At 44.2% G+C, this 139,957-nt stretch overlaps 14 protein-coding genes and 2 long non-coding RNA genes across 40 annotated transcripts; 5 read left to right on the top strand and 11 right to left on the bottom strand.

Annotated features, from left to right (window-relative positions):
* LOC8079044 lies at positions 1,448–11,596 on the top strand. 6 transcript variants are annotated; one of them, XM_021455427.1, is made up of 21 exons: positions 1,448–1,924; positions 3,220–3,299; positions 3,724–3,933; positions 4,251–4,325; positions 4,425–4,540; positions 4,881–4,995; positions 5,095–5,223; positions 5,667–5,714; positions 6,112–6,311; positions 6,405–6,601; positions 6,743–7,035; positions 7,145–7,294; positions 7,370–7,837; positions 7,937–8,086; positions 8,529–8,601; positions 9,039–9,166; positions 9,713–9,913; positions 10,010–10,144; positions 10,239–10,364; positions 10,589–10,735; positions 11,105–11,596. In XM_021455427.1, the coding sequence occupies exons 3-21, from the start codon at positions 3,793–3,795 to the stop codon at positions 11,252–11,254; spliced, it is 3,042 nt and encodes a 1,013-aa protein (XP_021311102.1). In that variant the 5' UTR covers positions 1,448–1,924; positions 3,220–3,299; positions 3,724–3,792; the 3' UTR covers positions 11,255–11,596. The 6 variants fall into 6 exon arrangements, with proteins under 6 accessions (XP_021311102.1, XP_021311101.1, XP_021311100.1 ...); XM_021455426.1 differs by having other exon boundaries at positions 2,532–3,299; XM_021455425.1 differs by having other exon boundaries at positions 1,448–1,929.
* LOC8079043 lies at positions 28,939–30,026 on the bottom strand. The gene has a single exon (XM_002455239.2). The coding sequence runs from the start codon at positions 29,758–29,760 to the stop codon at positions 29,230–29,232; it is 531 nt and encodes a 176-aa protein (XP_002455284.2). The 5' UTR covers positions 29,761–30,026; the 3' UTR covers positions 28,939–29,229.
* On the bottom strand, positions 38,028–44,395 carry LOC8070428 (ABC transporter G family member 7). 2 transcript variants are annotated; one of them, XR_002451328.1, is made up of 13 exons: positions 43,979–44,395; positions 43,497–43,687; positions 43,267–43,417; positions 43,049–43,181; positions 42,279–42,480; positions 41,592–41,868; positions 41,010–41,141; positions 40,509–40,729; positions 40,188–40,400; positions 40,003–40,087; positions 39,428–39,639; positions 38,882–38,975; positions 38,028–38,512 (listed from the first exon to the last, which is right to left on the bottom strand). XR_002451328.1 is itself a non-coding variant. In XM_002455237.2 (12 exons), the coding sequence occupies exons 1-11, from the start codon at positions 44,189–44,191 to the stop codon at positions 39,463–39,465; spliced, it is 1,995 nt and encodes a 664-aa protein (XP_002455282.1). In that variant the 5' UTR covers positions 44,192–44,395; the 3' UTR covers positions 38,028–38,512; positions 39,428–39,462. The 2 variants fall into 2 exon arrangements, 1 of the variants encoding a protein (XP_002455282.1); XM_002455237.2 differs by lacking the exon at positions 38,882–38,975.
* LOC8079041 (beta-glucuronosyltransferase GlcAT14A) lies at positions 50,605–54,081 on the top strand. The gene is made up of 4 exons (XM_002457426.2): positions 50,605–51,414; positions 52,422–52,497; positions 52,578–52,693; positions 52,772–54,081. Exons 1-4 carry the CDS (start codon positions 50,913–50,915, stop codon positions 53,284–53,286), a joined length of 1,209 nt encoding a protein of 402 aa, XP_002457471.1. The 5' UTR covers positions 50,605–50,912; the 3' UTR covers positions 53,287–54,081.
* LOC8079040 (E3 ubiquitin-protein ligase SINA-like 7) lies at positions 55,629–64,603 on the bottom strand. The gene is made up of 3 exons (XM_021457783.1): positions 64,372–64,603; positions 60,795–60,995; positions 55,629–56,420 (listed from the first exon to the last, which is right to left on the bottom strand). Exons 2-3 carry the CDS (start codon positions 60,981–60,983, stop codon positions 55,728–55,730), a joined length of 882 nt encoding a protein of 293 aa, XP_021313458.1. The 5' UTR covers positions 60,984–60,995; positions 64,372–64,603; the 3' UTR covers positions 55,629–55,727.
* Positions 66,568–75,381, bottom strand: LOC110433277 (E3 ubiquitin-protein ligase SINA-like 7). Of its 5 annotated transcripts, XM_021455057.1 has the most exons (6): positions 75,180–75,381; positions 72,712–75,067; positions 72,526–72,608; positions 71,400–71,539; positions 70,710–70,895; positions 66,568–67,550 (listed from the first exon to the last, which is right to left on the bottom strand). In XM_021455057.1, exons 4-6 carry the CDS (start codon positions 71,469–71,471, stop codon positions 66,879–66,881), a joined length of 930 nt encoding a protein of 309 aa, XP_021310732.1. In that variant the 5' UTR covers positions 71,472–71,539; positions 72,526–72,608; positions 72,712–75,067; positions 75,180–75,381; the 3' UTR covers positions 66,568–66,878. The 5 variants fall into 5 exon arrangements, with proteins under 5 accessions (XP_021310732.1, XP_021310731.1, XP_021310734.1 ...); XM_021455056.1 differs by lacking the exons at positions 72,526–72,608; positions 72,712–75,067; XM_021455059.1 differs by lacking the exon at positions 71,400–71,539 and having other exon boundaries at positions 72,526–75,067; positions 75,180–75,380.
* Positions 77,367–79,423, bottom strand: LOC8070427 (E3 ubiquitin-protein ligase SINA-like 5). Of its 3 annotated transcripts, none has more exons than XM_021457545.1 (3): positions 79,187–79,423; positions 78,482–78,800; positions 77,367–78,375 (listed from the first exon to the last, which is right to left on the bottom strand). In XM_021457545.1, exons 2-3 carry the CDS (start codon positions 78,710–78,712, stop codon positions 77,620–77,622), a joined length of 987 nt encoding a protein of 328 aa, XP_021313220.1. In that variant the 5' UTR covers positions 78,713–78,800; positions 79,187–79,423; the 3' UTR covers positions 77,367–77,619. The 3 variants fall into 3 exon arrangements, with proteins under 3 accessions (XP_021313220.1, XP_021313222.1, XP_002455280.1); XM_021457547.1 differs by having other exon boundaries at positions 78,482–78,790; XM_002455235.2 differs by having other exon boundaries at positions 78,482–78,764.
* Positions 82,588–83,906, top strand: LOC8079039 (E3 ubiquitin-protein ligase SINA-like 10). The gene is made up of 2 exons (XM_002457425.2): positions 82,588–82,836; positions 82,917–83,906. The coding sequence occupies exons 1-2, from the start codon at positions 82,606–82,608 to the stop codon at positions 83,622–83,624; spliced, it is 939 nt and encodes a 312-aa protein (XP_002457470.2). The 5' UTR covers positions 82,588–82,605; the 3' UTR covers positions 83,625–83,906.
* On the bottom strand, positions 87,690–88,554 carry LOC8079038 (histone H2B.1). Its single transcript, XM_002455234.2, has one exon. The coding sequence runs from the start codon at positions 88,433–88,435 to the stop codon at positions 87,983–87,985; it is 453 nt and encodes a 150-aa protein (XP_002455279.1). The 5' UTR covers positions 88,436–88,554; the 3' UTR covers positions 87,690–87,982.
* LOC110433878 lies at positions 96,653–101,529 on the top strand. Of its 12 annotated transcripts, none has more exons than XR_002451281.1 (5): positions 96,656–96,865; positions 96,937–97,197; positions 97,317–97,341; positions 97,472–97,611; positions 98,307–101,161. It is a non-coding gene; the product is annotated as an uncharacterized LOC110433878 (long non-coding RNA). The 12 variants fall into 12 exon arrangements; XR_002451277.1 differs by having other exon boundaries at positions 96,658–96,865; positions 97,317–97,355; XR_002451278.1 differs by having other exon boundaries at positions 96,653–96,865; positions 96,937–97,341.
* LOC8070426 (putative E3 ubiquitin-protein ligase SINA-like 9) lies at positions 101,757–103,230 on the bottom strand. Its single transcript, XM_002455232.2, has 2 exons — positions 102,897–103,230; positions 101,757–102,813 (listed from the first exon to the last, which is right to left on the bottom strand). Exons 1-2 carry the CDS (start codon positions 103,161–103,163, stop codon positions 102,112–102,114), a joined length of 969 nt encoding a protein of 322 aa, XP_002455277.1. The 5' UTR covers positions 103,164–103,230; the 3' UTR covers positions 101,757–102,111.
* LOC8070425 (E3 ubiquitin-protein ligase SINA-like 10) lies at positions 109,044–114,257 on the bottom strand. 2 transcript variants are annotated; one of them, XR_002450819.1, is made up of 3 exons: positions 113,952–114,257; positions 109,533–113,647; positions 109,044–109,441 (listed from the first exon to the last, which is right to left on the bottom strand). XR_002450819.1 is itself a non-coding variant. In XM_002455231.2 (2 exons), the coding sequence occupies exons 1-2, from the start codon at positions 114,225–114,227 to the stop codon at positions 112,910–112,912; spliced, it is 1,014 nt and encodes a 337-aa protein (XP_002455276.1). In that variant the 5' UTR covers positions 114,228–114,257; the 3' UTR covers positions 109,477–112,909. The 2 variants fall into 2 exon arrangements, 1 of the variants encoding a protein (XP_002455276.1); XM_002455231.2 differs by lacking the exon at positions 109,044–109,441 and having other exon boundaries at positions 109,477–113,647.
* On the bottom strand, positions 123,365–124,484 carry LOC8070424 (E3 ubiquitin-protein ligase SINA-like 5). The gene is made up of 2 exons (XM_002455230.1): positions 124,206–124,484; positions 123,365–124,114 (listed from the first exon to the last, which is right to left on the bottom strand). The coding sequence occupies exons 1-2, from the start codon at positions 124,482–124,484 to the stop codon at positions 123,365–123,367; spliced, it is 1,029 nt and encodes a 342-aa protein (XP_002455275.1).
* On the bottom strand, positions 129,932–131,182 carry LOC110434124. The gene is made up of 3 exons (XR_002451607.1): positions 130,763–131,182; positions 130,586–130,664; positions 129,932–130,466 (listed from the first exon to the last, which is right to left on the bottom strand). It is a non-coding gene; the product is annotated as an uncharacterized LOC110434124 (long non-coding RNA).
* Positions 131,667–133,543, top strand: LOC110433614. The gene is made up of 2 exons (XM_021456096.1): positions 131,667–132,198; positions 132,294–133,543. The coding sequence occupies exons 1-2, from the start codon at positions 131,667–131,669 to the stop codon at positions 133,541–133,543; spliced, it is 1,782 nt and encodes a 593-aa protein (XP_021311771.1).
* Positions 133,681–138,642, bottom strand: LOC8070423. Its single transcript, XM_021455743.1, has 10 exons — positions 138,376–138,642; positions 138,112–138,183; positions 137,230–137,967; positions 136,926–137,090; positions 136,664–136,801; positions 136,295–136,487; positions 135,732–136,209; positions 135,372–135,567; positions 135,102–135,200; positions 133,681–134,968 (listed from the first exon to the last, which is right to left on the bottom strand). Exons 3-10 carry the CDS (start codon positions 137,731–137,733, stop codon positions 134,738–134,740), a joined length of 2,004 nt encoding a protein of 667 aa, XP_021311418.1. The 5' UTR covers positions 137,734–137,967; positions 138,112–138,183; positions 138,376–138,642; the 3' UTR covers positions 133,681–134,737.

Raw genomic sequence — 139,957 nt, 5'->3', positions numbered from 1 at the left:
CCGTGAGGACGCTTCCAATGTATTTATTGGATGTTTAGTTTCTAAATTTTTTTTTAGATTTTCCATCACGTCGAATCTTGAGGTATATACATGAACATTAAATATAGATTAAAAAATAATTAATTGTATAATTTATCTATAATTTACGAGAATCATTTGAGTCTAGTTAGCCTATAATTAGATAATAATTATTAAATACAAACAAATGTGTTAGTATACATAAAATTTTCACCAACAAGGCGCATCATATGCTTGCTGTCTCCACTCTCCAGTAATATCCTGTCTGCAGTGCGCTGTGGACCTGTGGTATGGCAAAACCGCAGAAGTGGGCATTTATGCAGTAATGGGCCTTCATTTACGGCCAGTTTGTTGATTGTAGGCCTTATTAGCCTGAGACCCGGCCTATGCTCCGCCTGTTACTGGTGGTGGGGCACGAGGTTTTGGGCCGTCAACAATTTTTTTTGCATTTTAGCGGGCACACGAGGCGCATGGTACTCCCTGCATCTTGTTTGACTTTTTTTACTCCAAGTTTGACCACTCGTCTTATTCAAAAATTTTATGCAAATATAGTCAAATTTAAGTCAATCTTGAAGAACTTTTATTAATAAACCAATATACAACAAAAAAAGTGATATTTTGTACAAAACTTTGAATAAGACGAGTGGTCAAACTTGATATTAAAAAAGTCAAACGACTTAAAATTTGGAATGGATTGAGTACTACTCATACCTCAGACATCTGTTGACTTCTTTTGTTTTCTTTGAAATGTTGCAGTTGCTGTAGCAAAATTTTGGAGCTTTTCTTTCGCTGCCTGTCCACTGTCATCATGACACAAAAAGGCCAAACATTTGAAAGACCAAGCGTCTAGTGAGGCCTTATTTAGTTACACTCGAAATCCGAAAACTTTTTAAAACTTTTTAAGATTATTTATTACATCAAATCTTACGGCATATATATAGAATATTAAATATAGACGAAAAAATTAACTAATCACATAGTTTAGCTGTAATTTACGAGACGAATGTATTAAGCTAGTTAGTTCATGGTTAAATAGTAATTGGTAAATATAAACAAAAGTGCTATAGAACCTAAAAACTTTTCACCCAGGAAAGTTCCACCTAAAATTTAAAAACATTTTAAGATTTCTTATCAGATCGAATCTTGCATCACATGTAGTAAGCATTAAATATAAAAAATAACTAACTGTATAGTTTGTATGTAATTTGCGAGATGAATATTTTGAGCATTAAAAATAACTAATCACATGTCTGTAATTTTATCTATAATTATAACCATACAATTATTTTTTTAAACATTTAAAATAAGTAATAAAGATTTGTCTTATAAATTATAGACAAACTATAAAATTAATTATTTTTAATCTATATTTAATGTTCCGTGCATATGTTGTAAGATTCGATAGGACTAGAAATCTTGAAAGTTTTTTTTTTGATTTTGGGTAAACAAGCAAGCCGTTTATAGTCGTACAAAATTAGCGAAGACGCAACGTGAGCGCCAAAATTAGCAAAGTCCCGCCGCCGCCCCGCAACGGAAACCCGCGCGGCCGACCCCAGCTCCGCCGCCTCCGCTCGTCCGCTCATCCGCCGTCTTCCGCTCCTCCACTGCATGGCCCGTCCGTCCACCCTCCGCCCCAGCACCTCGGCTCCTCCACCCTCCGGCCCCACGCGCTCGGCTGCTCCGCTCGTCCAGCCTTCGGCCCCACGCGCACCGCGGCCGCCGTATCTCCCGTCGTTCATCTGGCCATCCACAACGGTGATGCGGAGCACGTGGTGCGTCTTGAAGGTGAAGGCAGTTCCATCTCTGGCGTCACGGTGAGGGAATGCCACAACGTGGTGGACGCCACCGCCGTGGTGCTCCCGTTGCGGCCCGGGTCTGGACGCCTAAGCTTCTTCTTCCTTTGCTGGTAAGGTATGGGCGACCTAGCCTGCATGTGTTAATTGGTTCATATGTTTTGCCCGCAAGGTGTGTACAATACTCAAGTTCAACACATTCTGGATGTCTGGTTGCTTTGTATGAATAGCAGCTGAATTCCTTTTTCAAAATTTAGGATCTGATTTGATTGGATTGTCAGGATAGTATACCACTACAGAAGCAAATGGGGAAACCGTGTGGAATGATATTATGATTTGATTAATAGTTGTGAAAGGATCTAGGAAATAATTCCTTTGAAAGTTCAAGATGATGCAGACCTGGAAACTATTATTGCAAGCAAAAATTGTGTAGAGTTGCTGCTAATCTCACCGTTCGTTAAAAAAACCTTGTACTTTTTTCATTAGTAATGTAAGTGACCCCTTAAATCAAAGTGTAATTTGTCCTAGGAATAGGAATTTTCAATGAATGAGTTAAAGGATCAATATCACCTCTAGTCCCGATTCTGAAGTTCAGGGCAATATTTGTTCAATTAGGAAAAAAGAGATGACTCATAATACCATTTGCTCATTACAATTGCCAAGTACACCAAATGAACTTTTTGGGCAGTTTTTAACATAGCTTTCTTGTACTTTATAAAGCTGCCTCCAAGGCCACTTCTAGAGGAATTGGGCAAGGTGCTTCGTGCCTGGCTGCTATGGTGCAATTATTGTTGTGAACTGTGCGTATCTGTTTCATGTTAGTCCTAATTTTCTGTCTTTTGAAAAACTGCATGTGAACAAAATATAATGTTTGTGGTTTTGTTTCCGAAGGGAGCTCTATAGCAGTGGACTTGTAGCAAAGTTTTGAAGTTAATCCATATCCTTGTAATCTGGTAGAAGTGATTAGTCAGAGTAGTGTTTTGTCAATCTATTTTGAACCCAAATCTGAATATTAAGGCATGTAGCTGATAGGTTATGAACAAAAGAGAACTACTGATAAATTTTTCTGTACAACTTGTGGTCATTGTTAGTGGTGCTGACTTGAGAACTATTACAAGTACTTGTTCCTTCTCATCTGTGATCTCTTGTTGGAAACAAATAACATCACATACTGCTGTCTTGCAAGCACACTCTTCTGACCAATTTTGGGTTCTGCTGTATCACTGAAACAATGAGTATAGGCTGCAGGCACAAGAGTTGGTTGGCTGGTTCAGCATTATTTGGTACCAGTGAAGCTGATGCATCTTAATTGGTTCTGACCACATGTTTGGTAGCAGAAGCACTATCAAATGCTTCTTGCCATTCATAGTGTGTAAGATTATGATTTTGTCTTACATATTTTTTTCAGTGGACTACGGAGGATCTGAGACGTGCAGAAGCACCAACATTGATTGGATTTGGGGAACAGGATACTGTCAAACATTAGAAGTAAGCAAGTAGCCCTGATAGAGGAACTTTTTTAGCCAAATTATTTAGAGCGGATCAGTCGCGATTTGCAAATAGGCATCGGTGATCAAATTCAAATATTCAAATGGACCAAATCACTTTGCAGTGAGCATTAGATGGGCCCGTGTGTCTGGTCAGTGGTGGATGCTTGTTTCATTCGCGTGCAATCCGTCACGTTCTCAAATGTTTGATTGGTAATGTTGCTTTGACCGCAGTGCTGTGTTGGTCAAGTGGCTCGTGGAATTAGTGCTTGGTGGTGAGCGATAGTGATTGATTTGAGGAGCGTTTGGCATGTTGCTAATGTAGTAGATGGGATCGATTTGGTTCATTTGCTCGTTGGGGCATGCTTGAAAATTGTTATTGATCCATGGGCTGTGATTTGACTAAAAACTTTCCTCTTTATCAGGGTTTGGTTCGAGCAGTGGAGTTGCCCATATGTTGTGCGGAGGAGCACTGGTGAAGCCTAAGAACCCTTATGTCGATGGGCGTGGTCTCGAGGGAGGTGTTGCCAGCATGCGAGAAGCTCTGCTTCATTTGCCCATCCCTGCGGACGAGGTCCCGCCATCCGGTGAAGCGCTACAAGAAGTTGCTTGCAGAAATCTTCCCTCGGACACAGGTCCCGTCTATTACAAATGCTCCAAAGTTCTGGTCATATATACTATTTCTATAGCCTACCTATCATTACTCTGTATCAGAGACAATATAATGTTGCATGGTTTGAGATTCTCCATTACAGTTATTGTCTCTATTTATCTCATTCTGTAACACATTCTACCTCCACAAAAGTATTTGTTGTAGACATGGAGGCGATTATTGTAAAATTTCTGTTGTCATTATATTTTCAAGAATGGACACATAACTATAAGAACCTTTGTTTTGGCAAGTCTCTACAATGTGAGTGCTAGCTGCAAAAGTCCTTGTTCTTCTTTTCAGGATGAAGGACCAAATGATCGCAAGATAGGGAAACTGTGTGAATATATTTCAAGGAATCCTATGCGTGTTCCAAAGGTTTATTTTTTTTATGCCTTGCCTGTATAGTTTAAAGTGTTACATGAGTTCAATTCAATTATGAAAACTGTCGTGAAAATTATGTATGTTCTTTTACAGATTACAGTTTACTTAGAGCAAAAATGCTACAAGGAATTTAGGGCTGAGCGCTATGGTTCAGTGAAAGTTGTTATGGCAATCTATCGAAAGGTGATATGTTCTTGTCAGGAGCAATTGTAAGTTTTTTCTACTTATAAACATAGCTGCATTTTTTCTCCTTTGCATATGCCATGCATTTCTAGTTTCAAAGCATTGTAACTTGCTATCTTCAATGACAATTTATTATTTTTTCTTCAATGATCATTATTTTTTTTTCAGTTTTAGATGGACCTTGCTCTGTGATAACATTTGAATTTGTACTTGGAGCAAAAATTGTAGTTCTTTTTCTTATAGGAAATATGCTCTTACTCATTATGTATTGGAACTTTAATAAGAAAGTGTTGCATCGATAAATGAAATTTAGTTTATATATAAACGTGAACAATTAATGTAATGGGTGACACCATTGTTTTGCAGGCCACTTTTTGCCAACAGCTTGCTAACAATTGTAGAGACATTATTGGAGCAAAATAGACAGGATGACTTGCGGAAATTAGCATGTCAAACACTTTTTGACTTTATAAATCATCAGGTATTTAAACATTCTTGTGGCATCAAAATGGATGCATCATGTATTATTAGTCTCTTTTTAGACTGTTTTAACTCATGGATTATTAACTTCTCATTGTAGGTTGACAGTACTTACATGTTCAATTTAGAAAACCAGATTCCTAAACTATGTCATCTGGCCCAAGAGATGGGTGAAAAGGAGAAGATATGCATTCTTCATGCAGCTGGGCTACAAGCTCTTTCATCTATGGTATTTGTTTCTCTTGTTATGCCTTGTGGCCTTCTTGGTGTGGAGCTGTTTGGTTCAAGATTAGCTTGTCCTGCATTGTGTATTCATTGATAGGAGTAATTCATAGTATGATGTGATATTTTTAAAAAGTTCTTTCTCATGCACCATACTGTTCAAGATAATCAATTCAACCCCTTCTATCAAACAATGATTGTGGACCGCCATCCCGGAAAGAGAATGTAGGCTCTATGTTCCCTCTTAGGACCTGTTTGAAACAGGAGGATTCTTTTTGTCAAACTTGAACTAAATCCTTTGGATCTCAATGCCCCTTCCTCTTATAAAAAGGCCACTAATGTTCCAACAAAATTAACAAAAAATTCATTTCATTTTCCGCTCTGCTACATTTGCATTTCTTTCTGTTTCCCCACAATTTTAATGCCTAATGTTGATTTGTGTGCTTGCAGATTTGGTTTATGGGTGAGTACTCCCACATGTCAGCAGAGCTTGATAATGTAAGTGTGTTGTTTTGTCTTCCCCCTTGCTGCTTAGTTGATTTTGGTAAGAAGTAAAGTAAACAGTTGTTAGCCCAACCAAAGCCTTTATTTTTGGTGATTCTGAATAATTCAGTAACCCATAGTACTTTCCAGTATCTAATGTTGTAATAGATCTAGAGTTCTAGATAGGATACCTTAGGGTGAGCTTGGACATGTCATGGCTGGTTCATAGCCCTGTAAATTTTGTCCAAATCATGCAAGATAAAGCTTTTGGTCATACCCTTTAGTTATTAGCTTGTAATGTCCAATTCCTTCCAGCATCATATAGCAGGAAGCCTGGAAGTGTAGAATGACGTGTCATTATAATTTCCACCGCTCCTCTATTCTCAGCTACTACTGTTCAATGATTTCACAGGTTGTTTCTGCAGTTCTGGAAAATTATGAGAGCCCATACGCAAATGCTGATAATGATGCCGCTGTTGAGGATAGACGAATTCAATGGGTGAATGAAGTGCTCAAAGCTGAAGGTCATGAACCTCCTGCTGTTACCATTTTGACAAGGGTTCCTTCATGGAAAGTTATTAGAACTGTTCACGGTGAATTAAGTTTGACAATGTAAATAAAGTTCAGGCATGTGGAATACTTGAAAGTTTTATACTGTATGAAATTTATCTAATATATTATATCTTTTAAATCATTTTCCCACAGAGAAGAATCAACAAGTCCAAATTTTTGGTCAGGGATTTGTCTACATAACCTTGCTAGAATATCCAGGGGAGGAACAACAGTGCGACGAGTTCTGGAAGCTATATTTCGTTATTTTGATAATAACAATCTATGGTCACCTTCTAAAGGATTTGCACTGTGTGTCCTGCTGGATATGCAGATTGTGATGGAGAAATCTGGTATTCATTGTTTCCTCAATCTTCTTATTTGATTTGTATACATTTTGTACTTATTATCTGTGATATTTATATAATCTATATAGGCATTCTTGTCTTTAACCATCGCTGATTCTGACAGATATTTACATCATTGTATGCCAGGACAGAATGCTCATATATTGTTGTCTATGTTAGTCAAGCATCTTGAACACAAGAATGTATTGAAACAACCAGATATGAATCTAGATATCATTGAAGTTACTTCACGCCTTGCTGAACACTCCAAAGCTCAGTCTTCTACAGCACTGATGGCTTCAATAAGTGATATGGTCAGGCATATGGCTAAAAGCATGCAATCCTTGGCCACTGATGCAGATCCTGGAGACAGCATGGTCAAATGGAATAGCAGATATGGGAAAGCTGTAGATGAATGTCTTGTTCAGTTGTCTAGAAAGGTCAATTTTTCTAAATATATTTTAGAGGTGTATTGCTTTATTTTTTTTTTCATTTATAGCTCCACAGATGCAGTCTATGGATAATTTGTTTTTTTTTTGTCCTCTTCAGGTCGGTGATGCTGGACCTATCCTTGATACATTAGCTGTAGTACTGGAAAATATTTCAAGTTCTATGATTGTTGCACGGTCTACTATTTCTGCAGCATATCGCACTGCTCAAATAGTTGCATCATTGCCAAACTTGTCACATCAGAGCAAAGTAAGTTGATTGACAATATTTTTCTGCATCCTCTACTAACTATACCAGCTCTACTAACTATACTACACATTGTAGGCATTTCCTGAGGCGTTGTTTCATCAACTGCTTTTAGCAATGGTCTATCCAGATTGTGAGACACATTTAGGAGCACATCGGATTTTCTCTGTTGTTCTTGTTCCCTCTTCTGTCGCTCCATGCTCATTTGCAGGCACATCACAGACAAGGAAGATTGATCTCCGAAGGACATTATCTAGAACAACATCGGTGTTTTCATCTTCTGCTGCTTTGTTTGGGAAACTTAAAAGAGACATGCTTTCATTTCGTGAAAGTCCGCTCCAGGATAACACAAAGCTACTGCCCATCAGTGAGAGTGCAGATGAGATCAGTGCAAATGATGCAGAGAATGCAGATGAGATCAGTGCAAATGATGCAAAATTATTCAAGTCACATACTATTCAAAGGATGGCTAGTACAAAAGATATTTCTCTTCCCTCTTCCACAGATACAAGTACTTCAAGTGAACCAACTCCAAATCAGGAAAAGGTCCGTGTTAGATTTTCCTTTTTGTGGCTAGTAGGATCCTCTAGTAACTATGCCTTTTCCTTTCTCACTAGAATAAAAGGTATCATTATTTACATGCAGGATGCTGTCACCCTCATGCTCAGTGTTCGTCAGGCAAATCTTCTTCTTTCCTCCTTATGGACTCAGGCACTGTTGCCTGAAAATGTTCCGCGGAATTATGAAGCAATTTCTCATACTTACAGCTTGATGCTATTGTTTTCTAGAGCCAAGGTGAGAGGACACATTACTCTGCTTTATATCTGAAACATGGCATGTATTTGGCTTTACTCTTTGTCGGTATGAGACAAGGTCGTAATGCTGTCAATATTATTGCGTAGTGTATTACTCGGTATTGGGAACCCATTTTACTTTTCACATTCAACACCATTGAACACAGGAATCTGTCAGCTCAAAGGCAAAGCAAACTAAAACTATTATAGCGCTCTCCATAAGATGTTGGATTTATTGCACTGCCAATTACATCATAATCAATTCTCTTTCATGGATCAAAGTCAACATTTTTTATCTCATTTGTATGATTTGCTAGATTGTTGATCGAGGGTGAACGCATACAACTGCACTCTTAACCTTGCATAGTTTCCTCTCTCTCTCCTTGCCACTTCCCCCTCTATTTTGATTTGTTTAGTTCGTACCTAACCTATTCTTACTGCAGGGCTCAGGTGCCGAAGTTTTGGTTGGTAGCTTTCAGCTTGCCTTTTCATTAAGAAGTGTTTCGTTACAAGCAGGTATGCTTCCCTCTTATACAGTGTTCATCATCTATTGAGTCAGAATAACTCTTTTAGCATCTTTATTATGTGGTTGTCAGTCGAAACAAATATTCCTTCATGTAAGATAAAAATTGTCACGTGGTGGCAGTGACACTTATACAAATGGGATGCTGCTAGCATGTTAACTTGAGCTTCAATGGCAACTCAGAATCATTAAGTACTTAGTACTTATGAATTGCCGGTTTTGTAGTTCTCCTCACAAGTTGGGAACTAACTCAGAACCAAAGGCTTGCTAATTTGAACTTCACATATATAACTATGCCTGGGGAACTATGCTGTACAATACACAGTGAAAAACTTGTGCTTCTGCCAAATCTTTTCCACATGGATATTTCTTTCACTTCAACATTTGTATATACATATTTATAATGTAATCCTATGGACATGCTCTGCAGGTTTTCTTCCACCTTCACGCAGGCGTTCTCTTTTTACTTTGGCAACTTCAATGCTCGTGTTTTTCTCGAAAGCTTTTAGCATTCCAGCGCTCATTCCAGTTGTGAAGCATGTGTTGACAGAAAGTACAGTAAGTGAAACAAGTTCCTTGCTTCATTTGTATTTGCAGTGAAGTCATGTATGTGAACTATACAGGCAACTAAAAAGTCCAGTGAATTTTGGTACTGTATTAGCCAGCTAAAGACATGTATGAGGCATTCCCAAAAAAACAGTACACGAAACACTCAAATCCCAATCCAATCTGAGCAGATCCCAGGCCAGGACGGGTACCATGCCTGGGCCAGCTAAGCTCTCCTTGTGCTATCAAGCCTGAGATTTCATGTTCAGGGTCTCAGGAAGTAGTACCGAGGCCCATATTGAAATTCTTATTGAATCTGCCAGGGCATGCCTAATTGGACGAGACTGGCCTGTTTTTGCTTAGCTCTGAGTTAGAAGTTATTGTGTCAATTGTTGCCCTTCTTTCATTGAGAGCCAGTACAGAACTATTTAATCTACTGCTTTACAGACCTGCCTGTTATGAATTGATCTCGAGTGAGTTGTTCAGCAGCATTGGATCATTGGTCCAAGAAATGAGAATATAGAATTTCACCTGTTATTTTTATGTGCCTTGTTGCAGGTTGATCCATTTCTTTGTTTAATAGAAGACTGCAGATTGCAGGCTCTTGATAGTGCTGCTGAGCCTTGCACGAAACTCTATGGTTCAAAAGAAGATGACGATCTAGCTCTGAAATCACTCTCCAACATTGACATAAATGAAGATCAGTCAAAAGAAACATCAGTGTCTCTTATACTTGACAGCTTGGAACATCTGTCAGAGGTACTGGACAAAAGATTATGATATATATGCTATTCCTCATGCTGTGAACCTTTTACTTGCTTATTTGGCAATGCTCTGATGTTATTCTCTCTGCAGTCAGAATTGTCGACTATTAGAAAACAGCTGCTTGAGGAATTTTCAGCAGATGACATCTGTATGGGATCTCATTTTACTGAAACACCTTCGAAGTCTCCAGCACAAAATGGAAAACTGCACCAAAAGTCTATGGAGGTGATCAGTCTTGTTCGTGATAGATGAGGAACAAGTAAACACCTGTGAAGTTTTATCAGTTTGTTCTTATATTACTATGATGGTACTTCTGCAGGTTATTCCATTGGGATTTGTTTTTGAAGATGATACTCTCGTTGAAGCATCTGACAGCTTAGTAGAACCACACTTGCGACATCCGCCATGTAACAGCATTCTTGATGTTGACCGGCTTCTTAATTCAGTATGTACTTATCTCCTGTTTCTTCTACATTGTTCAAAATGCTCTGGAAAAAAAGAATATCTTTGTGTATTTCATTCGATAATTGTTTGACACTTGTTAGAACATAATTCATTTTTTTCGATCAATTTTTAGAACATAATTTCATACTCTTACATGATGGTAACACTAAGAGCATTTTTAATATAAGTTAATGAATTCTGAGAAGAGTTATAATTTATGTATAGGTTTCGGAAACATCTCAGCATGTTGGAAGGTTGTCAGTTTCAACAAATAAGGATCTGCCTTTCAAGGAGGTAGCCAACCAATGTGAAGCACTTCTGATTGGGAAGCAGCAAAAGCTATCTGTCTGCATGAGTGTCCGTGGAAAAGAGGTTAGAGATCATGAGCATCTTGAGCTGTCCACAGTTAAACAGCTGCCAATAGTTTATAAAAACAGTATTCATTGACAGTTGGACGTTATGTGAACTGAGTACATTTTGCAGTGTCACCAAGTGAAGGAAGCAACTTTACTTAAGATATCTGGCACCTATTTTTACTTTGCATTTCCTTTCTTAAAGTTGCAGTTTCAATGTTTTTATCTGATAGGATAATTTAAAATCAGATATTGAGATTCAACCCAGGAGGAATTAAATGTTTCTTTATCTCTTTATTTAGGCATAATAAAAGTTATTGACACCATGCAGTTCGTTCTCTATCCACACCCTTATTGTGCATGAGCTCACAAGGTTCTTAACTTTCAGGATGGTGAATCATCCATTGAGCAGTCATCTCCGCAGGATCCTCAAGCAGATACGTTTCTCTGCACAGCTGATGAACAATGGCACCCCAATTCCTGCAAGCTCCCAGTGCTGTGTCCCTATGACCAGTTCCTTGCAACGTCTGGATGCTAAGATGATCTCTTCTGGGATGTGGACCTCTATGACAAGAATGTGTTCAGTGGACACCTAAAAATTGGCGGTTCCAGCTCATGCATGCTAAAATAGGTGCCCTTAACAGATGTCCATCGGGGCAAAGGTTCCTTGGAGACTCAGATGAGTCATGTTTGCGTGCCAGATGACATGATCTCCCTCATTCGTAAATGGTTCTCTCATTTGTAAATGGTTCTCGTCTACCATGGGAAATATAGGGGGGTTGCATCATTGAGTTTATTTCATTGTTTCACTCATGCTTTGTACTAACTATTATTACTTTATTAGCTTGTGATGGATGATGTGGTAGAGAATATTATTACTTTTAGCTTGTGACGGTAGAGAATACATCCGATACCGTATCCGTATCCGAATACTTAAATCGTATATTCGTGATGTCGATATCTAATCATATCTTATCCGATATGGTTGACACTATCCGTATTTGAATTCGAATCCGACCAAAAATATGAAAACAAATATGATATCAATGATATCTGTTCGTATCTGATCCGTTTTCATCCGAGGAGCCTGGAAGAGGAAGGGAGACGCGGCAGGGGGCACGCGAGCGGGGTTGTTGGGAAAATGCTCCGCGCACTCCCCAGCAGCACAGCGAATCGAGGATCTTCTCACTCGGTACCGTGAGAGGGTGAACAGTAGTGAACAGTGAGCTCGACAGTAGGTGAATACAATGAATGCTCTCCCTCTTTATTAATGAAGGCATCACGCCCCTTATATAGGGCCCGGAAACCGACCTAATGACATTTACATAAATACCCCGTGACGGTGGGGGATATTCCAGCATATTCTTACATCACAGTCTATTGACCCTAAGTCACCCGCGTAATTTCACATTGCGAGCCCTTCGTTTACCCCCTGTCTGGGGCTTCAGCTGGACGGAGGCTTGGATCCTCCGCCCAATCGCAGATCCTCCGACGCTTCAGTGTCGGAGGTCCCTCAGCCTGAGTCGGAGGTTCCTCGGTCTGGCCGCGTCTCTCGCCATCCTCGGACCCGGGAGGGTCGGAGGTTCCCCCCCTTTCTTTGCTTGTGGGCCTCCGCCGGTGTCCCAGTCCCTGCACACACTTAGCACGACAAGACGAGTCGTCAACATTAGTATTTTCCAGTGGAGGATATCCTCCGACGCTTCAGGCGTCGGAGGTTCCTCGGGTGAAGGATAACCTTTGACGCTACCAGGGGGAAGGATGCAGCCGTTCCCCAACAGTTCCCCCTTTTTTGGCTAATGGCACTCCTGCGGTCCATGTGCTCAAAAACATGCCCGCAGTCGCGAGCATGGTTGCTTCCTTCCCCCCTGGTGCGCAGGATGTGGTTGTTAGCGGTGTAGGAAAAATATTTTCTTTGGTCATGAATTTAATTAGTTTGTTTGTTTTGCTAGGATCCTCCGATCATTGTTGTTCTAGGAGCTTTCTATCCTTCGCGCGTTAGGTTGCGGAGGATATTGGGTTGTCGTTTGAGTTGCACGTCTAGCCGTTGGAGGTAGCCGTTGGCACCGGGGAATTGCAACGGTCGGGCCGAGCCCTCCGCTTTTAGCCGTTGGGCGCTGGGAATCGCAACGGCCGCGCGGTCGCAGGCCCCCCCTATAAAAGGGGGAGGAGGGGGCGCTTGGTTCTCACCGTTGCTACCTGCTGTTTGCGTTCCTTCCTTCGCCAGCTCATTTTTGCTTTAGTTGCGTATAGCTCTCAAGTGTTTGCGGAGGATATAAGGTGGCTCATTTTCCTTCGCCTCGCCCTTCAAGGTCAGATTTTTCTGGTCCTTTGCGTAATTTCCTTAGTGTGAGGTCCGGTGGTTGGTTGCGGAGGTTTGAAGATTGGATGCTTGAGGTGGCTGCGGCTCAGGATCTGGAGGAGACGTTATCTGACGTCGAAGCTTCTGTTGGCGACTTGATTTGTGCGAAGGAGTTTGAGGAGATGTCTGCGATCACTTTCGAGTTTGGTGAGTCGACTGTCAGGACGGAGGATATTGTCGATATGGTTGAAGCTAGGTTTTTCAAGGATGGCCGAGCGAAGGCTCCTCCTGCGGGTCAGACGGTGCCTGCGCCTGAAGAGGGGTATGCGGTGGTATTCAGGGACTTCTTTACTTGCGGACTTCGGATGCCTCCGTATCATTTCCTTCGCGAAGTGATGGAGAGTTTCAACGTGGAGTTGCAGCATTTCAGCCCTAATGGGATACTGACCCTTAGCAAATTTGCCTGGGCGTGCGAATCCTACGGAGCTATGCCCCACATCGACACTTTCTGCTCGTACTTTGAGCTCCAGCGCCAGCCTAAAAAGGTGAAGGATGCCGAAGGTGTTGAATATATTGCGCAGTTTGGAAGCTGCGCGTTCATGCCGCGCCGCACAATGCCTGGGCCAAGGTATGAAATCTCCTACTGCCAAAAGGGGAAGTGGGAGAAGGATTGGATGAGAGCCTGGTTCTATGTGAAGACCCCCGCTGCGTCGAGGACTCTGGAAGACGGTAGCGTTGATAAGGTTTACCCTTATGCGTCTGAGATGAGTGAGCTCAAGCCTATCTACAAGGTTGATCCTTCGAAGCCGGTGTCGGAGGAACAGCTTGAGGCGCGACTGGCTTGCGACAAGGCCTTTGCGCTGGCTTGCCGATACTCCGGAGGTCGGGACTTGGTCGAGGAGATGGTCACAGCCGACTACTGGCTCCTTGGCCGCAGGACCGACGAGTTCACCATTGAAATGGTGCAAGTACCGGTCTTTGGTCCTCCGGAGGGGTTGTCGTTTCCTCGGTTTGGCGCGGGTTTGCCGGAGGATGAAGTGAAGGAATCTTTCCTTGACTGCGTGGAGGTTTCTGCTCGGAGGATCGTTGGAAAGATCTCAGAGAAGGAATACCTCTAGCGGAAGTCCGCACTTGGGACTATGCCGCGTTTCAATCGCGTTTTTGAAGAATTGGGGATCGAGTATGAGGATTATGTCGTTCCTCCGGAGGTTCTGCTCGGCCTGGAGAAGAAGAAGGATTCGTCCAAGGCCGTTGCTGCGGCGGAGGCTAAGAAAAGGAAGGGTGGCGGTGCTGTCAAGCAACTTGCGAAGAAGCGCAAGGCGGAGGTTGTGCTGGAGACTCCTTTGGAGTCTTCCTCTGCCCGCTCTTCTGCTGCCGAGTCTAACTCGGTGGCTTCTATTCCTGCAGAGGCCGCTTCTGCTGGTGGAGTTCCTGAGGTTGAAGCCTCCCGCGCGGTCTCTTCTGTACGCGCGCCTTTCGCGTCCCTTCTTGGGGAGGAGTCTTCCGACGCGGAGGCCCCTGAGGCGAGTCCTGCGCGGGAGGCGAATCCTGCGGTGGCTGATATTCCTGCGCGGGAGGTTTTAGCTGGTGGAGGATCTCCGCCAAAGGATGTGCGGGATGAATCCAGTGATGAAGCAGAGTCTGCCTCTGTTCGGAGGATAAAGAGGGTGGAGGTTCCCCCGCGTCCGGCTGGAGATGGTATAAACTCATTGTACATGGGTAAAGATTTTTTTGTTGATTCTTGTTTTTCTGTATTTTTTGATTGACTTGGTCTCATGTTACTTATATATTTTTCAGAGGATGTTTTTGCTGGGCTGGCTACCGCGGAGGAGTTGGCTAAAGGCGCCAGCGTTGCGCAGGAAGGACTTGCTGTTCCTCCGCGGCGTGAGCCTGCGCCTTCTGCGCTGGTCAGCAGGCCTTCGCCTGCTGATGTTCTTGGTCCCGGTGAGTTTCTTCTTCTTTGTTCAACTCATTGGTTTTTTTTGTATTTTATTCTAAGGTTGGTTTTGGTTTTGCGCAGGAGCTTCTGATCCTTCGATCACAGGTTGGACTGATGCCTTGCGCGAGGTTCATTCTTGGTCGGAGTTTTGTTGTCTGGCCTCCGCTAATGGGTTTTTGTTTCTTATGATTTTTTTCTTACTTGTTTCTGATTTACAGATCGTTTCCGTCAGAAGCTTCGCAACATGGATTTTGACACGCTACTCCGCGTGCAATATGAGCACCATAGCCTTGTACGTTTGCGATGTGTTATATTTTCCTTCGCCGTTTTTCGCTCGGAGGTTGGTTGTAACTTTTATTTTTTGAGCAGGGTCATCACATGGCTGCCGCCTTGGAGGAGCGTTGCTCCCGGGAGGTTATTTGCCGGGACGAGGCTATTGGTGCTCTGAAGAAGGAAAACGAGACCTTAGAGGCTGAGAAGGCTTGCTTGTCGGAGGAGGTTACGGGGCTTTCTTCTGCCCGACAGGAAATTTCGTCCCTGAAAAAAGAAAGGGATGATTACAAGGCTGGGTCGGAGGCTTTGAAGAAAGAGAAAGAAGATGCCGAAGCTTCGGCAGCTGTCCTCCGCACAAGTGCCACTGAGGCGGAGAGGGCTAGGGACTTGGCCTTGCAGCGAGATGAGAAGGCGGAGGACATTGCTGACCGCTTCCGCAAGGAGCTTGACGCTGAGCGCGAGTCTGCGGCTGCAATGCAGACTCGTATGCAGAAGGCAGAGGCGGAGGCTGCGGATGTCGTTGGGTTGTATACCAACTCAGTGGCACAGTTCGGAGGTAGCACCTCTGCTCCTCCGCCCAGCGGTGACGTTGGGGCTAGCCTCGCATGGCTGAAGTCCCATATCTGCATGCTCCCTGACTTTGTTGGGGGAGCTGTTGATTTTGGGGCTTTGGCGGCGGTTAGCTCCTTCGCTAGGCTTTTGCGCCGCGGAGGTTGCTCCCACGTCGAGGGGGTTGCTAAGGAGGAGTTTGCATCGGCGGAGGATGTTGGCGAGGGCACCTCGAGCCTGCGCAAATCTGTCCGGAACTTCATCAGTTCGTTCTGGGTTAGGTTTGGGCGGGCTGAGGCGAAGAAGATGGCGGAGGCGCGCCGAGCTGAGGTTTGTGTGATTTGGTTACTCTTTTGCATTATGTTTTGCTAGTTCGGAATGTTTCTTAAGATTATTGTTTTGCAGGAGATTGCCAAGAAGGCTAAGGTTGACAAGCCTGGTTCTTCGCGTCCCCCTAGCGAAGCGCGTCCTCCGACTCAGGCTGGAGCGGAGGTTGGTGACTTAAGTGCTAAGGCTCCGAAGGGATCTGGCGCCAAAGCTTCAGCGCAGCCCGAGACTTCTGCTCCTCCTCCACCTCAGGTGTGAGGTTATTTAGTTTGTAGGTTTTCTTAGTTTTTTGCGTCTGCTGCACATGCGACGCTTTTTTGTAAGAAATGCCGGAGGTTTTGATTAACTTGTAAAGACTGTTGAAAATGTAATATATTGAGTTGTTTTTGGATAAGCCTTTGTTTTACACTTTGATCCTGCGCAGGTCTCTAGCGGAGGACCTGCGCAGGATCATTGCATTACTCCCCTTTCAATTTTTTACAAGGGGATTTATGCTTCTGGCGAGTTGTGGGAGTACTGGCGGATTGCCTTCCCTAACATGAGAGTGGTGGATATGTTTGAGTTTGTTGGATACGACCTAGATGACGAACGATCTGAATTCGTCCGGTCGCTTGCGCGCCGAGGTTCATGGCCTCCGGCTTAGGTGGTGGTTTTTGTTTTGTTTTTCGTTTATCGTAGGCTATGTGTATGTGTATATTTCTTTGACATGGTTTGATGTGTTTATGCAGCTGCCATATCCTATCCTTCGCATCTTCGGTGAGAAGGATAGGGTATGCTGGGTGACGGAGGTTCCTGAGGATGTGGCTGAGCCTTTTCTTCATGGTTTTCCGGAGGTTCGGAAGCTTCGTTATACGTTTTGGTTTTATTCTTCATTTGGGTTGGTTTTGAAATTGTTCTTTTTTGCGCAGGTTGTGAGATCTGCTCCAGAGGATGTTCTTCCTTCGAATTTTGTTGAAGGGAGCTACGTTACCCCGGTGACGTTCAAGCGTGGAGATCTGTACGCGAGGGGTTATCTGATTGATTGGTGGCGCCATAAGTTTCCTACGCGTAGTATTGATGACTTAGTTGATTTTCTTGTTCATGATTACTGCGATGAGCTTAGGCTTATTCCGGATTCGTATGTAAAAATTGTGCGAGAGTCTTAGAACCTTCGACTTTTGATGGTCGAAGGATGTTTTTCGTTTTTTTGTTGTAAACTGCTGTTTTGTGCATTGTTTATAGTTAATAAAGATCAGACATTTTTACCATTGCTTTGGCTACGGTCTCCGCACTCTTAGCTGTATTTTTATTACAACCTTCGCACTTTTCTACACAATGTTTATGCATTGCAACGTCACGGTGCTGTTGATCCTAAAGATCTTTGTGTTGCTGTAGCCTGCTCGTGCTTGATGCCTGATGTTGCGAAGGTGTTGTTGGCCGTCTCGCTTGCGTAGGATTGCTGGCACTTGATCTTAGGACCTTCGACTTTCTTGGTGCGAAGGAGCTTCTGCTGAATTATGCTATTTTTTTTCTTTGCTCAACTCCCGTGGAGTGTTGTCGAGGAGAACCTTCGGGTATGTGAGTCGTAGGTGAAAGGTCCTAATATGGCTAGAGGGGGGTGAATAGCCTATTTAAAAATTCTACAAACTCACTAGAGCAAAAGGTTAGTAAATAACAAAGCGAAGCTTTTTGCTCTAGCTCTAAAGGGGTGTTTGCAAGCCACCTACCCAACAATTCTAGTTGCTAAGATCTCTATGCACACAAGAACTAAGTCTCTACAAGTCAAAGTAAGCAACTAAACTAATTACGCTAGTTTGCGGTAAGTAAAGATAAGATGAGATATTTATACCGCCGTGTAGGGGATGAACCAATCACCAATATAAACAATCAAGCACCGGGAGAATGCCAATCAAACACAATTGAGACACCGATTTTTCTCCCGAGGTTCACGTGCTTGCCGGCACGCTACGTCCCCGTTGTGTCGACCAACACTTGGTGGTTCGGTGGCTAAGAGGTGTAGCACGAACCTCGTCCTCACTAGGACACCACAAGAACCCACCCACAAGTGAGGTAACTCAATGACACGAGCAATCCACTAGAGTTACCTTTCGGCTCTCCGCCGGGGAAGGTACAAGACCCCTCACAATCACCGAGAGATGGCCACGAACAATCACCAACTCGTGCCAAAGCTCCTCCGCTGCTCCAAGCCGTCTAGGTGGCGGCAACCACCAAGAGTAACAAGAAAACCACAGCTAGAACGATCCCCAAGTGCCACTAGATGGAATCACTCAAGCAAATGCACTTGGAATCACTCCCAATCTCACAAAGATGTTTAATCTATGAAGGAGATGAGTGGGAGGTGTTTGCTTAGGCTCACAAGGATGTCTAGTAGTCAAGAATGCCAAGAGAGTCAGCCCTAAGCCGGCCAAACACGTATTTATAACCCCTCAAACAAATAGAGCCGTTGGCTCTTTCACTGGGCGAAATACGGGGTCACCGGACGCTCTTAAAGGGGCACCAGACGCTCAACACCAGCGTCCGGTGCTCCAACGTCAGTCGCGTGTCAGAGTCTAACGGTAACCTGCAGAGCACCGGACGCTGAGCAGGTTGGTGCACACCGGACTCATGCGTAGAGAGTTCCGCAAACCTGCGGGTCACCGGACGCTAAGCCACCGGACCGTCCGGTGCTCACCGGACTCACACCCAGAGAGGTCTGCGAAACGGACCTCACACCGGACACGGACCACCGGACGCACAGGCCAGCGTCCGGTGCCTGTCGTCCGTTGCCTTACCCTAGCTGGGCCAGGCAGCCTGCACACCGGACGCTCAGACACAGCGTCCGGTGCCTCTGAGCCAGCGTCCGGTGAGTGTTCCTCAGCGAGAAACACTCCCGTGACTTCTCCAAATTTTGCCACCGGCGCAATAGAAAATATACACTTCATTTTCTCGAAAAGCGCCGAATCAAAGTGCACATGTGTTAGCATTTTCACAAACATTTTCTTCGAAGGAGTTAAGTTAGCTCACTAGGTTCTAAATGCATGCACATGAACAATGACACCTAGTGGCACTTGATAACCGCTTAGCCAAAGAATTCCCCTCTTTATAGTATGGCTATCTATCCTAAATGTGATCACACCCTCTATGGTGTCTTGATCACCAAAACCAAAACCCTAAGCAATACCTTTGCCTTGATCTCCATAGGGTTTTGTTTTTCTCTTTCTTCTTTTCCGAGTTGAGCACTTGATCATCTTGTGGTCATCACCATTATCACCATGATCATCACTTGCTCCATCACTTGGCATGTACCAACCTCATTAAGTCTACACACACTTAGTATAGAGGTTAGTACTAGGGTTTCATCAATTATCCAAAACCAAACTAGGGCTTTCAGTAGGTTCTGAAGGGATGTTACGAGACTTCGTGCGATACCCTTCAGAGACCTCTGAGTCTGACTTCCATTGCTTCTGTTGTGGTTGTACACGACTCTGTGGTCGATGTTCATCACAACGCCGTGGTTCTAGTATTACGAAGCTTCGTGCAGTACCAACTTTTGTTGCTGCTGTGAGGCTAACTCCTGCTTCCATGGTGGCCTAGGATTTTTCTTTTTTGATTGCTAGGTTTGCACTTGTTGGTTGGGTCTGTGTATACTGATCCTGACTGAGGGAGGAGGGGCATGGTGTGCCTGGTTTTATAGGGTTTCGTGCATTTATCGCGCGTACCTTGTTAGGTTAGAAGTTATTTCCGAGTTACGGATGGTTGTTGTGATTGTTGTGGTAGTTGGTTCTACTTTACATGACTGGGGATTATCGTAGGGTTTGTTTTATTTTCACATTTTGTGTGCCCGAGGTCTGCTTGGAGTAGCAGGATACCTTCGATTTTATCTTGGTGAAGGTTATGTAACTTTCGTTGATGTCTTTCTTTTGAATGTGAAAACTTCGCTGCCTTTTGGCAGAAGTAGTATAGTCCCTGATGCCTGATTGTCTTCAGGTCTTTGTCAGGTTCGAAGGTTTTGTCCCTTCTGGCCATGTTGTGATGCCTGAGGAGGACAAGTCTTTTTCACTTTTGGCCAAGGTGTCCTTGCTGCCCGGCTCTTGGCTAGGTCTTCTGCTAAGGATTTGGTGTTTTTTCACCTTTGAGGACGTTCCAAGCTTTCTTAGCTTTTGGCTGAAAGCTGTGGAGGGTCCTTTTGATCACGTGATGTTTTGTCAAATGCTACAGCCTCGTTGCTGGCTGTTTTTCGACTATTGGGCTTTTGTTCTGGGGTGGATTCCTCTTTATGTCTCAGAGGTTTTTACATAGGTTCTGCCTCGTTAAAAACCTCACCTCCTAGTAGGAGTACCCCTGTGAGGAAAAGAGTGCAGACCTTGGATTGCCAAAAAGGTAGAGAGAAAAAGAAAACAAGTGTATATAAAGACATGGATGCCGGCGCTTATTTTGCAGGGGTCATCCTTACACTCAAATGTAAAATCTTCGTAGATTGTCGACGTTCCACGTGTGAGTGGAGGTTCTACCTTCGAAGTCTTTAGGTAGAAGGATCCCGACCTTCCCGCTTGTATTGCTGTATAAGGTCCTTCCCACTTGGGTTGCAATTTACCAGCGTTTGGGTGATCTCCTCTTTTCCTAAGTACCAGGTCCCCATCTTGTATGTTTTTCCGTACTACCTTGCGGTCTCTCCATTTTTTGGTTTCTTGTTGGTACTTGGTAATGTTCTCTATTGCCTCCAGTCTTGGTGATTCTAGAGTTTCCTTGCAGTATTCTTCATCTTCGGCCAATTGCTGCTTCATGGAGCGTAGGCTTTGGTGTTTGATTTCTTTGGGCAACATCGCCTCTTCCCCATACAAGAGCTTGAACGGGGTGAACCCGGTTGCTCTTGAGACTGTTGTGTTATGAGACCACACAACTCTGGGTAGCTCGTCGACCCATTTCCCCTTTCGTAGGTTGAGTAAGGTCTTGGAGATTGCAGAGAATATTATTCTATTTGCTCTCTCTACTGCCCTGTTTGACGCTGGGTGGTAGACGGATGCGAAGGCAATCTTAGTTCCTATGTGGTGGCAGAATTCCTTGAAGCTATCTGAATCAAACTGCTTTCCGTTGTCAACTGTGAGCAAGCTTGGAACTCCGAATCTGCAGACTATGTTCTGCCAGAAAAATTTCCTGATTGTTTCGGAGGTTATGGTTGCCAGTGGTTTAGCTTCGATCCATCTTGTGAAGTATTCGATGGCCACGACGGCGAACTTATTTCCCCCCTGGGCAGTTGGCATTGGTCCTACCAGGTCCATTCCCCATCTCTGCAACGGCCATGATGCTGGTATAAGCTGGGTTGGTGCTGAAGGTCCTGACTGAATTGGTGAGAAGGTTTGGCAGGCTTTGCATGTCTTCACTATTTCTTCAGCATCTTTGATGTGAGTTGGCCAGTAGAAGCCTTGTCTTAATGCTTTAGTGGATAATGCGCGAGGTCCAATGTGAGACCCGCATATTCCAGAGTGTATCTCTTGCAGGAATTCTCTGCCCTCGCTTTGTGATATGCATTTCAGCAGAGGTTGGACTACACCTTTCTTGTACAGGACCCCGTCAATGATGGTGTAATTCCTTGCTCTTGCCTCCATCCTCTTGGCTAATGCTTCGTCATCTGCAGCTGTTTTGCCTTTGATGGAGTCAACTAATGCGTGCCTCCAATCCTCGCCTTCTGTGAGCAGGACTGAGCAAAAAGCTTTCGGCAACGATTCAGTTGCGGGTGCTGCGACGATTTGGTAGAAGGTTCCTTCTGGCAAGGGGGTGTTGTTGGCTGCTGTTTTTGCTAGCTCGTCTGCCTCGTAGTTCTCGGCTCTCGGAATGTACTGCAGAGTGAATCCCTTGAACCTTCTCTCCAGGCCCCTCACGACGGCCAGATATCTTGCCAGCTCCGGGTTGTGTGCTAGGTATTCCTTTTCCACTTGTCCTGCCACCAACTGGGAGTTTGTTTTGATGAGCAGGGTTTTTGCTCCTGAAGCCTTAGCTTTGTTCAGCCCGAGGATGAGCCCTTCATACTCAGCTATGTTGTTTGTTGCTTTGAATTCGAGTCTTGCAGCAAACTTTAGTTTGAGTCTAGATGGTGCGATTAGAACAGCTGCTGCTCCTGCTCCTGCTTGACCCCAGGCGCCATCTGTATACAACGTCCACGGCTAGTCGACTACCTTCCCCTCTTCTTTGTTCGAAGGTGTCCAATCTGCCATGAAGTCAGCCAGGGCTTGAGATTTGATGGAGATTCTAGGGACATAGGTGATGTCGAACTGTGATAGTTCGGCTGCCCATTTTCCTATACGTCCGGATGCCTCCTTGTTCCTAAGGATATCACCCAATGGCTGTGTAGTGGGTACTTTGATCTCATGGCTTTGGAAGTAATGTTTGAGCTTCCTTGATGCGCACAAGACTGCGTACGCGATTTTCTCAATCTCCGTGTAGTTCAACTTTGCTCCTGACAGAGCTTCGGATACGTAGTAGACAGGTCTTTGCATTGTTCCTTTACTGTCGCTTGTCTCGTGCACCAGAACACCACTGACGGCGTGCTCGGAGGCAGCCACATACAACAGTAGTGGAGTGTCTGGCTCGGGCACGGTTACCACCAGGTTGGTCGCAATGTAGTTCTTGAGCTGCCTGAAGGCCTCTGATTGTTTCGGACCCCATTCTGTTTTGCCTCCTCCTCTCAGCACTTTGAAGAATGGAAGGCTTCGTTCTGCAGATCTTGAAATGAATCTGTTGAGGGCTGCTATTCGGCCAGTCAACCTTTGCACTTCTTTCTTGTTCGAAGGTTCTGCCATTGACATGATTGCTTTTGTCTTGTCTAGGTTTGCTCTGATTCCTTCAGAGCTGATGATATATCCCAGCATTTTTCCCTTGTTGACCCCGAATACACATTTTTTCGGGTTAAGTTTCAGCCCGGCAGATCTGAGGTTGACAAAGGTTTCCTGCAGGTCCTTGATATGATCCTCTTTGCGCTTGCTCATGACGACAACGTCGTCGACGTAGGCTATGATGTTTCTCTGCAGCTGACTTCCCAGAACCTTCCCCATCATTCTGGAGAAGGTTGCTCCAGCGTTCTTGAGACCTTCGGGCATTCTGGTGTAGCAATACGTGCCAAATGGGGTTGTGAAGCTTGCCTTTACCTCATCTTCCTTCTTGAGCCAGATTTGGTGATATCCGGAGAAACAATCTAGCAGTGAAAATCTCTGGCAACCGGCGGCTTTATCAACAGAGGTGTCTATCCTTGGCAAGGGGAAGGAGTCTTTGACACAAGCCTTGTTGAGGTCTGTGAAATCTATGCACATTCTCATTTTGCCATTCTTCTTGGGGACCAGGACCACATTTGCCAACCATTCTGGGTACATGACCTCTCTGATGACATTCGCGTCCAGAAGTCTCTGTACTTCTGCCTTCACCGCTAAGGTTCTTTCTTCAGACATCTTCCTCTGCCTTTGTTTCTTCGGCCTCATTCTTGGGTCAATGTCCAGTGAATGTTCTATGATGTCTCTGCTGACCCCCTGCAGGTCAGTGGCACTCCAGGCGAAGATATCTTGGTTCTTTTGCAACACGTCCAGCAACTCGAGTTCCTCCTCTCTGCTGAGGGTGGCGGAGATGGTGACCTTCCTATCTGGAATGGCCTCCTGCAGAGGGACACATTTCGTTTCCTCCTGATCGGCCAGGTCTGTCTTCCCCCTTGGCATGTCTGGTGGCTGGGAAGTTTCTTGTTGTGTGGAGTCCACAGAATTTATGTTCCGGAAAGACTTGTAGATTGCCTTCTCTATGTTTCTTGCCTCCTTTTGACTTCCGTGAATAGTGATCACTCCGTGCAGAGCCGGGATTTTCATGCACAGGTATCCCATATGAGTAGCCGCATTAAACTTGTTCAAGAATCCCCGCCCGAATATGGCGTTGTACGGGTAGTGCAAGTCTACCACGTCGAAGGTAACATACTCTGTTCTCGCATTCTCAGATGTGCCAAAGGATACAGGCAGGGCGACCTTTCCCAGAGCATGTATCTGCTTCCCTTCGAATCCAATCAAAGGTGATTCCGAAGGTTGAAGTTGGCTTCTACTGAGCTTCATTTGGTCGAAGGTTCCGGGAAATATTATGTCTACGGAACTCCCTGAGTCTATCAAGATCCTGCTCACTCCCCAACCTGCAACATTTGTTGTTACGACCATGACATCCGTATGTGGGTAGCTTTCTAACCTTAGATCTTCCTCGGTGAAGGTTATTGGGGTTCTGGACCAATCAGTGCATCTGACCGGCCCTTGAACTGCGATGTTGTTGACAAGCCGGAGGTGATCCTTCTTCTGCTTCTTTGTCTAAAATTCCATTGAGGACCCCCCGGCTATTGGTAGGCTCATTCCTATCGTAGGCAGCGGCGTATGAGGGCCGATTTGATTATCTGGGTGGGGTTCAGTTTTTGGTGGAGGTGGAGCTTGGAGTAGCTGTAGTTGGTTTGGGGGAGGAGGTAGCGACTGCTGGTGGGGCTGCGGGGTTTCGATGTATGTAATCTGTGGAGGTCGTGGAGGATGGTTGTGATCCGTGGGTTGCTGGGCTGGGCGCCAAGCTGGTAGGAAGCTAGGATAGTAAGCGGAGGCTAGCGCGCTAGGCTGGACTGGAGCTAGGTGTTGCTGGCTTGATCCTCTGACATATGAGTGGTAGAAGGTTTGAGGGAATGTGTGATTCACCTCCCGAGGTTGAGCAACCGGTGTCGGAGGTTGTGGAGCTGACCTGCTCTTGATCCTCTCTTGGGTTTCCTTTGCATCCGGGCAATCCCTGGTGGAGTGACCCTTCTCCTCTCCATGGAAGAAACAATACTGCTTCTGCGGCCGCTGATTTTGATTTTTTTGCCATCCTGCGTTTCGACCCCCTCTTCCGGCTTGATTGGGTCTGCGTTCCGAGTTTCGCGTTTCTGCCGGTGGACGGTTATGTTCCGGCCTGTCATTCCTCGGTTGCTCAATATTCATCATTTGTCCACCAGCCTCTCGCTGTGGTCGGCGTTCATCCTGGCTAAGGTTCTTCTTCTGCGTGTTTCTATCATTGCTCTGCCTCTTCTGAGAGTTTTGGTCTTCCAACCTCTTGCGGTAGTCGTTGTCTGACCTGCAATACTTCTCGAACTCATGGTACAACTCGTGCATGGATGCTGGCTTTTCTCTGGCCAAGTGAGCTGCAAAGGGTCCTATGCGAAGACCTTTGATGGCTGCTTCAATGGCAACCTCCTCCGGCACGCCGGGTGCTCTCGCCTTAGTCTGCACGAACCTTTGGAAGTATTCCCGCAGTGCCTCTCCCTGACTCTGGCGACACTGGAACAGGTCCGTGGAGGTTAGTGATTCAACAGCGAACCCTTGGAAATTTGCCAAAATCTTATCTCGAAGGTTCTCCCATGAGTAGATGGACCCGGGTTTGAGCATCGAGTACCATGCCAAGGCATCTCCTTCGGCCGCGATCACAAAGGATTTCGCCATTACAGTTTCGTTCCCCCCAGCTGAGGCTACAGCTGCCTCGAAACTCATCAGGAATTGGCGTGGGTCAGCTTTTCTGTTGAACTTGGGTAGCGTGATGGGTTTGTAGGTTGCCGGCCAAGGTGAGGTTTGTAATCCTTCGGACAAAGGGGAACGAAGGTCCAATGTGCTCCTCAGCGCACCACCGTAGTCTGTCAGCTGCGCACTTACTGTTGGACCGACGCTGGGTTGAACAGTGGGTTGGATCGTCGGCTGCGGAGGTTGCATGCTAAGGATCTCCGCCTGCAAGATTGAGAGCTGCTGCCTGATCTCAGTCGCCTGCGTTGCAGCCACTCCTGCCTCTTGGCTGGCGGCGTAGGCGGCAGCGATTCGGTCTCGCTCCCGCTGAAGGTTCTGCAGCTGCGTCTGCAGTAGCTGGAGCTCTTGCGTGGCCGAGGGCTGTGCCGGCCCTGCGGTGGGAGGAGGTTCCTGGCTGGGCTCCGGCTGCTCGCCCTCAGAGCTTTCCCCCTCCACGGTCGCATATGTGCTCCGCACGGCCCTTCTCGGCCTTCCTCTCCTGGAGGGCTTTGCCCGAGGTCTTGTGGTGCTTGTTCTCTTTCCAGCCATCGCAGGTGTTCCTTCGGCCCCACGGTGGGCGCCAATGTTGGGAAAATGCTCCGCGCACTCCCCAGCAGCACAGCGAATCGAGGACCTTCTCACTCGGTACCGTGAGAGGGTGAACAGTAGTGAACAGTGAGCTCGACAGTAGGTGAATACAATGAATGCTCTCCCTCTTTATTAATGAAGGCATCACGCCCCTTATATAGGGCCCGGAAACCGACCTAATGACATTTACATAAATACCCCATGACGGTGGGGGGATATTCCAGCATATTCTTACATCACAGTCTATTGACCCTAAGTCACCCGCGTAATTTCACATTGCGAGCCCTTCGTTTACCCCCTGTCTGGGGCTTCAGCTGGACGGAGGCTTGGATCCTCCGCCCAATCGCAGATCCTCCGACGCTTCAGTGTCGGAGGTCCCTCAGCCTGAGTCGGAGGTTCCTCGGCCTGGCCGCGTCTCTCGCCATCCTCGGACCCGGGAGGGTCGGAGGTTCCCCCCCTTTCTTTGCTTGTGGGCCTCCGCCGGTGTCCCAGTTCCTGCACACACTTAGCACGACAAGACGAGTCGTCAACATTAGTATTTTCCAGTGGAGGATATCCTCCAACGCTTCAGACGTCGGAGGTTCGTCGGGTGAAGGATAACCTTCGACGCTACCAGGGGGAAGGATGCAGCCGTTCCCCAACAGGGGTCAAGGCGGCGCTGCTGGTTGTCGACATCGCGGCGTTCGGGGCGTACAGGGTGTGGAATGTGGAGCTGTCCGATTGCATGGATGTCTCCGTCCGCCCGTGAATGGGGGACACAAGGCATGAATGGAAGGAAAAAGAGATCCAATTTTGGCCCAGAGCTTATAGTCTAGAATTGAGCCCAATTCCATGCAAGGCCCAAGTGTTTGTGCTATTGCTTTGTGGCTGAGCACAAGATATATAAATAAATAAACATATAATAACTATATATACAGTGAAGCTGTAACGAAACTTCAGCTGACCTGATTAAAAAAACTCCCAAAGCAAGGACCCCAATTAACAAGACGCACAGGACCAGATTATAAAGATTAGTCCGAAAACTTCACCTTGCAACCAAACCAAGGACCCAATTGAAAAGACAAGAGGGACCAAAGTTTAATTTTAAGGAATTGGCAAGAGGACCAAAATTTAATTTACAGAATTGGCAGGGGCCGCGCGAACGCGTACCCCCTCTACCACAAATTACGACGTCCACTCTCCCACTTGGGGAGATGGTAGACCAGCGCACCCACCAAAAGTGCAATGTGGGCCACTGATCCAGGCCATGGGCCTTACTGATCGCCCATCGACCCCATCCAGGTAAGTATGGAGCAACGTCGCCCCTGGCCTTTGTTTTATAGCGAGCCCTCCCATTTGGCTCTCGTCAGGCAGGCGAGGTGGTACTAATCGAGCGTGCCCGTGTCTTTCTCTTGTCTGCTGCATTGTGCGCTCTCCGAGCCTGAACTGCGCGCTCTTCCGTGGGCCGTCTTATTAGTGGGCCTGCTACATGACCGGGCCGAATTTCGTGCCTTCCGTTGTGGAGAGAGCAGTTCCATTCACATTGTATCCACTGGAGTACGTGTAGGACATATTTGCCGTAATGGTCGTGGCGGTTCTAGAGTAGTAGCATGGGGGACAGCTGTCCCCCCAATTTTTTTTGAAAAACATTTAATATGTATACTTTTTAATAATATATATATGTATAATACATTGTTATACATAATTGCTAGTCTACTCAGCTTATATAACAACCTTAACACTCTATATTCACAACTATTTTATCACTGTTTAGTGATCTAATTATGTTATGTTCATATCGATGAACTATATCGTTTTCGTTCGTACTCCCATGATTAAAATCCTAGATCCGCCACTGGCGTAGTCCATTTACACAACGTTCCAATGCTATTTAATGTCTAGTAGCCGTATTTTTGTTTAATCAGTCACGTTTAATTGACTGTATAGCTCGAACAAACACTAAACGATGGGTGCCTGAACAAATACTTTTAAGCGTGAATACCTAAAAGTATTCATAAAAATAAGGAAAAAAAATAATTGTATCCAAGCATATTTTGAATGTTATGCTTGTCATAAAAAAAATCAAATAATGATTTTAATAAATGAGGTATATACATCATATTTTGAACTCGTAAGCAGACCATTTTGTTTGCATCTTTGGTAGACCATGTGCTCGGACATGTGAAGCAAAAGAGAATGCACTAATTTATTATGCGTTGATGTACTTAAATGATGTGCTCAATTACACAGTCAGAGATGTTCACGTAATAATAATCAGTAGTAGTGGGTGCGCTCCACTTGGTTTGTAGGAATGAGGCCATCATGTGTAATTATGTTTGTATGGGTTTTGGTTTGTAATGTCTCCATACCTATTATGTATGTATATCTTTTCTAATATGATGGATGAAAACGGAACGGAAATATTCCGTACCGACCGCTTTCGTTTTCTATATTATGATATCGTTTTCTATATTATGAAACTATTTTCGAATTTTGTCAAACATAAAAATTTATCAGTTTTAGTTGGTTTCACAACCATTTTTATTTATTTTTTGTACTCTTTAATTGCTAAAATATAGAAATATTCTGTACCGACTGCATTCGTTTTCCACATTATAATTCCGTTTTCGACCGTTTCCGACCGTTTTCATCCTTTCTTCGTTATCCACTTGTTTTGGTATACTTATGTATGCATTATTAATATCAAATTTAAAATATTAGATAGTAACATATATGTAAATGTAATAATAAAGTATATGAAAATGTGAAAATGAAAGTCACTGCTGGTTGAACCCAGACTCGACAGTGACCCCTAGCGGTGTTATTTATACAAAAAAGATAGAATCATGCAGCTAGATACTCATAAGCAGTCACATTCACTTTTTGATATTCTTGTTTGTACCTAGCAATTGTCATGAATACAGAGTTATAATAAAGGACAAGATCATTACGTACGTATCGCGTGTGATGACAGAGTAATTAAGGAACGAAAGAATGTATATAAAAGGATGATGTGCGTGCGACGTGTAGTTGTCAGTTTGATCGATCATGCATCATCACTGGTGCAGACTGGAGACGATCGCCCGCGAAGCGTCGAGGAGGAGTGAGACGAGGACAAAGGCGGAGGCCGGCACCGCGAGCGCGAGCACGGCGACGAGCCCGACGCCGACGCCGGGCCGGGAGCTGACGAGGAACGCCTGGAGGACGCCGAGGAGGTGGCAGACGTCGGCGTCGTAGGTGGCGTACCACTCCTTCTCCCACGCCGCCCACTCCTGGGGAGGCTCCCACCCGCGCTCCGGGGCCTCCATCTCGTGGATCCGTCGCCGCAGGACCACCATCCCCTCGTCCACCATCCGCCCCCCGCCGCCGCCGCCGCCGGTGCCGTTGCAGCTGAACTCATCCGCGTCGTCGTCGCGGCGGGACGACGCGCAGCGCCATCGTCGCGTGGAGGTGGAGGAGGAGGCAGCGGGTTTCTTATTGGCCACGGAAGCCGGCAGCAGCGGCGGCGGCGGAGATGATGGTCGGCTGCGGTTCGACCGGAGCGCCAGGACGGCGGCGAACTCGCAGCTCGTCGTCATGGGGTGCATTCTGTTGTACGTTTGTTCGTCGGCGGATCGGAGCAGTTATTCAAGAAGTGAGCAGAGGGTATATGTATCACTATCAGAGACAGAGAGAACTCTGATTGATCGCGAGGAGAGCAAGCATGCGATGCGATGCGATGCGCGCGCCCCTTTGATTTGAAGTGGAATGGAAGCAAAGGATGGAATGGAATTCGATGGGTGGAGGGGAGGGAGGACGACGCTGCAGCTGCACGTACTAGGCAACTTTAGGTGTGGGTGAGCTGCTACGTTTATATATATATATATATAGGCGCGCTGCCGCGCTCGCTGTGGTCGTGCGCGCGGGCGGATTGCTGTTTGGCTCGATGGCGCGCGAGGATAAGGGCGGGAATCCGGTGGCCGTTACGGCATGTGGTGGTGACCTTTAATTTACCTGGCAGCTGGTCGGCACGGCACGCACGCATACGGCCGCCGCGCCCGGCGACGGTGCGCGCGCGGGAGTGATGTGCTGGGAACGACGAAAAGGGGGCGGCGTTGCGCTAGACGTCGTGACCCACGAGTTGGCGCACGCAGACGCAGGCATGCACGTCCACGTCAATGCGCTACAATGCAAGCTGGATGGGCGGCGGCCAAGTTGATTAAGCAATTAATCTATATGTTACCGGATGAGCATGCATGCACATACGCTGTCAACAACGATCAACTAGTAGGGATTCGTCCAACGCGGGATTCAGTACCGTCGTCGATTAACATTATTTACGCCACGCTGCTACGGCTAGCCATGCCGGCCCATATCCATATGACTCCGTGAGACGGCCGGCGCGCGCGTACAAGTTTTGACGTTGTCGACGACAGTTGGCCTCCACCGGTCGACGTCAAATCGTCGTCACGATCAATCACCTCTCACTCCTGTCCTTGTCCTCTGTCCTGCCCGGCGCGTAACGTACTACGCATGCCCGCGCACATGCACCGATCGCCCGGGATGCGTGGAAATTGCACACGCAAACGCGTCGTCGTCTCCACATACACATGTAGTAATGCGCACTCGCGCCGCCCCCGGCAAGTACGTGCAACGGAGCCGAAGCTGCAGAGTGAACGGCCGGCCGGCTCGATCGACCTCTCGCAGGTCGCAGCCCAATACTTGCTCCCCAAGCTACCCACGTCATTACAGCAGGGCGGGTAGCGTGTCGCCTGGTCGGTTCACCTCCATCGAGGCCTACATAATATGGAAAAAAAATACAAAATAGATACGGTAGCACTTTCGTTTATATTTAATAAATATTATTAAATTGTAGATTAATTAGGCTCAAAAGATTCGTCTTATAAATTACAGGTAAACTATACAAATAGTTATTTCTTTTACTTATATTTAATGCTCTATGTATATGCCGCAAAATTCGATGGGACAAGAAATCTGAAAAATTTTACAAAATTTTATAGGAATCAAACAAGGCCTAATAGTTTCTCCATCATTTTAACAAGCCCTCTTCTGGTAGCTAGCGCTTCTAGAACCTCTCTCGTGACTCTCAAAGCCCCAAACGGATTAATTGAAAATAGCTTCACCAATAAATCTCCTGGAATCATAATGAGAGGTCTACAAGAGATGGAGAAGGCTGACAGAAAAAATACGGCTTATAAGACAAGTGAACGGGCTCTAAAATACATCTTCCACCAGCTCCTTCGCTAGATGGACGCTAATGCCCCTGGTTCATGTGCCCGCAGGCTCCACTTGCTGCCCCATTCCCATAACTTGCACGGGCTCTGCGCGGCGCGAACAGGGAGGGCGGCCACTGGGAGAGCCACAGAGAAGAGGAGCAATGCCTACCAACGACAAAGGGGTGTAGAGGGATGGGGCAGTGCATGCCGGTGAGTAGGGATGGGTAGAAGACTCATGCAATGGAGATGACAAAGATGGGGAGAAGGGGAAATGAGGGGAATCGAAAATAGAGGGTATTTTAGATGAATTTCGCTCTTTTGAGCAACTCCAACCCACCTCCTAAATAAGTCCATATTCTAAATCTAGGAACTTATTAAAAATCAACTCCAACCCACCTCCTACTTGGGCTCCCATTTTCCATGCCCTCCTAAATTATAGTTTCAGCCCCTCACATCTAGAACCCCCTATCCTACTTGTTTAGGAGGTGGGTTAGAGTTGGGTCTTAATTTGAGCCCCTACTTTTTTATCATAGCATGTAAATAAAAATTTAAGAGCTTAATTTAGGGACTTGGGCTGGAGTTGCTCGTGGGTTGGAGTTGGGTCTTAATTTGAGCCCCTACTTTTTTTTATCATAACATGTAAATAAAACTTTAAGAGCTTAATTTAGGGACTTGGGCTGGAGTTGCTCTTAAACAACTAGATGAAGCTATCTTACCAAAAGTTTTTTCCAGCAAGTGAAATTGAAGCTAAAGAAAGTTGTTTCTTGAGAGAAGCTACATTTGGAGTTATTTTTGTTGCTCTACGAAACAGATTCTAAGTTCCTAACACTGCTAGATGCTCTACTGCTCTATGTCCAGTCTCACCAAGATGTGGTTCATGTCTTAGATTCCAATGCTCGCATGTGTTGAAAATAAGTAGATTTCCTATGAAACTTGTTTCATTTTCATGAAATGTTTTATCCTTGCTCTCTTTTAATATTATGCTATATCAACATATTTGTTACTCTCTCTGTTCTTAATTATAAATCTTTCACTTTTCTATGTACATTGCTTTTGTTATGCACTTAGAAATATATTATGTCTAGATATATCGTAAAAAATATATCTAGAAAATTCAAAACATATTAAGAACAATAGAAGTAAGTTAGTACTCTAGCTTATTTAATGTTCATATGACGCCTACACGATGACTGCCCGGCTTTTGAAAAGTTGGTCTGAGCGAGGTGCGTTAGTAGTGACAACGACATAAAAATTACTATGCTTCGTCTCAATAAAACAGATGTACAATATTCAACTGTTTTAGTATGATCTTTTAGCACATGAATTTTTTGTATATGCTTAATAATCAGTACCCCATTAAATTATGTTACAATACTGCTGCTACGTTTTTGCACATAATAACACCATTTCTTTTATAATTTTCGAGTGAAAAAAATGAGTGTTAGAGCAACTTTTAAAGGTTGACTAAAATTAGTAGCCAAATTTTATTGTTTAGCAATTTTGTAATATAGAGAACTTCTTGAAAAAAAAGAGATCCACGACAGTTTTGTTATTTTACAAAGTTAGATAACCAGCATCCGTGGTAGGCTATATATGACCACCGCAAATTAAGGAATAATCAGCTTTCTATTTTATAAAGTCAGATAGCATATCTGTTGAGCCTATTTTTTACTATACAAATTTAAAATAGCCTTCACATCAAGAATAACCAAGCTGTTGGAGCTGCGCTTAGAGCATCTCCAAGAGACTCTCCATATGCTTCTTAAATGTTAGGGATAGACATTTTGGTGAAAAACTACCATCCAATAGCTCCTTTAAATGACCATCCAAATATAGCCATCTTGTATTTGGATTTTTCGCTAGCCAAAAACAGAAGACGAGAATGGCTCTATAGAGTGCGCATGAGATATAGAAGAACTGTTGGAGAATAAAAAGATATAGAAAACAATTTTTATGCAAATAACTCTCTAAATAATAATTTAGATAGTACTCCCTCAAATTGTAAGTCATTCCAAGAATATTGGAAAGTCAAATTATGCTAAATTTGACTAAACTTATATGATAAAATAATTATTATTATGATACCAACTAAGTATCATTAAATTCGTTCTTAATTATATTTTCATACTATACTCACTTTATGTTACAAATCTTAGTATTTCTCTCTATAATTTTGGTCAAACTTGAAAATGTTTTGACTCTCTAAAATTCTTGAAATGGCTTACAATTTGGAATGAAGGGAGTAAAATTTTAGAAAGATTGTTGGAGATGCTCTTAGATTGTCCATAGTAAGTGCACATGCTATTTTTACTCAAGATGTAATCCACCAAGCCACAGATAGATCTCAAGATTTGGATGGCATTAACTAATGGGAGCCCCTAAAACGCGTACGTGATATACCACTGAGAATTGGCAGTTGGCAGGTTCATTGGCCGGAAAAGAGTGTGGGACGCCAATTAAGCAGACAACGGTCTATCGGGTGTCGTTGTCAGGCTTTTGTCGACGCGGTTAGCTGATGGCTACGTAACCGAGTGCGTGTGGTACGTATATAGTTTTTCGCTGCAGTTTCGTCCGCATCGATCAGGCACCGTTTTTCTGGTTCAGCCCGGAAATGTCTGATCGTCTGGACGTGCAGCCGACTCAAATCCTGACGGCGCCTTTATCATGATCACAGAAAAGCAGCAGCTAAAATCGCCACATAATTCTGCTGACATAATGACGTACTAGAAGCTAGTTAGTTTTTTCTTTGAAAATACTGTTTTTTTGCTTCAATTGTCGAACTTGGCCACATGGTTTGCCTCAGCATGATGTGGATGGCAGGTGTGTAAAGAAGGCCATGCATGCATCAAAGCTGTCATCTTTGAGTTAGCAAGTATCATTTCCTTTTTGGTTCCTTCAAACTAGATAATATCTGTTTACATAACCCACTAGGGGATATCCTCCAAGGTTCCTTTGAATGAGATGGCGGAAAAGCATTTTTATTCTATCTCATTCTTTATTTCTTATGTGTGCTGAAATCACACGCTGTGGTTGCAAATTGCACCGGTCCATTGCTTTATATGTATCCACACATTATTAGCATAAATGTTGACTATATGATGCGAAAGTGAGTAGTTTGAAGAGTGGGGTGGTGATAGATCATGCTATTTAGATTTTTCTTTTATTTAGCCCCCAAAATAGTACTCCCTTTGTTCCAAGTTATCAGTCATTTTGCTTTTTCTAAATATAATGGTTTTGTTATGCACCTATAGGTCATGTTTAGAAACTAAGATCGACTTATAATTTAGACTGAAGGAAGTGATATTTTAGTGATAGTATTGTGAAACTAAATTTTTAAGAACTAGATCTTTTCACCATGCTCCTTCGCAAAAAAGGATCTTATCACATCAACCGTCATAATGTGACCAATGAGTATGGTCACGCGCCACACATATATCAGCGCGTGACCAATGTACTACCTTTACACTAGGAGCTAATGTAGTCTTAGATGTGTTCATCCACTTTGGCAGGTAACTTCATACTTGACGGTGTTTGCACTTTTGTGGCATTTTTTTGATAAAGTACTATGGTATCTAATGATCTCTAATCGGTTTTGACCATTCATTAAGAGGGTGTTTAGTTCCCTTTTCATCCAAAAAAATCTGAGTTTTGGTCATCATTTTGCATAATGGAACTAAACACTATGCAAATTTTTTGACAAAATAGTTATCATTTTCCATTTTCGATTTTAGCTTCAAGAGACAAACAAAACCCAAAAGAGCCTCAAGAGGCTATAATGAAGGCAATAAATTCTGCATTTTAGATGAAACTAAACATAACCCTAAATTTTTTTTGGCATTTTGCATTTTATCATTCCAAAGTAGTTGATATTTTACATTTTGCATTCCATGGAGAACTAAACAGGCCCTAAATCAGTCCTTATCATGTTGGTCCATCGATTCACTAATGCACATGCATGACAAACACAAACGACACAACATGCATCTTTCGATTTTCTTCATAAGAAGCTACTAAGCTAGTTACAAGTGGAAACAAATGTGGTCGTATGATGACCGATAGAAGTATGACAGAGTGGCATGGGCAACAGTCCTGGGATAATTAGATCAGCAGTGATGGTTCCGTAGTTTCTTTGAAAAGGTTTGAGGCACCGTTGTTGGCGCAGTGATAGGCCCGGCCAACAGTTGCTTGAGGTAGTAGTAGATTCATCAGACATGGGCAGCATTGCGACAAATTTGGTTTAGTTTTTTTTTTTTTTTTTGAGGGGGAGAGAGAGAGAGAGAGAGAGAAATAACCACAAATTGACAATAAAATGTACAACTTAGAAAATGTCTAATTGAACAATTTGCGAGAGATTTCGACAATGACTTTATAGAGAAATGCAGCCCACCAAAAAAAAATGAAGGCAACTTGATTTGACACCGGCAGAAAATTGCACAACAATGATATGGGAAAAAAAGAGAAGAGAGACAGCGATAGATTTAAATAGAGGAACTAATCGATGATAGCTATATAGAGTCGTGCCAATAAATACAGAAAGAACGCCGAGAGAGAGAGACCAAGCAAACAAACAAAAAAACTACAAATAAATAATATTTTCACGTAAGAAAATCCAAAACTTATAATTTAAAAAACTAGCTATGCAAGTTATTTGCGCGGCTCCTTGACTCATTCTATTACTAAACAACCTTTGTTATGGTTGCACGTTCCATCTCAATTGCTTTCGCCGGTGTCAACTTATGACGCTATCAGATAACTGTATTAGCTTTTTTTTTTTGAGGAAAAGATAACTGTATTAGCTGGCCATGCTATCCGATGACTGTTTCACGCTTTCAGCTGGGAGCACAGGAGCCTGCCACTTGCTTAGACCTCTCAACTTGGGCCTTGTTTAGTTTCATTTTTTTTACAAAATAGATATTGTAGCACTTTCGTTTTTATTTAACAAATATTGTCCAATTGGACTAATTAGGTTTAAAAGATTTGTCTCGTAAATTACAGGTAAATTGTATAATTCGTTATTTCTTTTATCTATATTTAATGCTTCATGTATGTGCTGTAAGATTCGATGTGATAAAAAATCTAAAAAATTTTGTAATTTTTTTTAGACTAAACAATATCAACCGACTGCAGCTATCCAACTGTGATGCACTTTCTCAACATGGCTGACCTCTCCAACCCTCTACACTGGACGATTAAGCCCTTCACTCATATCTTCTCCAATCACTCGAGAACTAGTTCTTCCAAGATTCTCAAGATAAGCAAGAGCCTCAACACCACAGCTGATGCTTTAGCGCACCAAGCTCACAGCACTCAAGACTCAAACTTACAGACCTATTGTTCTTATGTCTCCCAATGCTCTGTGATTTAAACTCTACAATATGTAGACTTGCCTGATGTAACCATATTTGTAGCTCGTTGCTGCTAATAATAAAGCTGTTTGTTGTCAAAAAAAACTTGGAATAAAAAACTGGATGGATGTGGGGTTTCTGTGTCATAACATTTCCTTTCAAATTATGCTCAGTCAATGGTATAATTGGTGTACTGTATTCCGTATATTGCGGTCCATCATTAGCAGTACTCAAATAGTAAGGCTCAATGGTATAATGATGGACCAGCAAATTCGATGCATCATTAGTCCTCAAATAATTGGTGAATCGAAATTCTCTGTTTGGCAAAGTAATGAAATTCAGTTTTATCGTTCTGAAAAAAAAGGTAAAAGATAGTATCCCTAATAACACAGAAAAAACCAATTCAGTTTGATACTTTAGTTTTATTAATTCGACGGATAGGTTCATTCTGAATGTCTTTCACTTTCAGTGCAGCAAACCTAATTGCAAATACTGCAAATCCCTCGTAAATCTTCCTAAACCCAAGCCAGTCTTAGGAATCAAACTTGGGTGGATGGCTTAGCAATTTGCTTAATGTTGAAAAACTTTGAGCTTGCAAAATAAACTGTCATAATTATCTGATCTTCAGACCAATCCAGCAGCAGACGAAGTGACGAACTACTACTACTACTACAAGTCACCAATCATATACACGTGGCAGACTACTGCCTCAAGGCGAGAAAAATAGACCCCCAAAAAAATGGTCTGACTGGGATCAAGAAATGTGATTCACGGACTGCAGGACGGCGTCGGCCACCAGCGCCAGATGGTGTAGCGCGGCGCCGGCGGACACGGGCACGCTGGCGAGCACCACGGCGGCGACGGCGATGGCGACGCCGGGCCTGGTGCCCATGAGCAGCAGCTGCAGCGCGCCGACGAGGCTGGACACGTCGGAGACGTAGGCCGGGTAGTACCGCTTCTCCCACGGCGCCCACTCGGCGGGCGCCTCGTAGTTGGTCTCCGCCATCCGCGCCTCCCGGATCCGCCGACGCAGCACGGACATGCCTTCGTCCACCAGCGCGCCTCCGTACTGGCCCCGGCCGCCGCTCGCGTCCCGGCGTAACGCGGCGCATCGCGTTGCCGCCGCCGGCGACCTCCTCGGTAGCGCCGGCCCGTGCCGGAGCGCGGCCTGCGTTGCTGGAACCGGAAGGGAGAGGGAAGAAGCAGCCATGGGGGATCGGCTCAGGAGCTGATCTCTTTTTTGTATCTCAGGCAAGAAAGACAACACTGCACAATCACACTGGGGATCGAGGATTCGAGGGAAAGGGAGGAAGAATTCCAATCGAAGCTGATGAGAATTTTGAGCCCAAATGGGCACGCATTTATAGGCATGGGGCTTCACGCGTCTGAGGTGTACGCTGACGCGTGATTAGTTATCTCACTCCGGCCAACCGGAGGCTGACACGTACAGAGATTAAAGCATAAGAAACTAGTAGCTACTGCCATTATGCCGTGCTCGTACTTTGGACGGTGATTTGGAGATAGTTTATTTGCACCGTCATGGCCCCAGCCGGCCAGCTCCAGGCAATCATGAACAGAAACAACGGCTCTGCTGCGATCTCATCTCAGATCATTGAGCTGACTTCAACAATTGGCCAATTGGGAAAATAAAAAATTGCTTCTGGGCGGCGGATTGTATACTGCCAGACTGCCTCGGCACGTCCATAATGCTGGGGTCCTCTCATAACCAGATACTCTGTGCAGAGAAGATGAGGCCTCGTTCTGACTTGTGATATATACTGCAAAGAGAGAACCGGATCAACAATTGTGAGAAATCAGATGGTAAAGTGGTGTAGCCTGGACAAGGAAACATAAATTAAAGGGCTGTTGATCACAAGTCAGAACCAGAATCCTCATGCAGAAAATGTGTTGGGTGGTGAAAACTACACTAACACATGTTTCACACTTTACCTGCAATACCTACTTTTCTGGCTCACTAAGATTTGGTTTATATTGTATTGTATTGTATTCCCACTTGTGTTTTTTAAAAAATTCAGTAGGGCATGTTAGTGATGTGAGGTGTCAGAAGAATCTAAGGCGTGTTAAGATGAGGGGTTTGCTATAAATATTCTACAATTCAGCTCATATAATTGAATCTAAATACCCACCTAAACAAACGACAGAGCTTAAGATGGGTTTTCAGTTATCATTGTGATCCAGCCAGCCAAGTAACCAACGATGTGCGACGAGCATCAGCTCAAACTGCGGCAACAAAGCGAGACGTGATTTAACATTCATAGCTAACAAGTATTAATCTCAGTGGGTCATATAGACTGCAGTGCAGAGTCACCCAAATTGTTGGTGGCACTAATCCTCAAGTCATTTCTCAACAACAACAGATGCAAACTATAGAGAATAACCAGATACTGAAATAACTATATCATGGCAGAACTGTCATCATAGGACTGGGAATTCATATTCCATGTGAGGGTAACTCTAACCAGGGTCCAGGGCAAGTTTTATTGGTGATAGTTTCCTATTCAACATGAGAAAACTTAAGTGATGGAAACAATAACGAACAGAAAGGTATAGAAGTAACGTAGATTCAATATAGTACATTGACTGTGTTGCTAATTGCAGTATGTTCCCCACATGAAGCCTTTTTATTGATATGGGACCACATCAAAGAAATGATTGATGGGAAGATGCCCTACCTTATTTTATTCTTTGGAAGTCTGTAACCAAATGCTTATTCCACCTGCTGCTTATTTTGATCTTCTTCCAATGGGGGCAGGAGCGGCTGATACTTCGGTCTGTTTTTCTTCAGAAGAAGGTAGGTTGACCAGTACCAGAACATCAGAATCCTACCCTGTGCAACTAGAGTGTCTGCGATTCTAATTCCTCCCAATGAAAACCTTTCCAAGGCCTGCCACATAAAAGTAGCACATCAAAACTGGAATATTTTCTTAAATAGAATTATAAAAATGTTTTATGGCAGCTTGGCTTGGAGTTAACAAATAGAAGACAGTAGGTTGACCAATAAAAAAATAATCACAATCAACTAACAGTATTTTTCCATTAAAAGCAATTAAGCAAATAAATATTATTTTGCGGTCATCATGGTGTTGACAAATACCCACAATAATTCTATCCATGGACAAACTACCATGAGCCATTTTCATTAGATTAGAATACATTACAGGATTTCAAGCCAAATAATTTCTTTTGCATTTGACCAAGTTCTTTTTGGTCAGTTTTTTTTTCCTGCTGAATGTCACCAAAACACTACCTGTTCACCCGTTTGAATGTCATATGAATGTTGTTGCTCAAATTGCAGACCCTTGAACTCGTTAATGCAAAGCCCTTGAAAGGCCCTGAAAATTAATGACATAGAATAGCATCTAGTGGTTAGATGATGCAATGCTTACTACACTAGACTCAACTATATAACACAAGAAAAAAAATGAAGAATACCATCTAATGAGAGATATTCTTGGGATCCAACGAAATATGACTGGAGTATTGTCAGGGTTAACATAGTATCCTCCAAATACAATAAACACTGTCATAAGGGATGGCCCAAGAGCCATTGCAGCTTCAGTTGTAGGAGCCATTGCTCCAACAGTGAGACCCATCGCTGATGCAGCAAATGACTCAACAGTCACAATACCACAGAATTTGGCAAATCTGGTAGAGTGTGAAACGTTCGTTAGACAATCATAAGCAAAACTGCAATAGATATATACATAAAATGATGCTTCTGAGTATTGCCAAAAAAGATTTTAAAACACTGACCTAGAAAATGTTGGCTGAAGTTTAGCCATTGGATAGAGAATTGATCCAAATATCAATGGAAATGCTGCTCCAATGGGAATCTCGGCCAACAACTTAGATGAAAGATATGGTCCAAGTGCATAGGAACCTTTTGCTCGTTCTCTGTCAACTATAGTCCGTTCTTTTGGAAAAACGCCCACAGTCTTTGTCAGTGCAGCCATTGCTGTGTTTATGGCTGTCACCTTAACTCATATATTAAAAAGGAGAGAGATCAACACAAAATATATTCAGACAATATTTCTAGAACTTCATGAAGATAAAATCAGAACAATCATATGAAGTGCCAAATGTTCAAAGACAGTGAATATGTTAGATATATCCTGAATGCAAAATATGTGCAAACTATTCAACATATGAAGTGCCAAATGTTCGAAGACAGTGAATATGTTAGATATATCCTGAATGCAAAATATGTGCAAACTATTCAACTTCAGAAGCCCTCAAAGGTTCACAATATTCTACCTGAAGTAGTCCCATCCTGTCTTGTATGGATGTTTGAGATTTTCCCATTCGCCAGAACACAGATCCAAATATAACTGCTGAAGCAACAGACATCCGTGCTCTCACTTTGTTTGTTGGTCCATCACGAAAAGCCTGAACACAAAAGGTCCTATGCATTACAAGAACGAGAAGCAATGGATGACAAGAGATAGTCAACCTAACATGTACTCAACTGTCCTTAAATATTTTATAGATATTTCTCCTTTTTCAGTGACACAGTTTTCCTGCATGTTCGAGACAAAAATATCTTATAGCTATGCAAGTAGCGCATTTCAAGTTTTGAACAGTAATGCTTCTCCAATATCAATTCAAATGAACAATAAACTGTGTATTTCATAAAGATCAGAATTAGGTATAGGTGGACGCTACAGATATTTTAGGTACAAATATGACATAGAGGTCTTCAATTACTTAGGCTAAAATCAAATGTCAACAAAGCTATATTCGGAGCAACTAGCCTTTGTAAGTACCTAATACGTTCAAATACGCACAGAAAGGTTAAGCTGGAAACACGATTAAAAGGATAGATATATTGAGATGAACCTGCATCCATGCTCGCTTAAAAAGCAAACGAAATTGCCTCCACCAACCATGCCGTTTCTTCATTGTAGTCTTCCGAACAAGTTTGGCAGACAATTCTGGATCCTCTGGAGTTGCAACTAAACTGCTACCTTCAGTGACCAGATCTTTGTTAGAAAATGCCTCAATGAGGTTCTCAATCCTTTTCTGTGATGACTGTACACTTTCAGTTGATCCATAATCAATGGAAATGAGATCAGCCAAGAACTCAGCAGGGTTCATATGATCTGGACACTGATACCTGATAAATTATCAAAACTCAAGTTATCGATGGCCAATACTAACAAAATTAAAATAAACATCATTATATGTTGGCCATTTACGTAATAAAAGAAAAGGCACAGTTGCTTATTGATCAAAACTCAAATAGACAGAAAGGATGAAATGTAGTCAGCGACACAAAGTAATTCGTTTTATTGGAGATGCAAACAATAAAAGTGCACACCACAGTGCCAGATTTGTTTTGTTATACTCAAAACAAAATAGGTTTGAGAAGGGGTGCATGTTCGCTGTTCAGGATTGGAAATGAATTATTTGTTATGCTATGCCACACACAAAAATATAGGGCAAAATTTCAAATCAAGTAGAAATCATGATAATAACATACTTAAGAAAAGACCGGAAGGAAAAGGAAGGGTGTAGCATAACAACCCTAATGATGCAAAGTATGTTAGAGGTTCTTCTTTTGCAGGCCCCATGTATACAATTTCTCCATCTGACAGTAGTACGATGTCATCAAATTTGCCATAGACTGAACCTCTTGGCTGGTGTATCGAACAGATAACAGTGTGCCCATCCTCAGCAAGCTGACGAAGAGTCTCCATGACCTTCTCAGCTTGGAAGGCATCAAGGCCTAAAAGACAAATCACAAACATACAAATAAATATAACTTAAAATTTGGCATTTCCATATTGTCAGATGATTAAACAGATGTTGATGACTAATGTTTATGATGGATCTTGTTTTATGCCAGCTCCAATGGACATACAAACAGAAAGACCAGAGCCTTCAGCAACTGAGCTGATTGCCATCGTCTCATCACGGTGAAAAAGGAAAACGGAATGATGACGAAAAGGTGATGCAAAACTCTAGCCAGAGTAGGTATGTTTCAGTTAAAAAAGTAAGTTAAGATCCATATGCTTTTTTTTTTCTCAAACAAGGATCCATATGCTTCATGATTCCGAATTTAGAATGTCTTCAACATAAATGGTTCTCATAATACAGACAATTTATTTTCATTTGACCATGGTGTCATATGTGACATGAACTGTTGTATTGTAACTTTGTAAGACATGATCAGAAAAATAAAACATATTAGCTACATGCAAATGTTTCAAGTCTAAATGAGGACCACATTTAGAAGTAATAAAGAAAACCCTTGTTCAAGTAGGGAAGGCCAAGACTAAATCAGTTTTAAATACCTGTTGTTGGTTCGTCCGCAAAGATGACTGAAGGGCTAGCAATCAGTTCACATGCAAGTGATAGGCGCTTCTTCTCACCCCCACTTATTCCACGAACTTTTGCATCACCAACGATAGAATCAGCACAATTGACCTATTCAACAATCCAACCATTAAAACTGTCCTCGAAACTGATCGCTTCAATTTCCAAAAACACTAACCAAAATACGAGCACTCACCAATCCCAGACGAAACAAAAGATCATTGACATAGCTCTCCTTCCTCTCAGGAGTCCACAAGTCAGGAAGCTGGAGCTCAGCAGCAAGTGACAGCGTCTCCCGCACAGTAAGCTGCGAGAAGAACAGGTCTTCCTGCCTGACAAAGGCAATCCTGCACAAGGAGATAGTCATCAGCTCCTTTCCACAAGCAAGAGCAGAAATAAGACCCCAGCTGCATGAACACAACTTACTTATATCCGCCCTTCGAGACGGGCCGACCATTGACATACAGAAACCCGGAAAGGTGCAAGGAAGACGATGCCGTGAGCTGCCCTGCTAGCACATTGAGCAGAGTTGTTTTGCCAGAGCCCGACGGTCCCATGAGTGCTAACAGCCTCCCCGGTTTCGCCTTCCCTGACACATTTGACAGCAGGAACCTTGCCTGGCAATTGGCAATCAGGCAACATGCCACAAACATCTATCAGTCCACTCCAGTTACCTCCTGATATTTGTACAATTGTATAAGGTGGTACAAATTATGCAACTTGTTGTAGAATACACAATACAGGGTTCAACGAGTCGACGCAAACGAGTACACGTGGCAAACGGAACGAGAGGAGTAGAGGACGACAGACGGACAGATGGGCAAATGGGCAATGGCGAGGGTTTTCGTGCGCGCGGCTGCGGCGAGATGGGGAAGAGGTGGTGCCGTGGCGGCGGTGCAGCGACTCACCACTTCCCCGCGCTTGTTCATCAGCGCGCAGGTGATGCGGGCCCACCGGATGGTCACGGGCGGCACGCCACCGCCGCCGCCTCCCTCGCCGGCCTCGTCGTCGTCCGTGTCCTCCGCCGGCGGAAGTAGGGCAGGGCCCGGTCCCGCGATGGCGCGGACGAAGAACGCGGCGGCCAGCGCCGCCAGGAGCTGCCCCAGCCCCCTGACCTCCATCACGCGCGCTGACGCCGATGGCTATATCCCCCCTTCAATCAATCTAGAAGGTTCCGGGACGTCCGGGGAGACGGCGGAGAGCGACGCGGAGGAGAGTGGCTGGCAAGCGGCAGCGGGGTCTAGGAGGGGGTTTAGGAGCCTCTGCGCTTCTGCGGAGTGCGAGGACTGAGAAGACTCCAGTTCGTGTGGTGGTGGTGTGTTTGTTTGTTGCGGCATGAGCGACGAGATGGGGGAAGGAGACGGGTTGCTGGATGAGTTGCTGAACTGGGCCTTTTTCTGGTGTGGGCCAGGGCTGTACGATTAGTTTCGTTGGGCTGTTTGTGAGGAAGTGGGCCAGCGATTTGGGTCCACGTTGGTGGCCAGGTGGGCGTGGGCCTTTGGTGTCGACCCGTGACTTGAGCTAGTTATACGCAGCTCGGTTCGTAGTCGTAGCAAAATTTGGACAACCTGTTTTTTTTTTTTTTTGCCCCCTGCTACATATCTATCTCGGAAGGAGCGAGATGCGTTGCAATAAATGGTGAGCATGCTTTATTCCTGAAGTAGAACTGGTGATTGGGAGAGGATACAGTGATACCCGGTGGACAGTTATGTCGCTAATCATACTTTTGTTCTAATTTTGACGTAAATTTATTTTTAGTTGGACGAGCCTTGAGCCAACCAACACAAACGATCGAGATAGAGAAGATAAATCTTGCATCCCTATCCATATATATAGGCCTTGTTTACTTCCACCCAAAAACCTAAAATTTTTCAAGATTTTCCGTCACATCGAATTTTTAGATGCATATGCATGGAGTATTAAATGTAGACGAAAATAAAAACTAATTGCACAGTTTAGTCGAAATGTACGAGACGAATCTTTTGAGCCTAGTTAGTTTATGGTTGGACAATAACTACCACAAATAAACGAAAGTCTTACAGTGTCGCGAAATTTTTCTCCTCACCAACTAAACACGGCCATAGTAGAACATCAAGCGCCCTACTGCTTTTGTTACAACAATGAGATGAAGTGTGAAAGCGTACTTCAATTACGAGAAAGATCGAGCGTCGAGGAAAACTGGGTAATATCGGTCGGCAAAGAAAGCTATGTCATCTTTGGCCTTGTTTACTTCCAAAAAATTTTGCAAAATTGACATAGTAGCACTTTCGTTTGTATTTGACAAAAATTATCCAATCATGGACTAACTAGGCTCAAAAGATTCGTCTCGTCTATTTCGACCAAACTGTGCAATTAGTTTTTATTTTCATCTATATTTAATACTCCATGCATGCGTCTAAAGATTCGATGTGACGGGGAATTTGAAAAATTTTGCAAAATTTTTTGGAACTAAACAAGGCCTTTGTCAATGTGTTTACAGTGAGGTGTAGTGTAGGCTTCCCGCTTGAATGGTGACTCCGTTTATATTTGCCCCATCATTTTTGTCTAGACAAGGCTAACATGCACATTCCACGACAACAGGGCACGTACGTACCTGTAAGGCCTGGTTTACTTCCGAAAATTTTTTAGATTTCGGTACTGTAGTATTTTTGTTTTTTATTTTACAAACATTGTTCAAGAATGGACTAACTAGACTCAAAAGATTCATCTCGTGATTTACAGGCAAACTGTGCAATTAGTTTTTGTTTTTATCTATATTTAATACTCTATACATATGCCGCAAGATTCGATGTGACAGGGAATCTTGAAAAAAAATTTGTTTTTGGGTTGAACTAAACAAGTTTCAAAATATTTTGCAAAATCGACACTGTAGTTTTTTCATTTGTATTTGACAAATATTGTCTAATCATGGACTAACTAAGCTCAAAAGATTCGTCTCGTCAATTTCGACCAAACTGTGCAATTAGTTTTTATTTTTTTTCTATATTTAATACTTCATGCATGTGTCTAAAGATTCGATGTGACGGGGAATTTGAAAAATTTTGCAAAACTTTTTAGGAACTAAACAAGGGCTAAGTAGTTGCACGGCACTGTACGAAACCCGGATTCTAGGCTGACTTTCTTCCGGGTCGCCTGGCTTTATTTAGATACGGTAGCAAGTCTTCTGCAGTTGGCTTCTCCCGTCCGTCGTCATATATGTACCTAATACTAAAGAGACAAAATTTCAGCTTTTTTTTAATCTAGAATTTTTTTTCGTCTGCTCCTCTCCTCCCCACGACGTTAGCAGAGGCACTAAACAAAGGGTTTTTTGGATTGGTGCCATTGTAATTCTTCAAGTTTTGAAAACTGTCATTACTATTCACCTATTTGGAAACATACCATTACAACTTGAAGTAAACTGGAGTCCTACCATTCTCTACGTTAACAAAGACACTAGGCCCACCTGCAGTGCACTATATATTTGTATAGACAAAAATATTCCTCTATCTTTGTCTCCTTCCACTCAATGGCACATGGACCCTACAAGTCAGATCCTTCTTCCATCTCTAAACAACTCCTTCGGACCCCTCCTCAGTCCTCTCCAATGGCGACGCTTCTTCACCCAAGACAGCCATGGTCCTGCTCCTGCTAATGCTATGGCGAGGCGGCCTCCTTCGATGGCTGCCGTGGCGAGCCCGCTGCTACGGCTCGCGTACGCGAGCTGGCCACGCGGGAGCTCCGCCCAAGCCTCTGGCGCGTCCGCCCGCCGCTCTACTCGTGCTCGCGCTCGCGAGCCCGGCCCCCAGCCATGGCATGCGGGAGCTCCAGCCAAGCCTCTCCTCGACAACGGCAACTGACCCGCAGCCACTCGCGCGTCGCACCTCGCCACCGCTCCTACTCGCGAGCTTGTCCGCTAGCTGCAGCCGCTCGCGCTCGCGAGCCTGACCTCCTGCCATGGCTACGACCGAGCTCCGGCCAGGCCTTTCCCCAACGCTGGCAGCCATGGCGTGCGGCTGCTCGTGCCTCGCCGTCGGCAATGTCGCTCCTGTTCGCGAGCCCGGTTGTGTGCTGCATCCGCGAGCGCTTGCGAACCCGGCGTCCTGTGTGCGCTCGCCGTTGTCGACCTGGCACTGCTGGTCTCTCAGTTCTACTAGCAGCCATGGCACTGTTGTGGGTGCTGGGCACTGTGCAGGACTGCAGGCATGCACAACTTGTTGCCAGGTGTACGAGCGCGCCGGTGGCCGCGGGCAGCTGCTACCGTCGAGCGTGCAGGTGCCTCAGCTGCCAGGAGCCTGCTGTTCCTAGTCAGTGAGGCCGTGAGGAGGCGGGGCAGGAAGCCAACGTTGGTAGGAGATATATAAAAGGGATGACGAATGGAGCCCACGCGTCAGTGAGTAGAGTGTGGAAAGTACCTGAGGGCAATATTGTCTATACGAAAATACTTGTATTCTCCGGACGCTGCAGTTGGGCCCAAAGTCACCAAACACGTATAGCGTGGCATTTTTCAAAAAGAGGAAGAATTGTAATGGCGCTCTTCATAATAGGTGAATAGTAATGGTATTTTTCCAAACTTCGAAAATTGCAATGGCATCGATCAAAAAAACCCCTAAACAAACCGGGACAGTACTCGTGTCCGTTGTGGACTGCTCTCCCCTCCGCGTGACGTTGTAGAGTGCTCTTCCTTCTCGTCATCTTGTGCAGCAGCAGACCCAACACGCTTTCACGGAGACGGCAAACGTGTACAGCGTCCCCTGGCCCGCGCGGATGCACGCTTGCGTGCAGCAGCCCCCGACCAGCTTGCTCTCTGGTGGCAGGCCTCCCTATATGCTATTTCTACACTTTAAGTGTAGAATACTATTCTACAACAAATTCAGTATTGTTCAGTACTCGTGTTTCAGTATTATTCAGTATTTCGCGGTTCTGGGTGTACGACCGGACAGTATTTTTTTCTGCTTAGTTTTGACTTGCGATGTAGAATAATATTCTACACCTAGGGTGTAGAATAGCACTGCCGTGTGTGTATATATAAGTGCTATTCTACACCAAAGTATTGTACTGAACAAAATTCAGTGTACTTACGTTTCAGTATTTCAGGGTCCCGGGTGTACTCACGAATGATACTGAACATTGTTCAGTATTTTTTTTTTTGCTCAGTTTTGGCTTGCAGTGATGTAGAATAGTGCTCTCGTGTGTGTATCAAGTTGACAGAGCGACATTTTATATGAAGATTGATGACCGAGGACTAAGTGACGAGTGATATCTATGTGAAGACGGACTGGATTCGCACATGAACGAGATATAGGGCTTGGCCTGTGTCACCGCAAGGTACAAGACTCAGCATATGTCACCGCAGGGCTTGAGACTTTACGTGTGTTGTGTATTGTTTCAAGGCTCGTCATCCATGCCAATCAGCTCCACGTGCACCACCACGAGGCTCTACACTAAGTCCGCCAAACCACTCACCAACACGGAGTGAGCATGCACCCGAATCTCATATCGGAACACCGAACACCGAAGCAAGCTTCGCGGAGAGAACTGCTAGCACAGTGGCATAACGTTTTGTATGCTCCTTGTTGACGGCTAAATATGCGATAGTTTTTGCCCCGTTGCAACACACGGGCATGTTTTGCTAGTCATCTCCAAAAAGGTATCCGAAAATTATATATAAATGATACATATTCACATACAAAAATAAATAATTCCAAGACTCCAACAAGTTACAAACTAACATTCATATAATGACATCAAATTCGTATATATACTAGAAGGGTTTAGTTGGATTTGGGCTAAATTCATAAGCTAGATAGGCTAAAATGACTAGAGTGGCTGGTTATTTTGGTGGGTGTTTTTTTACCCGCTGGTAGGCAGGTATGGGTAGTACATACCCGTACCCGTCATAACTGACAGTATAGAATATTGCCCAATAACACCTCATAGATAGAAAAATCATTCCATATTTATCTCTTTATCGTGTAAAACCCGTCAGGTACTTGGGTTTCATGTACCGGTTGCTATCTTGATTCGGGACAGCGGTGGCGGCACGGCGCAACGTTTCACGTCTAGCCTCCCACTCTGGTAGTACTGGCATGGTGATGTCTGTGAACTGGCGAAGAAGAAGAAGAGAAGATGAACAGTGAAACAACAAGAAACGACGGAAGCCAGCAAGGCTCGACGCTTCATATTCAGAACCAATGAAGGGAGCAACAACGATTACATGTTAATGTAAATGAGTTGCTCGTGTTTTTTTAACATATATCACATTAAATGTTTGGTCACAATACTAAATATAGATTATTTACGAAACTAAAAATATAACTAAAGAATAATTTGCAAGACATATCTTTTAAGCTTATTAATTAATTTATGATTAGACACTAGTTACCAAATAAAAATAAAATATTACAGTACATGTTACACTTTAACACCTCCAACTAAACACCTCTTATTAGGCCTCAAATATACAAATATACATAATGAAAAGGTGGAGCCAAACAATAACTACATACATAGATATATTATTAAGGGCATATATTAATTAACTATATACTAGATGACTACTCCCTCGGCTTCTACGTTCGTATTAGACTGCCACCTCAACTCGATTAATGGCCTTGCAGTTTGTGATGAGATCTTACAGAAGCAGCGTATGCTTCGTCAGGCAAAAGCTGTAGGCAGCTAGCAAATTTTGCGTTGGATGAATGAGGCATCCAAATACATACTAAGAGGAAGTCTATAACCGAGCAAAAAGCAAAAACAATTTCTGTGCAGGTGATGAGAACAGTGGGTCTTCATTATATTGTTTTGGATGGGAGTTTTGAAGCCTAGAAATTTCATGTCTACGTAAACATGGACTGTACCTTTTTGCTGAGGCTAGCCTCGGTCAAGCCGAGTTTAGGCATCGGTTGCCAAGTTGGAGGCCGGGGCTATACTAACTTGGAGCATTGGCAAAGCCCTCAAAAGCAGATAGCGGCCGAAGCAACCAACGGAAGCTTCTTAATTACAGCTAGGGCATCGCTAATTAAGACAAGACGCGGCCCAGACAAGACGCGGGAGATTTCTATTTTAACAACGAATTAAAAATCCCAAGCTGGCCATGAGGCGATGACGCCGCCACACTCTCCAGAAGCGTCAGCGCTGCCGCTGTTCTGTTCGCCCCGCGCGCCTCTGCCATCCGGGCCCCACCAAGTGTAATCAACGTCGTCCCTGACTACCCCCCTTCTCCCCGTTTCCCCAGCTACCCGCTGCCTACCCACCCCATTCCGACCTCCATGGCCCACGCGTCAGTTTCGTGTGACTGAGTGGGCAGGTCAAGTGTGAACCCGTGAGAAGGAAGCAATGACTGTCGTCGCTCTGACACGCGGGACCCGTGCCGTGACCTCCCGCGACCCACGTGGACGCGGTCTACATCGTCCGTATGACTGCTGGGCCCTGGTAAACGTGGCGCCCAGTTGCCAGTGAGTCACAGGCTCCATAGCCGCGGCCGCGGAAGCGATTCCCCCCGGTGTTGCGGTGGTACAAAGCGACAGGCGCCTCACGCTCACGCTCACGCTCGCGTCCCTCCTCCCCCTCCCCCCCTCTGGCCTCTTCCCATTGCCAAGCAAGAGAGAAACGCACGCGAGCCGCGAGCAGAAAATACACGACAGCAGCGCGGCCGGCACCAGCCATCCCGATCTCGCTATTTCGCCCTTCCCTTCTCCCCCGATGCGATCTCGCCAAACCCTAATCCCACCGCCCGCCGCCGCCCGGCCGTCGTCGCCGGAGCCCTAGCCCCGAATGCGGCGGCGGTGACGCGCGGCGTGTCACCACCAACTCAGCGTGCCCGCCCGCCACCGCCCGTCCTGCCACCAAGCAAACAAAGCAGCCATGGGCGCCGCCGACAAGTGGCTGCTCCCGCTCGTCTCCGTCTCCTTCGTCTCGCTCCTGCTCTTCCTCTCCGCGCTCTCGGGCTTCTCCGCCTCGTCCGCGCTCTTCGCGCGCCTCCCGCCGCCCTCCTACGTGCGCCGGGGCGCCGCCGCGCCGCCTTCCTTCGCGTACCTGCTCGCGGGGGGGCGAGGCGACGGCAGGAAGCTCCTGCGGCTGCTCCTCGCCGTCTACCACCCCAGGAACCGCTACCTGCTCCACCTCTCCGCCGACGCGCCGGCCTCCGAGCGCGCCGAGCTCGCCGCGGCCGTCGCGCGCGCCGCACCCGCCGTGCGCGCCTTCGGAAATGTCGATGTCGTGGGCAGGCCCACCGCGGGCACCCCAATGGGCTCCTCCGGCCTCGCCGCCACGCTGCGTGCGGCCGCCGCGATGCTCCGGCTCGATGCGGAGTGGGACTGGTTCGTCACGCTCAACGCCGCCGACTACCCCCTTCTCACCCAGGACGGTAAGATTCAAATGCTCCATTTCCATCTGGTAGCACGATCTGTTTGAGTAGCAGTTTTGCTCCACAGCAGCACAGGCTTGTCCGGATCTAAGGACAAATCTGAGCTCTTTACTTGGTCGTTATCAATACCAATGAAGGTTGCTACTCGAAATTGCGTTTGCCGAGCATTTCCATTCTTGAATTGGAGGCAAAGCATGCTGTACGAATAGATCAGGAAATTGCAAGGGCAACTGCCACTGCTCGGTTGAGGGGTCTCCGTAGCTACAAAAATCAATTTTGTGTTCTTCACAGCATGTTGCTGACTTGTATTAAGTGGTGTTTAATGTTATCTGTCAAGTTGCATAATTGAATGCATAAATATGCCTGAAAGGACCAAAGACCCACTACCCCACCAGGATTAGGAAATGGCCTGCTGCTGCTACGTTTAGGTGATTTTGGAAGAACTTGCTTGGTTGGAATCCTGTTGGAGTGTGGTGCCATAGCCGCCTTAGGTGCAGATATAGTGCAACTACCAGATTGCCATGCTGTCTTCTTCATTCTCTATTTTGGTACCATACCAGCTCAACCACTCCATGACTAATTTGTGCTCTCATCCTTATATGAGGACTCTAATCGTCAGGAACAAGCTATGCAACTCTAGATGTGGCTTTGTTTGTGTCATCTAGCTGGGATTAACCCTTCAGTTTAATGAACAACTAAGAGAGCTTTAACAAGTGCACCACTGAATTATCAACACAGGATGCACAATCTGGGGCTCTGATTTATGGTGTCCTTTTTCCTCATTTCCTCTGACACTACCTGTATGGCATTATTGTCTTGATCTGTGTTATGTGCTGCTTCCACTATGTCACATGTAGTTCACGCACTTTTGTATTGAAGTGTAATTTTGCTCTTATACTAGCATGTTCTAATTTTGCTTTTGGCTTTTGTATTCTGACTGACACCTCTTAGGGGTTCTTGAGTTTCCTGTTTATGACTCGCTGTTTTCTTTTTGTCCCTTGCTGCAGACTTGATTCATGTTTTCTCCTCTGTTCCAAGGCACCTCAACTTTATTGATCACACGAGTGACATTGGATGGAAAGAGTATGTTCTATCTGAACACAGCAATAGTGAATGGTACACAGTGCACTGCTGTTAGTTTCACCAGTATACTTCTTTTGCAGGTCTCAGAGAGTGCAACCGATTATAGTAGATGCTGGAGTATACTTGGCAGGGAGGAATCAGTTCTTCCAAGCCACAGAGAAACGGGACACTCCTGATGGTTTCAAATTTTTCACAGGCATTTCTCTTTACTTGCACTTTGTTTTTCACCTGCTTGATGAAATGGTTTTCTAAGACATGCATTCCCTTTCATTAGGTTCTCCATGGGTCATTTTAAACAGACGCTTTGTGGAGTATTGTGTTTTTGGTTGGGAGAATCTCCCTAGAACACTCCTCATGTACTTCACAAATGTGATGCTACCTCTAGAGGGGTATTTCCATTCGGTTGCATGCAACTCAGACTTCCGCAATTTCACGGTGAACAATGACTTGCGGTATGTGGTGTGGGACGATCCACCTCAGATGGAACCCCATTCCCTAAATGTTACACATTATGATGAGCTAGTAGGGAGTGGGGTTCCTTTTGCCCGGAAGTTTAAGGAGAATGAACCACTATTGGACAAGATTGATGATAAAGTGCTACGACGTTGGCGCCACAGACCTGTTCCTGGTGCATGGTGCACAGGTAGGAGGAGGTGGTTCAGTGATCCTTGCTCCCAGTGGAGCAATGTCAACATTGTAAGACCTGGTCCTCAAGCTGAGAAGTTCCGAACATATATGAACCGGATTCTGGAAGAATCAAAGTCAAGCAACAACTCTTGCAAGCAATAGCAGTAGCATCCAAGCATGAGGCTTTACTTCCCGCAGTTGAAGCGTTGAGCTTGTCTCATTTTGCACAGAGGAGCTCGCATGTCTCGAGAACTTCCTGCCATCGCTTCAGGAGCAAGCATTTTTGCACCTGTTGTATGAACACACGGCCAAGGTGAGAGATGGGTTTATTCTTTCTTGATTTTTTTTGGTGTCATGGCTTCAAGGGTTTAGTGCACACTAGCATTATTGGAAGCCAAGAGAGCTTACTGTGGGAATACGGAAGCTAATAGACATTGTAATTAGTAGCAATGAGTTGAATGGCATGTGCCTTTGTTTATAGAACTGATGGAATTGTTGGTGCTTCCATACAGAATTGAGAAATGAAGGAACGGGGGAATGTTATTGATTGGTTGGTCACGGTTGTTGCTGTTATGGACATGTGGTTAATACAATGCTTAGCGATTTTTTCACCCTTGATTGACATACAGTTATTCTCATAATCTCATGTGTCCTACTGTCCTCTTGATATGACATTCTGCATTTTGCTGCGGATAGCCGGATATGCACTGACAACTCTGGTCTCTTGCAGTGAAGCAGTACCCCCTTAATTGCAGGACTGTAGTGTGCTAATGAACTGTGGATGTGAGCAATGGCAAATCGGCAGTATGGCATCCCTGCCGACTACCCTTTGTAGCATCTGTTTGCTTTAGGGGTGAAATTGTGTGGCCTTCAATGGTATGGTATCCAACTGCAGTGTGGTAGACTAGGCTGTATCCAGTCGAAACATGCTAAACTACATGAATTGGTAATTGATACTGCCCGTAGCGTTTGATGCAACAATCTACATATAGTTGCCATAGAATGTGCAAAAGGTTGATGGTACTTATGTGACGTGTTTGACGAAGTAACCGACGGACCTGTGACAGAATTCGAGGGTGCTGTGTTTTTGACAACATTGAGGGTGCTGTTCGGTTGATGAATGGAGATGTAAACGCAAAACGGTAATCATGTTCATACTGGCAATGGAAAAACAGTGTAGAGCATCTCCAGGCTTGTTTAGTTCTAAGGTGTAAAGTTTTGAGGTGTCACGCAGGGTATCGTGTCGCATGAGGTGTTCAAATACTAATAGAAAAATAAATTACATAATGCGTTAGTAAATCATGAGATGAATTTATAAAGCCTAATTAATCTGTTATTAGCACACGTGTTAATGTGACACTTTATTATCAAATCTTGGACTAGTTAGGCTTAAAAGATTCGTCTCGAAAATGAGTTGCAATCTATGCAATTAGTTATTTTTTTAGTTTATATTTAATATTTTATACATGTGTTTAAATATTTGATGGGATAAGGTGTAAACTTTTGGAGAGGGACTCATCGTCATTTAGAGAGTTAGTTGCATAAAAATAAATCGCTTTTTATATCCTTTCACTCTAATAGTTTTTCTATATATCACGTGTATTCTAGAGAGTTATTCTCGTCTTTTATTTTTGGCTAGCGAAAAGTCTAAAATATAAAATGGTTATTACATTTAGAGAAACTGTTAGAGAATAGTTTATTTTTATTAAAATTGCTATTACCATTTAGGAAGAATATAGCTCGACGCTACTTCCAGCAATGGTTGCTGCCTGCAGCCGAAGTAAGACACCGTCAGCTGTCGCAGGCCCGCTCCGCCGAATGTAGAGCCACCGCCATGTTATGTTATGTTAGCAGCACCGTACCGGGCCGAATGGATGAACCTGAAGCGAGAAGCCTAGCCCAATCCGTGTGAACAAGGAAGCCCAACAGGCGCGTCACGGGTGACCGGACCCGAGCTGAAGCGAGAAGTCCAGCCCAATATGCGTCAACAAGGAAGCCCAAAAGGCGCGTCACTGGACCCAAATGGCACGTAACTGGGCTGGACGCTCGTTCTGTCGGTGCCGGCGGTGGAGACTAGAGAAGAAGGCAGTTGTGCGCACGAGCAAAGTTTTTTTTTTTTTTTTTTTTTTTTTTTGGAAAAAGTGCTTTTCCTCGTTGAACCTAAAAAACACTTTCACATAAGTTTCTTTTGAACTCTAAGAAACACTTTCACATAAGTTTCTAAAACACTTTCACATAAGTTAAGGAAGGTAATGTGAACTTTTTTCATTTTTGTTTGGTGGAAGGGAAAAGTGATGTGTTTCGAAATTCTAAGTGAAGGGTGTCAACAATGCATTACACGGATCCGATTTCTATGCCAATGGAAACAAACACAAGTAACACAGTCTTCACCAATTTAACAAACACCAAGTACTGAGTACCACAGGGCAGGCAGCCCCTTAGTCCTTAGGTGAATAACAAACGCTACATATCTTAAAAAAAAAGGAATGACTTACCATTTGATGAAAGCAAAAGTTGGATGCAGAAGTCATCGAACGGAAAATAGTCTAGGTTCTTGCAAAAAAGTAGAATAAAATAAACCACTGCTTTCCAAATGGGGACTTTCATTCCAGTTCGATGAACACACGGATGCCCTCAGGAGAGTCCCAGGTCTCATTGGGGACGAACAGGAACAGGCTCGCTTCGTACGGCTCCGCCAGGTGCTCGGCGTCCAGGGTCTCACCGGACAGCGAGAGGACGCCGGCCTTGCTGACCACATCGATCCTGTGCTTGAAATCCTGCTCGTCCACGGACTCATCCACGAGGTGCACCACCGACAGCGCGCGCCCCAGCTGCTTGTATTGTCCGACGACAACTAGGAACTCCGCGCCGCCGCCGCCGCCGTCGTCCCCGTTGCCGGTGCCGTTGCAGAGCCTCACCACGCGGGCCTGCTCGTGCGCGCGCATCCTCAGTGGCCTGAGGCAGCACGGCGAGACGACCGTGCGGACCACGCCGGGGTGGTCTTGCCGGATGTGCTCGCGGAGGGGCTTGCCGGCGTAGCCCGCGCAGCCGGAGATGGGGCAGTGGCGCGGGGCGTGGGCGCACGACGCCTTGTGGGCTTGCTCCGACGCGTAGGGGATCATCTCGGTGCACCCATGCTGCTGGAACGGGCATGGCACGTGGATGCCGCCCAAGAAGTGCTCCATGGCGAGGCAGCGGGTAGCCGTCTCTGGCTCACGGCACATGAGGCATTCGACCTCGTCGTCCTCGTACCTCTCGGTGCAGCACCCTGAGCAAGAGACATGGCCTTTGGTGCACTGCATGACAACCAAAAGGAGAAAATGGAAGTGAAACAAACAGGGGTTTTACTGGTTGGAGTAACTTAGAGAAGGTGCACTTGCCTTATGATGTATAAACATTTGCCATAAAGCATAGATATATAATGAAATTTTAATTAAACCTACTATTTTTTTTTTTTGCATTTTTAGAGGTGTATTTGCACCTCCTAACAGCAACCTAGCCTCACCCTAGTTTTACAGACTTTCTACACCGAACAATTCGTGTGGATTGTCTAACTTGGAATATAATAATGACCACAAATATGTATTTTAAACCTTTCTTTTGTGAAGAAATAGTCCCTTTCATAATGATCAATTTATTTATTCTAAATCAGTGGTATAAGGAAATTAAGACAATGCTCATAAATATAACATCAAAGAATAGACAAAGACACTAGACGTTGAGTGAATTAGGTTGTACTTAAGGATGCAAGTGGGCCGGCGTGGTCAGCCCACCCCGCATCTGCTCGAGAGCCACGAGAGAGCTTGCAGGTTTAATTATGTGGGAGCCGTGCAACGCCGCTAGCTTTCGTGGGCCTTGCGGCAGCCCGCACAACACCGCATAAGCGCACACACCTGAAACAACACCCACGTGCTGTCCGTGACGGCCACCACCACAGAGGTCATGTGCGGCAAGCTGGCAACCCCGAGCACTACGTGGCTATCATCGTGCTCTGCATCTCGCAAGGTGAAGCAAGGCGCGACTGCGATGCACAGTGGCATGCGGCGATGGTCTCCCATCTGTTCCCTGCCAGCTGTCACAACCAAAATTTTCTTCTTCTCCTAGTCACGTGGATTTCTCTTAATATTTTACCATTTAAAATTTAGTATAAACTTTCTCATATGCTATGACTAATGGTAACGTTTTATTACTACTTAAAAATATTAGGAGAATTTCACCTTTTTGGTAGTGTTCTATAGCGTATCCTTAGTCCGCATATAGTACTCCCTATACTGTACTGCTACGTATAGGTTTCTATACAAGTACTAGTACAGTAGCTTTTGGTTGGAGTGGCTCCATCTCCATGAACCATGCTTGGTTGCACTGCACGGGCACGAGTAGGCAGCTCTTGAATCCTCATGCTCATGGATGAGCATGTCACGGACGAACGACGACATGGATGGATCCAATGCATGACATGGCAATTTCAATTGGCAATGGCGTGGCATTGCATTGCGATCCGACGACGGAGGACGGAGAGAGACGCCGACGGCAGTGCCTGTGCATCGCCGCCGACCGACTTGCATTGTCATGGAGGCAAGCTGCTGATGCTAACCCGTGCACCACTGGCTGTGCGTGTACAGAGGTGGCGAAAGCGATACAGGCAAGGAGAGAGAACAAGCTGCGGTGGTGCGACGGTGAGGTGGTGGTGGACAATCCGCAGGGGCGCCGCGACAACATGATATACCGCGGCGGGCAACCAAGGGCAGGGGCGGTCCACTGACCAAGAACAGAAAGTGTCCGAAGAAGTCGGACCGGCAACATCGAAGAAGTGACAATGACAGCAGAGGGTGGCACTAGCAACCGTAGCTGCAGAGCATCTCCGAGTCAGCGAGCTGACACGACGTGGGTTGTGGGTTGCCGCTGGAATATGTGGGTTGTCCACTTCAGGCCACTCTATTTAGGTGGGTTTGGCATAGTGAGCCTAGCAGGTTGGTGCGGCGGCCCACTCCACCTTGCATACCTAGTTGTACTTCCTCTGTCCCAAAAATACAATCGTTTTGGGACTTAGCACGCAAACCAATGATGATGGCAAAAGACAACTATACCCCTACTCCCTCCTTCCCCATCTCTCCTGCGTTTCTATTGTCCTTGTCTAGATCCAGACGAGTGAGCAGCCACCTCCTCATCGTGCAGGACCGAGCCCACCCCACTAACCCCCGTGTCAAGGTGAGTAGCAACGCGCCATCACCGTAGGCCATCCTGGCCTTCGCCAGTAGTGGAGCAATAGATCAAGGAGATGACTCCTCCAACGTGGGGATCTCAGTGACAACTCCTTCAACATGCGGATCTTGGCGACAACTCCTTCATGTGGATCTCAGTGATGGCTCCTCCGTCGTGCGGATCTCAGTGACAACATGGCCATGCAGGGTCCTTGCCCACCATCCTCGACCTCATCGACAGCCTCACCTAGGGTGTCGCTCCACCTCCTGCCCACCCACCTCATGCAGCGCACAACAAGAAGAGTAGAGAGGAATAACAATGGAGAAGGAGGAAGGCCACGACTATGGGCCTTGCCATCGGCAGGTCACTCTGCTTCTGCCTCGATGCTAATAGGGCCGGATGTTGTGAGTGACGATGGTGGATGCGGATTCGAGCGGCCATGCGAGCGGCAAGGGAGGTGGGAGAGAGAAAGAGAAAGGTAGGCTTCGTAGGTGTGGACTCCACTTTTGCAGGCTAGAACAACACTTCCAATGGGACAAATTTGAAAACTAGAACAACTCTTTTATTGGGACCAAGAGAGTATTTGGTTGGAATTCCAAAAGTGTTTTTACTATAAAAATGTAAAAGTCGAACAAAGGGATGTAATGGGTAGAAAGTAGCTTTCCCAATACAATTCTAACAACACCTAGTGACTTGGTTCTACCAGCTATAGAGTCAAGAGTTCCATCAAAATTACCCGCTCACCAATATTTATGGGGCGTACCCCTTTGATCTTCCTCCATCCCATCATCTTCCTCTTTCTTCTCCTCTTGTTACTCCACAGAGCAAAGCCCTCAGGCTAGGGATATGGCCATGCTCGACCATTCCTCACTGCCAACCGCCTATAGCTCCCCACTCTGATGTCTCCCTTCTCCTCTGTTGGTTAAAGGTGGAGGATGAGCAGGGTCACACAAAGGGTCAGGTAGAGCTAACGGGGGCAAAACCGGTGGCCAGCACTTCCACAATGGTGACCCCACTTGAGTAGCTCCCTACTTTGACTCTCATCCTCGCCGCCTCCTTCTCCCTACCTAGCTCTAGTGGCTCCGTGGCTGCCAACCACAACATCCCACTCCTATATAAATGTCCATGTCATCCGAGGCATGATGGCCCAACACATAGCATGTTATTTTAGCCCGGCACGAGCACAACATGTCCTGATAGCCAGTGGGCTCGGGCTGACCCGATCGATGGAGCAGGCCGTGCCTGGGCCACACCCTAGGCATGTGGTCTGGCACGACATGACCCAGAAAAAGCCATGGGCCTATTAAAGGCCCAACACCCCCATTGAATATATACTGGGTCCTATCCTTTGTAACCCTAACTCCCTTTCAATCCCAAGATAGGCAGCCACCACCACCTTCCATTCAATATGCACACCCATGCGGCCATGCACATGACGTGGCCTTCTCTTTCCCTAGCCACATGCCTGCATGCTTCTCTTCCTCTCCCGATGCCTCTACTCCATGATGGCATGAATGTGTGATGGACGACTGGCTCCTCACCTTCTCTGCCCTATAGCACTCACCTCTACCTCATGCACTGCAGAGGATGAACGTGTTGATGGCCATCTGCGATGGCTCCTCTTCTCTAGTCCCTCCACGAGGTTGCGCCTAGGGTGCGAGCATGACATGCTCGAGCTCCGCCCCACCAATCGCCGAAGACTCGAGCTCCTACTTCTCCGTGGCTCACCAAGTCCCCTCCACCACTGTTAGATCTAGCATTGAGCACCACCACTGCCCTTCTCTCTCTATTCTTTGGATCTGTGTTGCGCCACGGGCTGACATGACTCATAGTTTTGGGCATCCTCAATGGGTCGACCCAACATGAATTCTGGCTTGTAGTGCTATGCTTGGGCTGGTGGTCAGGCATGAGGCCTGAAGAGGCACGGCTCGAGAAGGCACGGTGTGCCATGCCGGCTTGACCTATACAGACTGTGTCGAGCCGGGCCGGCCTGATGACCATCTATACAGTCCTAAAACCATTGGATGTGCCTCCTCCTCATTGTCTTCTTCATCTCTGCTCAAGCTCCCCTACCGCCACCGCCTCCTATCCGGCTCTAGTGGCACCCCACCGCCTCTGACTATTGTCATGGTAACCTGGTGGTGGTCATTGGGCTATCTCAATCATGGCCCCACACTTGCCCCACCCAACCGCCTTCCCCCATAGCACGATCGGTGCCGCCTAACCCCACACTGCTCCTACACCTACTGAATCCAGGTAAGCCCCTGACTCATAACCCTAACCTTGCCAAAGTTAGGGAAGAAGACCATGTGTCATTCTTGAATTGGGTAGAAAAGTTCATGTGCAAAAGAGACCTTAATCACTCAAGTGATGTTTACTTTACTCTAAATAAATCAAGAACTTCCAAAAACTGCAAGGTAATAATATCGAAGCATTGGACATGAGAGATTGTTTCTACACATCCATACCTGGAAAATGGGTGACGTCAATGGACCAAAGCATACACAACACTTCAATAGGTTGGCGTTGATGGTGACGGTGATCTTCTCCTCCGCTTGGTGTTGGCTCATCTCGGCTAGGGTCTCATCCTGCAGCCTAGGGCCTTTTGTCGGGGCGCGTGATAGGGGCACCTGTTGCCTTGGCCTCTTCCCACCCATCTGCAAGCCTCTCTGCATCAGCGATCAATACAATGACTAGTGCTACAGTTTGTGAATGAGGTAAAACAATGGAGCAAGATCTTAATCAATGGACTAATCGAAACTCTGATGTAATGGCCACTGAAAATCATCTTAGAAACCACATGGATTCTCACGACAAGATTGGCGTAATAGATTAGATCCAAACAAGTAATCAAGATAACTATCTATCATCGTGTGCTTGTAAAGTTGCAATTCGACATGCAATAATTTTTGATCCTCCAAGTCCCAAACCAACCAGCGCAGATGAGAAAACTATGAACAACTCTTAGATCTTCCCTCACTCCCTCTCTAAACTGCAGGTCCTGAATCTCTTTTGGAGGATTTTGAGGAGCCTCCACAAATCCGTAGTCTCCATATACTCCAGAATTGGCAGTGCGAGGTCACATGAACGGTGATCAAAACATGCAAAAAAAGAACTTGATCTGCATGCAGTGGTGACGAGATGACTCACCTTGCTCATCCTCTTGAAACCGGAGGTGCCCGCAAACCCCTCGTGGATTGTCCGGTTTCTGTAGTAGATGGAAAGTGCGTGTTGTGCTGCTCTCTCCTTAGGTGAGATCATTGGACTACAAAACGAAGGATCAAAGGAGATTACGTCTTGGTTGGGAAGTGGAAGTGGATGAAGAGAGTGGCCATGGCTGTTTGGGGGTGTGGGAGGTGAGATCTTAACGGACTTGCATGTCGCATCATCAGATCGGCCCAACTTATTAGTGCAGTCTCAGCTGATTGCCCTGCACCGTTCGCGCCGAGGGCCCACGCTCTCTAAATCTCTCTTAGGCAAGCTGAATTAAAAATCTTTATATAAGATTTAATCTATATCTATATCTATATTTCTATCTCTATCTCTATCTCTATCTTTATCTCTATCTTTATCTCTATTTTTATATATAACAAAAAAGCAATAAATGTTCATATCTATCTAGGAAAAGACAAGAGCTAAGAAGTGATAATAAATATTTAGGTCTACGGGTAGTACCAAACGACTAAGCGCTACAATCGCATCTCCGGCTCACCCAGCGTTCTCTCCCCTGCAGTCTCTCTAGCCGAACAAATTAAAAGACAAATATTGATTTGCATGCGCGATCTATACCCTATATCCTGATTCATAGCTAAAACGTAGTCCTTTTTGGTATGAAGGATGCAAAAGGTAACTAACAGTTTGATTGCAAGCATGACATGCCGACCAAAAGCACCCCACCTGTGATCGACAACTTCTTGTGATATATTTTTGTTTGACCTGGTCAATTTTTATAATCCATCTCCCAAAATCCTTATAGAGCAAAGTTAATAATACAGCTAGTCATTGGTTGTAAAGTTTTTTTAACCTTCTATTAGCCTACTTATATATAGTAGTTAGCTCATCACTATTAATACAAGGCCCACTTATCTATCTGACAAACGTTCTGCGTGACTAATTAAGCCAACTGTAAGCTTACAACCCGTTTCTGATCTCTCACATTTCCTCTTTCCTCTACGTCAGTATTTAATCAACTTACAGTCTGTTATTTATACTTGCTTTTAGGGAGCCCATCTAACCACGAGGCCATCCTGTCCAATGCCAGCCCAACACGTCACGAGACACGAGTAAATATATTTTTCTCTCTAAATCTATTTAGTTCTTCTCTATTTTTTCCTTTAACTATTTATCAAATGGAACCTATTCTCTTTTTATTTACTCCGCACAAGGAAATACCATCGTAAACCCTCAAAGATGACTATTACCATCGAGACATGGCCCTTTTTGCAAATAACCATCCTAAGTGAAAAGTGTGTCTATTCCAACTTAGAGATTAAAACACACGGTGTACAGTTTGTAAATAGCAATCCTTATGTGATTGCAGGAAACGCTTAAGCTTGAATAAGTATACAAGCACCGGTAAGTAGCATTAAACTATATGACTGTAGCATCTCCAGGTAATGAGAACTTCACTGGCAGTAATATTTATATTAGTGCTCGAGTGTAATCTAAAATTGTTTGAACACAAAATCATGGACTTCAATCAATGGACCAAGAAATTTTAAGACAGTTTGCATGCGTTTGTTCCGTAGCCGGTGTTATGGTCCGCCAGAATTCATCAAGGTTGCGTAAGTCATTTTCTACGCCAAACCATGCCGAATTTGTGGCGAGCTATTTGTTCGCCAAACTATTGGTGTTGCCGTTCTGTGAGGCATGCATAGGCACCGTCCAAACAGAACCTTAACTTTCAAAGTTCAATCAATCAACTTGCAAAATTCTGAGGTCGCTATAGCCCTAAGAAACTACACAAACTTTAAGATCGACGCCGATGTCATGCCGCATGCAACCCCCTCCGACAGATTAACACCAATGTCAGACAGTCAGACTGAAGTTGCTCTGAGCAGATCAAAACTTTAAGCAACATAGGCCTTGTTTAGATACACCCAAAAACCCAAAACTTTACAAGATTCCCCATCACATCGAATCTTGCGGCGCATGCATAGAACATTAAATATAGATAAAAAATATAACTAATTGCACAGTTTACCTGTAAATCACGAGACGAATCTTTTAAGCCTAGTTGCTCCATGATTGGATAATGTTTGTCAAATAAAAACGAAAGTGCTACAGTGTCAAAATCCAAAAAGTTTTTGGATCTAAACAAGGCCATAGATGTATTCCCGGTAAAAACAAATGCCATCTAATAAGGACACGGTTAAAGCGTGACCTGTCGCGATATCTGAAAGCACGTGACCTGGACCCTTGCATCTACCTCGTGCTCCCTTCCTTCCCCACCCAGCCTCCTCCCCCTCTGCCTAGCCAGCAGCCGCCTCGCCACCGCCGGCGACGCCCACCGCCCGTGCCCACCACTTCGCCACTGCCGGCGTCGTCCTCGTCCCACCCCCGCCCCTGCCCCTACCACTAGCGACCACCGCAATCCGCCCTTGACCCCACCCACCCAAACCACAATACCTCGCCATCCCCGCCAATCAGTTATCCCTCCCCCTCCCTGCTTGGCGGTGCCTCGCGAGCCACTTGGTGGTACCCCGCCACCTCACTCACCGCCCTTCAACCCGCCGCCACCGTGGTGTCATGGCGGCCTCCCCCTGAACCGCCTTCTCTAGAGCCGCCAGAGATGGAAATCTAAACCATGCTGTCACCAGAACCCTAGCCACCACCGGCTTCTTCTTCTCCGGCATAGGAGCAGCCTCCTTTTTCATTCTGTTGGGCGTGGGCGTGGGTGCGTGTTGCACAGTAAACTTTGCGTAATAAGAACCCTAGCTGACGCCTCAAAAAAGATCGCCACATCTAATAATTCTCTAAATTCTTAACCTTATACAAACAGATCAAACACACCCATCCAGGGGAGCAAGGTAAGCGAGGAAGCACCTGGTTGGAGCCCTGCAGCGCGAAGATGTCGAGCTCGGTGGCGTCGAGGATGAGGAACCAGTTGGGTGCGTGCGGCGATGTCGATGGACACCGCACCAAGGCGAGCCGGCGATTTGTGACTCTGATCTGGATGATTTTGGGGAGGAGCACGCGCTGGTCGATCGGGGTCGGGCTTATTAGCGTTGGGGCCGGTGTGATTAGCGTGAAGTTTTTTTTGGGTCCACCTGCAGTTGATGTGAGAGTCGTAGGGGTGGTAGCGGGGGCAGCCTGGTGGGAGTGACCGGAGGGTGGAGCCGGAGTGGGGTGATGATTTGACACACGGAGCCCTAACAAATATGGATATCATTGACACCATAATATACATAGCAGTCACACTATGATTAGAGAGTAGGAAACCAGTCACCCCATATATACTTTAACTTTTATTAGACCAAAGGCTTCACAACCCAGCTTATATGGAAAGTGTAAAGACATAGTATTTCTGGGTTACCAGCTTTCCAGATTACAGTCCAACACGCGCAAAAGCCAACACTCTCATCTCACCAACACTACCATGCAAAAAACCACAACCCAATTAAGTCACCACTGCTATAGGACATTGGAGCAGAAGACGATCAACAGACTCCTCCTTCCCACAGAATTTACATACGTTTGAGAGCCATACCAATTCCTTCTCCTTAGCTAAACGTCTACTGGCAGAATAAGTAAAATTACAAAACATAGCCACCTTATCTCATTTTTATTATAACGATAAAATGGAGGAACAAGTTGTTACTAACGATAGCTCTTCTTGCATTGTGTTGTGCATCCAAAGCCTTGCCATCTTATTCCTCCCAGGCGAACCAGCCAACCAGGTATATATGTACCTGTAGCTCAAGAGTCGAATTACTATATATTGGAAATCATATCTACTTTTTAGTGTTATGGAATGACCAAAAAAGATAGAAATTATTGTTACCCCCAATGGGAATGTTTATAATCTGAAGTTTCTTACCAAAAATCATAATGGTCCCCAAAAGCATAGACACATATCTTTCTGGATTGATTATGTCCAAAAGATCCATATATTAGCAGTAATCAAGCTTTTCCATCCTGTTGACGCTCGTCAAGTTTGATAAATACAAACAAGAATTTGACCTCAAGTACTGATGCTCATCCATCCATTGTGATTCCTAATAATAATCTAATCAAACCTTTTTTGTTGCTTATGATTTTCTGGTTAGATGTCATTTATAAGTAATAACGCAATGTAATGAAAAGGTTGTACTACTACTGATTAATGAGCCTAGAAATTTCAAAAAGAAAACAAAGAGAGAAAATTATGTAAGGGCGGAAAGGCCAAGCGCGTCCAATCAAGCTTGATAAGGTTCAACCCAACCAACAAACCTTGATAAAAATGATGATTGTTATAATTTTGTGAAGATCTAGTCAAAACATTAATTTTTTGTTATGGTTCAATAGACATGCAAACTGAATTATCATTGTCTTATCTTTTTTTTTTTGTTTTCATTACAATATATGTGCATAAACCCACCAAGAGACAATTCACAATTGTTGTTTATAGCCAAACAATGACAAATCTCATCTGTGCATATGCACTAACAACTCTGGTCCTTGCAGTGACGCAGTGTCCCCCTAATTGCAGGACTGTTTGAGCTAATTAACTGTGGATGTGAGCAATGTAAAGTTAGCAGTTTAGCTTTAGCATCCTTACCCTTTATAGGATCTGTTTGCGTTAGGGGTGAATTGTTTGGCCTTCAGATCTTCAATGGTATCCAACTTGCAGTGTGGAAGACTAGACTGTACCCAGGCAAAACATGCTAAATTACATGTTGGGAATGGATGCATTGCCATTACCTTTTGATGCAGCAATCTATATATATAATTCCCATAGATTGTGCAAAAGGTTGATGGTACTTGTGTGACATGTTTGACAACGTAGCAGACAGACCTGACAGAATTCAGGTGCTGTTTGGTTGACGAATGGAAATGTAAACAAACGGCAATCATGTTCATATAGCACTGGCAATGGAAACAGTGTAAGCTAATACTGGTTTTCTTTGGTACGCTGGCGTCGTCGTCGTCCTTCTCTTTGCCTCTAGGATACATTTCTTACTGAAGGGTCAACAATGCATTACACTAGATTGATTTCCATGCCAATTGAAACAAACACAAGTAACATAATCAGTCACCAGCGAAACAAACACCAAGTACTTAATACCACAGGGCCGCCCATGCCAATTGAAACAAACACAAGTAACATAATCAGTCACCAGCGAAACAAACACCAAGTACTGAATACCACAGGGCCGCCAGCTTTTGTAACCTTATCTTAGCTGAATAACAAAAACTACATATGAAATGGAATGACTTACCATTTGAAAGAAAAGGAGTACGGGTGCTCGGGGCACCATTTCAAGTCTATCTGGAATGCAAAAGTTGGATGCAGAGTCTAGGTTCTTGTGAAAAATAGGATAAAATAAATCACGACTTTCCAAATGGGGACTTCATTTCAGCTCGATGAACACACGGATGCCCTCAGGAGAGTCCCAGGTCTCGTTGGGGACGAACAGGAACGGGCTCGCTTTGTACGGCTCCTTCAGCCGCTCAGCGTCCAGAGTCTCACCGGACAGCGACAGCACACCGGCGTTGCCGACCACCTCGATCCTGTGCTTGAAATCCTGCTCGACGACGGACTCATCCACGAGGCGCACCACCGACAGCATGCGCCCCAGCTGCTTGTACTGGCCAACGATGACCAGGAACTCCGGGCTGCCGTCACTGTCGCCGAGTCTCACCATGCGAGCCTGCTCATGCGCGTGCATCCTCAGCGGCGTGAGGCAATGTGGTGAGATGATCGTGCGTACCACGCCAGGGTGGTCCTGTCGAATGTGCTCGCGGAGGGGCTTGCTACCATAGCCCGTGCAGCCAGAGATGGGGCAATGGCACGGGGCATGGACGCACGACGCCTTGTGGGCTTGCACCGACGCGTAGGGTATCATCTTGGCACACCCGTGCTGCCGGAACGGGCATGGCATGCGCATGCCGACGAGGATGTGCTCCATGGCGCGGAAGCGGGTGGCCGTCTCTGGCTCATCGCACATGAGGCATTCAACCTCGTCGTCCAGATACCCATCGGCGGGGCAGCACCGTGAGCATGAGACATGGCCTTTCGTGCACTGCATGACACAACCAAAAAAGAAAAATGAAAGTGTGTCATTGGAACTGGAACAGCACGGAGGTTTTACTGTAACAAATTAGACGGGTGTGCATCTGAGTGTACAGACAGTTGCTATAAGTATGTATACATGGTGACATTTCAATTAAAGCTACTTTCTTTTGTACCCTCTGTCCATGAAAAATGCAATTCTTGAGTCAAAGTATCTAAAAATTTTGACTAAATTTATACTTCAATGTACTAGCATTTATGATATAAAATAAGTACCATTTTTTTAGTAAATTTAAATGGAGACATAAATGTTCACACTATTCATATAAACTTGGTCATACTTCAACTAACTTGTCTAGCAAAAATACCATAGTTGCGTTCTTTTACGGGAGCAGGGAGTATATTTTTTAGAACATAGCTTTGCCCTTGATTTTACTAGTACTTTCGACAAAGAAATTTATGTGGATTCTTACTTAGAATTATGACGATAAGCATGTATTTTAACCCTTTCTTTTGTGATGAAATGATCGCTTTCGTGATGATACCAATTTATTTATTCTGAATCAGTGCTACAATGAAATTAAGTCAGTGCTCACAAGTAGTACACCATGGAGTAGACAAGTAGACACACTAGATGCTGGGTGATTAGGCCATTAGAGTGTGTTTGGTTGGTCTCCAAAAGTTGCTTTCGCTACCAAAAAAAGTCAAAATCCCCTAAAAAACCAAAAAAAGTCAAAAGCCAACTAAAAGGATGGAATGGGTATGAGGTTCTACAAAGAAAACAACTTTCCCTAGTACAATTCTCACAACACCGAGTCACTTGTTTCTATCGGCTGCGGGATTGAGACTTTTATCGAATTACCTGCCTGCCACTGATCTTTTCCCCCATCCTAGGTACCTCAAATTCCCCCCTCTTCCTTCCTCCTTAATGTCCCTCAAGTAGCAGGATGCTTGATTATTAAACGAAATTGAGGTATGATAAATTGTTGGTTGCATGATTGTTACAAGGAGTTTGCATATAAAATTGATGTAGTGCTCGTACTCATGTTGTTATGGTAACTAAACTGAATGAAATATTTTTTTTGCTTGATTCAAGAATGGTTGATAAGATAGATTGATGTGGTGCTAATGTGAGCCATTTCATATGTGCAAAGGTGAGATAGAAAATGGGAATAGGCCGTTGGGATTTTTCACTAAAACTGGTTGGACAAATTTTATATCTAAGTTTGAAGAAAAATCAGGTCAGAAGCTAAGAAAGAAACAATTGGAAAACAAGAGGAATAATATGAAAATAGAAGATACATGATTCATGGAGTTTAAGAATTGTGCCACTAGGCTTGGATGGATGAGGCGAAGCGGACTGTTGAGTGCTAATTAAGGAATGGTGGGATGAACGCCTTGATGTAAGAACTGTATTGTCATTATTGTTCATTATTAATTTTCCTTGCTTTTATATGGAAATACATCAACTGCAACCATGTAAGGTTCAGAAAATAAGGAATGAAGCACCTTGATGAACTATATATATTATAAGATACATGTTAGTGGGGCTAGTGCATCCTGTCCTGGAGTTATATCCTCGGATAAGTCAAGTGATGAGGATATGACTGAGGTAAAAAAAACTCCAGATAATGATGATGTAAAGTTGGCTGTTTTGAAGAAATCAAAACCAGAAAAAAGAAATGCAAGGACTCCGCTAGTAGTACTGAAGAGAAGGATGAGAAAAGCCCATTATTTCCAAAAACAAGAACACATATTTGAAGATAGAAACTATGTTAGAGAAGATGTACTCAAGTGTTGAAGCATCATCAGCTCATCCAACCAACCTAGTCCGTAGCACTGAAAAGGCCATGATGGAGAAAGATTTTGGGTGCAAGAAAAAAATTGTTCTAATACATCGTCCTGATCGTCAAGCATGAATTTAAGGAGGTTTTTAACCCACCAGAAACAAATGAAGGAAGATTCAATTTGCTTGAGGGAGCATGAAAAGGAGATGATTATTTATTTCTATTATTGTATTGTGAACCGGAGTTTGTTTATTCCCTATGTTGCAAACCATTAGTTGCCTGTACTGCAAAAGCTTATTTGCTTGTGTCATCTCAGAACCATTTCTAGTGTTAGTGTTGTTTTTGTTTCAAATAATGTTGTGTCCTTGCTGCTCATATGTTCTTGTGTCATTGATGCCATGATTATCAATATTAACATCTTGTATCGATGGATGACAATATGAAAGATCTGGCCAAAAAGGGCAAAATGGCTAAACTTCTGAGCAGCTACTGTTACTGGTCATTTACATGTGAATCGGTCAATAGCACGATGTTTTACGATCAGTTTACATATAATCAGTTTCTCAGGACTTCAAGGGTATTACATGCCTTTCTTATAACAAACCTACAATTTCACAGCTATTTCAACCAAATGACTTTCCGCTTCCTCACAGCTCAAATAAACTTTTCCATAACTCAAAGCCCACAACAGCTTTTTCACAACTCATAAAACAACCAAACAGACCCTCATAACTTGATAGTGTTGGAGAACTACTATCTAGTAATGTAAAGCAACATTGTATGGGAGTACATTAAATGCCATGGATCATATTTTTAAGGCTAAACAATACAATCATGCCTCTTTTAAACATAGGATCCATGAAGGAATTTATAAGATGTAAACCTATAGGAATTTCTTTACCACGTCGCTCTTTAGAATAAGGGATTGACCATTATATTCTAAAATCCTACAAAATTCCTACGGAGTGGCACAAATTTATAAGAATTTTGGAGGAAATCTAACATGAGGTCCAACCTCTTGAAAACTTTCCTATCCAAACGCATAATTAGAAACTTTCTTGCATTTCCAAATCCTATAGGATTGCAAGTGATATCTGCACTCTAGTTCTATGTTTTTTTCCTATGTTTTAGATATCCTACATTCTAAAGAGTCCGTTTTATTCTAAAAAGTATGTTTTAGTTAGTATGAAAAACATGTTGAACCTATATTCTTTTACTTTCTACATGACTACACTATAGATTCAGGTAGTTGGAAAATTCAGGTTGAAGACATAAATCAAAGATACATAAAAGGTACACTATGTACCGAGGAACATGGTGAATAAAATAAAAATATGATACTATAACATCAAACATGATAGATTGATTCCACACATCCATACCTGGAAAAGGGGAGGCGTCAATGGACCAGAGCATACACAACACTGCAGCAGGTTGGCGTTGATGGTGGCGGTGATCTTCTCCATCGCTTGGTGTTGGCTCGTCTCAGCTGGGACCTCAGTCAGCCGCCTAGGGCCTTTCGTCGCGGCGCTGGCTTGGAGCACCTGCCTTGGCCCCTTCCCACCCATCTGCATGTTGTTTTGCATCATCAATCAGTATAGCGACCTCTGTTATGGTTTTGTGGATGAGATAGAGCAGTGGTGCAAGATCTTAATCAGTAACCTAATCGAAACTCTGATGTAATGGTCGCTGAAAATCATCTTAGAAAATGGACTCTCGTGACACAATTTGTGTAATAAATCAGGTCCAAAACAAATTATCAAAGGTAATCAAGTTCACTATCTACTGTTGTGTGCTCGACTGCTCGTAAATCACAAGTAGATAGGCTATATACCCCCAAGTCCCATATTAACCATCGTAGATGAGAAAACCATGCAGCTCTTGGATCCCCCCCCCCCCCCCTCTCTCTCTCTAGACCGCAGGTCTCGGATCTCTTCCGAAGGATTTCTAGGAACCTCCAAGATCTGTAGTCTCCAAAAGCTGGATTTGGTAGAGCAAGGTCATAGGAACGGGGATCAAAACATGCTAAAATAAACTCGATCTATACATGCAGCGATGACGAGACGACTCACCTTGATGGATGGATGATTAGGCCAGCTCGTCCTCCTAAAACCGGAGGCGCTCGTTAATGCCTTATGGCCCATCTGTCGATGGAAAACGGCCGTTGTGCTGCTCTCTCCTTCGGTGAGATTATTGGAAACGGAAGAAGGGCCTGCTTTTCGCATGATCCAGTTGGCCCAATGTATTAGTGCAGTCAGTTGATCAGCCTACACTGTTCGCACTGACGGTCCACTCTCTAAACCTCTCTTCCACAAGCCGAATTGAAAGTCTTTACTATAATCTAATCTCTATATCTGTTTTCTACTCAATCCGATCGATTATAAGATGTTTGATTTTTTGACATCAAGTTTGACCATTTGGCTTATTCAAAAATTTGTTCAAAATATCATTTCTTTTGTCGTGGCTTGGTCTATTAATAAAAGTTATTCAAGAATGACTTAAATTTGACTATGTTTCTATAATTTTTTTTAAATAAGACGAGTAATCAAATTTGTGATAAAAAAATAAAACGTCTTATAATTTGGAATGAATGGAGTATATATATAATAACATAGAAGTGGCAAATTTCTAGATCCACTTGGTGACTACTATAAACTCCCTCCATACCTCAAAAACTAGACGTCCTGGCCTTCCACCCTGTTTTCTTAAAACGTGACGTTATAGCTTGGCCAGCCCTGGTTTTGGACTTCTTTGCCCCTAATTAATCTCTCATCCCATCGCTGCATTAACTCTTACCCGGGCAAGCGGCGAAGGCTCCCAGGCCGGCAAGCGAGCCATGCAAAAAAATCATCAAAATATGTGTGGCCAAGGGAATCGAACCTTGACTGCCAGCCTCAGACTGCTCAAGGCAAACCAATCAAGCTACGAAAGTTTTGTGACTAGAGGATACCCGCAGGTCTATTTAATAAGGGCAAAGTTGGAAGATTACCCCTTCATTAATCACTCCTTGGTTACTACAATTCCTGTCTAAACGTCAGGTTTTTTAATATGGAGGGAGTATATAACTAAGAAGTGGCAAATGTTCAAACGACATTATGTTTTCTGTACTTTGTTGGAACTCGCTGGGGGGTTTTGCCCCACAGTTTTTATTCCAAAAAAAAAGGAAAATGTTCAAACAACAAATCATTACAATCGCACCTCTGGCTCTCCCAGTTTTCTCCCCCGCCGTCTCCTCCGGTTTTCCCCTGTGCCTGCGTAGTTACGGTAGGCCCATATTTTCTCTAGACGAACGAAATAAAAGGCAAATATTGATTTGCATGCATGACCTAAAAGTAAACTAATAGCTTGATTGCAAGCATGACATGCCAGACAAAAGCACCCCACCTGCGATCCGCAACTTCCCGCAATATTTTTTTTAACCTGCTCAATCTTTATAATCCATCAAACATGACTTCCCATCGATTTTAGCCCCTGTTTTTTCTCCCTCCTAGATATACGTCCGTATGTTGCACCAGAACATGAATCTTTATCCACGTCTACAACAATGCAAGTGCCTTGCGTCTTAGAGGAACATATTAAGAAATCTACAAATCTAATTATACATAGAAAATAGAAAGCTCGTTTCATGATCTTTATCCCCTATATTGTGTAGATCTAGTTTATAGAAACCTAACACAATTGGTTTCACTTTTTTTAGTTTAATACTTGCATGATTTGATCTTTATTACCTGCATCATGTAGGTTTAGTTCGTAGAAACCTAACAAAATTGGTTTCACCTTTTAATTAATACTTGTGTGTGTGTGTTTTGCATTTTACAAGTTTAAGCTGATTTGATCATTTTCAAAAAATAATAAAAAGCTAATAAATGAGTTTAAATTGGGTACCCTAAGCTATTTCTAAAACTATTTACTTCATTTCGAACCATATTCTCTTTCTATTTACTCTCCACATTGAAACACCATTGTAAACCCTCCAAGATGATTATTACCATCCAGACATGGTGTAAGGGTCCTCCTGGGGGAGGGGGGCTGCGGCTATGGTGGAGGGGACTGGCGGCTAGCGTTGGTGGCGTTGGGAGGAAAGGTGAACTCTATTACGGTAACTCCTTCTAGGAGATAATGACAGCGAGGGTGGTGGCGTCCCTCCTTGGCGCACTCGCGGTCCCTTTAGGGCATGCTGGGGCTGCTCAGTGCCCCTCGCTGGGCCTTGCTCAGCCCGTTAGTTGTGTGCTGGGGGCGCCCATCCGAGGTATGACATCACCCCTTCTCCACTCGGTGTGTCCTCATGCCAAAGTAATATACAATCGTTGATGTCATTTGGAGGAAAGGCACACCCTGGGAGTATAGCGTTGATGCGGGCGAAGATGGTGCCGTATAAGGGGTCAGAGATGATGATGTTCTCCCTTGTGCATGTCGGCATGAACTCGAAGCAGTAGAGGAGATTGCCGATGTACGACTCGTGTTGCTTGACGAGCTGCGACGAGGAGTGGTCGAGTGATGGCCGCGCCGAAGGTGAAGTGTAGCATCTCTCTAGGCAGTGTGGCGAAGTCGTGGATGCGGTTGTCGGCATCGAGTGTGATGTAGGTAGGGAGTCGGTGCCAAATCGTGGTGCTAGAGCGTGTAGATGGCGTCATTGTTAAGTCCAACATGGTGCCAAACATGAAGTGTCCCAAGTCAAACTCTCCTGGCGAAAGGCGATGCAGGTTGGAGTCAAGGCATAGGGTGATGTGGATGTCGTCGACTCGAACGAGCTGGTGGTTGAGGTTGTCTATGAAGACCAGCGTGGTAGGAGGCATGGAACGCCCATGCAGCCATGGCCATCCAAGTAGGATGGAGGTAGGACTCCATTGTGTCAACCCACCATCGGTGGAGGATGGGAGCCAAGAGCCAGGACATGTTTGCAGAACCGCCTTGGTGAAAAGCCATCAGGAGGTTCCTGTTGAAGAAGAGCAACCCTTGGTCTGTGGACAATACGTGGCGGCACACGAGGGCTCTAGTAGAAAACCATTTAGTATCGGTTGGTATAACTAATCGGGACTAAAGTTATATCTTTTGTCCTGATTATGTGACCAGGGACTAAAGGATGTGCTTTAGTCCCACAATCTTTGTCTTGGTTGGGAAGCCGAGAATGGATGGGCTTCCCAACCAGGATAATAATGTGTTCCTACATTAATGTGGGGCTGCTCAGCGCCCCTCCTTGGGCCCTCCTTGGCCCGTTAGCTGTGTGCTGGGGGCGCCCATCAAAGGTATGACGCATGGCCCTTTTTGCAAAACATCGAAGTGCAAAAGTGCCATTCCAACTTAGAGATTAAAGCACACAGTGTACAGTTTGTAAATAACAATCCTTATATGATTGCAGGAAATGCTTAAGCTTGAATAAGTATACAAGCACCTGTAATAAGTATTAAACCATATAACTGTAGGATCTGCAAGTATTGAGAACTTCACTGACAATTATATTCATAGTAGTGCTCCTCGAGTGCAATCTAAAATTGTTTGAAACACAAAATCATGGATTTCAATCAATCAACTAAGAAATGTTAAGACATATTTAACTTGCAAAGTTTCAATCAATCAATTTGCAGGAAATTCTGAGGTAGCTATAGCCCTAAGAAACTACACAATGTTTAAGATGCCGATCTCGTGCCCGCAAACCCGCTCCGACAGACTGGCACCATGTCAAACTCAATTGTTGAAGTTGCTCTGGGCAGATCAAAACCTTAAGCAAAGTACTGGGATTCTGGTAAAAACAAACGCCATCTAAGAACCCTAGTTGACGCCTCCCAAAAAAGATAGCCACATCTAATAATTCTCCAAATCAGTAACCTTACACAAACAGAGATCAAACCCACCCGTGCAGGGGGAGCAAGGCAAGCGGGGAAGCACTTGGTCGTCTGGTCGGAGCCCTGCAGCGCGAAGTCGTCGAGCTTGGCGGCGTTGAGGACGAGGAACCGGTTGGGCGCGGCGACGTCTAGGGTCTAGGGACGCCGCCACCGATCGAGCCGGTGATTTGCGACTCTGATCTGGATCGATGGTTTTAGGGAGGAGCACGCGCTGGTTCGGGCCGGGCTTATTAGAGTTGGGCCCAGGGTGGTTTGCGAGAAGTTTTTTTTTGGGTCCACCTGGAGCCGATGTGAGCCACGTAGGGGCACCCAAACACCAGAAAAAGACCAGCCTAGGAAAGAAACAAACTACAGAACCAGAAGCTAGTGCACGGTGAAGCTTATCCAATCCCAAGTGAGAGCTTCTTTATCAATTGCTATCCTGACAACAAATTATCAAAGAGCTTTAAAGAAGACTGTTAAGCGTGCCGAGGGATGGAAAAAAAAACCTAGAAGGAATTTTGTTACTAAACACTGATGCAAGCTATATACCTGAAAGAGGTGAAGGGGCTAGGGGGGGTGTTAAGAGAGATGCAAATGACGCGTTTGTAGTGGCAGTTTCAGTGATAGAAACTATACATAATTTCCATAGCAGCCACGTCATCTATAGAAACTATCTCACACAATGCATAGAGTATTCGCACAATAAATATTGCCTTTTTCCCCTTGTTTCTATCTTCGAAATCCATCCGCTAACGGTGAGTAGTAGCCGAGTAGCACATCTTCTTTTCTTCCTCAATAAGCACGAGTAGAGTAGGTGAGAACTTCATGTTCGCCCACACCTGACGATAAGGAGTAGCACATCTTTTTTTCTTCCTCGATATGTTGGGCTAGAATCAGACCATCTCTAAGAGCGTGAGCCTCGGCTGTTGTGGAGATAATGAAGCAAAGCGGATTATCAGCAACAGCCGTGTGTGCCAAGATATGACGAATGTAACATGCTTTGGCAAGAGTTTTCTTCAATTTCAACTTAGCATTGTAATAGAGATTTTAATAGAGTACGCATAATTTAGCAAATTTAGCTGTCTAGTCAAACTATCAAAGCATGCTTATATTTGGGTCGATGAACCCCCCTAACATCATTCTTAAAGCCCTGGTGAATGATGTAATCTTATTTGTGTTAACCCCGAATTTTTACAAGACAAGGTCTGCCTGTGGGACCGCTCCGTGGAAAGAAAAAATGGTTAATTGTTCGATTGACTAAATAGAAGGTTGGACAGAGATAATCTATTAGAATATGTTAAGCCACGACAAGATGAGAAGGAAGACATGGAGCAGATGTCCATCTCTTCTAATCTAAACTATTTGTAAAAAAGAACTGTCTATTCTATTCTCGGTTATGCGCCGTTCCACAACTGAATGCCGGGTGGCCACCGAACACTCGGATTAATTATTTGCTCCAAAAAATCGAGTGCTTTGGTAGATTTCAACAGATGAATTTTGTACCACCACATCATCACAATGTGACACCTGATCATCTTATAATATTGGGCCCAAACTAAACATTAATCTATGCATTGTGAAAAACAAAGCATAGAATAAAAGTACTACAATATATATTTTACAAAATAATTTTGCTACTAAACAAGGCCATAGTTGAGCCAGCGATTCAACATGATCTTTGGCGTGTGAGCGTGTCTGTAGCCTGTACTGACCCATCCACTGCAGCAAGTAAAATGTGAATGGTGGGTGGGTGTGTACCTTTGCTTTTACTTGAACATTTTTCCTTTCGTTCAAGCACGACGTACGTATTGGAGTACTACCCGTATTCAGAAAACAATGCAGTTTTTTTCACCAACCAAACCAACACGCTGAATGAATGATCTCAAGGTCTATACTCTGTACGCACCAAAATGGAACTAAAATCCCATCTCCCCTTGTTCATCTCCAACCTAATTGCTTCACTCATCGCCGGGGATCTGTTGAGGCAGGTAACTGGAATGCGAGACGCCAACGGAGGTGAAGCCGGCGGCTTAGAGCTTGAGCACGGCGGGGGCTTGTGCGTCCACGGCGGCGGTCCGCGAGGTCAAGGTCCCGTGTGCCCCTACGACGCCGGTGTGCCTGCGCGCCGTACTGGTGCCCGCCGGCGGCTGACTGCGCCGTACTTGTTTCCACGAACTGTTTCTGAATTTGGACAGAGCGTAACTGGAATGAAAAATGAACATGTGATCCACAAGTCTGCAATGCCGATCATGAATTACCGAATCAAACTACTCGTCACCATCCATCCATTAGTCCATCTTCCAGCGACGGTCTCTAATTAAACGAGACACTGACACATACTAGTAGTAAGTAAGAGATAATTAGGGACGCAGCTTCGAGTCAACATGAACTGTCAGCTCACTCATTGAGCATCCCAGGCTCCCCAGAGCCAAGCCACGAGGACGCAGCTGATCATCTCGATCACCGGCTAGACGATCCTGTCGATTCGAACGGTGAGGTGCATCTCCCCGGCCGCCGCCGCCCCAGCTGGCAGTGTCCGGCGCAGCACCACCAGCGACGCCGCTTCCTCAATCGAGGTCTCCCCGGGGGCGGCGCTGCTCGGCACCGGCGCCATCTCCAGGACCACGCTCTCCGCGCTCACTTCCCCCGCCGCCGCCGCCGCGTCCGAGGGCTGCTGCGCCGCGCGGATCGTGCACGCGTACCGCGGGCACCCCGCCGCGGCGCCGGGGCGGGCGCACACCAGCGACACGACGCGGAACGGCCTGTCGCGGATCGCGCGCACGGCCAGGAAGAAGACTTGGCCGCCCTCGTCGTCGCCCGCGGCCAGCAGGCGCCGGTGCTGCGCCGGGTCCAACTCCGGCACGCGGAGCCGCAGGGCGGCGCCGTACCGGATCCTGTCCACGGGCCACGAGTGCGCGCCGGCGAGGTGGTCGCGGAGCGCCGCCGGGGTGCCAGCGAACCCGCAGCCGGGCTCCGAGCAGAGGCACGGCGCGTGCGGGCACGCGCGCTGGTGCTCGGCCGCGTCGTAGTAGGTGACGTAGGTGCGGCAGCCGTAGGCGTCGTGCGGGCACAGCACCTTGGCCGACCTCACGATGTCCTCCATCGCCGTGCTGCGCGCGTAGCCGCCGCCGCCGTCGCCGCACACGGAGCACCGGCCGGCGCCGCCGCCGCCGCTGCTGCTGGTGACATGGCACACACCGCACGCCAGGTGCCCGAACGCGCACTGCATGTCAAACGCAACCCACAAAAGCTGGAATTAACTGCGCAAGAGCAAGCAAGCCATGGATTTGCTAGGATGAACTAGAGATTCTAGCAACAGGCAGACCGACCTGGAAGACAGGAGGCTTCAACGGGAGCGTGCAGACGGGGCAGTGGAGCCTCGCCTTGGCGATCCGGACCGTGATCTCCACTGCCGCGGCGGCGCCATTCACTGTCACCACCATTGCGCTTTCGCCCGCTGATTCCTGCGGCTCCTCCTCCGGGATCTGGACTTGTGGGTTCGCGTGCCCCGTGGATGACTCCTCCATCTGCGCCTTGCTCTTCTGTCGTGTCGTCCTCATCGGCCAGTAAGCGACTGGGTAGCCTCGAGTAACCTCCTCGCCTCGCAGCAGGCTACAAGATGAAGACGATGATGAGATCTGCGAAAAGCTTCAATGGAAAAAAGAAAAAAAAAACAAGAAAGGAAGGTTCAGTAGTAGTATAAGTATAACAGTAGGAAGCATCACGATAAGCAGGAAGCAACTGTGGCCGAGATTCATTCAAGAAACGGTGGAGCTGATGACAGTTTTGCTCTACAAATTTAGGAAAAGAAGGTTGGGAATACACAATTTGCTGCAGAGAAGAACTCGGAACTGAATGATCATCTAAGCAAAAACCAGAACTAATAGCAGATAGCTGTGGAAGAAAATGAACCTGGCAAAGAACTCAAAACTAGACAACTGATCATCAAAGAGAAACTAGAACCAGTAGATGCTAGCTGCGGAAGAACTTTGAATCAAAGCAAGAGCTAGGAAATGTATTCAGCTGAACCACACCTGCCCTGCCTCTGGACCAGAGCTTCGGAGCTGCAGCACAACTTGTTCGGTCACAACTCACAAGATGTGCTACTAGTCTACTACCCTGCTAAAGAGGGAGCCTAGCTGCGAACTGTGGTTGAGGCTTGGGGCTTGGGGATGGGTAATAACTCGTCAAATACTCAACATATGCAAAAACCACTTTTTACTTTATGTCTTCTGTCACTCGGAAAATACCATTTATCTCTTCAATTTGATTCCAGGGTTTTAGGACTCATGTATTTTGTTTGGCTGCGCTTGGAGGGTACGTATAGCATATAAAGCAAGCCTTGGCAAGAGATGCGGCTGCGTGTCCTATCAGAAAGCAGGAAAGCACCAACGTAAAAGGAACCAAAGAAACGAAAGGATTAGCAGTCACGGTAACAAGCATCAATACCAGGAGGAAAACTGTGGGCAAAACTGATTCAAGAAACGTTTTTCTTTTCATCTGATCCTCTGAGGAGGAGGAGGAACCACGGGCGTTTAAGGAGCTGATAACAGCTTTGAACTACAATTTGTTCGAAGTGTAGAGAAGAGCTCAGAACTGAATAACTGGTAATCAAAGGAAAACCCTAAACACTGTTTATCCTGAATTCCTCTCCCATGGAACCTTTTCTGCCAGACTGGTACAATCGGAGCCCATGGAAGCTCTGACAACAGCGTCCCTGCTGAACATATGTGACAAAAATCGCTTTTACTTTTTGTAACTCCAGTTTGATATTCTCCCTCTATTTCTTCTTGAAAGGTGTAGCAAAAAAAAAACAAATTAATGGTTAAAGTTCACAATGTTTGACTTTCGTGAATTCTAATACACCATAGATTTTTAAATGGAAGGATCAGAGTACTGTTTAGGGTTTATATCTTGTATTATGCTACTACTAATTAAAGATTGGGTATAACAAGAATCTACCGTAAAAGTATATTCATATTCATATATTTTGGGCTAGAGTTTGGAGGGCAGCGTACAGTAAGGCCCTGTTTAGATTGGAGATGAAAATTTTTTCGGTGTCACATCGGATGTGTCGGAAAGATGTCGGGAGGGGTTTTTAGAAACTAATAAAAAAACAAATTATATAGCTCGTCAGGAAACTGTAAGACAAATCTATTAAGCATAATTAATCTATCATTAGCACATGTAAGTTACTGTAGCACTTAAGGCTAATCATGTAGTAACTAGGCTTAAAAGATTCGTTTCGCGATTTTCAACCAAACTGTGTAATTAGTTTATTTTGTATGTACATTTAATGTTCAATACATATGTCCAAAGATTCGATGAGATGGATGAAAAAAATTTGGATGAGGAACTAAACAGGGCCTAAAGCCTTTACATCATACTGGCAAGAGATGAAGCTCTGCATGTGAGCATGTCCAGTCCTACCAGCTACCACCACCATCACTACTAGCTCCTGCTTGGCATAATGGCAATTCAAGGCATCTTTCAACTTTCATCAAGAGCATATTGGACAGAGCTGATCGAACAGCCTTTGCTTGCTGTAGCAAGCCACTCTTGAGCTACCTGCCAAGTAGAAATCTCGTTCACGTGTTGCTGATACGGAGTACGTACATCATCTATTCATATTTTTCTTTGATTATTTGGTTCTCTAAGAGATTCTTTAATTTACACGCCTCCTAAATCTGCTTTATAGTTTATTTAATTAAAGCGAGCTCCAGTTTGAAGAGGGGATTATATTGTTTGCGTCAAACTGGGGAGACAAGACTCATCTACGCATCTCCAATATTTTTTTTCTGGACACGGTAGATGAGCTTAACCAATGGAGCGGAGTCAATCCGAATATTGATATCCATCTTACGTTTAACACCATGTTCCTTTTCGTCAAAAAAAAAAAGTTCCTCTTCTCTACTTGCCATGGAAAGCTAGTGGTTCCATTATCTATATCTTATAAAGCTAAACCCCACTTATAAAGCTAAACCCCACTAGATGAATTCTCTATTCATGCAAAGTGTCCACATCATTCCCCACTAAGTGACTCATAAAATATTCTATCTCTTCATGCAAGGTGTTCACATCATTCTTCCCGTCTAAATCCATGTCATCCCATATTAATTACAAAAAATGACCATGTCATCTATATCATGTAAAATACTTTAAATCTTTAATCTATTAAGGCCTTGTTTAGTTCGCAAAAATTTTCAAGATTCTCCGTCACATCGAATCTTTGGTCGCATGCATGAAGCATTAAATATAGACGAAAATAAAAACTAACTGCACAGTTTACCTGTAATTTGTGAGATGAATCTTTTGAGCCTAGTTACTCCGAGATTGGACAATGTTTATCAAATAAAAACGAAATGCTACAGTAGCCAAAAACAAAAAATTTTGCGAACTAAACAAGGCCTAACATACAAGTCATGTACATACACTATTTGTTTTATCACTAATTAATTTCTCTATAATTTAACCAAATATTAGTTTTTATTCTATTAGTTTAGCAATTTTTACTAGATCTAATACAATAAATAAATACATGCAAGTCAAATTCATAAGTATACATACATACATAATAGACTGAATATATCATATAGTAATGCTATGTATATAATAATTTATTTTTAAGAAAATCCCGTAGCAACGCGCGGGGAATTCACCTAGTTTCCTTCAAAGTCAAGGCATCAAAATTTCCAGGTTGGAGGAGAAGCTTCTATCCTTGGCTGCTAGAGCCATGTTAATTAAAACGTGCTTAGCTAGTATTTTTGGCTTATAAGACTAAGGCTTTGTTTAGTTTACCCCGAAATTAAAAAAGTTTTTAAGATTCCCTGTCACATCGAATCTTGTGGCATATGCATGAAGCATTAAATATAGACGAAAACAAAAACTAATCACACAGTTTGACTGTAAATCGCGAGACGTATCTTTTGACCTTGTTTAGTTCACCCTGAAAACCAAAAAGTTTTCAAGATTCTTCATCACATCGAATCTTGTGGCATATGCATGAAACATTAAATATAGACGAAAACAAAAACTAATTACACAGTTTAGCTGTAAATCACGAGACAAATCTTTTGATTCTAGTTAGTCCATAATTGAATAATATTTGTCACAAACAAACGAAAGTGCTACAGTACCGAAAACTTTTCACTTTTCGGAACTAAACAAGGCCTTAGTCTATAATTGGACAATATTTACCATAAACAAACGAAAGTGCTACAGTAGCGAAATCCAAAAAATTTTCACATCTAAACAAGGCCTAATTTGACACGGAGTGAGTATCCTCTTTTCTTAGTAAATTTATCCTTTATATCAGATTGTTTTGCTGCAATATTTCCCCGTTCAAGTAAAAAACCCCTTGTGTCTCTCAATTTTTTGGGCATGCTTTTCGTGGCGTTCAGTACACCCCCCACTCTGCGTCTATGTACTAGTTCTGCACTCTGCACTGCAACCAATGGAGAGAGTCGAGCAGCAGAACACCAAGAAGCCGAGGGTGGACGCCAAGTTCCCCATGCGTAGAGTGAAGCAAGAAGTAGAGGAAGGGCAGGCAACCGCCGGAGCCGGCGCAATGGTGGCCGTGCAAGTCGCCGCCCCGGTAGTGGATCTCGAAGTGAGGATCGAAAAGGCCAAGCTTGACTGCCCCCGCTGCACCATGCCCTTGAAGCCTCCAATCTTCCAGTTCCAGGTATGCTTCACCAATCACCATTAGTACCGCCAAGATCCATCACTTGCTCCTGCATTCTTATCGCCTGACCGCTTGCGCAGTGCGAGGCCGGGCACTTGGCCTGCGGCACCTGCTACGCCGTCCTCACCAAGGACAAGTGCTACTCGTGCCACCGGGACGGCGCCTACCGCCGCCACACCCCTCTGGAAGGCATCGTCAGCTGTGCCAAGGTCCTCTGCCCCTACGACGTCTACGGCTGCCGGACGTACGTCACCTACCACGAGGCCGGCGACCACCAGCGCGATTGCCCCTGCGCGCCGTGCCGCTGCTCGGAGCCCGGCTGCGCCTTCGTGGGCTCGCCGCCGATGCTCCGCGACCACCTCAGGGACACTCACGCCTGGCCCGTGGACAAGATCACCTACGGACGCGCGCACAACATCCGCCTGCCGGAAACGTGTCCGCCGCGCCTGCTCGAGGCGGAGGACGACGGCCGCGTGTTCTTCGTCGCCGTGGGCGCGCACGGCGCGCGCATCGGCGTGACGGTGGCGTGCGTGAGGGCGAGTGCCGCGGCGGGGCCGCGCTACTCCTGCAAGCTGTGGGCGAGCGGGAACCCGGGCGCGGAGACCGGCCGGGTGGAGATCGCCATGGCGGAGGCGGACGTGCCGAGCAGCAGCGCGGTGCCTGGCCCTGGCGACGCCGCCACGGCTGCTGCGGCGGAGGCGGCGCCCTTGTCTGTGCGGCGCAGCATGCTGCACGGGAAGTCCATGGAGATGCTCCTCAGCATCAAAATTGACAAGTCCAAGAACTGAATGCGGCTACTGGTTCGTCTAATCTAAACGATCAAATGGGAGATCGAAGTCTGGGTTCTTTTGTCCACGGTAATGGCTACTTGTGAGATTTGTATGACTTTGGAAACTTTGGAATCTTGGTGGTTGTCAGCTCTGGGCCTCTCTGCCTGTTTTAGTTTCTGTGTAATGTTTTAGTTTGTGTGTAATTATGTCAGTACTAAATCAGAGGATTACATGTAGTTTCTCGTGGTTAGGAATGCTGAAATTTTCATCGGTTGCTCTATGAATTGCTTCTCTTGGTTAGGAATGCTGAAATTTTCATCGGTTGCTCTGTGAATTGCAAAGCCTAGAATGGCAGAATGGTATAGTAGCACAGATTGTACGTTGTAGTTTGTGTGTAAATTTATCGGTGCAAGAAGATGGATGATTGACTAGCATTGTGTGTTGAAACATCTATCAGTAACTCAGGTCATGCTCACCATGGCAAATGAGGTGCTAGTTAGCAGATGGCATGCTTGTTGCAGTTGCAGCCACACCACATGGCCTATTCATTCTATAGCCATTTCCAAATCTATGCAATGTGGCAAACTACAGATTCATCACCGGAAGAAATTGCTGATGATTCGTCTCATCTGAACAATGATTTAGGGTTCTTTGGCACGCATCCCTGCATGATTCATCTGATCTCACTTCAACATCTTCGCCATGGAACACAAATGATGGTGCAACATCTTCGCCGTGGAACAGAAACGACGGTGCTTAGAAACCTGGAACTGAAACAACGTGTGCTTCTCAACTGGCTACTAGAAGTCCAAACACATTTCACCATGCAATGCAGTACATGAAACACTAATTCATAAACAATCTCGTAATTTTTACAAAATATTAACCAATTTCATTATAACAATACAATCAGAAAAAACTGTAGAATAGTGACCAGTAGTATTCCAGATTCCATTGGCGGATTAACTACCATAACTGTCAAAACAAAACCATAGACTTAACTGCCGTTGCTACTCCTATATGAGATTAACTGAGCGAGTACCAATTACCACCACCTTCCAACTCTCAATTACCTAATTACTACCACCAACTTATGAGGTGAACTCTGATGGCCTTGGTGCCCTTACAGATGGCAGAGATGGGTCACCAGATATGCAATGTTCAACAGCAGCAGCCAGCAGGTATACCATATACAGCTTACACCTTACAGCACATTCTCAATATTTCAGAGGCCAAGTTTCTTTGCAAGAACTCACCTCAAGAGTCACACTCACACTACAGCTACCAACTCAACAAGACACAACTGCAAACCAGTGTTATGGACGAGGTGTATTTGGGATAACTAGGCCTTATGCTTTGCCAAGAGCTTGAGAGATTGAGGGAGACTAGAATTGTTTCTTCATAATTCATTGTTTGCTTTCCATTGTGCCCCATGGGCTGAATATAAAAGGTACATAGGACTAACACCTCTTGTGCCTAGACAATATGGTACTATTCCTATAGACAAATAACTAAGAGAGACACTAATTAACACTAATGGGCTTAAGGCCCAACTAGGACACTTGCGCCCTACGGCGCCTCTCTTTATGCCCATGACATATCCCCCGCCCTTGGAGACCCAGCTCGTCCTCGAGCTGGAGAGCTGACGCGAAATAGGGTTAAGCCTTTTACATCTCGGCTTTCCCTTTTTATTGAATACTAAAATACAAGGATATCCACCTGGATCCCATGGAAAGAGCGCCTCTGCTGGCATCACGTAGGCTGAAGGGTGGAGTGTGAAGTAGCTGGCTCGTATGCTGAAAGTGTCTAGCACCACGGCAGGCATAAGGATGAATGAGATAGCCTTTGATGCCTGATGCTGGATGCTGATGCGAGGTCGCTGCACTGGAAACGCCCATACTTGGACCTCCACTGCAATTGGAGCCGCAGGCCGTATCGGCGAGTCCGAGTGGATGAACACGTACGACAACGTCGAGCTGAGGAGCATGTGTATCTGCCGCACCATGCGACGGACAAGCATTCCTCGCACTGCTGCCTGGAGGCGCACCGTTGCTTGCTCCTTCGATGCTTTTGTGGCACGAAGAGACTGCGCTTGGCGACGTGCCAGGAGTCCCCGTGCTGCTGCCTGGAGGCGTTCAGCTGCCCGGCGTTCACGGTCCTCCTTCTCGAGACGCACCCGGAGGCGATCCAGCTGTGCGGTCATCTCCGAAAGGCGGCGCAGGCAGTTGTCGACACCAAGGGACAGCCGGTGGAGCGGATTGGAGCGCGGAGTTGGTTTGAAGCGCCGCTGCAGGAGCTCGGTGAAGCGACGCCATGTCGGGGTGCCCTCCTCCTGGACTTGGAGGAACCACGTACGAGCGCCATCGTCCAGATGACAGGAAGCCATCCATACCTTTTCTTCCTCCATGATGCGCTCTCGACGAAAGTATGTGTCGCAGCTGTTGATGAAGATGAGGGGGTCGGAATTACCGTCGTAACGCGGAAAACCCAGCTTTTGGAACCACGGCGGACGATTGTTGTGGTGTTTCCCGGCAGCCGAGCTGTTGCTGGACGCCGAGCACTCAGCGGACAGGGCCTTGATGGCGGCTGCGTTGGCCCTCATGGCGGCTGTGATGGTCGCCAGGGAAGCTTCGAGGTCGGTGCAGGGGGAGGCGGACGGCGGCCTGGTGGTTGTGGCGGCGGCTGCCGGTGTTGGAGTTGTGGCGGCGGCGGCGGCGGATGGTGGTGGGGATCGGGATCTGAATCGATTTTTTTTTTATGAAGAGGATCGCTGGACTCTTGATACCAGATGTTATGGACGTGGATATTTTTGGGATAGCTAGGCCTTATGCTTTGCCAAGAGCTTGAGAAATTGAGGGAGACTAGAATTGTTTCTTCATAATTCATTGCTTGCTTTCCATTGTGCCCCATGGGCTGAATATAAAAGGTACATAGGACTAACACCTCTTGTGCCTAGACAATATGGTACTATTCCTATAGACAAATAACTAAAAGAGACACTAATTAACACTAATGGGCTTAAGGCCCAACTAGGACACTTGCGCCCTACGGCGCCTCTCTTTATGCCCATGACAACCAGAGCCACCATGAATTGTGGATCCAACAAATAAATTTATAACATCTTATTCAAAAAAATAAATTTAAAACATCAATCATGACAAATGACTGCTCCAACATACTAGGCACACTGTATTTCTAATTACCGCAAGTTCCAATCAACCATGACATCAATCATGACAAATGACTACTTCAACATACTGGGCACACTGTATTTCTAATGCCCACAAGTTCCAATCAACGAATTAAGAGCTTAATCAAAAAATAAACAAAGTAACGACACAAATTTCATCAACAATACAAACAAAGCAGGCAACATCCAGAGTTCAAAACCAACAATCTGTCAATATGGATAAGCACATAATCCAAGGATTGCGCTAATAATTTAGAAATATTTGGATCATGTCACTGGACTTGCTCATCATGCTCCAACTCAAAGCAACACCCCAGATAAAGTATACCAGTGCAGGAAACAGGCACGATGAATAACACAAAAATTAGTACTCCTGGAATTTAGCTGATAGAAGACCACCAGTGTGGCTGTGAAGACATCTCTGCAAAAAGAATAACAATGAACATCAATGCTGAAGGTTGGACTTGGACAGTACGATAACTTACCAGCTATCTTGGTTCTTAGGGATAGCTTGCAAGAAATAGAAGGCCACAAGCAGCTGGGATTCAAGTGGCCAACAAACATGCTGCTCGAACATGATCCTATACATGGGTTCTAGTGCTAGCCAACTTGCAACCCTAAAAACATCATGTCTTTTCTACATGTTCCTCAACAAAAATAGAAATGTTCTAAATATCAAGTAAATTTACCAATGATATCTGAATTTGAAGCCCAAAATAGCAGAACAGCAATCGCCATCTTGTCCATAGATCACAGCTTCCTAGCTACACAAAATTTCCTATGTATGTCCATTCAAACATAACATTATGATATTCAACTTCACAGCCAGTACAATTTTTTTGGACCGAATCAACAGGGGAGCCCCATACCTATATTTTTTTTGGCAAGTAGCAACTATCAAATGCAGAACACACTTGACATATAGGTTTGCACATTGAATTATCAGTTCACTGCCAGCAACATGACAACTACACAGTAACAGCATCCATCCTGACAGAAATCACATGCTGATCAAGCACCGTGACTATTCTGGATAATGGAACAGGATCCCAAAAGCACCACCGCAATTCAACCACACACAGACCACCATCCATCCATTCCAAACACCACCAGCTACTGCTACCGCTAGCAATACCAGATAAACAGACCCACATCTACCTACACCACACAGTACCGCCAAACTAATCTAAGATGAGGTGAACTTGGTGACGGCCTTGGTGCCCTCGGAGACGGCGTGCTTGGCGAGCTCGCCGGGGAGGACGAGGCGCACCGACGTCTGGATCTCCCTGGAGGTGATGGTGGGCTTCTTGTTGTAGCGCGCGAGCTTGGCGGCCTCGGCGGCGAGCTTCTCGAAGATGTCGTTGATGAAGGAGTTCATGATGGACATGGCCTTGGAGGAGATGCCGATGTCAGGGTGCACCTGCTTGAGCACCTTGAAGATGTAGATCTTGTAGGTCTCCACCGACTTCTTGGCCTTCTTCTTCCCCTTCTTGTCGCCGCCTTCCTTGCCGGCCGACTTGCCCGCCGGGAGGCGCTTCTCCGCCTTGGGCTTCTTCCCCGCCGGGGCCTTCTCGGCCGCGGGCTCCTCCTCCGCCGCGGGCTTCTTCGCCGCCGGCTTCTTCTCCGCCTTGGGAGCCATCGATGCGGCTCCTGGGGTTTCGCGGTGGTGCTCGAATGCGATCTGTGACTGTGAGGCTGCTGCCTGCTGCTAGGGATTCGCTCGGTCGATCTCTCGATGGGGAGAGAGAGGGAGGAGAGGGGTGCGGCGAATTTAACGGGACGGAGCAACTGGTGCTGATTGGTGGAAGGGCTGGTGGCACGGATCGCTGGCGTGGATGGCCTTGATGTGTTGATCTTGTCGCAAATTGACGGTGGAGATGGGTTTTGGGCGCGGATTGTCGACGTGGCCAGAGCTTTGGGCGGGAGCGCCGGGAGGAGACGGAGGGAACTTGCTTTCAGCGTGCAGCAGAGCTGGGCGGGCCGGAGCCGGACAGCCTTTCTTTTGCATTTGGTTTCGCCCTGGCCCAACTGTCCACTGTAATACTCTACTCCCTCCATTCCAAATTGTAAGTCGTTTGATTTTTTAAAGTTTGACCACTCGTCTTATTCAAAAAATTTATATAAATATAGTCAAATTTAAGTCATTTTTGAAGAACTTTTATTAATAAACCAATACACAACAAAAAAATGATATTTTGTACAAAACTTTGAATAAGACGAGTGGTCAAACTTGATATTTAAAAAGTCAAACGACTTACAATTTGAAATGGATTGAGTATATAGGAGTACATACAGAAAACTAGTACTCCCTCCATCCCAAATCCCAAACTGTAAGTCATTTCAAGAATCTTGGAGAGTCAAACTTTTCTAAGTTTGACCAAATTTATTTTATAAAATAACAATTATTATGGTACTAACTAAGTATCATTATATTCTTTATTAATTATATTTTCATAGTATATTCACTTTACGTTACAAATCTTAGTATTTTTCTCTATAATTTTGGTCAAACGTGAAAATGCTTTGACTCTCCAAGATTCTTGGAATAACTTACAATTTGGGATGGAGGGAGTACTTTTATTATAAAACCAACCTGCAACTTTTTTAAAAAAAAAAAAGCCGGCAACTGCCTAGTGCAATCTTCAAATGTTTAGTACACGTGCAATATTACTTAATCAGCATTTACCAAAATGGCATTTAGTAATAATACACCTATTAGTACTAACACAAAGTCTAGAACATCACCGGTTGTCAATGGCGCAGAGGAGGCGGCTTCGACAAAGATAAAATGAGTCAAAAAACTGTCACTTTTCTGTCAAAAATCTGCATTTTTTGCTATTTTGCATCGGATGCGTGTAAGTACAACGTTTCATAAATGTGTCAAACAAATAAAGTTGTAGAGTTTTACCTATTATTATCAACCCTTGGTAAAAAATATTGTGTCACATCTTTACAAGAATTTTCTCTTGTGATTGTGATTGTGAATGATTGATTGGTTATTTTTCTACTCTACTACGTCGGTATAACAATCACTCCCCACTCCTTTACTTACTTGCATATTTTGCTAGTTGTTTAGCTTGTTTAGCTTAGTCTTCTTGTTTAGGAGTGTAGATAGCCTTTAGTTGTGCTTTCTTGTTGTCACTTAGTGTTTAGCTTTCTTGCTAGACTTGTGTAGGTGGCTTGCATAGCTTAGTTGTGCTAGTTTCGCTATTTATTTTACTAACACACTTGCTTAGTGAAGTTTATAAAAAACTAAATAGACTATCCCCCCTCTAGCCATTTGTATCTTTCAACTGGGCGACAAAGACTTAGCAGAAGCCATGGATCGAGGCTAGGCAAGGGCCACAGGCCCACAGCTAGCCGCGGTGGTGGACGGTGTCGGATCTAGAGCACGACGCAGTGCGGTGGTGGCCGCAGTTGGGTGTGAGGCCTCTATGGCCGCCGCCTCCTCCTGCAGGTCCACCGAGGAGCTCCTACCACCATGTACACCTCTGCTTCACGGTTGGTGATCTCCGGGACCTCGTCACTCTGGGACCATGTCGTGTCGTTAGAGGAGGATGGAGGGAGAGGAAAGTGATGAAATAATAAATCACAAGTAGGGCCCACTATATTGGTAATGTATATTGGAAAACTGCTAAAGTAACCCCTTCAATAAAGCCCCAAAACAGTATTGGTGGCCACCAATATAGCTGTATTGGGGGAGATGGATTGGGCAGCTGCTAGAGATGCTCTTAGAGCATCTCCAACAACTACCTTTTACCATCCTCTATCCCCATAAACCTGTCATATTGAGGGAGATAAGTCAAATTTGATGCTCCAACAGCTCCTCTTTACTGTCCTCTTTTTATGGTGATCACCAATATCTTTTCCATCTTCCCTCAAATAAAGGGGGAGTTGCACCTACCCTAACAAGATGGGACCCACCCAATTGTCATCTTGCACACTATGCTCGTCCTCGGCGTGGCCTTGCTGCTCCTCGTCATGGTCGTGCTCGCTGGCATCAGCCGTGTGTCGTTGTTGGCCCGCACCAGCCGGGGCAGACGAGTGACATGTCCGGAGGTGGAGGTGTGCCATGGCCGAGGCTCGATGAAGAGGTGGCCATCGCGACTTTATGTCGCAAGGGGCGGCCACGACAAGGGACCATCGACGCTAATGTCGTCTTCTCCGTGTGTTGTTCCTCTATCTTCGACGCAGGAGCCCACCATCCTCGCCCCCCGAGAGTCGCCCGTAGCAGCTAGCATAGGACCGATGACACCAACATCGGAGCTGGACAGGGATGCGGATGAATCGAGAGGATAAAAGGAAAGGAAAGAAAGAGAGAAAAAAAATAAAGTATGCCTTCACATATGTGTCTCATGTATTAGAGGAGATTATTGATGATCTGTTGGAGGGATCTCCCCCAATAGTTTAAAAAGTAATATTGGTGATCACCAATACCATTCTATTGGGGATGAAATATTGGTGAGCTGTTGAAGATGCTCATAGGGGAGTTGTATATTCCCCTTTCTTCGAGGGGAGGAGAGAAATATTGGTGGCTACTAATAAAAGAAAGAGTTATTGAGGGACTGCTGGAGAAGAAAAAATAGTACATCTCTCTTAATATACAATTTTATAGGGATGAGGGATTATATTGGGGGACTGTTGGATATCCTCGTACTTCAATCTCATTTGCCGAGCAGAGGGCAATGACCGGTTAAATTTAATGATGATCAATCGTTTCAAGCGGGTAATAGATTACTTTCAACTAGCTGAGATGGCACTCCATGAAAAGAAATTTACCTTCTCGCAGTAAATAAATAAATAAAATACCTGGTGTAACGATCAGCACTCACCAACTATGACTAGGACAGACCATTTCTTTGCCTCCACTAATTGGCTTGAGCTGTTTCCCAAAGCAAATCTACAAGCTCTCTCTTCTCTCAGCTCTGACCATATCTGATTGTGCTCTATTTCTCCAAGGAGACACTTCTTTCGATTTCTACCACGGTTTCGCTTCGAATCATGGTGAACCCAATAACCTGATTTCCTCTCAACGGTTCAATCGGCATGGCAACAATAAGTCAACACTTAGGACGTTATCCTACAGGTTCATGTAAAATTGCTAAGAACCGCAAAAGCCCTAAAAGCTTGGAGAAGGAAACTTTTTAGTATTATCAAGCTACAGGAGACTATCATCCAATCTGCTAAACTTGGAAAAGGCACAAGAAATTAGAAACCTGACAGACGATGAGTTTGATTTCAGAAAATACCTTAAATTAAAATCTTTTAGTGTTCTAAATTATACGAACGATATTCAACATTCAACTATCAAAACTCCAGTCTAATTGCTTCAAGACCAAAAGTCACCACTTCTTACCAAGTACGTCGATGCGATCAATGATGCACAGCACACTTGATCTTCTCAATATGGATGTTGATGGTGAGTTCATCAGTCGATTCATCAACTAGATCAGGAGGCACCAGCAGAAAGAACCTTCCCAGTTGTTGAACCCCACCATGAAGTGAGCTGCTCGCCACATGAGGATCCATCTGAAAAACATACCTCCCCTTCCTAGCTTCAGGACGGTGGACGGCTGAGATCTTGGATGAATAGCACGACCCGGACTCCTCATGGGGCCTGATGCAGACCGTGGTGAGAGCATTGCCGATGTGGGCAAACGTGTTCACCACGAGGAACAGGGTCTGGTCCTCCCCGACCAGGAGCACGAACCGGCTGTACCGCGGGATGGGAATTCTTTGGGGCTTGTCATAACTGAAGTTTGTCGGGGACCATTTGTGCTCGGTGACAAAGTGATTGAGAAGCAATCCTGTTGATTCTTCAAATGAGCAACCATCTTCTGGACAGAAGCATGCAGCATATGCATGCGTTTCTTCTCATGCTTCTCTTTCTGGTAGTACGTGATGTATTTATTACATCCGAAAATTGAGTTTGAACATGGCACCTTGACAGCATCGATCATTTGTTCAAGTGCAAAGCAGCAGTTGTAGCCAATTACTCTGAGGCAGATGGGACATAAATTAGAGCAAAGCTTTCTGCGGCAGACAAGACATAAAACATTGCCCAACCGCACACTGCAGATGAAGAAAATCAGAAGGTTATACAAACAAAAATTGAAATATAAGAGGACAGAAGATTTGAAATGGGTACACAAAAGAGAGCAATGTATATGTAGTCCTTTTATTTCATCAAACATCTTTCAAACAGAAAATAATCTAGACATGATTTTATACAAACAGAAAATCGAAACATCATGAGGAAAACACTGCAAATCATCTCTTAAAAATATATCCATAACATGTCCCACAAGGCTAGTTTTTTCTATTCTTCGAAGAGGATATGTGTCCCATGAAAAAAAGGCACGCAGTGTCTTTTTTGAGGGAATATAGTGTACTTTCAACTATGACACATAATTGTTGGCCCCTACAATCCAAGCTCAGGTAAGCTGCTAAGCTTCCCTCACTCACACCAGCAACTAGAGGTAGAAGAAAACCCCGTGGAGCTCAGCACGCGCGCACACAAATTTTCAGCGTTGGCTGAAACTGAAACTCTGAATGTGGCAAACTGAACTGCCTTTTCCACACATTGAGGTAGTATATATACAACTACATGTACCTCTACCAGGTACATTGAAAGGTATGGTGAGTACACCAACTACCTACTCCTAATACTTCCACTCAAGTATTAGATCAGCCCACTACCATGGCTGATGTACTTCTACCAACTATAGTACTTAAGTGGCCTATTGTCTTACTTGCTACAGCACTAGAGATGGACAGCACATGCTGACCCAAAAGTCTTTGCTGCAGCAGGGAGGGAGAGACAGGGCAGCAGCAGATTACAGCTTACAATAACTAGTCTGGAACACCAGCTCATCAGTTGTGTACTCAAACTTATGAAAAATTGAGGTATCTTCTGCTCTGATTCCCTGGCAATGGGATCCTAGAAGGTTATATAGCATGAGAGGTGCAGCAATCAAGTAGCTAAATGCTAAAAAAAAAAGAAAAGAAAAAAAAAGTAATAAGGATCCTTATGCCATCAAATATCATTCCATTGATGTATATGCGTTATAAGTTATAACTTCTAGGTGCATATATGACACGATGACGCCTTAACCTTATTTCTAAGGTTAAAGAAAACACTTCCATTTAACTTGATTATGTAACCCTCTAAAGATTAGTTTGGTTTTGGAGGCAACCTACACTAGTGGAGTGTAGAATCGGCATGCTCCCTGGATTTTCTTCTTCCCCCTTCTCCGATAATAAAGAACCAAAACAAAAAGCTCAGAGGCATTCATGTTTGCTCACTGCCTATTCAAGAAAACCAATTATCTTTTTCCAGAACCAAGACCAACGTGTTAAGAACTTATACTGTCTCAAGCTGCGCCGTCATATATATCATCAAATGAGCTAAATAATATTGTCTCCCTCTTACGCCAGTCTCAGCAGTCAGCACTGATGTACTGATTGTTTACGAAATTCCAATTATTCTAGCTAGAATCCTGATTCATACAGATTGCATGCTGCCTGTTTTTTTATATATATAGATTATAATAACATAATATATTTCTGATTTGTCTGCATAGATTTTTTTGGTACTTTGTAATACCTGCTCTGTTTTCTGATTTTTTCCTAACTGCATTGGGTTCAAAAACTAAGATGTTCTTTTTTTTCTGATTGGCAAAATCTGGTGACATAATCAGTTGTGTATTTTCTGAAGGGATATATGTTATTGAGGAATCATTACCTGTGAAGATTAGCACACAACATGGAACAGAGCAAGCAATCAACAAATAAAATAGCTAAAGTCAACCATGAATAGTTCTGAAAAGGTGAAGAATCTTGTGTTAGTCCTGTTGAATCTGAAGAAATTTCTGAAATCCTAGCACTGAAGAGATTCTAATTGAGGAAGGAAATCCCTAAGAAGTGCAGGATGGCACATCTGAACAAAGCCAGAGAAGATGGATGAAACAAAGTCAAGATGACATATGTGGCGTTCAAAAGACAGACATATTACTCATCTGTGTGCTACTGTGCTGAGATCACTATCCAAAAATACCAAGATCCATAAAATGGAATACAAGTTTCCATGCAATTTTGCAGGATATAGCAGGGGGATCGAGGGTGGCCGGATCAGATGGAGTTGTACTCTTCCCACATTTCAGATATAGATTAATGAACAAGTTCTTAATAAAAAATCGTGGGAAAAAAGGGAGGAATTTGAATAGGATTGACACCTTTGTAATTTAATAATGGTAGGATATAAAAAAGAAATTAAATACTTTATTTATATCCATAACCCACTATTTTGATATGTATATATGTTGTGTTGCCTAAATGTGACGCAATAACTCTCAATGATTTAGGATACCCAAAAGTCAAAATCCCATATATTCAAAACTGAGGGAGTAGAGACTATGCAAACAAATATTTTAAATATTCTCATCTAAATTATATCTATAATTTGTGTTTATTTCTTAAAAGAACCAAGAGGATATAACTTATATCGTACGCTAAATAAGTGCAAATTTAGGTACAGACTGAATCATAACACGTGCCACACGTGCATGTCCATTAGTATCATCAAATGAGCTAAATAATAATATGTCTCACCTCTTACACCAGTCTCAGCATTGGCAAAGAAATTCACATATATTCTTAGGGAGGAGAACAAACAAAATGCATACTTTCCCCCACATATCAAATCAAGAAGTTTCACAACAAAGTGACAGTCCACTGAGGTACCATGCCATGTAAATTATAGGAACCCAGGAAGATGTATCCACTTCAATTATAACGTTAAAGGAAAACTTTCCATCTAACTTTGCTTATCAATTTTATTGCATTTTGGAACCAAGTAACATTAGTTGAGAATGGATGGCATAACCCTCCATGGTATTCTCCCTCCCTTTATAAATGGTAATGTTTAATGAACCAAAACTGCAGGCCAGAGCTAATCATCTCTGCTCAAAGTGATACAGATGACATCCAGAATAACACTTCCTAATCAAGACAACAAATATAAGTTGTACAATGTCAAATATCGATCATATCCAAATCATCAAGTGAGCAAAGTATAACATTCTCCCACTAATTTCCAGAGTAATTTAGGCCAGTCTCAACTCTCAACACTTGGGGAAAAAAAATTCTACGCACTCTCAGGAAGAAATGGGAAAATGTGGCCTACCTCCCGCAACCCACATCAAGCAACAAGTAAGTTTTGGGACAAATTAACAGATGGAACAGCAAGGATAGTAGAATCAGTAGTAGATGTAGATGTAGATGCGACAAATGGTGCGTGTGGTGATCACCTGGAAGATGGATGGATTGAGGGGCTCCGAGCAGATGGTGCAGTCGGGGGTCCAACTTGGCAATGATCTCGCTGCCCTGCTCCGGTCCCCGCGCCTCACGTCTTCCACCTTGCTTTCATCCTCCTACGGTAACCGCCATTTGCGCTGGCCGTTTCTGGTTCTGTTTCATGGAGCAAGCCGTCGATGTCTGCGCCTCGTCTCCCTGTCCTTCCGTGCTGGAAAGGCTCCTCCTTCGACGGGGCCGCGGCGGACGACGACGGTTTGACGTGCGATGACACAGGAGGAAGAGAAACCAAAACAAGAGCTTTGTTAATGGTCAGTGTGGCCCCTCCAAGAAGAGGTTATTCGCAGCGCGTTTGGACAATGGCCAAAATGTATTGTCTCACACAAGTTTTTTTTTCCCCTCATCTACTATACAACTTATATAATAAAAAGAAAGAAAGTAAGACTATTTTTTGGTGCGACAATCTATGTTCCGTCCGTCGGTCCGCTCTTTCCCCTGCGATACCGCAAGCGGTAACTTTGGGCTCCCGGCCCACCCCCGTGCTCCCTCACGCACGGTCTTCCCCTCCCCCTCTCCCACACGAACGACCTGCGGACTCCTCTCATCTCTCCCGACGGACGAACCCTAGGGCAGGGTGCCAAGCAAGGTGGCGTGCAGAGTGCTCTTCAGCCGTTGCAGCAGCGGCCATGGCGGCCCATCGCGTGGCGGCGTGGATTCACTAAGGCGCAACGAGTCTTCATCTTCGCCAACTCCACAGGTATCATTTTGATTTCACCCAACCTTCTCTCTTGTGCCTGATCCCTATCGGCCGCCATATGGCATCTTTAGGTTTAGGTTTAGGTTGAGGATGAGGGGGTGACGCTGCGATGCTGTGCATGCAAGGTGGTGGTGCGACGGGAGCATCATCGTCCTGCCGAATCTAATCCCTATCGAAGCCCATGGTGACTTGAGGGGTGAGGGCGCTGTGCTGAGACATTCTGATTGGAATTGCCACAAATCAGATAGTAGTTGGCTGACGACAAAAGCTATGGTAGTGGTGAGGCCAACAGCAGGGGGCAACAAGTACATCTGCTACATCTCGATGGCCAGGTCCAGTCACCTCCGACTTTGGTTCCCTCTTTTCTTCACTCAATCCAATCCATCATGTTGATCTGGTTGACTGTCCTCATTTGATCTGATTGATCCGTGATTTGGTTAACTGCATCTAGGCCCGTGCGGGAGGGAGTGCGACTGGTACGCACGAACAGGTCCCTGATTTTGATTGTGCCCAAATAATATGGCCTATCAGACCTGCCGATTCCAAAATTAGCTATCATCTGATTAATTATCTGATCTGTCAATCTGTGCATACTACTATCAACAGTCCACATGGAGACTGCAGAGCAAATTAGGAGAGGCCTCCAGGAGGCCAGCAAGGAGCAGGCCGCTGGTTGCATAATTCTTGCCTTTGTGTTCCTGATTCCTAATTCCTAAAGTCTAAAGAACAAGAGCGTAACTCTGAAGGTAATTGTCTTATCTACTTGACTAATTATATTAATTTATCAATATAAATAGTTTTTCCTTACTATAGTTGCTATATATTGGCGCAAAATTTGTGCTATGTACGGTGCTCGGTGATGCCTACTTGCACTTGCCTGCAATTTGGCATTGTACGTTATTTAATCAGGTTTCTAGAAAATGCCTTAATCAAGTTTCACTAGAACTGGATGGTGTTCGGGAGGTAGTAAACCTGACAGATATTCCACCTCAATGAAGAGCTGATGCTTTTCTTTGCAAAGCAAATTTAAAAACCTGTGTTATAAGGTTTTAGAAAACTTGATTTTGTGGTTTTCTGAGAAGATAGCTTTCCTTGAGATATGGTTTGAAGCTTACCCTAGAAAATCTCTGCTGAAATGGCATTATCTACTCTGCTTGTGAGTTTAGTTCATGTGTATTAACATCTGCTTCTGTTTTTATTATAATCTATTTATCTGAACAATGTTTGAGGTGAGGGCACTGTCACTCATCTTCTTCATTAGCTTTGCATGATTGATGGCTTGCAATGATCCTTTCATTTTTCTATCTATGTTTATTCAGACTATTTTATAGTCATATCAGTAGATAATGAATAAAAAAATTTAGGCATCCATAATTTATCTCTTTGACTCTGAGTATGGGTTTTATTTAATTAACATGTTACCCTTTTGTTTTTACTGTAGCATTAGCACGAGATTTTGTTGGCAGCAACAGTGAGAAATCAGGAACATCTAAGGCAGCATAGACATAAAAAAATGAAGGAATACCTTAGTTCACCACAGAGAAAAAGCGTTGGAGGAGTCGGGCAGCAACACGACGTCAACCATGTGTGATGCCATCCTCCGACAAGGCTCGTGCATGGTCATGTGATCTGGTATCATCAGCACCTTGGACAACCTCAGCCTCGGACAAGCCTCGTGCACGGTCGTGTGATCCGGTATTGTTGCTACTATCATGTTAAGCTCAAAATTCTTGCAAAGCAAAAACTTTGTCTGTAGTGTTGGGTGTTTGGGGTTGGGGATCTGCTGCCCAGGTTCCTTCAACAAAGAATGAGCAGGCACATTGGAAATGCTCTGAAGGCACTAGGGGGGGCCATGGTGGTAGACGGCGCACACAGCTGTCCATGCTCTAAAGGCGTAGCTGCAGGCTACGGACAGCTCCTACGCATGCGATGTGGGCGTAAGCGCATAGCGGCAGGCTGCGGTGGGACGACAACAACCTGCAACTGTGAGGCGATGGGTCCCATAGCCTCCCCGCTGTCATCCCCTATATGGCGGTGACTGGCGAGCGGACTTGGCCCCAGCACCCTCCACATTATGAGAAGTTGCTTACTGTCATGTTGGTGCAGGTATGATGTTCGACAAAATATCTCTAAAGTTGCAGTCTCACCTGATAAAAAATGTTTATTTTTTCTGTCACGTGATGACGCTCAATGTGTCTTAGTGGGTGTTGTTGTGAACTATTGCTGCTTGGTCAACATTTGCCTGCCACTGCTAATTCCCATATAACTGTTTCCATGTGTCTAATTTTGGTATGACTGTTTCCTGCAAAAAAAATGTTGCATCTTCAATTTTCCAAGGTACAGTGGTCTCTTGGTTGCCTGCAATGGTCTTAAACATTGTATGGTTCCATTATGTTAAGACTTAAAATAAAACTTGTATGCACTATTGATTTTTCTGTGTGATTGCTTCAACAAAAGCTAGCGTATTCAACTATAGTTCTGGTTATTCTTTTTACTGCATTTAGAACTAACAACTATACTTGTGGTCATTTAAGATTAAAGAGGTTCTGCTAATCAAGGCATCGACAGTGGCACAGATCATCATGGACGGAGCAATTTTGTACACTCTAACTTTACTGGTCATAGAATATGTCCTCTTTTTTACATTTAGATTTAGATATAATTTTCTCTAACCTTCTCTTCACTTCATTCTATAAAATAGATAGCACTGCACCAAGGTCGCTAGGTTCAGGGTCAGGTTTCAGTTAGTTCTAAATAGAGGCAAACAATTGCACGTCAAGGGGGACAAACTCATGTTATTTATCATGTTTTCCTGATTAAACTAAAATTATCGTGGCTACAAATTATGGATTTAGAATGAATTATAGTTTGTGTATTTTTCTTAGTCAACAATTAGAAGACTCACCACAAAAATATTGTGGCTGTCTTAACCTGCCAAAAGGCAGTGTACAGCTGCAATGCTTGCTCTTCTAGATGGCAAATCAAAAGATAAGTGGTTAAACCCCGCATCGGTTATTTTCAGATTTCCTAGCACTCTGGGATCCACAGAGAAGCACAACTCATAGAAGGTAACCACCAATCAAATCTTGTTGCCATATATGTACGTTCGCACGTCCATGAATATCTCAGCCTCCGGTGCATGATGAAGCCGACACTGCTCCTGCCCCAACGGGCCACGACCTCATGTTCCACCCCTGCGTCCACTTTCACATCGACGTCGTCACTGTCCATGCCGAGTTCACGGCCACTGGACACTAAGAAAGTTGACATCAAGGTTGGAATCACCTCGACGACGGTCTCCTCTCATCTCCCCACCTTAGCTTGATAATGATGACTTCTCTGTCCATGTGTTTTTTTCTTTTTTTATAAAGGAACATATGCCTCCGAGTATAACGTCTGCAGATTGGAACTCAAGGTGGAGAGTTCTGATTGGTTGAACTTATATTAGATCATGTTTGAGATTTGATAACAGAAAATATAATTTTAGAGTATTTTCAATATGATGGTAACAAATTATGAGTTTGTTTACTTGTGTATGCTTTAATATATATAACGTATCTAGCACCAATCTATAGTAATCATGATCCATGGTTGTAGTTGTTATGTAATAGCACTTCAGATCCTTTGTGTTCACTTCATTTGATTCTCTTTTTGTTTATGGATGTTGAGAGCTTCATAGTTTAGATATAAAATTAAAAATTTACATGTCGGCAAATAACTATATGGATGTAATGTTATCTCGTCATGTAGGCAAAAGACAAGGCATGTTTGTTTTGGGGGTGCTTCAGTGCTCCACTGCTACTAGAATGAGGAGATAACATATTGCTTGGTTTACAAATATGTATTCTTTATTTAGTTTGTGCTATGATTAAGTTGTGGTTAGGTCATGAACGCTTCTGAACTTTCTACCACATGCAAAGGAATGATGGAAAGCACACACTTTCTTGAGAAAGTGTCAAGGATCTTTGGAAAGAATGATGAGATCATCTTGTAAGTTTGCGATGATACTGTGATACTCATATACCAGTTAATGTTATGGTTCGTTGGCCACTTGACACAGCTTTTAACTTGTGGAACCTGAACAAGCCGATGAGCCCAAAGAAGAACGTGAATCCTATGCAGCAATGGCGCCCACAGCGGGAGGGTTGGCTCAAGTGCAACAAACAAGGACAAGAGTGTACGGGGTGGTTCTCTGAAACGACCTAGGTCTCTTTGTTGGAGCACGGCTGAGAGGTGGTACCCCCATGGCTTTGATGCATTGACCTGAAAGCTTTTGACTTGTGGGCATAGTGCTGCTCTAGCGTGAGACAAGAGGGTGCTGCAACTTATCCTGGAGACCGATAGCCAAGAGTTTGTGAAGTTATGGAAGGAGGGCGCCAACCAACAATCATGGATTGCGCTAATCATCAAGGAAACCTAGAGAGATTAGCTCATGTTTTGTAGATTTTTCTATGATGATACAAGTCGCTTTTGTAACTGAGTTGCTCATGTGTTAGCTAAGCAAGTCTTGTAACTGAGTTGCTCATGTGTTAGCTAAGCAAGTTTCAAGGCACGCAGTATTGCCCATATGACAGGCATTAATATCTACATATATACTTGAACCCATGTATAGCATTACACATATGACGATTAATTTTACAAACTTTGTTTTTTATTAAATGTCATTTTAATGTTCATATTTATTTTTTATAGTATTGTCATCTTATCGTGCGATCTATGTATTTTTAGTACAAAATATTAACTATCCCGTAGCAACGCACGGACACGCTACCTAGTCAAATTAGAAATGTGCCAAACGTTGTTGTTAGGATTTGTGACACTTTTTTGTTCATGCCCAGTTTAGCAAGTAATGTTGTACAAGGTAAGAAATATTACTACATTTTTGGGTGTGTTTCTAAGCAATGAAATTGGAACTTTATGTTCTTGCCCTTCAACCGGATCAATCTTGTGAAAACAAAGATCATAATAAAGGCACAATATCAGAAAGAGCTATCCTATTCCTAACTGACTATCGCGGAAGAAATCACAACTGATCCCATCAAGAATAATAACTGAACTTGCAGAGTTGTATTTATGCAGCATGATGAGAACGAGTTACACAAAAGATCAGTTGCTCTCGCCCAACTAAACACAGATTATGCTAGTGCATGACTGTCCATGATCATCAAAATGCTTAAGAGTGAAGGCTGTCAACTCCATTTGCAGCTTGCAGGAGAGAGCTTGATTCAACAGCGCATGACCTACCGTCAGACTTTGTCGATGCGGACACTGAGGTGCATCTGACTGGACGGGCCGCGGAGCATCTTGGGCGGCACCGGCAGGAACGTGTCCACCTCGTCTGCCGCCACCGCGCCGGCAGCGGACGCGCTCGGCACCTCCATGTCCACCAGCACGCTCTCCATCTTCCCCGACGCGGGGGCCTTGCACCCCGTAGCCCACATCTTGCACGTGAACTGCGGCCCGGCCGCCGCCGCGCCGGGCGCCCTCACGCACGCCGCCGTCACCGGGACGACGCGCGCGGCGCGGTCGCCGCCTACGGCGAGGACGAACACGCGCTCGCCGCCGTCCTCCTCCGCGACGAGCAGGCGGCGCGGCTCGGTGTCGGGCACGCGGATACGGAGCACCTCGCCGTACTGGAGCTTGTCTACGGGCCAGCAGTGCGGCGCCGCGGCGAGGTGGGAGAGGAGCATCGGCGGCGAGCCCAGGAACGCGCAGCCGGGCTCCCCGCAGGCGCAGGGCGCGTGCGCGCACGCGCTCCCGTGGTCGCTCGCCAGGTAGTAGGCGAGGGAGGCCCGACAGCCGTATGCCTCGTGCGGGCAGGGCACCAGGACCTTGGAGATGACGGCGTCCATGGCGGGGCAAAAGGCGTTGGCGCCGGCGCACCAATGGCACTGGTTGGTGGAGAGCTGGCCGTGGCAGCTGCCGCAAACCATGTGACCGACGCCGCACTAGGAAAAAAAAGAAGTCTTTTTTAGGAAGAATGCGTGAACAGCTCCAAGGATTTGCTGGGTAGAAGAGTGAGCGAGCAGACCTGGAAGATCGGGGGCTTCAAGGGGAGCGTGCAGAGCGGGCAGTGGAGCATGTCCCTGTCGATCCTCACCACGACCTCCGTCCTCGCAGCGGCGGCGGCATCCCCTCCCAAGACCAACAGTCCGCTTCCGCAGCTTGCTGCTGCCTCCTCCTTCCCCGTCGTCGTCTCTAGCTTCACCTGATCTCTTGGTGATGACTCCACCCTCGCCTTCTTGGCGCTGCTCCGGTCGCCGGTCTTCATCGGCGTCTGCGACGGCTCCCCACTCATGATCCCACCCACGACCTCTTCTCTCACTCTTAGAGCCGCAAGAACGATGCACCGTCAACTGAACAAAGGAAAGGGTACCATTCCAGGAGACCTCCTGTGAGGCCTTGTTTAGTTCCCAAAAATTTTGCAAAATTTTTCAGATTCCCCGTCGCATCGAATCTTTAGATGTATGCATGAAGTATTAAATATAGATAAAAATAAAAACTAATTGCACAGTTTGGTCGAAATTAACGAGACAAATCTTTTGAGCCTAGTTAGTCCATGATTGGACAATATTTATCAAATACAAACAAAATTGCTACGGTGCTCATTTTGCCAAAAATTTTGGAACTAAACAAGGACAAGGAGACGAAGGGACGTTCTAGGGACGCGTAGCTGGGTCACGTACCTTTTTGCATTGATGGTGAGTTGGTGACCCTATCAAATACTTCCTTGTTCCCAATTTTTAGAGTTATTTTAAGGCCTTATTTAATTTCCAAAAATTTTTACAAAATTTTTTATATTCTCCATCACATCGAATCTTTCAGCACATACATGAAGCACTAAATATAAATAAAATAAATAACTAATTACACAGTTTATCTATAATTTGCAAGATAAATCTTTTGAGCCTAGTTAGTCCATGATTAAATATATATCAAATATACAAACAAAAGTGCTACTATTCATGTTTTGCAAAATTTTTTGGAAGTAAACAAGGCCGAAGTCAAAAACTTTAAACTTTGACCAAATTTCTAGAAATATATGCTAAGAATGATAGTATCAAATTAGTATCATTAGATTCATCATAAAATATATTTTTATAGGATGCGCATTTCATATCATAGATGTTGTTACTCTTTTCTATAAACTTAGTTAAATTTTTTTTAAAAAATAACTGACACGGATTCTAGGAATTGATTATTTCATGGACGGAGGTACTATTTTCCTTCATACCTATAAAAAAATCATTTTGTACTAAATTTAGATCAAATATTAGGAATATAAATCATGAATAACTTTTAAGTCGTTGAGTTTAAAAATATGAAAACCATATAAATAGATTTGTCTTGAAAAATACTTTTATAAAAATATACATATAACAGTTTTTGATAAATATTTTTATAACATGATAAGAGTCAAAGTTAGGCTTTGGAGATCGTGTCGTTGTCCTAAACGACTTCCTTTATGGATATAAAGAGAGTATACATAAATCATTAAATATAGACAGAAAAACTAATTACATAATTTGGCTGTAAATCACGAAACAAATTTTTTAAGTCTAATTAGTCTATGATTAACCATAATTACTATAGTAATCTATATGTAATGATGAATTAATTAAGCTTAATAAATTCATCCTATATTTTTCGGATGAGCTATGAATTTGTTTTTTATTAGTTTCTGAAAACATGTTCCGATATACTTTCAACCTATCCCCAACTAAACAAGGCCTCTAGGGCAAAGGGCATCATGTTCCAGTAGTACTGCAGAAATGCTCCATGCATAGCCGGGGTTAGACTGTCTCCGACAGACTTGGCAAACGGCGAGGCAAACGCAAAATGCGTCCTCCACAGTGTTTTAACCGAAAGAAACACACTCCAACAGAAGAGGCAAACATGTAACCCATTTTGCGTCCTGGGTGAACTAGAAGGCAAAAATGAGTCGCCTCTCTCCTCGACGCAAAACTGGATGAAGCTGACGCCGTCGAGGTCCTGCTCCCTCTCTCTCCCTCCCTCCTTTTCTTCCGCCCCCACTTCCACTTCTCCTAGCCATCTGGCTCGCCGCGCGCCACTGGTTCCTGCCTCCACGCGATTCGAGGAGGTTGGTCGGAGCGGCCCGCAGACGACGACGGCGAGGCGCGACCGTGGTGCCGACGAGGGGCGGCCAGGCGGGCCCACAGATGACGACGGCGAGTCGCGACCACGGTGCCGGCAGGGTGCGACTAGGCGGGCCCATAGATGGAGGTGATAAGCAAGCGCTCGACGACCTCGGTGCTTGATAGCTCGGCGGGAAGGATGGCGAGATGCCGAGATCTGCTCGGCGAGGAGGGAGGCGCTCCCATCGTCGCTTGGAGATGTCGCAGGCTCGCAGCCATGGCGTCCCATCCCCACCGGTGAAGAGAAGAAGGGAAGAGGCGGCGTGGGGCGTGGCTCACGGGGGAAGAGAAGAGGATGCTCTGATGCGTCTGCTGTTGGAGAAGAGGAGTTATGAGTTCTGTATTCTTTTCCTGTGCGTTACCCAAATCGGCGAATGCGTCTTGTATTTGGGTCATATCTGTTGGAGACAACCTTACAGGCCCTGTATAGTTTCGACCTACAAACTTTTCGTCTCATTAGACACATAAATAGAATATTTAATATAAATTAAAAATAACTAATTATATAGTTTACATATATTTTATGATACGAATCTTTTAAATTCAATTAGTTTATATTAGATATTAATTATTATTATAGTTATAAATATATTATAATACCAAAAAAATTATTTTCATGAACTAAGCCAGGCCACATTCCACTTCCACTTCCACCGTGCAATGACTCCTGGCTTTTACTGTTTGTCTCTTTGTTTGTACAGTGAGAGACTAAATGAGGAGCTTTTTACCTATGTACCATTATAAAAGATCGAAATAACCACTGGAAATTTGAAAAGTTCGTGAGTACCCTTTGTCTGAAGTTTTTTTACCTACGTGCCACTTCTGTCAATTTTGCATATAACAGAAGTCCAGTAAAAAAGACGCTTTTGCCCTCAATTATAAATACACCAAAAAAATCATTTTTTCCTCTAGTGCCACTATAACTTTCTGCTATTAAAAAAACTTCACTTTTTTCTGTTTATCATTATGAAAAAAATCACTGTAACAACTTGTATGTGCATGCAAATTTTTTTAATAACTATAATAAATTTGAAATTTTGGAATATTCAGTATAATGAATATTTTCGATGCATTTCAAATTTATTATAACTAGGAAAATATGCCCGTGCGATGCAACGGGAAGCACACCTTACGACCAATAAACAATTTATAGCTCAGAAATTTAATGATCATATCATACATTTTAATTAGTTGTGTAATTTTGTTGCATAATGCAGATGGACATATCACATATGTTAATTGTGTGTTTAATTCTATATATAGTGACTCTACGGCCATGGCATGCCTCTAGATTAAAGCAAATAAATAAATTCTTGTAGATGTTTTTGAAATTAATGGCTAAAGCTTATAATTAAATAAATTTCCATATTTGATTTAAATAAATATTTGTCGAATTATGGAAGTAGAGAGAAGTGAATTTGAATAGTTTAGCTCAAAAGAAATATATATATGCCATTGGAAAATAATAGCCATACCTTTTTTTTAGCACACAACGATTGTGTCATTGGTCCATACCAAATGGCCCAGCCCAAAAAAACCCTTAGTATATATTTTTGTCTTCAGAGTTGAGACTCCTTATGCCTTATCCTATTATATCCTCCCTTCGGCCATCACGCAACACAGGCAACCATGTTCGTCGCTAGCACATCAGAGGTAGGGGACAAGATGGCACCATTCGTCAAGATCCACATGCTACTGCTCCTCCTGCTTTTTCCCACGACTGATGCAGTTGCTGACTCGCTGCTCTCCTGCCACCGCACCGCATCGGTCAGGCGCGCCGACGAGTAGTGGCCAGGGGGTACGGAGGGCGTCGAGAGAAGCCAGAGCGTGGCCAAGCATCTTCACCATCTTCGCTCTCTCTATTTCTTATCTGTCCATGGTCGCCAGAAGTCGTCTCTTTTATTTCAGGCAGGCAGCTCCTAAACCATGCTCTTAACCGTTGCTGTTCATGCTCGGCTTTATATATATATATATATTATTGGTTGCCTTTATTTGGTATGGTTTTCATAGATTTGGTATGTGATTTGTTTTGGACTTGATTTGGTACTGGTCTGGATCTAGAATCCACATCTAGTTTGGTTCGTTTTTGGGTCTGTGTCGTGTGCGACCTGGATTCAATTTTGAGGAGGAGTATTTTGGTCTCGATCTAAATCGTGATGGTCTTTCCTGTCTTCTAAATTATTGTCGGCAGATTTCCGCACGCAGATTCCTGAGTGAACATGGTAACAGTTGAGACAATATAAATAGCTAGACAAAAAAATCCAGACAAAAAAAAGGCTAAAATTTTACCTCTTTAGTATTAGGTATAAGATAATTATAAAATATATTTTTCATATTTAATTTATTTTAGTCACCGATGGAACCTGGCAGCATGTGGGTCGCAAATTTGTTTATGTAAACTATTTTAGCCTATCACAATTATGCCTTCATAGTTGATTAGCGGGGTTCTTAAACTATACGCCTTCAGACGGGGAGGAAGACGCATTCTCTTTCTCCATCTACACACGCACCAGACAAATCAAGATCTGGCCAGGCCTCGCCTCGCCTCCTCGCTCCCTCACCTCCCCCACACTCTCGCAAGCGGCGCTGCCGTCGACACTGCGGCGAGGAGCCAGCCATGGCAGCGCACGCGACGCTCCCTTTCTCCTGCTCCTCCACGCGCAAACCCTCACCCACACCCTCTCCCCGCGCGGGACCCACCAGCTCCGCCGCGGCTTCCTCCGCCTCCCGTCCCTTGCCGCGCTCCCGAGGCTCGCCTGCCCCTGCCGCCGCCACGTCTCGGCGTCCGCCGCGGCGGCGCCCAACGGCGCCTCCGCCAAGGGGGAGTACGACTACGACCTCTTCACCATAGGCGCTGGGATTGGGAGCGGCGGCGTCCGCGCGTCGCGCTTTGCCTCCACGCTCCACGACGCACGTGTCGCCATCTGCGAGATGACCTTCGCAACAATCGCCTCGGACGAACTCGGTGGCCTCGGCGGCACGCAAGTGGATGTCTTTCCTGTTCATGTATTGTACTCCGTGTATTTTTGCTTGGCCTGATCATGCTTTTGCCACAAAGTTCGCTTCGGTTCTGCATCTAGCATTCGCACGGTTGGGCTGAACTACTCTCATGGAGTGATTCCCGTTGGCTTTGCTTGGGTTTGGTATTTTTGACATTTTTGTTTTGGTTCGACGTCTGCCTTTACAATAGCACGCCCGACTTGGATTTGGATTTAGACTGCGAGTCGAAACCAGTCTGGGAAGAGGCCAGACGAAAATCCGACCAGACGAAAGATTAGACTGAAATTTTGCCTCTTATATATATATATATATATATATATATATATATATATATATATATATTATTTAAAAAATTCACATGTACACATACAGGTTGTTACAGGCAAACTTTTTAACTTTAATGGTATATAGGTTTTTTTGATCTTTTATAATGGCATATATGTAAAAGGCTTCTGAATGAGAGGCAAAACTGCTACTAGAACACATATGGAAAGGAAAAACTGAAACACTCGAGCAGAGCAGATCCAACCGCAAGCAAATGGGCATAAAAAAGCGGAGGTAAATAGAATTTCACCCTTGCCTGTTCTATGAATCATTTGGGCGGCTAATGAGTATCAGCCGTTAAAACGATTCAGCGAACAGACATATATCTATCAAATCGGATCAGGTTCAACCAAAAAGGCAACGCTTGCCAGGCATACATCTCATGATCAAAAGCCAGGGCAAGGGGAACACGAATCCGAGCGAGAAAGGTGACGATCCTAGAGCTATTGCAATGCAGTAATTTTATATAAAAAAACATATGAATCAAAAAAATTTACCACGTTCGAAGACTTGGACTACCAGCAACACTAGTACAATTTAGCCCCTGTCCTTGCACAGATGATCCCAATCTATTTGCACAAAGATTACAAGAAGTAAGCTTTAAAGGGATTCTAATTGTCTGATATTGCCATCACCCTTCTTTGAATTTTGATCATAGTACACTTGATATCAAAGTACCAACTCTGAAGGCTCGTCAAGAAAGCACGAACCAATTTCACAGGAGCACAAATCTTGGAGGAATTACAGACACCAAGTAAAATGCTGAGAACTAGCAGTACTTAACTCTAATCCATCTCTTGACACTCTGATACATGAACATAGTACTAACTCTGAATTCTGAAAAATCTGTTTTTTTTTTTAAAAAAAAACTTGTCCATACATGAACATAGTACTGTTTGTATGAGTGCATTTCAATAGCTAATAAGAAAACTCTACACGATCAATTTAACAGATTACTTAAAAGTTGCAAACAAGTATGCTCATGGCCAAAGTTAAATATCCATCTTCGTTTGTCTTAGAATCTAACAGTAGCATAAATTGCAACCTTGTTTCCTTCTGTCAGACGACAATTCAAAACCTCATCTCCATGTATCTGCTGCAAAGCAAACATAAATTAAAGTTAACTCTTAACCGTCTTTATTACAAACCACCAAAAAAATCGTTACAACAAATTGTCACAGGCTTACCAGGTTACTTGTTTCAGTTCAGAGATATCAGTCCAGAAGTATAGTATCTGATCTGAATCATCCATCACAAATTCACAAGCCTAAGATTTTGTATCCTGCATAACAGAAGCAGCCAAAAGAAATATCTAATGGACATTGGACAAACTAGGATTCTGTGAACAATCAAAGGGACTTTTTTTGTTAATCTTTTCTATAGAGGTAGGAGGGAGAGAAGAATTGCCAAGATTACTAAGCAGAACGACATCTCTGTGTTGTGTCCACACGGCAAACAAGCCAGCTACAGAAACATCACTCATAAATTGCTCCAGCCAAAGCAAGCCAGAGAACATATGCACGGGCTATTGCAGCAACTATAAAGGTTCAGTTTATATAATGCCATATATCATTTTTTCCCCAATATGCATCCTTGCCATCACAGAAAGAACAGAACAATTTCAACGGATAATTTGAAGATTACCCATTGCTCCCAGATTTATTCTACTTCCATGGCTGGGCAACCAAAATAATTATGGTAACAAGGCGAGCAAGACCAACAATTTACCAGAAATCAAAGGTAATATAACTAATAAATGCATAAGATCAGTGGATATGTGGAGGAAGATGCTCACTTCAAGTGATTTTATCCGCTACTGCTGTAGGGGAGAAGTACCTGCCGACCAAGAGCTCAATCACCAACCAGGAGACAGGAATCAGTATGATAGATCGAGCAATTATAACAGTATGCAAGATTATTGTAAACAAGAAAAAGAAACTAGCTATCACTAATGTAATCACTGGTAATGCTCACCTAACAAAGCAGTGTAAATGAAGACAACTACTGAATTCATTGATACTATCAGATTATTGTCGAGTTTGACTCCCAACAATTTAGAAAGGACAAAAAATGCGTCACATCACAGCCCTCACAAATCACAAGGCAAATTGCTTCCTAGTATGTCAGTATATGGCTTTATTTCAGCATGCAGTACATAAAATTATGTAGTCTCCAGTTCTCTGAAACCAAAAAATTTTCAAATTTTCAGAGAACTGAAAAACAACTCAAGATCCTGTATGAGGATTCTGCAAGCTATACGCTATACTCTCTACAACAAGGCTACTAGTATTTGCTAGGTGGAAATGGCACATAAGGAGGAACCAAACTATTGTAATGCTAAAAAGAATTGGCATAAAGGAAGAGGATGGGAAAAAAGCCTAGAGGTAGAAGGAAAAAGCCAAATTGTTAACATGGATATTATTTGCTTTAAACCAAATATATGAGTAATTGAGTGTACATTATGATAGCACATAACACTCAATAACAGAGCATAACAAGAAGGGGTCAGCATATAAAAACTCAATAACATAACACCCAATAACTGAGTATAAGCTCTTGATTGATCAGCATACATAAGTAGACAGTACTACTCCTAGATACAACAGATACTAGTATTAACTTGGACAGTGCATATATGAGCATGACATATGGATTGATGTGCTTAGCCATTTCCTCTTCTGTTAAATATATTTTTTTTCAGAAAAAGAGCTGTGGTGTTGACTCTTGCAATTTGCAGCTTCTCCTTCTTGCATCTTCTTTCTTCTAACCTGGAAAGTTAAAAAACAGAGTTCTTAGTAATTATTCAAAAACCTGAGCAATATCCTTTAGTAATTAGTACTACTACTGGCAACGAAAAAAATCCAACATCAAGAAATAGGGCATTTATTCGAAGACACTCTACATTTCAGAATATATAGGATAATTATTCAAAGACACTTACAAATACAAACTGACACGTCTCCAAGAACTACAGCTGAAGATTGACAATCCAAATAATCCAGACACACACCAATCAAGACAACACAGGAGTTTAACAGCTTGTCTATCTTAATAGCCAAAATAGCATGTTTTAGGAGCAACTATTTATGAGGTTGCTGCAATGAGCAAACCGACCATTATTCATTTTTCAGATGTACAAGAGAACAATCCGTTGTCATATGACTGGTGCTACAGCATATTTAATTAGTATTAATCAATACAACATCCTGTATGTTGTCTTCCAATTCTCTTTGGTTTCTTTAGCTTGTCTAGCAGTTAAAAGAAGGGCCAGTCCGATGCTGATCGCAAGCAAAAAGTTTGCCCAGAAAACTGACGGAATAACAAGCTATGTGTAAAAGGAACTGAACAGGAAACTCACTGGAAAGACTACTCAAATAGTAAAATATGCAGTTACAACCAGCACTAAGCAGAGGAAATTCTTCTTAGTCTTAGTGTCTTAGATACCATCAGCAAGCCATTATGTGCATGATAGGTAATTTATGAAAATGAATTATAAAAATAGAATAGAATATAATCTGCATTAATCATGACCTCACCCGGCTGATATTATGCACTTCACAGCTATTCTGCAAATATTGCAAAAAAAAGTATTACCTGTACCTACAGAGTTTGTTTTAATAAAACACACTGCATTTTTTTCGATAAACCATGTTCAGCAAATTGAAATATAGCTTGTAACAAGTAAGAGTGACAAAGTCTTCCTCTATCATCAATTTCACAAAACTAATTAATGTATTGATCAGTTTCACAGAGCAGTACTTCTACCAAACAACAAAAGATTCAGTCCACAGCATCCATCAATCACTAATAAAAAAGGGAAATACACAAGATTTGAACCTGATAGAAATTTCTTTTGTCGACAGAGGTAGAAATTTCAAACCAATGAGACATGGCTGCAGAAGAACTCTGAACTCGGCACGAGACAACAGGATACGGGCCTACTGCCTACAATACATCTCAAAGGCAAGGCATCACTGACACAGTGACGCTGGCCAGCCATACATCTCATGATCAACAGCCAGGGCCAGGTGAAGATAATAGAGCCATTGCAAAGACTTGCAGTGCCAGCAAGACTACAATGTACAACCTGTCTCCAGCGCCCCTGTCCTTGCACAGATGATCCCAATCTATTTGCACACAGATTACAAGATGTCTAATTGTCTGATATTGCCATTACCCTTTTGAATTTTGATCATAGTTCACTTGATGTCAAAATACGAACTGTGAAGGAACAAATCTTGGAGGAATTATAGGTTGCATAAATAAGTAGAGCTACTTGCATTCAAGTACCAAACTAGAATTAGACACCAAGTAAAATGCTGAGAACTAGTAGTACTAAACTCTAATCCATGCTCTTGACATTCTGATGAACCTCACCACTAACCACCACATCCAGCTACCACGAACACACTAATCCATGCTCTTGTCATTCTGATGATCCTCACCACTAACCACCAGTCCACCACATCCAGCTAGGCAGCTACTACGAACACTCTGCAAAATTGAAGGAGTATGCATTACTGCTAACCAAGCTAATTAATTAGTGCCTAGTTTCCGATCCTCATTACTGCAGCATCCTCCTGGGCAGGCTCGACGGCGGAGTGGCACACGGGGACCTTGACCTGATAGTGGACGCGCCGACTTTGTCGATGCGGACCATGAGGGCAGGCGGCTCGCCGGACTCGTCGTACAGCAGCTGCGGCAGTGGCAGGAACATGACCTTGTCGGTCGCTGGGAAGCCGCCAACCAGGTCGCTGCTGGCCACCACAGACGTGAGCAGCAGGGCGTTGCCCGCGACCTCCGCCCAGAGGTTACACGTGTACTGGGGTGCCCCCGCAGCCACGTCGCCGCACGCCCTCACGCACACCAGCGACACGGCCGCCGTGGCCGCGCCGAAGGCGCACGGAGACACGAGGAACACGGACCCGTCCGCCTTGCCCACCAGGACCAGCTTGTCCTCGGGGCCCGGGACGGCGAGCTTGCACGGCTTCGCGTAGTCGACCTCGGTGACGTTCCAGGCGTGGTGGCTGAAGAAGTGCTCGACCAGCCTCGCCGGCGAGGTGAAGTGCCCACAGCCAGGGGCCGGGCAGGAGCAGGGCGCGAACCGGCAGGAGCGGTGGTGGTCCGGCGCCTCGTAGTAGACGACCCAGCTCGTGCAGCCGAACGCCTCGTAGGCGCACGCCACCTTGGCGTCGCGCACGATCCCGTCCAGCTTGGCGCAGGAGACATAGGTGCCGGCGCCGGCGCAGGCCTGGACGTGGCTGCCACGACAGGCGCGGCACACGACGTGGCCGGCCTCGCACTGCAACCAAAACAAAGGCAAGAGTTTCAAGAATCAAATCAACATTTCTCTGCACAGAATTTTTTCGGTCCAAAAAGATTCAAGCTTTCATCATAGCACAAAACACCCGACCCAAAGGGAAAAAAATCCCTAAATACCAAAGAAAAGTTCTTGATTTCCTGCTAGAAAACCCTCTCCCCTCTTCCCTCTTCCCTCTTTCCATGCTGTTCAATTTTTTCTTGCAGAAAACCCTCCTCAGCTGAAAAAGACCCAACCGAATTTCCCCCGCTAAATCTCTCTCAATACGATCAGCAGGAGAACTGACCTCGAAGGTTGGGGGTTTGAGGGGCAGGACGCAGGCATGGCAGTGGAGATGAGACACGGCCATCCGGATGTTGATCTGCGGCTCCTCCATGGCTTGCTCCACCGCAACCAAAGCTCCCTCTCCCTGCTCGCCTTGGCCTGCCTCTTCTTCTCCCTGCCCGCGCTGCTCCTGCTTCACCTCGCCGTTGGGTATGGCCAGCGCCCTGGACCTCTTGGCGCCGTTGGCGTGCTCGCCGTCCTGGTCAGGAACCCTCTTCTGCTGCTGCTGGGAAGACATGGCCGAGGGGACAGGAGAGCAAAAGTGTTTTTTTTTCCTTCGGTGGTGTGGGCTGGCCGGTTGGGTTGAGTAGACTTGGCCTTGTTTAGTTTTAAAAAAATTTACAAAATTTTTTAGATTTTCTGTAATCTTTAAATATATGTATAAAATATTAAATATAGATAAAAATAAAAACTAATTGTACAGTTTAGTCGAATTGATGAGATAAATCTTTTGAGTCTAGTTAGTTCATAATTAGATAATATTTGTCAAATACAAACGAAAATACTACAGTATCGATTTTTAAAAAACTTAGAAACAGCGTTCCAAAAAATTTAGAAACAGTGGCTTGTTGGGTACTTGTGGGTTGCCGTTGTCCTCACTCACGAGGATATGTAGCACTGTACCGGCTGCAGTAGGCAGTAGCACTTTACTTCCACCCAAAAATTCAAAGCTTGTGTTTGGTTAGCCTCCTAAGGTGGTTTTTGCTTGGTTGGGCTAGAATTGTGTTGTTTGGTTCCCAGCTGGCTATCCGTACATCCGGAGCCAGACCCAGAAAGAAACACGGGGTTGGTGTTTCTTCTGAAGCCAGGCCAGAGCTAGCCCCGACGCTCCCTTCTCGTCACCGCATCATGCACCACCTCCGCAACCTCGGCCTCGCCTCCGACGATGACGACCCCTCCTCCGCCTCCACTGCCACGACCGCCGCGGCGCCCCCCGACGGCACCGAGCCCCTCGGCGACCTGCTCGACCGCAGCTGGGCGTGGCCCGACCGCCAGTTCGCGGCCGCCAGACGATGTCGTCCCTCCTCCGCCTCTGCTGCCACGACCGCCGCGCGCCCCCCGACGGCACCGAGCGCCTCGGCGACGTGCTCGACCGCAGCTGGGCGTGGCCCGACCGCCAGTTCGCGGCCACCAGCTTCGATGATGTCGTCCTCCCGTGGGAGAGAGACGACGAGCCCACGAGGCCGGCAAGGGATGTGGAGGACGGGGTCAAGAGGAGGCGGGGCAAGGCGCCCACTCTGGCCGAGCTCATGATCGAGGACGAGGAGCTGCGCAGGCTCACGATGACGCGCCGCGACCGCATCACCGTCCAACAGAGGGAACATGTGCTTGAATGCTCGACGAGGAGGAGGAGGACGGTGGCGAGGGGCATGCCCAGCAGCTGTTCGACACAATGTCTCAGAGGGGGTGAACTTACCATCCAACAGAAAGAGGTGACTCTATGCAAATCAAGCCAACCAACCAAACAAACATATGTTGTAGCCAGGCTAACATAATGCAGACAACCAAACAACTGTGAATTGGCTTAGTTGGAGCAAGCTAAGACTAGCCAGGCTTAGTTTTGCTAGCCAGGCTTGTCTCGAAAACGAACTAAACACACCCAAAATTTTTAAAGATTTTCTGTCACATCAAATCTTTAGACCTATGCATAGAGTATTAAATATAAATAAAAATAAAAACTAATTGCACGGTTTAGTCGGAATTGACGAGACGAATTTTTTAAGCCTAGATAGTCTATGATTGGACAATAATTACCACAAACAAATGAAAGTGCTACATTGTCACGAAAATTTTTCCTTCACGAACTAAACAAGGCCAAGGTCTTGTTTATATCAAAAAAAAATTGCGAACTTAGCATATGCATATGAAACATTAAATATAGATTTAAAAAATAATTAATTGTATAATTTATCTGTAATTTGCGAGATGAGTCTTTTAAGTCTAATTAGTCAAGCCTTGTTTACTTCCAAAAAAAACCCAAAATTTTTCAAGATTCCCCGTCACATCAAATCTCTAGACGCATGCATGGAATATTAAATATAGATAAAAATAAAAACTAATTGTACAATTTGGTCGAAATTGACTAGACGAATCTTTTGAGTCTAGTTAGTTCATAATTGGACAATATTTGACAAATACAAACGAAAGTACTACTATTCTTATTTTACAAAAAAATTTGGAACTAAACAAGGTCATAAAAACAAGGCCTCAATTTTGAATCTCTGACCAAATCTTGCATAGGGCCCTGTTTAATTTCCCACCAAAAATTTTTTCATCCATCCCATCAAATCTTTGGATACATGCATAAAACATTAAATGTACATAAAAAATAAACTAATTACACAGTTTGATTGAAAATCGTGAGACGAATCTTTTAAGCCTAGTTACTCCATGATTAGCCTTAAGTGCTACAGTAACCCACATGTGCTAATGACAGATTAATTATGCTTAATAGATTTGTCTTGCAGTTTCCTGACGGGCTATGTAATTTGTTTTTTTATTAATTTCTAAAAATCCTTTCCAACATCTTTCCGACACATCGGATGTGACACCCAAAAAATTTCACGTCCAATCTAAGGCCTTGTTTAGTTCCAAAATTTTTTGCAAAGTATGAATAGTACCATTTTCGTTTGTATTTGACAAATATTATCCAATCATGTACTAACTATACTCAAAATATCCGTCTCGTCAATTCCGACCAAACTGTGCAATTAGTTTTTATTTTCGTCAACATTTAATACTTCATGCATGCGTCTAAAGATTTGATGTGACGGGAAATCTGAAAAATTTTGTAAATTTTTTTAACTAAACAAGGCCTAAACCGGGCCTAGAAGCAGCCCGTCTCGGGGAACAGCACGCGGAAAGGAGCCTGCTGCATCCCATTTCGCTCCCGGTCACGCTGCACGGCACTGCGCTCCGCTGTCAGACATCACTCCCCTCCTGCAGCATGTAGGCAGAGCTGGGCCTCGTTTTTTTCAAAAATTTGTCAGCAGCACTATTTGTATTTAACAAATATTATTAAATAATAAACTAACTAAATTTAAAAAATTATCTCTTAAATTTTAAATAAACTGTAAAATTAATTATTATTTTTATTTATATTTAATATTTTATGTATGTGTCATGGAATCTACATTTTTTTTCAAAATTTTGTAGAGACCCTACATGAAAGCATTGCGAGTGATGTCTGCCAGCGGGGTGCAGTGCCGTGCAGCGTGACCGACGAGCGAAATGGGGTGCAGCTGGCCTCCTTTCCGCGTGCTGTTCCCCGAGACGGGCTGCTTCTGTGAAAGATTCAGAAAGCCTGGCCAACAGCGCAGGTGCCCATCCGCCGCCACGCACGCATCCTTCGACACGCCGCACAATGGCCTGGCTCCCTGGGGCTTTAGGCCCTTCCCTACCCAAAATTTTTTCATCCATCCCATCGAATCTTTAGACACATGCATGGAACCTTAAATATAGATAAAAAAATAAACTAATTACACAGTTTAGTTAAGAATCGCGAGACGAATCTTTTAAGCCTAGTTACTCCATGATTAGCCTTAAGTGCTACAGTAACCCACATATGCTAATGACAGATTAATTATGCTTAATAAATTTGTCTTGCAGTTTTCTAACGAGCTATGTAATTTGTTTTTTTATTAGTTTCTAAAAACCCCTCCCGACATCCTTCCGACACATCCGATGTGACACTCAAAAAATTTTCGTTCCCAATCTAAACAGGTCCTACTTCCTAGAAAATTTTGCAAAATTTTTCACATTCTCCGTCACATCGAATCTTTAGACGCATGTATGGAATATTAAATATAGACAAAAATAAAAACTAATTGCACAGTTTGGTCGAAATTGACGAGACGAACCTTTTGAGTCTAGTTAGTGCATGATTGGATAATATTTGTCAAATACAAACGAAAGTGCTATAGTACCTGTTTTACAAACGTGAACGCACACACCCGTCTCGTCTACCGTATCCAGTAGGAGTACTCCCTTCGTCATTTACGTTTTCTAATAAATAACTTTAATTAGATATATATATTCATAATATTAATATTTATAGTATTGGAAAAATATTTAAGTCTAGTTTTTTAACAAATTTATTTGAAGATACAAATATTATATAAATTTTCTACAAATCATATTAAACTCGTAGCACGAAAACTTAAAACGAACTTAATTTTGGACTGAGGGAGTAGTTAGGCCTTGCTCAGTTTCCAAATTTTTTTATTTTTGGTAATGTAGCACTTTTATTTTTATTTGATAAATATTGTCCAATCATAGACTAACTAAGGTTAAAAGATTTATCTCATAATTTACAAGCAAATTGTACAATTAATTTTTATTTTTATAATATAATGTTCTATACATGTGCCCAAAAATTTGATGTGACATAAAATCTTGAATTTTTTTTGTTTTTTTGGATGAACTAAACAAGGCCATACTACACACTGATTTCGCCCAGCAGCAGCTCTACCCTCTTCGGTCGTCGACCTTGAGCAAGGGCAATGTATATGGACTAGTTGGTCCATAAAGGTGGGTCCAGTGTTAGTTGTCCATAGCTATGTATTTCGCTACAATGTGAGTCCATTAGATGAGCCTCTCTTGGTATAAAAAATATTAAAAATCAATCAAGTTGCAGCCGGCTTCTTCCTACGTGCAGGTGAGGTGATTGGGCCGAGCAGATCTTGCACGCAGAGAGCAGAAACACACAGAGAGAGAGTAATATTTTTTATTGCTTATGGTTAGTCCATAATCCTATGGTCGACTTTAGCTATGGACTACCTTATAGACCAGTTCCACAATGTTTCAGCTACCTGATATTGAATATTTAACTTCCTATGGACTGGTTTCAGACAACATTGTGGTTGCATTTTCGTTTTTAGATCGCGGTACCGTATCATTTTCGTTTTTATTTGACAATTATTGTCTAATTATAGATTAACTAGACTTATTCATCTCGCGATTTATAGACTAACAGTACAATTAGTTTTTGTTTTCGTCTATATTTAATGCTTCATGCATATACCAAATTCGATGTGACGAAAAATCTTTTAATTTTTTTAGTTTTTGGAGTGAATTGAACAAGGGCTAAAATCACCCTCCAGCCCTGCCCCTGGCTTGCACCAGTGGTACGTTGCTTCTTGCCTGAGGTCAATTAGGCCTTGTTTAGTTCAGTTTAAAATTTATTTTTTTAAGATTCTGTCACATCGAATATTGAAGTACATGTATGAAACATTAAATATAAGCCTTGTTTAGTTTTCAAAAAATTTTGTCAAAAATTTTAAATTCTCCGTCACATTGAATCTTGCGGCACATGCATGAAGTATTAAATATAAGCGAAAACACAAACTAATTATACGGTTTACCTGTAATTTGTAAGATGAATCTTTTGAGCATAGTTAGTCCATGATTAGACAATATTTATCAAATACAAACAAAAGTGCTACAATACCTGAAATCCCAAAATTTTGCCAACTAAACAAGGCGATAGTTAAAATAAATAACTAATTGCATAGTTTACCTGTAATTTACGAGACGAATTTTTTGAACTTATTTAGTCTATGATTAGACAACAATTGCCAAATACAAAGGAAAGTGCTATAGTAGCCTAAAAAGTTTTCGCAAAGTATGACACAAGAGAGATGGAGAAAAGGAGTGGAGACAAAGTCGCCAATGACGTCGCCACGCCGAAGAAGGCCCGGACAGCACTACGCAAATGGGCCATGACCGTGCCCAAGAAAGAAGAGGTTTTTCCTTATGTGCCATTAAAAAAGATAGTATCTTTCTCTATGCTACTAAAAAGTTGAAGTGGACCTATGTGTCATGACACTTTTCTTTTTTTGCCCTCTATGCCATTCCGTCTATCATTAGTTTGATTTCAGCTGTTTACCAGCCGTGACATGTGGGCCTAACCAGAAAAAGTATCCAAAATGCCTCTGTCTCCCAATCCTTCCCCACGCGGTCCTTTCCTTAGGCCTTGTTTAGTTCCTAATTTTTTTTTGCAAAATCCATCACTTGCCTTGCATCTCCTCCTACTGCTGCTACCCGCCATGGCCATGCTCGTGCCCCCTCTAGACTCAGACTACCAGCCCGCCTCACTCCTTCCGCAGCATATCTTCTTTCGCTTCATGTTGCCACTACTTCTCCCACTTCCATCAACACAAGAAGGCGAGGTCAACAGCGTCTGCCACCTCCAGCTGCGCTCCAACAGGACGAACAAGAACATGTAGACGGAGAAGAGTGCCCAGATTATCGCGGGACCGAGCTTTGCGGTGGCTACAAATGAGAGGGCTTCGTCTTTAAGGAGCTCTTTGAGGAGACCACCACCAAGGCACGCAAGGCCGCCTGTAAGTGCATTCGCCCCATGGGTTTTGATAATTAATGATAATCAAATAAGGGACTAACATGTTTATTGAGCATAATCTATAGGTGTTAGTATATTGATGGAAGAGAACGAAAATATTTGGTGAATTATAGTACCCTAAAATTTTCAATGGATGAACGACGTTTCGACTCAAATGGCTACAAAGTTTTTATCCTTTTTTGAGTTATAGAAAACGCCACACTATCAAGAGGGATGCAAATTAAGTTGGTAAGATGAGAATAAGGGTGCTCAGGTCAATATACTTAATGCGCTTGAGAGACATACTTGCACTCACCGGCACTTAGAAAAGTTTTTCCTCCCAGGGAGAGCCGGTAGTACCGACGTTCTTAGTCGGTGGTACTGGCAAGTCCAAGCTAAGCCCAATGGCTCCCTTAGAAGCTGTGAAAATTTGGACTGACAGTGGTACTGGTCACAGGCCAGTAGTATCGGCCAGCGTCGGTAGTACCGATGAAACGCCGGTGGTACCGGCAAGTCAAATTTGCACCAACTCTGATTGCGCAGATTTTAACTACCGGTGGTACCAGCCTTCTAACGGTAGTACCGACGGTGGCCAGTAGTACTAGCTCAGGCCCGGTGGTACCAGTAGGTCAATTTCTCGCATTTCTTTGATGTCTTTAGGAGCCTTTCCAACAGTGAGATCTGGGGGCCAGTAGTACCGACGTTTGGCGCCAGTAGTTTGGCGCCAGTAGTACCGACAACTGTTCTAAACATATGTATAAATAGCTCTCTCCTCACTTCTATCCGTTACCACTCCCAATCCTTCGACTCCACATTTAAGAAAACAATCTCTAAGCTTTGACTCACCCACTCTGTCTCTCCCTCTTGGCTCCTAGGCTTCAATCCTTGAAAGATTCGAGCTAGAGAAGTGAGATTAGAGAGTTGGGAGCTTCGATCCTTGACTTGAGCACTTGGTTTCTGTATCTTGTCGGTTGGTTTACATTTGTTACTCTTGTGTTCTTGGAACCCTAGCTGGCTAGACGTTCTTTGTGGTTGCACGTGTTGTTTTATTTGTGAGGGCACCCCGAAGTGTTTGTATCACCCTTTGATTCTTAGTGAAAATCTTAAGCTAACATTCGTGGTTGCTTGGATGAGGAGACCTAAGTGGGCAGACCTTCGTGGTCACCTCAACAACAAAAACGTGGGAACTCCTTCCTAGGGATTGCCGAACCTCGAGAAAAATATCTTATCTTGCTGTGGGGGTAGCATCGACTACCCTTGTTCTTGTGTTCTTCATGTTTTTTCTATCTACCCTTTCCATAGGTAAACAAGGGTTGATCTACATATTGAAGGAGAACCGAGCCAAGGAAACTTCAACATCATCCTCTACTACATCTAGGAGAGTGGGGTAACTCTCAGATCTAAAATCAAAACTCAATATATTCTTATTTTGTAGCTCTCTTAGGGCGTCAATAGTACTAGCAGTTTGTGTCGGTAGTACTGGCTGTCTTACACCAGTAGTACCAGCCCAAACTGTCGCTGGTACCGACAGACATTTCACTTATGCAACTTGAGTTTTTGAGTTTTAGGTTTTAAGATACGCCTATTCACCTCTCTCTAGACCAATTAGATCCCTTCACCGCTAATAACTTGATTTGTAGTGCTCCGCTCCTGCTCTCCCGGCCAGACTTATTTGGCAAGGGCCGAGGCCACCATAGCCAGCGCCAAGCGCTACGACCACCTGTGTTGCTTCCTGTGCCGCGGTAGCGATGTCGAGACTGGGACAGAGACTCTGTTGGCCGTGCAACAAGAGGACGACCGGAAGCCGCTCTTTGGCGCCTGACCTAGTGGCGGGGACCGCACGCTGTGGGATCTGTTTGTCGCCAGCCTCTCGCTCCACGCCGTTGAGCGGACGCACGCAGCCATGGGTAGTGGCCGGGGGGAGGGTATGCGGGGCTATGTGTGGTGGGGCCCGCCAGAGCTCGCGTAGCGGTCGGTGAGGGCGTGGCAGCCGCCGGTGCGAGCACAGGTGCGACCGTATTTGGAAGAGAAACGAAGAGAAAGGTTTGGGTGGCTGACAAACGGCCCCATTATAGGGCAAAATTGTTCTTTCATGTGTCTGTTTGACAGCGTTTGAGGCAAATATTGACAAAATGGGTGCTCCTGCACGCGCCCGACACGCGCGTTTTCCTGTCGCTCAAAAGCGTACGTGCCATGTAAAGTAGTTCACATTTAAATAAGTTTTCAGTAAATGATATTCATATTTATGACTTCAAATCAAATATTATAAAAATATATTCGTAATTAATATAATAACAATTATTTAATATTATAAATACTCTCTCTATCCTAAATTGTAAGTCATTCCAAGAATCTTGGAGAGTCAAAATATTTTCACGTCTGACTAAAATTATAGAGAAAAATACTAAGATTTGTAACGTAAAGTGAACTATGAAAATATAATTAAGAAAGAATTTAATGATACTTAGTTAGTACTATAATAATTATTATTTTATAATATAAATTTGGTCAAATTTAGAAAAGTTTGACTCTGCAAGATTCTTGGAATGACTTATAATTTGGGATGGAGGGAGTATTTACTAAAACATTGTTCCATAATTAGATTTTTTTGGACAGAGCGACTATACTAACTCAGCAAAACCAACCCCAACCGAACCTCGAGGACCGTCATCGCGCGCGCGCGCGCTCTCTCTCTCTCTGAACAGCAGAAACGACCTGATGTTTAAATGAAATTTCCATTTTTGAAGAAATGAATCGACGATAAAAACTCTAACGGAGAGGCATTTTATTAATTCCTCTTCGTTGGCATTCTCCTTTGCTATGATGATCTACTTAGCCTAATGAAATTCTTGAATACCAAACCCCGTATGCTAACATCAAGGTTAATAACAATCACTGAATCACAAGCAAAATCTCCCAACAAAACAGTCACAAGCTGCCGAAGGCTCGGCTCCCTTGCATTTGCCATGCATCATTATGCTCCAAGCAGACATGGCTGCCCGCCGCCCGGTAGCATCCTCAGCCAACACCGCAGGTCAGCAGCCTCCTAGAGCTACAGGCCTAGAGCTCCTCGGTGCCGGCGTGGTCGATTTGGCAGCAGCACCTGCTCTGTCGATGCGAACCATGAGGACGGGCGCCTCGCCGCCGAACGCGTCGTCCAGGATCTCCGGTGGCATCGCGAGGAACATGCCCTGGTCAGCGGCCGAGAACGCACCGGCGCCGGACATGCTGCAGCTCGCCACCATGGACATCATCATCGCCACGCTCTCCTTGCTGCTGGCGGCCTCCGCCCAGAGCTTGCACCTGAACTGAGGCGCCCCCTCCGCCGCGTCGCCGTTGGCCCTCACGCACACCAGCGACACCGCGGCGGCGGCGCCGAGCGTGCACGCGGACACTAGGAACACGCGCCGGCCCTCCTCGCCAACCAGCACGTGCCAGCCCCGCGGCGGCGGCAGGGCGACCCTGAGCGGCTTCCCGTAGCTCACCTCCGTGACGGGCCAGGAGTGGGCGCCAGCGAAGTGGCTGGCCAGCCTCGCCGGCGAGCTGAAGAAGCCGCAGCCGGGGTCCGGGCACGAGCAAGGCGCCCACTGGCATGCGCGCTGGTGGTCCGCCGCCTCGAAGTAGACCACGGAGCTCTTGCACCCGAACTCCTCGTACGCGCAGGGCTGCTTGGCGCCGCGCACGAACGCGTCCACCTCCACGCACGGCGAGTAGACGGCGGCGCCGCGGCACACCTGCTCGTGGCTGTTGCAGCAGCTGCCGCATATCACGTGCCCGTACGCACACTGCAAGTGCAAGCAGAAGCAGAAGAACACGGCCGATCTCGATGACATGTCGACGATGAGAACAGAGCAACCGTAGTCCGTAGGTAGGTACCTTGAACGTTGGAGGCTTGAGGGGAAGGCGACAAGATCGGCAGTGGAACAAGGTGATCCCAAACCTCAAATTGATCTGCGCCTCCTCCATGGCTCCGGAGCCGCTGCCTTGGCTAACCTCGCCTTCCTCCTGCTCTTCTTCCTCCTCTGCTGCCTCGTCTATCTCTTGCTGCTCCTGCTTGATCGCGCCGTTGGGCATGGCCTGCGCCCTCGCCTTCTTGCCGTTGTGCCCGTGCTCGCCGTTCTCCAGCTGCGAGCCCCTCTTGCTCTGTTCAGCCATCTCCTCCTCTCACTCAAGTGTGGTGCCAGTGCCAGCAGCAGCGTACCAAATCATGCATTCGGTTTGAGGAACGGATCACTGGATCAGAAGGTGAGCTCGGTGGTGACCACAGGCACAAGAACAGAAGCCCCTTCTGGTCCCAAACGGCTATGTGTGGCGTGAACGAGCAAAGAAGCTGCTGAATCATATCGGATGAATGAATATAACCATACACCAGAATAGAAGAGGCAGTTGCAGAAATTCAGAAAAGGCTTTCATCAAACCCTATGATTTGAGGTAAATAGACTCCAGCATATGAGCATACATACTACTATCTCTAGATATCATGTGCCTTGAAACATACCTTTGAATTTATTTATGTTTGGTACGTTACTGCAGTTACCAGTCATATAGTAGCTCTAACAAATTATAGCCATTAAATTTTGAAATTTATGACACAATTAAATAAATAACTAAAGTTAGAAAAGAAAAGAAAATCCTAGAGAAAACAAATTTTATGCAAACATAGTCAAATTTAAATCATTCTTAAACAAATTTTTTTAGCAATACAGAGCTTCATTAATCAACGATAGGAATATAATCAATGGCAGCTATACCCAAAAGCCACTCCGGATTATAGTTTAGCAAAAAAAGAAGCGCTGTCACCATACTCTACAACGGTGGGCCACCGAGTTAGCCTCCCTACACACCCATATAATTGTGAACCCATAAAAACTCCTACTTAGCTATGCAATGACAAAACAAATTCGTCCAACAGAGGACTTCATTCCCACGTGACTATCGACCATAGACTTCAAAGCGCTACTACCATCCTCCAAGATTACCTTGTCATAGCCGTTTTCCAGCACTAGCTCGAGTCCTTCTTTAGCCGCCATAGCCTCAGCAATAAGGGCGTCCAACATATGATCGAACCAGCACGTTGCGCCATCAAGCACCACTCTATTGCAGAAGAAGTGATATTTTACCTAAAATTTTGAATAAGATGACTAGTTAAAATTAGGGTAAAAAAAGTCAAACAAAATATAATTTGGACCGGATTTAGTACTACATATCGCTTTCACCATATATACTCTAGCTCTGTCCCTGGCTTGATCTGCATGCACCCATGCGTGATGCCTGGAGTTGTACCCTACTACGCTTAGGTAGGCCACGCCTATAGCACGCTTGGTGCACTAATAATAATGAAAAGGTTTTTAAGAGATACTACTAATTAATAGAGGTGGACTTTCTTAGTGCCACTTTTTTTAAAAAAAAATGAGGCAACTCTGACTCTGTAATAATACCTCCATCCAAAACAAATAATGAAAATTTTTAGATAAATTAATGGTGTTGGTAAAAGACACATGTGTCCTCTTCTGAATTTGGCAGTTCTCATTTGCTTGCACCCATGATTAGCTTCCCACTAATAACTCATTAAGAGTGGTATCCCATGTTTTTTGTAAAATGTTATTTATTTTAGAATGAAGGGACAAGGGAGTAGATCATTAATAGAGGTGAACCCCTTAGAAAGGCAGCTTTTGTTAATGAATTACAGAGATGGTCACCTTTATAATGCATGTCTCTATAATGAAGGCCTATTTTAGGCACTATTTCTTCCTTGCTAATCTCCTTCTTACATGGACAAGGTGTTATCCGAGTGGACAAGCTTAAGAGCCCCCCCCCCCCCCCCAAAAAAAAAGGTGATTTATCAAGGGGTGGGGATTGATATTCATTTCTTTGAAGAAGTTTGATCTAAGAGTTAGTTTGTGCCCTCCTATATCATTTTCTTGTTTTATTTGCTGATTTTTGTGTCTTTGCATGGCATTGATATAGAAGTGGCACATGATGGTTCCTCCCATTGTTTTAGAATCATTGGAGCTCAAATTAGTTGCCCATGTTCTGTCCTATTATTGCTCTCACATGTATCTCCTAGTGTGTAGCATTAACTTCAAGTTTAATAACGTGTAGCTTGATCACCATGAATGGAGAAACCTCTGTGGCATGCCACCCTCAATTCCCAGCTTGTCTCGGTATCTAATAAAGCTCAGGCCTTGTTTAGATCCAAAAAGTTTTTGAATTTTGATATTGTAGCATTTTTATTTTTATTTGATAAATATTGTCCAATCATAGAGTAACTAAGCTTAAAAGATTTGTCTCATGATTTATAGACAAATTGTACAATTAGTTTTTTATTTTTATCTATATTTAATGCTTCATGCATGTGCCACAAGATTCGATGTGACGAAAAATCTTAAAATTTTTTGGTTTTTGAAGTGAACTAGGCCTCAGTGGAATGTCGTAAGTGGTAACCGACCTTGAAATGCCGCCGCCCCACCTCGGTGCCGAAAGGCAACCGCCGCAACTTGCAACAACTCTTCCGCCACCTCCTTTCCCCTCCCCCTCTCACAATAGCACCAGGAAACAAGGAGAAATCTGCTCGCTCGCTGCCACACCGCTACCTCCCGCGAGTCGAGATGTATCACTATCCTTCCATGTCGGTCGGTTGGGGCTTCAAGATTCAGGGCATGTTTGGTTATAGGCGGTAAACTTTATCATCCGTGACATCGAATGTTTGGACACATGCATGACGTGCTAAATGTAGACTATTTACAAAACTAAAAATATAGTTAGAGAGTAATTTGCGAGACGAATCTTTTAAGCCTAATTAGTTCATGATTAGACAATAATTGTCAAATAAAATAAAAATGCTACAATATCTGTTAAACTTTCCGACGCCAAACCAAACACCCCCTCAAAAAGGGGAAAGGAGAAGCATAGAGACTGATTATGACTACCCATTATAAGGCCTTGTTTAGTTTCCAAAAATTTTCAAAATTCTCCGTCACATCGAATCTTTATACACATGCATGAAACATTAAATATAGATAAAAATAAAAACTAATTGCACAGTTTGTCTGTAATTTACGAGACGAATCTTTTGAGCCTATTTACTCTATAATTGGATAATAATTATCATAAACAAACGAAAGTGCTATAGTAGCCAAAACCAAAAATTTTCGCGAACACAAAGGCCTAACATGGATCCGATGTGGAGGAGAGAGCTTCGGGAAGGGTGCAGTAAAAAGGCAGCACGGGTGAATCAGAGTTTAAGGACCGTTTTAAATGCGGTGGTTCGGTAGCTTCCGTCTCAAGGGCGAATGCTCTGTATATTGATGATAAAATATAAGGGCACTAATAATGCAAGATTCTATTATAGTATAGAGGCTAAGATAATTAATTATATATTATTTATGGATTTATTGAAGAAAGAGGTAGAAAAAATAAGACTCCAAGTCTTATTTAGACTCTAAATTCACATTGTTAGAGGTAATAAATAATTTAGACTTTATGATATAGTCTGCATTGTGAGTGTCCTAACAAATGGAGAGTGGTTCAAAGCTTCGAATCAAAAGACGACGTGTGGGAATAAAAAGCAGATATGCATACAACATTAAGCCTTGTTTAGTTCACCCTAAAAATCAAAAACTTTTCAAGATTCTTCGTCACATCGAATTTTGCGGCACATGCATAGAGCATTAAATATAGATGAAAACAAAACTAATTGCACTATAAATCACGAGATGAATCTTTTGAGCTTAGTTAGTCCATGATTAAACAATATTTGCTAAATAAAAATGAAAGTGCTATGGCACCCGAAAACAAATTTTTTTAGGAACTAAACAAGCCTTAGGCCTTGTTTAGTTATGAAAATATTTTAGATTTCGGTACTGTAGTATTTTCGTTTTTATTTGACAAATATTATCCAATCATGGACTAACTAGGCTCAAAAGATTCATCTCGTGATTTACAGACAAACTGTGTAATTATTTTTTATTTTCGTCTATATTTAATGCTCATGCATTTGCCACAAGATTCGATATGACGGAGAATCTTAAAAAGTTTTTGATTTTTGGCGTCAACTAAACAAGGCCTTAGTGATTGCAACAACAGCTGAGGTGTTGGCTGCGAGCTCTTGTATAGGAGCCTCAAACTCTGGCCATCAAGCATTTCGGGGATGCGGGGGATCCAGAACGGCGATGGCATGGATGCTATGGGGGGAGGAGAAGAGAACGGCAAAGTGGCGACATCAGTGGGGGCAGATGCACAAGGAGTGACGGTGGGATCAACCAGACCATTGACTACTTCCTATGACTGCAAGAAATATTATTCATTTTTTTTGTTACGAAAATATCTTGTGGAATTTCCATTCTGGAAGTGTGAGTGTTTTGTTTTGTTTTTTTTTGGTTTTTTGGCATGTAGAGAAGCAGTCGGAATCCTAAAACAGCTTCGTGCAGGACTGGGTGCAAGGCAATGATTAGTATGATTGAAGGTGATGGCAGGGAGAACAATGTGATGGCAGGGAGAGTGTGCAATATTCTGGGTACATCTAATGGTGGTGGGGGTTTACCAGTCTGTAGGGAGGTTATTAGGTCCATATGTGCTAGATTAGCACATGAAAACATAAAAGATGACATTGGAAGATAAGATGAAAGAATTCGACACTGACATGGATGTGCGGTAGCGGTACAAGCTTGATGCAGGTGGTAGAATGTGCACATGCTGTGGTGCACGGGTAGAAACAAGGCAAGCTACAAGCTTGATCGAGTATTGAAGTTTTTTTTATATCGCTGATTAAGTGTTTCAATCAATTCTAAGAGGAATTGCAACATTAGATTAAAATAAAAGTATGGTGTAAGCAGATGTTCAATTCCTGGGCCACAAAATACAACATAACAAGTAGATGTAGGAGTCATTCATTGTCTAAAAGTATCAAGACCCATTGTGGATGCTAGAACAGCGGAAAGCATACACTGAATAAGGTTGAGTGAGCGATGCAGGAAGCCAAGCTGGCCGTCTATGGGTGTGTTTGGTTTCATGGTCAACTTCTAGCCTGGCTAGGATTCTAGCCTGGGCAGAATTAGCCTGCTCTCATCAAACCAACCACTAGCTGTTTGATTGTTTGTACCGTGTTATCCTGGCTAGCCTCAGACTATGTTTGGTTGCCAGACTATGTTTGGTTGCCTGTTTTATTTTGATACACTTACCTTTTCTCTGAATTGGTAAGGTTACCTCTCTGGATGGTGTTTGGATAGTGACTAGGATGCAAATCTAATTAAGTAAAAAAATGGATGAAATGCAAAGACATTTCAGTAGTGCCGATTGCCCATTGGCCATTTCTGATTTCTGAACCAAATCTTTAAAAGGCTTTTGTGACTTTGTCATGAGAAAATAGATTCTGAAGAGCAAAAATATCTGAAAAATGGGCAATCCGCAAATGCAAGAATGGAGGCATCTGCACCTTCTTTGACTTGCCTTTATTTTTCACGCTTGTTTTTTTATGGCTTACTATTACAGCTAATTTCATGAGGATTTTCTGAATTAACATCGATAGCAAGTCTGAAGAACAGATATGATACCTTTCCTAATTATCATTCTGAACTATCAAAGAGGATTTTTAGCGGAGCATCTAAAGACGACCAGACAATCATACAGGGCTGACTTAACATCAATAGCAATAATCATACCCTACAACATCTCTGTATTATTCTTCATGATTTCTAGCTAGTTTGCATGCACTGATCGGAGAGCTTCTTCAGCAGCGTATACTGAACCATCACATGAAAGGTCCTGAAATATTTTTCCACGAAAAATACAGACAAGCCAAGCGGTGAGGGGAACAAGCATCAGAGCTAAGCCTAGCCTGGCCAGGATTGAATCACCAATTTGGTCGTTCTCCTAGAGCCAGGCTAAAGGGATACTTTTGGCCAGCCTAAGCCAGGCTCCAGCCCCTATGCAGATAACCAAACAAATCAAAATTGGCTCTAGGAAGCCAGGGCCAAGGTTGGCCACCCAACCAAACACACTCTATATGTGTAGGGATGAGTCACGTTGCTGGGAGGCGGTGCCTTCCTGGCTACGAAATATGGCAGGGACCGAACCACGATTGTCAGCTAGTGAAGAAAGGTCCGCGAGTAGCGTGGCAGATATATCCTCAACCTGTGCCTGAAAAAAAGAGTAAAAAATATAGTTGTACACAGATTTAGTTAACACAAATGTAAAGGACGATAGTTGTCTATGGTGATGTAGTGAGATAAGGGTGTGGGATTTTTTCCTCAAAATACCAGATCCACGTGTGGACGTATGTGCGTGCCATCGAAACATCGGCAAAAGTTTAGGCAAAGAACACCCGACCTATTGGGGCTGGTAGTGTGGTCAATAATCAGATAAAAGTAAAGTTGGTTAGTGAAATTGGCAATAAACGTTATTACAGGGTGGTTTTGATCTGAAATGTAACTAACCAATTCAAGTGGGTGTCTGCAGGGTGGAAAACATTTAGTCGGGCTTCTTCCCAGTGATTGTGCCAGCGAGGAAGTATATTGTCTGCAACCAAGGTTCAGCTAGGCGCTCGCCTAGGCGCGACTAGACGCGACTAGTCGCTAGTCGAGACCCGTTGCCTGGCCTAGGGGGTTAGTCGCCGTTCTGGGCGCTGGGCGGAGCTGGGCGGCGCTAGGCGGCGCGGAGGCGGTTCTAGGCGGCGCGGAGGGGCGCGAGGCGGACGAGCGCGGGGTTCCGTGAAAAAATGGAACCTGCGCGCGAGTCCGCAAAGGATTCCCGCCCGCGCGGCGCGATTTCGGGCGCGGAGGATAAGAGGGAGAGGACGGGTTCCCGCCAGCCATTTGGTCGTCTCCGCCGGTGCTCCTCCTCAACGCTGGACGAGCTCCTCCCCGCCAGCGAGCTCCACCCGCGGCCAGCCAGTGTTGCTCCTCCCCTCCTTGTCCCCTGCTCCTCCCCCACCCGCCGGTCTTCCTCCTCCCCTGCTCGTCGCGAAGCTGCTCGTCCCTGGAAGCTGCTCGTCGCGAAGCTGCTCGTCCCCGGAAGCTGCTTGTCTCCGACGGCGTACCCCTCCCCGACGGCCACCCGAAGCCTCCAAGGTGAGTTCCCTTCCCTCCCTGCTCTTCTCCCTTCCTCTGCCGGCTCTCTCCCCTACTCTCAAATCTTCTCCCTCCCTGCTCTTCTCCCTGCTCTCAGATTCCCCTGCTCTTCTCCCTGCTCTCTCCCCTGCTCTCTCTCCCCTGCTCTCAGATTCCCCTGCTCTCTCCCCTGTTCCTCTCCTTGCCTGTTTGTTTGAATCTGAAATTCTGAATGTGCATGTAATATGCCTCTGTATTTGTATTTTCTATTTTCTGATTGCATGAATGTAGGATGTCATCAAGTGAGAATGGAACAGAGGGATCAAATGTCCTGAAAAGGAATTCGGATGATGTTGGATGGGAATATGGTGTTCTTGTTGATGGTAACAATAAGGACAAGGTGAAGTGCAAGCTTTGTGATAAGGAGATGAGGGGAGGGATTCATAGGTTGAAGCAACATTTGGCTCATGAGGGAAAGAATGTGAAGAAATGCACAGCTAGAACACCACAGGCTACGGAGGCTAAAGAGAAGTGCAAAAAGGCACTAGCTGATGCAAAAAGGAAGAGGGAGGAGAAGACTGTTCGTGAGCTAGAAATTAGAGAGGAAGTTCATGTATCTAGGGTTGGAGCAGATTCAGATGAAGTCACCTGTGTTGGAAGTTCAGAGCCCCACAAGTTAGGACCCATTGACAAATGGACACGTGTTATTGATCCTAAAGCTACCATGTCCAAATCTTTGAAGCAACAACAGCTGAACAAGGAACTTTGGAAAGAAAGAACCAATGAGGTGCATAAGTACATTGCAAAATGGGCCTATACACATGGTAATTTGCTAGTATACTATTCTGTAATCTTTATTTACATTTAAAAGTTCATTAGATGGTGCAAAATGGGCCTAATTTTCATGTTCTGTTGGCAGCTATTGCTTTCAATGCACTTGATAATGATGAGTTCAAGCAAATGTGTGAAGCAATTGGACAGTTTGGTCCAGGTTTTGTACCTCCAACTCAGGATGCACTGCGGGGGAAGTTGCTAGAAGAAGAATATGAAAGAACAAAGAGTTTGCTGCAGGAGCGTGAAGCCGAGAAGATGAAAAATGGTTGCTCTATTATGACTGATGCTTGGTCAGATAGGAAGAGGAGAAGCATAATGAATGTGTGCACCAATTGTGCTGAGGGAACATCCTTCATCAGCTCTAAGGAGATGTCAGATGTCTCACATACCAGTGAGCTCATCTTTGAACTTGTGGACAAAGCAATTGAAGAGATTGGTCCAGACAATGTGGTGCAAGTAGTGACTGACAATGCCTCTAACAACATGGGAGCAAAGAGGCTATTGGAAGAGAAGAGACCACATATATTTTGGACATCTTGTGCAGCTCACACAATCAACCTTATGCTGCAAGGAATTGGCAACATGCCTCGGTTCAAGAAAGTGGTTGACCAAGCAAAGGCATTTACCATATTTGCCTATGGCCACACAAGGACATTGGAGTGCTTGAGATGCTTCACAGAGGGGAAAGAGGTAGTGAGGCCAGGAGTCACTAGGTTTGCTTCAAACTTTCTCACTTTGGCTAGCATGCAAGAGAAGAAAGACCAGTTAAGGAAGATGGTGGTTCATAGTAAGTGGGACACATTGAAGGATGTGAAATCAAAGAAAGGAAAAGAGGCAACAGCAACTATATTGAGTCCAAGCTTTTGGAGGGATGTGAAGCTAACATTGGCTGTTTTTGAGCCATTGGTCAAAGTCCTCCGTTTGGTTGATGGTGATGTGAGGCCATCCTTGGGTTTCGTTTATGGAGAACTACTAAAGGCAAAGAAACAGATCAAAGATGCATTTGGAACTGTTGAGGCTCGGTTCAAGGATGTAATTGCTGTTGTTGAGAAGAAGATGAATGGAAGACTTGATTCTCCATTGCATTTGACAGCCTATTTGTTGAATCCTCACTATAGCTATAGTGACCCATCAATATTTGATCAGCCCAAAATATCAGAAGGGTTCATAGCTTGCGTTGAGAAATTTTATTACCATGATGAGGACATGCAGCATCAGGCTGCCAACATTGAACTAAAGAAGTTTCAGAATAGAGAAGGACCCTTTAGCAAAAAGCTTGCTAGGACTTTTGAAAATTTTGATTACAACCCAGGTAGAGGTACTTCATGTTCCTGATTCCTAAACAACATGGCTGAAGGTTGTTTGCTGCTGTTTTCTAAACTAATAGAGGTGTTCTTTTCTTATTTCAGCATCATGGTGGAGATTGTATGGATATGAAACACCAGCTTTACAGAAGATAGCGACAAGGATCCTATCTTTGACATCAAGCTCTTCTGGTTGTGAAAGAAATTGGAGTGGGTTTGAAGCGGTTAGTACCTATCTATTATGAACATTTCATTTTCAGCATTGTTACAATTAAATTGTAGAAGTAGAACTAAGAATCCTCTTTTTCAATTGTAGATACACACTAAGAAGAGGAATAGGCTTACTACAGCCCGCCTCAACAAGCTGGTGTATATCCAATTCAACTCCAAGCTGCTTAGTAAGAAAGAAAAGATCAAGTCAAAGAAAATCATTGATGTTCTTTTATCTAGTGATACATGTGAAGCTCAAGGTTTTCTCCAAGAAGGTGGGGATGATTGTGCATTGGTTGAATTTAGAGATGGGGAGGAAGATGAGATGGAAGGTACAGGGATACCTTGGTCTGTCATTGGAGAGGCAGTGGGAGCAGATGAACAGCTTGAGAGGCGTAGAAGTGCAAGAGTGAGGGAGCTCTATGAAGGAGAAGAATTTGAGTCTGAAGAAGAAGAGTATGAAGATGAGAATAGGAACTACAGTGAAGAAGAAATATGATATGGACTGCAGCTGTGTCACCTTGTTTATGTGTCTGTGTGCCTTCTTTTATTATTTGTGAGACCTGAACTAAGAACTATGTGTTTGTGCTGTGCTTTATTTATAAATTGTGTTGTGCACTTCTATTATTGTCCTATCCACTTGTATTGTAATCACCAGCTGGAGGTATGGTGTGCTCATGGATGGGAGGCTGCTGAAATCATCCAGATAAGTCACAATTTAGTGTCCTATACTCCTATCTAGCTGTCTATTGAGTATTGAGTTATTGACTAATACTAGCTGTAAAAATGTGTTGCAGTTGCAGCCATGCAGGAGCTAGGAACAGGCAGGACTAGGACTCAGGTATGTCTACTACTCTACTGGCACAAATACTAAGTCTGTGACTCATATATAGTAGTTATATACATATATATATATATATAGACATATAGTCAATAGTCATATATATAATTTATGGCTATATTGCCAAAACGCCTAGGAAAACGCCTAGGAGCGCCTAGGACCGAGTACTCCCGACTAGGCGCTAGGCAATGGGTCAGCGCCCCGACTACGCCTAGCGCCTAGCTGAACCTTGTCTGCAACTATTGCCATTGCAGATTTGAGTAGGTTTGCAACGTGCTCGTAGTAGCTCAATGTAAAGGTGTGGCACCTAGATGAGAAAAATGGATCATAGACAATAATTGTGTTGTCATCCATCCGCCAAGCAAAACATACCCAACGGTGCTGGAGAAGAACAGGGAAGAATAACTGCACATATGCAAAAGCTGGATGAAGGGCTTACAAAAAATGCATCTTGATCAAATGTAGTCTATTTATTTGTGCTATTGAATAAACAGGAATAAAAACTAAAATATGAAACAGGATCAAGATGCAGACTTACAAATTTGCAGGTACTGACGTCATAGCAAATATGTCGTCCACAGAAGAGTGAACGTACTGCAGGATCGGATATATCAAAACATCCAGCAAGCAGCGAGACCTGAGGAAAATATTATTAGCAAAAAGACAATAAGCCACTTGCAAGAAAGGGTATTCCAATATGGGATGTGACCTTTATTAACGGTATCTTATGATAATGATGAAGCTAGTATTAATTTGAAAAAAATTGGTCGGACATGGCAGACTAAAAAAATGTAGAGTACGAACACACCATGAAATCAGATTCCACAAAGTGCCTCCAGCGTGCGGGGCCTTGATTCATGTATAATTCATCGTCAACCTGCTTAAATCGTCGGAGAACAGCATCAACAAGTCCCATTTCCATCTCAGATTTCCCAAGGAACTGATACTTGACTGCACAGGTCCGTACTTCAATGTACTTAGGACAGTAGTGAACTATCCATGGACTGCAAAAAAAGCAAAAAACAACTGATTGTGTTATTGAAGAAACAACGATTAGAACAATGAATTCGTCACATTTATTAATGTTTCCATAAGAATTCAAGAGGGGCGCATGCCTTGCATAATGGGAAAGAAACAAACAAACGTTATTAATCTAGTGATGACATACTCATCAGTCTCTTCGACCATGCTTATCTTCTTGTACAGGGCAGCCGCCCTAACAGCATCAATGTGATAAGTGCATCCAAGGTCCCAAGGAGACCGAGGGTCAATGTGAGAGAGGCGCTCGCGGTGACAACACATAAATGGCCCAGACTCATCTCCAGTAGGGGAAGTGTTGAGATCAATGCAGCGAATATCTTTGTCAGGTCTACCGCTAAGGTAAAATCGAGCCATAGCTTTCCCTGTGCTGATATTGTTGTCCTGTACGTTGTGTGCAGCTTGTATAAAGAGTCCAGTAGGCATCTGTGAAGGCCCTGCAATGTTATTATTTAGCACGTGCAAGAACTTGTTTTGTGTGCCATCATTGTCTGTTGGTGCGGAGGTTTCTCCAATATAATTAATGGACTTCCTCTTTAGCTGAAGTGAAGTTGCTGAACCGAGGTGTGCATTGCTACGTAATTGTGATTGCCACATGGAACAGAGGCCTGCGCGCGAGAGAAAATAAATGTGATACATGAAAAAAATAAGCTACATACATAGAAAAAGGTGTAAGTAGTCTAGTGTGCATACCAACAGGAGGGCGGTCCGCGCTAATGTTCGGCTGGTACCTAAACCCATTGGCATATGGCTCCATGATATGAAGTAAAAGACAGATCAGTTTTAGAGCCTCGCTGCCAAGAGCAGAGCTTAATTGCCTTTGAGATTCTACAGAACTTATTTGCCTTTGAAAATCTGACACAGCAACAAAAAGAGGTCCGGCAACCTGTGTGAAAAACAAAAGGGAATGAAATAGCTCGGAATTTTTGGGTACAATAACTAATTGACTGACTTCATGAACTGGTAAGCATCGGTTACATGCATTTCTTTCAGTAATTTTGTCACAAAATGTGAATAACCAAGGTATAAGTGAAAAAACCATATAAGGAACGGATGCCTTACCTCTAGGGGGATCTTAAATATGCGAGTCATCAATGTTAAAACCTCCCACAGGGCTAGCATGTTGTCTTGGTTTGAGCTTTGGCTGTTAGAATATTTTGATGTGGCCCAGTGATAACAGATCCCAGGTGACGAACGCAACTTCAAGAAGAAACAAAGGATTATGATATCCGTGATAATGTACTGTTAGAACTTGCAAATTAACTATTTATATAAATGATGACATCTGCTAAACATATAGAACGAGCCTCAAATGAGTCCACACCTTGGGCCTGTGCGAGTGAACGATGCTGTTGGAGCATGGAGCAGTGAAGCTACTATCAGCGGCTATCATGGACCTTAACCGATCATATGTGAAGCATTGCACTCGTGGAATGGTGTTATGCTCCATTGATAGTGGGCCCAAATCAATGCTATCAAGGTATAAGACCTGTATGAAAAAAAAAGATTTGTAAATTTTGTGAGCACATCTATATCTAGCAGCTAGAAATGGAGGCAAAAAATGGGGCAATAAATTTAAAAATGGTAGCAAATGACATAGGTAAAAAAATATTTCTTAATGGGGCTACCTGTAAGAACAGAGAGCATCCATATATGTAGGGCGTTTTGATGTTGCTTGATAGATCTGCCTTTAGCTTTGAAACAGCTTCGAGGAGTCGTCGCATGACGTATTCAGCCCAGTCATATGATTTGATCTGTCCGGGGTGCACAATGGCATGCATGTAGTCCTCGGATACATGGTCATGTTTGCCGCAAGGGGCAAATAAGGATGACATTACAAATACAACAAAGGCTGCCTTGAACTCGTCCTGTTCAATTAAGCTCATTGGCCCATCATGATGCCTGACGACAATGGCTTGTGCAGCCTTTATACTACGCAATTGCTTGACATTAATCTGACCTGCTGCTAATTCATATGTTACATCGCCTGAATAATGCTTTGGTGTTTTAGGTAATATGCTCCTGCCAGTAGATGGAATACCAAAAACCATGGCAATATCATCCTTCGAAAAGTGAATGCGTGTTCCATCCCCAATGTGTAATGATTGTGACGATTCGTCCACTCTAGACATGAGCCATGCTGAAAACTGCACATTGATCTGTTTAAGAGATGGGAAATTGAGCAAACCATGGAAACCGACTGCCCTAACCAATTCTTTTTTTTGAGGCCCCAAAGTTGATACAATTTCATGAATTAGCCTGACTGAGCATCACGATGCTACCGAGATGGTGCCTATGGTGGGTGATATGTCTAGAGTATTCTCAGCATAAGTACCAATGGGGTGTTCCACAGATTGAATGCAGTCCTGCGGTTGATGTAAGAAATGATTATTTGTGTGCATATGTATGAATTAACGACACTGAAGACTAAATGTAAATACACTTAATGACCTATATGATATGCGGCTAGTAAATTTAGTTCAGTAACGCCGTTGATCACTGTGACGCACCTCGCAAGGGGGGTCGATTAAACGATCGAAGATCATTGTGGGACGAGCAGGTCCTGATCTCGATTCTAGAAACTGTAAAAATTGATTGGTCAGAAAGGTCGAAGCACATAAAAAAAATTTTCGGATTCAAATATTTGGGGAATGGGGGCGAAGATCATGGTGATGTGGGGAACTATCATTTATGTAAGATCTGAGTATGAACAGCTCAATGCGGAGAAACAAAAATTGCTAAGAACAACAGTACGGAAAGAATATTTCCAATACCATAGATTTGGAGGGGATTTCCGAGACTTGGCGGCATGAGTCCTGGATCTAGCTAGGGTTGAAATGTGCATTTGAAAGATGGTTACAGGAGGCACCGGCCGGGTTCAGTGAGAGTGAGACATTCATCTAGCTCACTAGCTGAATAACTCTATGAAGAACGGAATCTTGGCTTCCAGAAGAAGGTAAGTATTGTGGTTGAAGGAGAAGGGATTTGAATCGGGGCCATGAATCTCTGGGAAGCTATGGAAGCTATTGGAAACCGGAGAAAGTCAATCAGGTCAGGTTGGTTGCCAGATAAAGAGCTGCAATAAATGAGCGACCATCTAACCATAGACTAGGCCTTCTTGTTAGACAGGTTCTTAGCACTTTCATTTGGGAGTTCCCAAAATTTTTGTAAAATTTTTTCAGATTCTCCGTCACATCGAATCTTTAGAGGTATGCATAAAGTATTAAATATAGATGAAAATAAAAATTAATTGTACAGTTTGGTCGGAATTGACGAGACGAATATTTTGAGCCTAGTTAGTTCATAATTGGACAATATTTGTCAAATACAAACGAAAGTGCTACTATTCCTATTTTGCAAAATTTTTTGGAAGTAAACAAGGCCTTGTTTATGGCAAATATTGTTCAATCAGAAACTAGCTAGGGTCAAAAGATTCGTCTTACGATTTACAGGCAAACTGTGTAATTAATTTTTGTTTTCGTCTATATTTAGTGCTTCATGCATGTGCCGCAAGAATCGATGTGACGGGGAATCTTGTAAACTTTTTGGATTTTGGTGGGAACTAAACAAGGCCTAAGATCTTATTTAGTTCACCCCAAAAATAAAATTTTTTCAAGATTTCTCATCACATCGAATCTTGCGACATATGCATGGAGCATTAAATATAGATAAAAAGAAAAATTAATTGCATAGTTTATCTTTAAATCGAGAGACGAATCTTTTAACCCTAGTTACTCCATGATTAGACAATGTTTGTCAAATAAAAATGAAAATACTACAGTGTAAAAATAAAAAATGGATCTAAACAAGATCTAACTACGCTTAAATGATTCGTTCATAAATTACAAGAAAATTATACAACTAGTTATTTTTTATATATATTTAGATCATATTTGGCACGGCTCTACTTCACTGGTGAAACTGTTTTTTTAGGGGTGAGGAGGGTTAGCTCCATGAACGGCTCTGTCGGTGAAATTAGAGCTGTCATGGTAAATTATTTGGTAAAATAGCTCCTTCCTTAAAATATGTTTTCTCATATACGATGTTGTGAAGTCAAGACTATTTTTAGCTTCTTTGCACCCTAAAGCTCTATAAGGATATATTTTTAGAGATTTCAGCAGTGGAGCCATTTCATTTTATACTATGCGGTAAAAAGTGGTTGGCTCCAAGCTAGCTAGAGAAGTCGTGCCAAATACAACATTAATGCTGCATTCATATACTGATGTGATAGTAATCTTGAAAAAAAAAATTAAATTTAAGGTGTAACTAAACAAGGCCATAGTAAAAAACAAGTGTGATGCGTTGGGGCGTGAATCTTATGGCGCGATCGGATGGATGTGGAGTGGGTGGGTGGGT

The sequence above is a fragment of the Sorghum bicolor genome, chromosome 3 (genome assembly GCF_000003195.3).
Source record: "Sorghum bicolor cultivar BTx623 chromosome 3, Sorghum_bicolor_NCBIv3, whole genome shotgun sequence".
NCBI classification, from domain to species: Eukaryota; Viridiplantae; Streptophyta; class Magnoliopsida; order Poales; family Poaceae; genus Sorghum; species Sorghum bicolor.
The sequence above is the reverse complement of the archived record's forward strand: the minus strand, read 5'-3'. Positions and strand labels throughout refer to the sequence as shown.

Coding starts and splice junctions, on each gene's coding strand:
- LOC8079044 (XM_021455429.1), top strand. CDS start 3,793: ATGTCGATGGGCGTGGTCTCGAGGGAGGTGTTGCCAGCATGCGAGAAG. Junction 6,602..6,742: donor GATTGTGATGGAGAAATCTG/GTATTCATTGTT, acceptor ATTGTATGCCAG/GACAGAATGCTCATATATTG. Junction 10,736..11,104: donor TGAGTGTCCGTGGAAAAGAG/GTTAGAGATCAT, acceptor CTTAACTTTCAG/GATGGTGAATCATCCATTGA.
- LOC8079043 (XM_002455239.2), bottom strand. CDS start 29,760: ATGCACCCCATGACGACGAGCTGCGAGTTCGCCGCCGTCCTGGCGCTC.
- LOC8070428 (XM_002455237.2), bottom strand. CDS start 44,191: ATGGAGGTCAGGGGGCTGGGGCAGCTCCTGGCGGCGCTGGCCGCCGCG. Junction 43,688..43,978: donor TGAACAAGCGCGGGGAAGTG/GTGAGTCGCTGC, acceptor GCCAATTGCCAG/GCAAGGTTCCTGCTGTCAAA. Junction 42,481..43,048: donor TGCGGACGAACCAACAACAG/GTATTTAAAACT, acceptor TTTGTCTTTTAG/GCCTTGATGCCTTCCAAGCT.
- LOC8079041 (XM_002457426.2), top strand. CDS start 50,913: ATGGGCGCCGCCGACAAGTGGCTGCTCCCGCTCGTCTCCGTCTCCTTC. Junction 52,498..52,577: donor AGTGACATTGGATGGAAAGA/GTATGTTCTATC, acceptor CTTCTTTTGCAG/GTCTCAGAGAGTGCAACCGA. Junction 52,694..52,771: donor TGGTTTCAAATTTTTCACAG/GCATTTCTCTTT, acceptor CCCTTTCATTAG/GTTCTCCATGGGTCATTTTA.
- LOC8079040 (XM_021457783.1), bottom strand. CDS start 60,983: ATGGGTGGGAAGAGGCCAAGGCAACAGGTGCCCCTATCACGCGCCCCG. Junction 56,421..60,794: donor TGACGTCACCCATTTTCCAG/GTATGGATGTGT, acceptor GTTGTCATGCAG/TGCACCAAAGGCCATGTCTC.
- LOC110433277 (XM_021455057.1), bottom strand. CDS start 71,471: ATGGGCCATAAGGCATTAACGAGCGCCTCCGGTTTTAGGAGGACGAGC. Junction 70,896..71,399: donor CTAATCATCCATCCATCAAG/GTGAGTCGTCTC, acceptor AACAACATGCAG/ATGGGTGGGAAGGGGCCAAG. Junction 67,551..70,709: donor TGACGCCTCCCCTTTTCCAG/GTATGGATGTGT, acceptor TGTGTCATGCAG/TGCACGAAAGGCCATGTCTC.
- LOC8070427 (XM_021457545.1), bottom strand. CDS start 78,712: ATGAGGACGACACGACAGAAGAGCAAGGCGCAGATGGAGGAGTCATCC. Junction 78,376..78,481: donor TGAAGCCTCCTGTCTTCCAG/GTCGGTCTGCCT, acceptor TTTGACATGCAG/TGCGCGTTCGGGCACCTGGC.
- LOC8079039 (XM_002457425.2), top strand. CDS start 82,606: ATGGAGAGAGTCGAGCAGCAGAACACCAAGAAGCCGAGGGTGGACGCC. Junction 82,837..82,916: donor CTCCAATCTTCCAGTTCCAG/GTATGCTTCACC, acceptor CCGCTTGCGCAG/TGCGAGGCCGGGCACTTGGC.
- LOC8079038 (XM_002455234.2), bottom strand. CDS start 88,435: ATGGCTCCCAAGGCGGAGAAGAAGCCGGCGGCGAAGAAGCCCGCGGCG.
- LOC8070426 (XM_002455232.2), bottom strand. CDS start 103,163: ATGAGTGGGGAGCCGTCGCAGACGCCGATGAAGACCGGCGACCGGAGC. Junction 102,814..102,896: donor TGAAGCCCCCGATCTTCCAG/GTCTGCTCGCTC, acceptor TTTTTTTCCTAG/TGCGGCGTCGGTCACATGGT.
- LOC8070425 (XM_002455231.2), bottom strand. CDS start 114,227: ATGTCTTCCCAGCAGCAGCAGAAGAGGGTTCCTGACCAGGACGGCGAG. Junction 113,648..113,951: donor TCAAACCCCCAACCTTCGAG/GTCAGTTCTCCT, acceptor TTTTGGTTGCAG/TGCGAGGCCGGCCACGTCGT.
- LOC8070424 (XM_002455230.1), bottom strand. CDS start 124,484: ATGGCTGAACAGAGCAAGAGGGGCTCGCAGCTGGAGAACGGCGAGCAC. Junction 124,115..124,205: donor TCAAGCCTCCAACGTTCAAG/GTACCTACCTAC, acceptor TTGCACTTGCAG/TGTGCGTACGGGCACGTGAT.
- LOC110433614 (XM_021456096.1), top strand. CDS start 131,667: ATGTCATCAAGTGAGAATGGAACAGAGGGATCAAATGTCCTGAAAAGG. Junction 132,199..132,293: donor AAAATGGGCCTATACACATG/GTAATTTGCTAG, acceptor TTCTGTTGGCAG/CTATTGCTTTCAATGCACTT.
- LOC8070423 (XM_021455743.1), bottom strand. CDS start 137,733: ATGTCTAGAGTGGACGAATCGTCACAATCATTACACATTGGGGATGGA. Junction 136,802..136,925: donor TTCACTCGCACAGGCCCAAG/GTGTGGACTCAT, acceptor TTCTTCTTGAAG/TTGCGTTCGTCACCTGGGAT. Junction 134,969..135,101: donor ACGTCAGTACCTGCAAATTT/GTAAGTCTGCAT, acceptor GCATATGTGCAG/TTATTCTTCCCTGTTCTTCT.